Source organism: Astatotilapia calliptera, chromosome 16 (assembly GCF_900246225.1).
Source record: "Astatotilapia calliptera chromosome 16, fAstCal1.2, whole genome shotgun sequence".
Taxonomy (NCBI): domain Eukaryota; kingdom Metazoa; phylum Chordata; class Actinopteri; order Cichliformes; family Cichlidae; genus Astatotilapia; species Astatotilapia calliptera.
This window is the reverse complement of record NC_039317.1, coordinates 9,418,410-9,562,588: the sequence shown is the minus strand read 5'-3', so window position 1 is coordinate 9,562,588 and position 144,179 is coordinate 9,418,410. Positions and strand designations below refer to the sequence as shown.

General features: G+C 42.0%; 1 protein-coding gene across 1 annotated transcript; it reads right to left on the bottom strand.

Annotated features, from left to right (window-relative positions):
• Window positions 1-46,246: 46,246 nt before the first annotated feature.
• On the bottom strand, window positions 46,247-113,189 carry klf7b (Kruppel like factor 7b). Its single transcript, XM_026143987.1, has 4 exons — window positions 112,677-113,189; window positions 72,143-72,794; window positions 55,134-55,257; window positions 46,247-47,222 (listed from the first exon to the last, which is right to left on the bottom strand). The coding sequence occupies exons 1-4, from the start codon at window positions 112,776-112,778 to the stop codon at window positions 47,171-47,173; spliced, it is 930 nt and encodes a 309-aa protein (XP_025999772.1). The 5' UTR covers window positions 112,779-113,189; the 3' UTR covers window positions 46,247-47,170.
• Between the last annotated feature and the right edge of the window lie 30,990 nt (window positions 113,190-144,179).

Genomic DNA, 144,179 nt, shown 5'->3' with positions numbered 1-144,179 from the left:
CCAAACTCTTTGCACACTAAAGATTTCTATATAAGCCACACGTGCACTGCTTTAGGATATGAAGTCCACAACTTGGGTAAGTCTACTGTGCTTGTTAGAGTTTCTGACCTATAAGCAGACGGTACTGGGTTGGGGGGAGGGTTTAAGTTAAGTCTGTGCGTCAAGTTTCTTTTTTAACATCCTGTTTTCTTCAGTGGTAATTCACAGGTTATTTTTGTTAGCTACTCAGTGAAACAAGCTAGGTTTGCTCCAAACCTCTCTATGTTCATAGAGATCGCTTCAATCCACTAACAAGTCTAATATTATTTACCGTAAGGAAAAAGCAGACATACTTAATTTACCAAACAAAAATGTATAAAGTGAATTTACAGCAGTTTTTCGCATCTTACCTCCCCGACGACGCACTGACAAGTAAACTTATTACTGCTTTGCATCCACAGAGAAGGAGCGGACATCAAATTTTTTTTTCCTTTCGGTGCATCCCACTTTGTACATTTAATGCCTGGTAGAGGAGCTCCTCATTTCCCCTGAGCTAAGAGTGAGTGCACACGGAGGAGGAAGGGGGAGACGTGGAACATAGGGCTATTTTTATGAGCAACATAATAAAGATATGGAGATTAAGCATCTACATGCTACCTGAGGACCTTCTCTCTGCTCGCAGTCTGGCCCAACAACCTCTTCTTTTGTTTCTGCTCTCTGGCTCCCGTGGAAGATGGAGAGAACAGGCTGAGATGAATGAGAGTAATAACCCTACTGTCAGGAGAGAGAGAGAGCAGTGGGGAGGGCCACGATGGTGTAAACACCAGAGCGAAAGCTTGCAGGTTTATGGATCTATTTTTACTATGGCACAGGGGAAGAGGAGGAGGAGAAAAAAGGGGATGAGGGGAGGGAAGAGGAAGTGGTATGAAAATGGGAGTTCTGCATTATTCATGGACCCAACGGAGGAGTGTGGATGGTGGCTAGTGATGGTGGTTGTTTCACAGTCTTCACGTGCATGTTTATACTTATGCACGTATGAGTACACTGATTAAATAATTATAATACCATCTATTTTCATTTCTTTGTTATATATTAAAGAGCCACTAACTGTACAGTAAGAATAAGCCAAGCCTTCTGCAAACCTACAGACCACACAAAACTTTTTTTTGTCCTGTGTAGTTGATCTGTTATAGCCCAGGATATAATCTCAACACAGCATAGTTAGCTGCAGAAGAAATCAGAGCTGGAGTCTAATAAGACAGAGCTAAAAGGATGGGATTAATAAATATAGATTCATCACGTGCACACACACACGCGCACGCACGCACGCACGCACGCACGCAGGCACACACACACACACACACACACACACACACACACACACACACACACACACACACACACACACACACACACTACTTAACCAAGTTCTTGGTTATTGCAGTCAGTTAATGTTAACTGTTGGAATAAACATCTGAAAGCAGTCTGTGGAAAGTCCTGCTGTCCACCCCATACTGTAGCTTTACAGATAATTACTGTGTTCAGTGCACAGAAAGCCATGGTTCAAAACCATTGGCTTGTTATCGTCTCCAAAACACTTTCTTTCCTTTAGTTCTCCTACAAATCATCTGAAACAGTCAGTTTCCACACACACTCTAATATATTTAAAGCCAAAAAGTTTGTCCTGTTGTGTAGTTTCACTTGTCCACTTTGTGCAGAGAGAGACACAGTTGTGTCCTTCTTCTTTTGCACAAAAGTAGGAAATATTAATGGAGAGTGAATAGTACAAGTAATAAACAAGTATCAAATAATTAAAACAAAAGTAATATAAAAGTAAAAATATATGTACAAGTAATCAAATAATAATCATATCAATATATTATAAAATATATTAAACAAATAGCATGTTTGCTTCGTTAACTAAAATACTAAGGTAACATTAAAAAAAGGTTGCACTGACTGACTCGCTCTTGTATCTCGTAGTAATAAGTAGCATAACAATAAAGTATAAATAAAGTAAACAGTAAAGTAACACACTGGCCTTAGTTCAGCTTTTGTTGACATCGTTGGCAGGAAATATAAATGTTTTGTTGCTTAACACGCTTTAGTCTTTTTTGGATATTTCTGAAAGGTTTTTAAGTTAAAAAAAAGACTGATAATAATAATAATAATAATAATAAGAATGATAATAATAGAAAATAAAAATGTAATTTATGATAAGTACCTTTAAAAAAAAATAATAAAAAAATAATTTCTCAGTATTGTCCACCTTCATTTATTCCTTACGTAAATATTACAATATATAAAAGAAATAGCACAAAGCCTTCACATCTAGACTGTTTCTTGCTGTTTTTATGTTTTGAATATTGCGATAAATCAATAAATTGTGCCCAGTGTGATAAAAACTCAGTCCCGTGTAGTAAGTTTGGCATAACCATAAAAGGAAAAGCAGGACATTTGTTGAAAATCTGGAGTAATCACTGATTTCACTCCAGTCTTTAGTATTAGTCATCCAGTGGGCTGCATTGGACCCTTCGGTGGGCTGTGTTCGGGCCCTGGTTTGACACCACTGAGTTCAAAGCCGTTTTAGTGTCTCACAACACGTGTTCACCTGAGACTTTGAGAAGAGTGAAAGCTAAACTTTCAGACCTCATTATCTTTATCACACAGACATTAGCTGTTTCCTGACAGTTTTCTCAGTCTTTAATGAGCAGCTGATGCCATTAGTAAAAATCACAAAAATCCCAAAACCTGTCACAAAATCAATATTCTAGTTGCAAAAAAATGTAGAGTTTTTTTTAAACGTTTAATCGATACTTCAAAATACCGAACACACTTTTCTTTACTACACCTGCTATTAGTTGTGTGGCACAAGTTTTATTAGCTCTTAAATTTGGTAATAGTATTATATAGCAGCAATAACAATAAAACTATGAAATATAGCTGTTAACCACATATTTCAGTGTAATATAGATTTTAATATAGTATAAAAGATTTGAGTGTAGCCACCAAAAAACCTTGTAACGGATGTGTGTGTGCATGCGTTCATGTGTGCTGCTCCTATCTCTTCCCTCCACAGTACATCAGTGGGAGCTGTCAGATCAGCATCAGGCCTTGCCAGTCAGATTAAGGATGTTACTGCCGCAGCACCCTGTCCGTCTGCAGATAGATTACACTCTCTCTCTCTGTTTATCTCCGCCCTGTCTCTTCCTCAGTCTCCGCCTCTCTGTCTTCCATGTCTCTGCAGGACGCTGCTGCTCCGTCAGCGCAGGTCCCAGGGTCGAAGGGAGGGGAGCTGAGGTGAGTGGCGGAGGTGAAGGGACAGGTGGCCCAGCATAGCGTCCCCCACAGCTGCAAATGAATCTACGTTAATGAAAAGTTCTATTATGATCTAAAATAAATTCATAACTCCGCTGCAGCTGCAGCTCGAGTGGAAGAATAGCAGAAATAGCTGGGGAGGAACTTGACAACAGGTAAACTTTCAGAAGCGTATTTTATTTGTTAATCATCAACCGTAAAAAAAAAGAGAGAGAAAAAAGCATTAAGTTAAGATTAATTACCATCTGCCAGATGCAGTAGTGACTCTATCAGTAATGCACAATCATTTAAAACCCACATGAGTTTCTAAATGTGCAAGATCTGCGGGGTGGAATAATGAGGAATTGTTTCCTGTTACTGATTTTACAGATGTGACACTGCAGATATTTACAAACACAGAAACTTGTTGTAAATTTTAGTAAATTTTACTGTGAGCTTAAATGTACTGTGTAGTAAACGTAGTAAAATGTACTCGAGCTTAGAGGTACTGTATATGATAGATTTCAGTTATTACTGAAATTATTAGTTGTTACTTCCAGCTGTCACATACACTCTGGCTTTGGCAAAGGATATCACAGTGAGTGTAAGTTTATTAACAACGTAACTCTCTATGTGGGCTGGTGAGTGGGAGGTCACGTCTGGAGTACAATGATGTAAACACTGAAAATGTGAAAACTGCATGGTGATAGTCGCTGATGGCATTTGCAGTTCACACTGAAAAATCAAGGAAAAACTTATAGTGAATATCAATATGTTTAAATTCATGTATTATTCTAGGAAACTGTTTATGTTAATATTTATTGGTGTTGGTATTATGACTTGGACAAACAGAGTGATTCCCAAAGAGCTATTAGCTGAAAACTTGGGATATCTTAGCACAGTGTGCAGTGTGTCCTTAAAAGAAAAATAAGGAAACAGGACAAAAAGAGGGCAAAAGAAGTGGTAGGGCTAGAAACTATCTACAGCAGACCAACAGTAGTTGAAGGTCAAGTCAAATCCAGCAAAGACCTGACACACAACCTGAGAGATGCATCTACTGTTCACTGAAGCCTCATCAGAAATGGTCTTAATGGAAGGGAATGCTGGAAAGGAGACTGAGAGAACTGAAACCCTGAAAAATAGGTCCAATGATGTGATGATTCCAAATGTAAAATCTTTGCTTCAAATTTTTGTTTGCTAGAACGTACAGAGAAGGTCAGAAAAGAGGTACAACAGGTATCTAAAGCAGCTGGTTTAGAACTGCATTTAAGCCAGTGGTGTTCAGGATCTTGTCAAGACCGGTTGAGCTCTGAATGCAGAAAACTAGCTCAGATTTTGATCTGCAAGGCAATACCATCTTCAAGAAGTTCTTCAAGAAGCCTGGAGAGCTATTCTGGAGGACTACTTAAATAAGTTAGTTGGCTAAGACAGTTCAGGTTGTGTTGAAGAATAAAGATGATGATACAAAATACTGAATTTCAGACTCGTTAGAATCATACAAACTGCACATGCTTCAATAAATTGCTGCAGCTATTTTCTAATTTCCTATCAAATATAAAGAAATCAGAGGCTGGCTCAAGACTTTTGTGCATTGCTGAACCGCTTGAGCAAAGAGACCCAAAACCCAAATTCCACAACTAACTGAAAACAGTTACTGCTTTCTCTTCTTTGATAAGTTTACATGTCAGTTTTATTCTGTCTTCTCACATTATAGTGGGATACTACCAACAGTTTCCAAACTGTTACCAAAGAAAGTCATTCACATGCTTAGCCACGGATGAAAAGTGAAAAAAGGAAGAAAGGCAACAAAATCACCATACTTGTGAATCCAAAGCTCACTGATTAACAATGCAGCTCTTCAGTTGTTATATAAAAGCATTTTGTAAAAGAAAACAGCCTCATTAATGGGTTTATTGGGTTTTACATGATAGTTTATCAGTCACTTAATTTCCTCAATAAATTTCCTATAAAACACACCGATTCTCTGCCTCTGTTTATTTTTTAAGACATCCTGGTGTAAATAGGATATCTTCACATAAAATAAACCAGCAGATCCTATTATAGCTCTACTGGCCCGTCGCTGAACCTCAATGTCTTTGTAAGACTGGTGTGTAAGATAAAACTGCTGTTACGCTTGAAGCTCCATTGTCAGGAAACAGCCTTCATGCCAGTCTGAAAGAGGGAGAGGAGGGCTGAAAACTGTGCACAGCAACAGCACAGAGGGGTTTTACTGTGTGCGACATGACCCTGTGAAGGTCACTCATCCATTTTAATAATAGGCTTGTATGACCAAACACAGTGTCTGCAAGTCAGTGATGCAAAGACACGAGGATATGATGTGAGTGCAGATAAGAACAGAGATAAACCCATGTATATGAGATATATGAAGCATAAATAAGCAAAGAGAAACATCTAAAAATCAAATAAATATATAAATGGAGAGCTCTCTCTCTGTCTCTCTCTCTCACACACGCAATTTCCAGGAATCCTCCAATCTCTCCGGCTCTCCACAAATCAGATATGTTTGCTTTCCCCGGATCAAAGGGAGGTCATCTTAATGACTATTCCCAGTGTGCCCTTCTTGGTAAAGTACTGACAGGGGAAGAGGTTTTTTGGCAAATTTTATAGAAGTACTAAGAAAAATGCTTTACATCTGGAGTTCAAGCTTTCCTGTTTACTCCCACTTTGGGAATGCACTGCATTGCTCAAAGGCACTTTTACCTCTACAACCATTGAGGTACCACTGGGAGAAATACAGTGTGACATGTGACAACAGTTTGATGTCAAGGTGACACATGTAGTTGGGTATCAGGCACCTGTGCTGCACCTGCTCGGTGTCATTGTTACTGAGCTGGAAAAATGCAATGGAGCGATCATCAAAAAGGCATGCATCGAAGTATTCCTTCATTTTTTTTCCCCATCATCTTTTGCCAGGCCACTTTTCCTCTGCCGCTAAAAGTGGATAAAATACACTTTCCTCATCTACATTATACTATTTATTTTCTGTAATGAATTACCAGCTGGTTCTGGTTGGTTGTCATAGTAACAAAAAATGCAACTTGAGAAACTATTTGTATCATTTTTCAACATTCTACATTCTCTGTGCACAAAATTCAGCCCACAAAGTATCTTTCCCAGTCTGGCGTAAAGACAACCAAAGTGGCTTGCACAGGCTTGACCCCCAGTGCCTTTGGGATGAGCTTGAGCTTTGAGCCAAGCCTTATTGCCCAACATCGGTGTAGGAGCTCAGTAATTTTTTCGTAGCCAGTGAGAGCAAATCTGTACAACCAGTTTCACAAATCTGGTGGAAAGCTTGAAAAAAAAAAAGGAGTGGAACCTATTAAAGCCCAAACCAATATATGTGTGTGTATATATATTTCAAACTGATCTGCTCATGATGGGAAGTTATGTCTTTTCAGTATTTTGCTAAACAAACAAATATGCAAACTTTGTTTTTGTGTATTTAAAGGTCAAATGAAAAAGTACTGGGCAGTTTTCTGTGGGCTAAACAGGTTACTTTGCAGTACTGTGGCAAGTTTGCACTGATGCACTATGTTGTACTGGTGCAGAGTGGCTGTGGTGTTCATGGTCAATGTTAGCTTACATGAAGGGTATAAGACATCAGTCTGAATATAAAGTGATGATACTGATTAGACTTACTCAGTAAATTCCATGGTGATACTAGCATTACTGTTTAACACAGCGGTCCCCAACCCGTGGGTCACGGACTCGTTTGGTACCGGGCCACGAGAGTTGAGGCTTGGGTGTGAAATGTATGGTTTTCAGGGATTTTATCGTTAGCTCAGTTTCCCTGGGTCTTTTCCTGTGTTGTAGTTGTGTGTCTTATTTTGAAAGAAATATTTATGCGTTACCATAGCGACCAAGTTACACAATTACACAGTGGAATCGCGTTTATTATTACATTTACAAAATACCATAGTTTTTGTCTTGATCGTATCATTTTATTTTGTTGTATTTATCCGCAACACCTTAATGGCGGCGGCGGGGGGTGTTGCTCACTGCCGTTACACAAGGAAACACTAGGGCACGCAAGAGCAATAATTCTAAGGAATTCTTTTCCCAACACTGCACCAATAGGGTTTCCCCCACCTGCCATATTCCACTATAACCCCTATTATACTCAGTTTTCTGTTTAGGTGTGAAAGCGACGTTACCCATCTACAATGCAGGGAACAGAAATGTATTGTTTGTTTTATTTGCCTTTGTTTTTGTCTTATGTTCTACATCATTTTGGATTTCTCCGTTTCAAAAATTAATAGTATATTTTCTTCATTTAAACGATTGGATTCTCTTTGTCATTCACATGTGTGTTTGTTGAAGGTATGTCCATAATAAAAACAGTCTTAAAGAGACATACATTTTGCCCAATCATCTCTGATCCTCCTTTTTATCCCCAGTATGTTCAACTTCACTCTAACCTGGTGCATATAAATTCACTGATTTACATAAACTTTGTCAATCCCATTAAATTCCATCTGTATTCACACTTCCACAGTCTTTTAACCAAGTTTCATTATATTGTGCCAAAAACAGCATAAACAGCATTAATGGTTAATTAGTCCACTGCATAAATTAGAATAAGGCCACAGTCTGAGGATAACATGTAAGAAAATTTATTGCGTAGTGATAATGTTACGTAAAGCAAAGACACACACACACACACACGATTATCCATAATCAGTACTGACAATTCCACAGCCCTCTGATTCTTGTTCAGTCCTGTGTGTGTGAGTCTGTGTATGTGTGACTGGAATAGCAGGTGACTTGTTTTGGTGCTGAGCCCCATATGTGCCATGTAGAAAGGACTACATATGCGTGTGTGTCTGCGTGTGTGTGTTTGTCTAGCTAATCATGTGTGGCTGAGTGCACTCAACAACAACAACACCCCATCACCAGACAGACAGGCTGGCCGGCAGGGACCCCTGTCCACCATCTGTGTGTGTATGTGTGTGTAAATGACACACACATACACACACACAATCACACACAGACTGGTGGTAGAGATGGTCTGGTCTCCACCTGTCCCCCCTGTCATTACCCAGGAGGTGATAGAGGGGAACAGAGTGAGAGAGAGAGATATGAGGAGGGAGGAGGAAGAAGGGCGAGGGAAGGTGGAATGGGGGAAAAATGGAGGAGGTGGAAGAAGGAAGAAAGAGGAGAGATAAACAGAAAAAGAAAAGAGACAGAAAGAGCAGAGAACTCAATGTGACAGAGTCGCAGGTGAAAAAAAGCAGATAGAGATGTTGAGAGACTGCAGAGCTGAGCTGATGTGGCAGAGACAGAGAGACGAGATGAGGATGGACAGACTGAGATGTGGATTGTGAGGGAAAGGATAGATCAGAAAGGAATGGTGAGGAGAGAAGGACTGAAATATATAAAGAGGCCCAACAGTCTGTTTAAGTGAAAAATATAAACCAGAGCAATAAAATCACCAGTGTTCAAACAGACTGAGAACAAAGGATGTGAAATTAAGATACGCTGCAAATGAGTATGATAGGAAGAAAATAAACAGATATTCTGCATTTTGTTCCTCCTAATTCAAATATTGCTCAGGGTACTTCTATTAGTGATTAAGTCACTGATTAAGTGCGTTAATTGACGGTGGCCCTGAGAGGTCAAATGCAAATTGAAAAAAAAAGCTGCAAAAGCACAGAAAACACAAAGGAGGTTGAATGAAACAGAGTGTAGGTAGAAAAACCAGAAACTCACAAGACACAGGGATCTTTGGCAGCATTCTGATGTTTTCTAGCTAAACAGAGAGCAAATGTTTTTGGGGACACAATAATGTGACGGAACATCAGCGAAACCAAAACATGCAGAACACTAAAAACACTGTTGCATCACATTATTGTCTCCCCCAAAACACTTGTGTTGTGTTTTCTGACTTGAATCTGCAGGATGATTCATTCAAACTGAAAGTATCCCTGAATGGAGCCTGATAACAAAGTTAGCGAATCTAATTTCACTGTTTACTTTTCATCTCTAAAATAAACATTTTAACATGATTTATGTAAAAATCACATTTTTACCTTCACTACGACGGTGATTGACTTGGTTTGTTTGTCTGGCTGCAAGCAGGATTACCCAAAAAAGTTAAGACATGAAAAATGTGCCTGAGGTGGAGCTTAATCCCACACAGAAGTGATTAAACTGTGGAGTCATTTTGTATCCGGATCTGGATCCAAGAGATTTTGGAAGGATTCTTTACAATTGCAAAATCTAACATTTGCTCTTTAAACAGATTCAAAGCAAATGGAAATAAATAAATAATGAAAAACAAAAACTAGGGGCTGTTTTCTCACAAACTAGTCCAGATCCACACACCCATTTGCATCTTGGGATTTCATTTGTGCGGTATGTGGAGGGAATTTTCAACCTTGTGGTGCAGTATGATGCAGCCAGTGGCTTGTTACCCAAACATATACATTGTTTTTCTTTTTGTTTCTCCAGGTCTCTGCTATACAATAGCCCGATTAATGGGACCTAGACCAGATTAAAATAAACTAGAAATCTACTTTGTCTACGAGGCTGACCATGGTTGGTTAATGCGCTCTAATAAGATGACGTGACACTAATCTAGATTTAATAGTGTTTTCTCTGGATGTTACTGTCGTTAAACTCTAAAACATCTTTGGTAAAAGAAACACATTGCAGTAGTGAATATGGTTCCTGCATACTGGGGTGATGAAGCAGTTCATTGTCCATCTGTCTTCTGTTTAACTTGCTCCATCTGGTACAGCTAAGCAGCTACAGAGCAGCTGATTCATTGTTTCCTGTTATTCAGTGTTTCTTCACTGTTGGATATTTTTGTTTTCATTTTTTACCAAAAAATGGAAAAAGACATTTTTAAACTGATGTAACACCAAAACTGTTTACCAATCACTGTTCAGACTTTGATCACGGAGCTTTGTGGGTAAGAACATGATCCTGGCCACTGCAGGTGTTACACTTTGTGCCTTTAGAAACAATCCCAACATGATCCATCACTTTGGGGAAGATAAAAGGCATCTCTGTGCGCTATCATCTTGGCACTTGTTATAATCATCACTAAGGGCGTTAAGCAGGTGGATCAAAATCAGTGTTTGCACACAAACGAGCACTTTTGCTGCTTTTATGTGCTCTGCTTTGGGTAACCTTTAGGTTTACATAACAGCTTATGAAAGTGAGAATTAACCTTGAACTCATCCAGCAATAAGCCACACACGCAGTCACACACACACACACACACACATATGCACACAAATTTCCAGGACTCCTCCCATCCCTCCAGCTCACCCCAACTCAGATGTCATATGTGTGTTCTCCCCGGATCAAAGGGTGGTCATGTTAATTAGCGAATTTCACACTTCTTTGCCAGCACGCACGCACACAAACACACACACACACACACACACACACACACACACACACACACGCACGCACGCACGCACACACACACACACACACACACACACACACACACACACACACACACACACACACACACACACACACACACGCATGCTCCACTGTCACACAGACATGTTAATTAAAGACTTTAGAGCACAGCAGTGAGAGCTAATCATTTCCCATAGTCCAGAGTAACACGTCTGTTGTGCGATGAGTTGTATACGATGAAGTCGAGTCTGACTGCCAGGTGTGACTTAACCTGATGTTTCCCTCGGCTGATTCTTCTTTCCCTAGTTAGCAACAAACATCTGTGTCGGCATTCATATTTTTTTCCTTGTTGTTTCTTATAGAACAATAGAGAAGTGGAGAAAGAAAGATTAGATATATGAAGTCCTGCAGCGCTGTAATAAAGCTTATTCCTAGTTATTAACAGGCAAATTATGGTTGCTGGTGTTATCCTTGCGCTTGATTGGGTGTGCCAAAAATGAGGCCCAAACTTTGGGCGCGTGTTGTTTCGCCTTGTTGGCAACGTCCTGATTTCTGTAACCTGGGGTTAAGGTCTCTGTAGGCACCCATAACCAATCAGTGAAGGAGGATAGAGATGGACAGATGGAAACTGCTGCAAGAGGAAAAAACTTTCTGCAAATAAGCCCTTTACAAACCCCTCTGTGATCGCTTTGTTTCCAGTTTTAACTTCTTCTGTCCCACCTGTGAAGTTTTTTTTTTTCTTTTTTCTGGGCAGCAACATCTGTGGTTGGAAGACTGTAGAGAGGCAGAGCCCAGGTGTAAGTATAACTGGTTACTGGCACTGTGAAGACATGACTGTGCATGGAATGACCAATGTGACCATAACCTCAGAATAAATGTTTGTTTGTTTGTTTTTAAATATTTGACTGAAAGTTAAATTGAGGTATTTGTATAATACCCTGATAATCGTGGGTGTTCAGTTTAAACCTGGTTATGTCTGTGGCCTGTCAGGTTCAGTGTATTGTAGAGGCATATATTGAAAACATCATCCTAATGGAAATATATTTTACTGATATTCACTGAATGCCTAAGAAGTTATTGATATATATAAAAAAATATTCAGAAATATATCTGCATAGGGTTAACAACTGCTACAGAAAACTGCAACACCATGAAGTTAAAACCACCAGATCTGACAAATCTCAGTTTTCCAAATTCCCTCCCAAACAAAAGAGTTTGAAACCAATATGTGTTTTCAGAAACCGATTCAGATTAAAAACAAGAGTTTTGAAAACCTTCCCTCAGAACATTTAACTGTTGTTTTTACATAAACTTCGTTTGTCATCTAAAACTTTTTCAATTAAGGCAGAGTTTTTAAAAAGTATGAAAAATAATAAAAAATATGGCAGACAGTTTGCATGCATGATGCTGTTTACACATGTGCATATGAAAGACTCTGGAGACTCTGGCCATCTGTGCATTTGTTGTGTCTCTGCAGGATCCACACCTGGTAAACACTAAACCCCTCTCTCTCTCTCTTACACACATTCACCTGCATGCATAAGGAAACAAAGACATGTCGAACATAGATATGCGCACTCACTAAAATCAGGATTTTCTCTGTTTTACGTTACATTTCCAATATTTCATGTGAGATTTTGCTCGCACACAAAATCTCACATCACCTACACAGTCCAGTTCTCTGAAAGCGTGAGTGGAATCAAGTCAAAATATTTGCCCTTTCACCATTACTAAAGTGTGGCCTCATTTCTACAATATACTGAATCGTGGTTTTATTTCTTTAGGTTTATCAAAACTCCAGAAAAGTATCTGGTTTTCCTTCTGAACACATTTCATAGTAGCTGTTCAAAATTTGAACATCTCAAGGCAGAGAGATATTTAAAGAACACTTGGCCACTGATGAGGTGTGTGACGTCGTCAATATAAACTAAGTCCTCAGGCGTATATACTTGAGAGAGGGGTTTCAAGTGTGGGCCTGTGTAGGACTGTGAGTTAAATCCAAACGGTTCGTGAATTGCATAAAAAAGCAGAGACAACAGAAAAATGGTTCTGCACTCCAATTACTTTCTTTCTTAAAATATGTTTGTCTTCTGATTCATTTTATGATTAAATTAATTATTTAACCATTTGAAAAATGAAGAGTCATCTTTGGTTGGACTGCTTACAGCTTATAGATAAATGTGACCTACAATCAGGCGATATAAGTACACTTTACTATCTATGTATCGACACAACAAACCAGTGTCTTCTCCCATAATACTAACATTGCTACGAAGAAAAAAATTAAACCACACATAAGTAATGACTCTTAATGCTGCAGCTATACTCTGAGCTCTAAATCTGTAGCATGTTAGCTTGCTGACATTAGAATTTATCTGAAAGCATCACCTTGGCAAAATACAGGGAGTGCAGAATTATTAGGCAAGTTGTATTTTTGAGGAAAAATTTTATTATTGAACAACAACCATGTTCTCAATGAACCCAAAAAACTCATTAATATCAAAGCTGAATGTTTTTGGAAGTAGTTCTTAGTTTGTTTTCAGTTTTAGCTATTTTAGGGGGATATCTGTGTGTGCAGGTGACTATTACTGTGCACAATTATTAGGCAACTTAACAAAAAACAAATATATACCCATTTCAATTATTTATTTTTACCAGTGAAACCAATATAACATCTCCACATTCACAAATATACATTTCTGACATTGAAAAACAAAACAAAAACAAATCAGCGACCAATATAGCCACCTTTCTTTGCAAGGATACTCAAAAGCCTGCCATCCATGGATTCTGTCAGTGTTTTGATCTGTTCACCATCAACATTGTGTGCAGCAGCAACCACAGCCTCCCAGACACTGTTCAGAGAGGTGTACTGTTTTCCCTCCTTGTAAATCTCACATTTGATGATGGACCACAGGTTCTCAATGGGGTTCAGATCAGGTGAACAAGGAGGCCATGTCATTAGTTTTTCTTCTTTTATACCCTTTCTTGCCAGCCACGCTGTGGAGTACTTGGACGCGTGTGATGGAGCATTGTCCTGCATGAAAATCATGTTTTTCTTGAAGGATGCAGACTTCTTCCTGTACCACTGCTTGAAGAAGGTGTCTTCCAGAAACTGGCAGTAGGACTGGGAGTTGAGCTTGACTCCATCCTCAACCCGAAAAGGCCCCACAAGCTCATCTTTGATGATACCAGCCCAAACCAGTACTCCACCTCCACCTTGCTGCCGTCTGACTGGAGCTCTCTGCCCTTTACCAGTCCAGCCACGGGCCCATCCATCTGGCCCATCAAGACTCACTCTCATTTCATCAGTCCATAAAACCTTAGTAAAACCAGTCTTGAGATATTTCTTGGCCCAGTCTTGACGTTTCAGCTTGTGTGTCTTGTTCAGTGGTGGTGGTCTTTCAGCCTTTCTTACCTTGGCCATGTCTCTGAGTATTGCACACCTTGTGCTTTTGGGCACTCCAGTGATGTTGCAGCTCTGAAATATGGCCAAACTGGTGGCAAGTGGCATCTTGGCAGCTGCACGCTTGACTTTTCTCAGTTCATGGGCAGTTATTTTGTGCCTTGGTTTTTCCACACGCTTCTTGCGACCCTGTTGACTATTTTGAATGAAACGCTTGATTGTTCGATGATCACGCTTTAGAAGCTTTGCAATTTTGAGACTGCTGCATCCCTCTGCAAGATATCTCACTATTTTTGACTTTTCTGAGCCTGTCAAGTCCTTCTTTTGACCCATTTTGCCAAAGGAAAGGACGTTGCCTAATAATTATGCACACCTGATATAGGGTGTTGATGTCATTAGACCACACCCCTTCTCATTACAGAGATGCACATCACCTAATATGCTTAATTGGTAGTAGGCTTTCGAGCCTATACAGCTTGGAGTAAGACAACATGCATGGAGAGGATGATGTGGACAAAATACTCATTTGCCTAATAATTCTGCACTCCCTGTACAGGCAAACATAGAGCTAGCCAATCTAGAAAAAGACTTTAAATGAGTCTTATTACCTAACATATGGTGCTTTACATGCGGTGCGGATTTTGTGCTATGAGCACACTTGTTGGCAAATGCAGTGGTCTGACGGCTCAGATCTAATTATTCAAATGCGAAAAATCTGACAAAATGAGCCTGATTCGAAAAATAAATGCTGCAAATTTATCTTGTACAATTACTCGGTCGGTGTGAATGGATGCATTAAGAACAGGTCAGTCCCCAAAATATTTTTAATACACATAATATTTGCACGGATGTGTAAAGGCCTTTACAATTAAATGCTTCAGTTTTGCTCACATTTCTGCAAACTTTCTATTTTTTGTCTTGCATTAAAACTGCATCAGTAAGCTGGGCCTTCAGTCCTGATTATCTGTGGTACCACAAGAATCTACAGTCTGTGTGAGAAGCACAGTCAAAATGAATTTTTCACCAAAGCTAATATATTTTAACTCGTGCAAATGTGGATTCCCCTCTGATTGTGTTGTGTGGTGCAAATTCTTGTCAAATCACCTCAATGCATAGACTCTGTATGTAAGTGTGCCCTGCAAAACATCCCTTTGCATTATGTAAAAACACAGAAAACAAATTAAAGTTGAACCTTTTATGTCCTTTCATCTTCTGTTTGTCTGTGCAAAGTTTAGAACTTAGAAATTTTCCCCTCAATATTCATATAAATATTGGCTTAAGCTGTCTGTCAGACACATGGCTTTGTTTAACAATGAAATAAAGCACTAAACAATATTTATCAGTACTGAAAGCTTCATCACTAAATACAAAATTGTTCTGTGACTATAAAAGCTCACCATGCTTTCTGTATGAAGATGAAGCACTGCAACTAAATTCCAGACATGTTCCCTCATTGATCCTGCCAGCTCTTCTCTGCGGTGTCTTCACTCATTTTGCCGTGTTAAATTGAGTGCTGTAACATAAAGGTCAGAGGTCAAACCCTCAGGATGCTAAACAGCCTCGTGCAGCTGCTGCTCCCTTCGACCCGGGGACCCTGATGAAAAGGCCCAGAGGATGGAGACCAAAAAGGGGGACAACAAAGCACGGAGAGAGCAGAGAGGAGTGACTGCAATGCGTGTTCAAACACAAAAAAAACATAAAACATTGTGATCATGTACACAATAACACAGAAGCGCTTTAAAATGATCGTTTTCTCTCCAGTTAGGCCTCCAATCATCGCTCAGTGTGCAGAAGGTACCCCGAGCTTTTCAAAAAAGCTCCTCTTGAACAGATGTACCCTGCCTCTCAATGGAGACCAAAACAGTTTTTTAATGCATGTTCATATCACATGAGAGGAGTGGATTATAAAGTACAAAGCAAAAACTGAATAGGGTTTAATATGTTTTTAATATACTGTGCCTACAGCCATCTGTAAAACACAATAGAGGTGCCATTTTTCAGCTTGACAATGACAAACACAGTGACAATGCAGGTAAGAGCTTTCCTTATTAGCAAAAAAACACACAATGGAACACTATCAGTCATGGATTGGCCTCCACAGAGCCTGAACCCCAACATTATTGAAGCAGTGTGGCACCATCTTGACAGAAAACTGAATATAAAGGAGCCAACATCCAAAGAAGAGCTTTGAATGTCCTTCAAGAAGTCAAACGAACTATTGCTCAAGACTACTCAAAGACATTACAAGTTTGTTAGAATTGTGACTCTGTTTTTGCCTCATATACTGCATCACCATGTATGTTTGCATTTTTCAATAAACTGCTTCACCTGTTTTCCATTTTCCAAGCAAAATATAAATAAAAGAGGGATAGTTCAAGGCGTTCACTCAGTACTGTGTCTATTCAAAGTGTCCTTCTGCCTCAATACAGTTACAAGTAACCATTGGTAACAGGATACTGAGAGGCAGGGATAAATCAATCGTACTCTGGAGCAGACCAACAGCTATATATGTAGCAGATGTGCGGGGAAACATAAGTCACAGAGAAAGGTGGAGACACACCGAGGACATCTGCTGGACAGGTGGAGAATGGTGTCTAGTTACACCATGATAACTTCTGGCAGCAGGTATTTCTCCAGTCATGAAAGGTATCTACCAGCAGGTTATTGAAACAAAAGTCAGTCTTAGGAGAAGACTAATCCTAGACTGGAATCAAACTTTGAGCTGGGACAACAGACCTGTGTGGCTGTGCAGACCCATAAGTAAGTATTTGATCTGTTTGTTATCTGGACCATTTTCTACAAGGGCAAAACACGAGTAATAGGTCTGCTCCTCATTCAAAGATACAAGGATAAGCATTGATCTGATCATATCAAACTTGTCTCTATAAAACTCTTATTACTGGAAGTGAAGGAAATGCGGATTTGACATCATACGTTTGGAAGAAAGGCATAAAGTGTGGACGGGATGGAGAATTTCTCTTTCCAGCTGATTAAAATTAGTCTTCTCATAACAAAAGAACATCATGCTACGTTGCTTTTTCGACAGCTGCATGTCTGAAATGCTAACACCAACGCATCTGTGAGAGGAGCCCTCTCCAGACTGTCAGAGAAGGATTTTCTGCTAAAAGTCTCCTACGTTAGAGCAGCTCCACCACATGTAAGTGAGTGATGCCGGCATCAATCTGCATCATCCATGCCTTAAAACTTAACCGAGTACAGTGACTGGCATTAATCATGCTTTAGCTGCCAGAAACAAATATTCTATGGAATATAAATGGCACACTGTATATTGTCCGTCAGCATTTACGGATATGTTGCTATGAAGATTTTGAAACTTTGCACATTTTCTGATTATATAAAAAAAAACTGTTCAGGCAGCATCATCACTTCTTGCAAACTAAGAGCATAGAGATGTAATTTCCATAAAACAGAGCTGACAACAGTGGAGCAGAGACATGAATGCACAGCTCAAATAAGGACACAATATAATAATGCAGTCTAAATGATATTAAAGCAATTGATTTTAGTGTCCAGATTTCCTGTTGTAGTGCTTTATATTCTTAAATAAGCAAAACACAAACACAAAATCTGGGCTCAAGGCTTCAAGTCCCACTGTTGCCTTCTTTGTTGATTTTAGCCAAAAACAAAATGCATGAACATCCTACAAGCTTTGGTTTAAAGCCCTTGTAGCTCTGACGATACAGCAAACGTTAATGGAGCAGTTTAAAGACAGAAGTTTCTTCATCTCTTCTCATCCAACACAGGGCTATACTGGAGCTAGGGTTGCCAACTCCCTGAAAAATAAATAAGGGACACCTCGTGGCCAGGGCCGGGCGACCCAGTTGTCTTCACCCTTCCCAGTGTGGTGAATTTTCTAGCTCTTTTTTTGTGTGTGAAATTATTTTTTTAACCATTTGACTTGAATTTGATTTAAGTACATGCATATTCTATTCTTTGTGATATGAACACATGTGAAACAAATGATCATTTAGCCATTTATTTTTAGCTCAAAATGACAACATTAACACAGTAAAACAGGTCTCCTTCTTAAACAGAAGCCTGTCATGCTTAACTTTTGAGAATATAAGTAAATCTTTCTTTAAAAGAACTCTGTCCTGCTTAACTTAAAATAATAGAAAACAATAGAAAGAAAAACATTCTTGTAACAGTGCACATTTAGTGCATTTAGTACAATTGGCTTCAGTTGAGGTATTATTTCAGCTTTTCTAATGCTAATCAGCTGCTCCTGTTTGTAAACCCGCTTGTTCCCATGATTACGCATCTTAACTCATCATCATTATTCATCTATGTATTACTTTTATGTATTAGTCATCTATTTGTTGTAATCATCTATCCTTGCAGTCGTTTATTACACAAAATAAATTATATTATCACACTTCTGGCCACATAGCGCTGATATTCACTGCACATGCCCATATTAACTTTTTCCAGCCAGGTGTTTTCCTTTTCCCATTCTTCCCTTTCTCTGAGGGAAACAAACATTGCTGCTCTAATGCTGGGCTTACACTGTGTGGTTTTAGGCCCATTTTGAGCCGATTTTTGAGTGATCTTCATCGTGCATCGTGTAGTATACGTGGGGTAACGAGAAGCGATTAACACCTCACGACCAGCTCCCGATCATCAATCGCTCGTGAGGGTCTCATCACAGCCGCTCACACTGCTCGCGCGCAAACACGTAAACGTTGGTGTAAAAGATGGAGCAGCACGGCTGTGCAGCGTGTGATCTGGACACAAGCGATGGAGGCACAACTTGTAGAACTTTTCAAAGCTCATCCGAGCCTTTTCGATGTGGCCTCACAAAATTATCACGACCACAACAACCGTGAAAATAGTGGGATTTACACTGCTGCTCAATCACAGCTGCCTGATCATGTTTTTCATTAGCAATTTAGCAAAGTTGATGGTGGTGGTGTGTGTGTCTGTGTGAGTGTAATGCTGGGCTTACACTGTGCGATTTTTGGCCCATTTTGAACCGATTTTTGAGTCGTGCGACCGATTTGGCGATCGGCCCGATTTTGGCCTTCATCGTGCGTCGTGTAGTATACGTGGGGTAACGAGACGCGATTAACACCTCACGACCAGCTCCCGATCATCAATCGCTTGGCCGTGAGGGTGTCACCGCAGTTTGTCACACTGCGCACGCGCAAACACAAATGTCGGTGTAAAAGACGGAGCAGCAGGGCTGTGCAGCCTGTGATCTGGACACAAGCGATGGAGGCACAACTTGTAGAACTTTGGAAAGCTCATCCGAGCCTTTTCGATGTGGCCTCACAAAATTATCACGACCACAACAACCGTGAAAATAGTTGGATTTACATGCTGCTCAATCACAGCTGCCTGACCATGTTTTTCATTAGCAATTTAGCAAAGTTGATGGTGGTGGTGTGTCTGTGTGAGTGAAAGCCAGAGGGAGAGCGCGACAGATTTTCTGTTATAACTTTCATTTTATGGAGGCACAGTGTGAGCACTCAGGTCGCATCACAGCATCGGGCCGTATAGTGTGAGACCTGCATCGTGACCTACCAACTTTTAACCCCTGCGAGTCAATTGTGCAGTTTGAGCAGGAGCTGAATAACGCGACTGAAAAAATCGCACAGTGTCTGCCCAGCTTTAGGTGTACTGTCGTCCGAGACTTGCACCGCAGTGTCGGCGTTTGTTTCCCTGTTGGCCATGCTTCTTGTTGTGGTCATCTGTTGTCTTCCGGTATTTTCTCCGTAAGCGACCTTTCCTCGACCAATGAGATGAGCGGTAATCTGAATTGTCATACTCGAATTGTCATAAGTGTGCTGTCAGCTCATTGGTCACAAAGCAGGAGAGGGGCTGGGAATTATGCTTTCCAACAAAGCGTTAATTCCATTAACATTTATAGACTACTTTTGATTCTCACTGTATTACGGGACAAAGTGCGTCCCTTATTAGCTCAATACGGGACGTGTACTTTTGTTTCTAAATACGGGACGATTCCGTTTTTTAAGGGACGGTTGGCAACCCTAACTGGAGCTGGAGCCTAGCTCAGCTGACTTGCTATGAAACGCTTTGCCAGCAGTGCTAACCACTGCACCTCTGTGTCTCCTCTGTCCCTATCAGATTACATAACATTTTTCTCTGCTACCATGGTTACTGCATCAGATTATTAGGGGTGCAACGATACTCGTATCGATATTGAACCGTTTGATACAGTGCTTTCGGTTCGGTACGCATATGTATCGAACAATACAAAATTTTAAATTTATTTTATCAATTTTTCTTCTGACGATGCTGTCTGTGTTGAGAGCTCAGTAGATCTGCGTTCGACTTCTCCGTCCGCCTAGGCTGAGCGCAGATCCACTGAGCGCAGCACAAGCTAGCAAGACAGAAGCTAAGCTCGTTGCAACATGGCAAATTGAACCTCCCCCACCCTCATTCAGATCTGGCGTTTGGAATTATTTTGGTCTTCATGTGAAGTATGACCCTGAAGGTAAGCGCGTCATGGACAAAAGTAAAACAGTATGTTGGATGTGCCACGCAATGCTCAATTACATGGGTGGGAACTACTGCGTTAGCGCAGTTTGCCATCCAGCCCCACGCACGGGGCGATCCGCGGTAGCTCGTTAATGGAGATTTGCCGTGTTGTGGCGTTAACGTCATTTCAGATTAACGCTGACAGCACTAGTGGGAACACAACGAATATGACTGCACATTTACTCCGACAACATCGTAGTGCAAAGACAAGTGGAAGCAGACAAAAACAACAAGCACGCATGCTACAAACTTTACCCGAGTCATTTAGACAGCCGTTAGCACAGGATTCTCCTTATGGGGACCTGATATGTTTAATATGCTGCTGAGAGTATAGCTCAGAAGAAGCGTATAGTATAGCTTTTATTTTGGAAAGAGCCATTTCTCTGTAATAAACTCTCTTTTCCAAAGATGAGTGATTTCTCAGATTTATTTTTTTATTACTTTGTTGTTTCAGCAACATTAAATTTAAAAACTGTACGTTTGAGTTAAAATATATATTTATAATTTTAATAAATGACAAATGAAAAAAGCATGAAAATTTTTTTGTATCGAAGAAATATCGAACCGTGACACCAAAGTATCGAACCGAACCAAACCGTGAATTTTGTGCATCGTTGCACCCCTACAGATTATGTGATTTTAGGGACATTTAATGTTGCTTTTTTGACTGACAGGCATGACATGTTCTTCATTGTTCTCCTATCAACCATATGGAGTGCTATAAGTCATGGATTGGCCTCCCCACAGTCTGAACCTTAACATTATTGTGGGATCTTCTTGACAGAGAACAGTACAGAGTGTCGCCCAAGACGCCCAGATAACTATTTTGTGGAAACTACTTGAAGAAATATTGACTTTCAAGCTCGTTAGAATTGTATAAAGTGTATAAATTGTATAAATTGTCTTGTATACTTTATTATAGCACATATTTTAATACATTTCTACACCTATTTCCCATTTTCCAAGCAAAATGTGGTGTAGCTCAAGACTTTTGCACATTTTAGTTTTGTATAGCAGTGAACTTGTGTGAGTGGCTTCAGCTGACCTGTATCTATTTCCCTTTAATTTACTCATATCTTTCAGCCCGACACTTGAGGCCAAGCAGCTTGTCAGGCCACCAGTCTGTGCCCCAATGACCAGTCTGCTTTTAAATCTAACAACAGTTGACATGGTGTTTGCACTTGTTGCTCTACTCTGAATTAATGTGCGTGCTCATCCGTGACTTCAGTACCCGATTAAAGCTATAGGAATGCTTCACAGCTTTATATGTACCTTTCAAACTGCAGTCCTCACCCAGCAGAGGAAGGCATGGAGTCAGAACAAGGTTACTGAGCTGCAGGAGCATCAGACTGGTAATTACTGAGGCAGCTACACAAATACACACACATTCAGACACACACACACACACACACACACACACACACACACACACACACACACACACACACACACACACACACACACACACACACACACAGGCATCCGACATCTGCAGGCAACTGGTGCCATGGCAGCTAGCAGCTAATTGGATCATTGTCTGCAAAGGAGAGAGGAGGAGCCAGGATGAGGGAGGAAAAAAAAGGAAAAAAAAGAGTGGAAAGCAGGCAGGGGAGAGAAAACGAGATTAATGAGACCAACAGCTCTCAGAAGACTGCTGGGCAAGGTGAAACTCACCAGGGATAACAAGTGCTGTGGATTCATCTGTTTTCTACCAGTTATACGAAAAATAATTTATATATGATAGCCACACACATCACCTGGTTTTCTGCTAAATATATGCAACATTTAATCATTCCGCTTGGTTTGATCCCCGAACTAAAATACAACGAGATTACTGGCTGAGCGAAGAAATATGAGAATTTCACATGAAAAAATATGCAAATGCACCGTTACTTAAAAACTCCACTAATCAATATTCTTCAGTGAATCGAGCAAAAGTAGCGATCAGATAATCCCACAGCTCAGCGTAGCTGTTCGGGCCTCTTTTGGCGAGTGCTTTAGGTTTTATGACACATTTACTGCTTCAGTCTCATAACACTCGTCAACATTGTTTACGGCAACAGCAGGCAACTCTTTTCAGCAAACAAGCTCTGTTAAGCCCACTACTTTCTGTCCAGCGCCAAACAAACAAACAAATAAAAGCCTATTGAATGGCCATCGCATTCGTGTACATACGGCCATATCATCCACCAACCAGCAGGCTCAGTGGGCAGTTATTACCTCATAAAATGGGTAGTGAGAAAAGCAAGAGGAGAAAAAAAAAAGAGGACAGGGAGGGGAAAGCAAGATAGTGGAGAGTGAAGCAGATAATAACAAATAAATACAATACTAAATGCTTTTAGTCCAACCTTACCTGTGAGAGAGACACTTGGATAAAGTTAAATTTGAATAAATTAATTCTTTAGTTGACTTTGTTTAGCATTAGTTAACTCAGATAGTTTGTCCAGCTCTTCTGACCATGACTGATTTTAATGTTTAATGAGTCAGAGTTGGGGCACCAACACTCAACCTGCTAGTTAGCTAGCTACAGTATTAACACTTCATCGCCAGCCAACTTGGTGTTGGGTGTTATAATTCAATTCAATTCAAGCGCCAAATTGCAACAACAGCTGCCTCAATGTGCTTCATATTCTAAGTTAAAGACTCTACAATAATACAGAGAAATCCCCAACAATCAGACAACAGCGTCAAGGAAAAACTCCCTTTTAAACAGGAAGAAACCTCCAGCAGAACCAGGCTCAAGGAGGGGCGGCCATAGACTAAACATGGCCTCTGCCATTTATAGACTAATATTTTCATTGTTGTTATTTTTGTTGCTTGTCAGATTGTTTATAACATGATGGTGATTAGAGCACATCAGGGAGTGCCCCCTGGAGTTTTTGTACGGTACTGACACTGTATATGTGCTACTGGGTTAGGGTTACGGTATAAACCTTCATTTAAACGCTACTCATTATAAATATTTTCCAGCCAGACTTCACTAACAAAACTTCAAATGAGTCATTTTATAATCTTTCTGCTAAAAAAAAATCTAATCTAATAAAATATGAATGACATATTGAAATACACTCACCAGACAATTTATTTAAATTGGATTGAGATGTGGTGACCTTGGAGGACATTTGAGCAAACTCATTGTCATGTCCTAGAACCCAGTTTGACATGATCTGAGAGCAGTGACATGCTGTGTTATCCTGCTGGAAGCACATGGGTACACTGTGGTTGTAAAGGAACGGCCATAGCCTACCAACAATACTCAGGTAGGCTGTGAAAATTAAACAATACTCAGTTTGTACAGAGGGGCCCAAAGCTTGCCCCCACACAATCACCCTACCAGCATCAGCCTGAGCCACTGATACAAGGCATTATGGATTCATGCTTTCATGCTGTTTACACCCAATTCTGACCCTGCAATCCAAATGTTTGAGCCGAAATTGAGGCTTATCAGACCAGGCCACATTTTTCCAAACTTCTGTGGTCCAGTGTGAGTCAGTGCAAACTATAGCATCAGTTTCCTGACAGTAGCGGTGCTGTACTCCTTCTGCTTCAGGGGTTGACTTGTTGTGCATTCAGAGATGCTCTTCAGCATATCTGGATTGTAACAAGTGGTTAAATTAGTTACTATTTCTTTTCTATTAGCTTAAAACGATCTGATCATCCTTTTCTGATTTCTCTTTTTTGTCCACTTCTATGTAAATCCTGGAGATGGGCAGGAAAATCTGAGTAGAACAGCAATTTCTGACATTCTCAGATCTTTCTTCCTCATTCTGATGCTCGGTTTGAACACCAGCAGGTTGTCTACACGCCTTATTGCACTGACGAGCAGTTGAATATTCCTACCAGACAAAATGACTGGTGAGTTTCTATTAAGGAGACAACTTTGGAGTTTCTGAAAGGTTTATACGAGCTACACTAGCATCTTCATATTGTGTCCCTGTGTGTGTTCTCTTTTTGAACTGTCTGACATCCACAGGAGTCACCTTTGAGCAAGTAGTGTCCTCCATTAAAATCGTAAAGCAATAAGCCACAAACACGATGGCTATCATATTTTCTAGTCTCATGATGCTGTTGTTTCTGACAGTAAGAGGAACCAGTTTCACAGAAACTGTGGAAAGGGAAGCAGACAAAAATCGAATTTTGACAAGTGAGGAGGAAATACCCACTGCAAGAGGAAATCATGCCCTTGCATGCCGCCTGTAAAGAGCTTATTTTGACTACAAGTGTTGATCTTTATTGTTAGTGAAAATAAGGGAAAAATTAGTGTATGTGTTTTTTTCTGGGAGCTGTAGGGGCAGTGTGACTCATATGGATCGTCTAGTGAGACAATGAGGCCCGCTGGAAGCTCCATTTGTGTGTGTGTGTGTATGTACTTGTGTGTTGCAGTGCTGATTGAGGGAATGTCACAGAGCACTGAGAAGGAACCAGGCCAACTGCCACCAGAGTGCTGGCGGTCAGCTTTGGACGGACTGTCACAGAGGCCCGCTTCTCTTCCACATTGCCTCCTTCTCCCTGTTGCTCTCCAAGCGCTAACAGCAAACTGTCTGGATGATCGGTGTGTAAGCGTGTGCACGTGTGTGTGTGTATGTGTGTTCACTGGCCTATATTTGACATCGGTATAGCCTTATAGCCAGATGGTAATGATGCCCCACTGGCCTCCATGTGGAAAAGAAACGCTGACACGTTGTGAGTGCTGTGGATGTGAAGCAACTATGAGCAGTGACAGGTCCAAAGCTTCTGCTGTCACCGCTGGACACAGCAAGGACAGACGGACACATGCACCAACAGCACACACACTGACCGAACAATTAAACCCATATGTGTTTATTACAGTTGAAACTCCATTAAACTCATTTTGTTAAAAAAACAAACAAAACAAAAACACAATATGTAAATCAAGTAAATGTCTAGAAACTAAAAGCCTTGCTGCAAAGCTGTGTCTCTGGTTCACAGGCCAGACATGAATCAAGATGATTCGCTTTCAGTTCCTGAAATGCTGGCCTTAAAAAGGAAATGATGTTTAAACGTTTTCCCTTTAAAGTTGTGTCGCTCTGTTCTTGTAGTTTCTCGTGAATTCTCTGCTCTGAGGTCGCGCGAGGTCAGAAGCCTGACAGTCTTTGCTTTTAAATTCTGAGTCAACTTTAGAGAGTTAAAGGGCCACACTGACATTTGCTATGTTTTGGAAATATAAATGGAGGAAGTTCCATTACCTTACATCTGAATATGCATTTTGTATGTATTGCCCAGTGTATGGTTAGTAGTTCATAAATCATTTGCACTGAAGCAAAATTAATATTTGTGCACATTTTTGTATTTGGGGTTCTTTATTGTGTTGCTGTAAGTGATTGAAGCAGGAATTCAGAACTGTATACATGTTACTGGCATTATAAACTCTGATAATACTCCTCTTCTTTCTTGAAGTCTTGAAAATTACTTGTGTGCTCAACTTATATGTCATATCAGTAGGACTAATCTCTTCCTGTTGGTCTCTTGAGCAGACCGTGGGACAAGTGCACAGTATTTTGCTGAAATAACAGTCTAGCAAAATAAAAAAGAACTCATTTGTTGAGTTAGTCCAGCTAAAGAGGATTCTTTAAGATTTCACTTTTTTGAGTACCTTGCATCAACCTTGATTATTGTGATGGAAAACAGTTGTGTAGGGGAGATTTGTGTTGTTGTGCGCTTTGTTGCAGTTCTATCAGAGCAGATCCTCCATCGCTGACCTGAGACTCAGAAGCAGAGGATCATGTATGCATGTGAACTGAATTGCTCTGTGCGTTTGTGTGGTGGAGCATGCTTCCTCTTCCTTTTCCTCTTCAGTGAGGGCCGACACACAGGAAGCACCAGGTGCAGAAAACAGACAAATGGACTCGCTGTTGTGCTCTCTCTCTCTCTCGCTCTCTCTTTCTCTCTCACACACACACACACACACACACACACACACACACACACACACAAAAGAAATCTGAACAAATATCAAACGGTTCGTCTTCCTTGCGTTTCCCTGTTAGACCAAAGAGCGGCTCCTTCTCCAGATTAACAGACCTGTCCCCCCGCCGAGCTGGTCCTCCCTCTGTTGAGTCCTTTATCTGAGATCTCGCCACATCCACTCACCTGCCTGCTCACCTTCCTACGACTCTGTTCACCAGACTCAATCAGAGCAGCGGTCCCCTTCTAAGAGTCCTCCTCCGATCGATCAATTAAGCAATCGCACATGCCTCAGACACGACACACAAAATCTGGAACATTCTTGTGGACCGCTTGTCTGTGGACTCACTTAGATTACCTTAACTTCTCTCTGTCAGTGACACCAGTCCCTGTAAACCAAACTGTCCTCTGGAATCCTGTTGTCCTGTTGCTGTTGTTAATAAATCATCTGAACCTTGACTTGGTCTGCTTTGCATTTTGCTTTTGAGTCCACTTTGCTAACTACCCTTTGACACATGACATCCTCTGCAGCTAGAAAATGTTGGCATGATGAGCTTCTAAAGCTCAAGCTTGTGAAGCCAACTTTGTCTAAAAAGAAATACCTGTTTCCCTTCAACCATTTTCCTGTGAGGAGAAACGGGTTCTTCAGTAGCTCTTTGGTTTCCTCTTTTTTTTTTACACTGTTTCAAGTTTGATGATTACAGACTGACAGAAGAGACACAAAGAGCTCGAGGCTTTTAACTGCACAGACAGGAGGAATTCACAGTGCTCTTTCAGGTCTTTTATCAAAGGCTAGAGTCTGATGAGAATCATTACCTTTTTGATTAAAGGAAAATTCCCGTGTTTCTTTAGAACCTCTGCAACAGCGCTAGCACCGAGTCCATTAGGGAAAGTAAAGCAAGCTGAGAATCGACAAGTCTTAAAGAAATCCTGGCCTTGGTGAAGAAGACTCTTCCCTTCAAAGACCCACCATCATTAAAGTGATGTCCAGTGTTGTCCACTGTGGCTACAGAGTGAGAGAGTTTCATTTCCATGATGGACCACAAGCTTCTGCTCAAATACAGTTATCGATTCAGCCGAAAGTACCACAGGGCACAGAACACTTTAGGCAAGGCAAGGCAAGGCAAGTTTATTTGTATAGCACAATTCAACAACAAGGTGATTCAAAGTGCTTTACAGAGACATTACTTTACAATATAGTTCGTAAGTTTCTCAAATACAGTTTGGTGCTTATAGCACAACAGGCAGTACCTTGTAAGTTTAGCTTGTTTTTGCTTTTTCAAGCAAAAAATAGGCTTGTCTGTAGAAAAATTTCACATTTCCACATGTTTTAGCTGATCTGCTGTGCAATGACTTCTATGTTTACACCAAATGTTAGCTGAACACAGTGCTTGCTCCACATGAACGTACATGTTAAGTAAATTAGTGGCTATGAATTAGCAGCAGGAGTGAATGTAAGCCCGTTTGATATGCCCTGTGATGAAATCAGTGGTTGGACAGATTATAATAAAACTTGCTAAAGAACACTATATATTAGCAATTATAACTAATAATAATAATAAATGTTACAGTTTTTACTTATTTATATCCAGTTAATTGTTAGATGGTTTACAACTCAGTTATAAACTAGCTACTACACATTATTAGTTATGATTTAATTGTTTTTTGACAATAAGCTGGGAATTAAGTAATAAGGCTCTCTTCCTCAGCATATCTCCAAAAGTTGAATCTGTTCATCTGGACGTAGCGGGTTTTTTTTTTTTTTTTTTTTGTGGGACAAAAAAACGCTACATCCAGATGAACAGATTCAACTTTCAGAGATTTACTTTCCTGGATGATTGAGAATGCATCAAGACGCTCCTCAGCATATCTTCGTACTGTCATCCTCTCCTCACTCCAACTGCTCCCAACAGATGGCTGCCCCTCCTTGAGCCTGGTTCTTGACATTTCTTCTTCTTAAAAGGGAGTCTTTCCTTCTCATTGTCACCAAAGTGCTTGCTTTAAGGGGGTCATATGACTGTTGTGGTTTTCTATGTTTTCTTTGTATTATTGTAGGGTCTTACCTTACAATGTAAAGTGCCTCGAGGCAATTTTATAAATAAAACTGAATTGAATTGAATGTTTAATGTGCTTTTAATTTCCGATGGTTGTTATTTGTTACTGCAGTTTATATCTCTGCAGTGGTCTAAATGTCGATGGTCTGAAACACTTGGAAAATATGAATCAGAACACTTTATTAATCCCTGAAGAAAATAAGTTTTCTTGTCCATTGGTAGGTTTGCAATGACGCTTTGACCTCCAGATCTCAATGCCAGTCCATGAGAAAGCATTATGAATTGCATTACAGTCATTAAAGTTCTGATAAGCGTGTACGGACTAGATAATCCACAGCTGTTGAGTAAAGTTACCACTTCTGCTGGCTACGGATTCATCTCCACAGAAAGACAAGGAATAAGAAACCACCCAGAAGACAGGAGAGAAGAGGAAGGAGGACAGGGTTTATTCTGGTAAACACTGTCTGAACTGATGTGCAGCGAGACGGAAGAGGAGAAAATAGAGGCTGTTGTTGAAGACAGCACCTCGCCCTCTTCCCTCTCTCTCTCTCTCTCTGGATCTTGGCATGCACTAAATAATTTAAAGCTTTACAGTACAGCCGGTGATAAAGTCAATCAAACAGCAGCAGCTCTGACTGAGACAGAGAAATGGAGGTAGAAACATCACTGCTCGATATTTGACTCTCTGTGATAAGCAGAACACGTCGCGCTCATCGTCTGCACAAAGAGGACAATTTCCAAGATTACTGTTCTCGATAAACCTGTAATGGCACCATATCAAATCTCAATTTTACCTTGTCATTTTTGGGAGCCTTATTTGAGCTGTGTGTCTGCTTCTGGGTGTTCGTCCTGTGCAAGGTGGAAGGAGAAGAGTATAACAATACTGTGCAAATACAAAAATGAAAAATGAAATCTTTATATTTGATATTGATATTATATTTAAATGTGGAAAGAATTTTTTTGCTGTCACTGATGATGACTATAATTTTTAACTAATGTGGTTAATATGTTTCCTGCACAGAAGACTGAGACCCTTTAAGACTGATGCTCTGGTGAGAGCAGACACTCTGCAGTGAAAGAGTCCACAGGTTATCCTTTTTTTTCTTATTAAAAATATTTTACTGTGGAAACCTTTAAGTTTCAGATAAAACTGAGGTCCCTTTGCCGTGCACATGAAAAATCCTCAGGTTGAAAGCTGCTTGCATTAACAGAAAACCTGTGAATTTAACTGAAAGAAATCAGAAATTATTATTATTTTTTTTTAAAAGACTGTTTTGCAGGAAACCAAAGACAAACTGGCTTTTCGTGTGCGTGTGTTTAGGTGTGTGTCTCTGCAAGAGAGTGTGAGAGAGCTATTGAAGTGGAGTGAGGAGGAAGAAGAGACTGACAGGGAGACAGAGATTAGCAGTGATAGCAGGCTAATGTGTGTTTGACCTCCTGAGTGGCTGTAAGCAGCAGATAAGGTAAAGACTTGATTGCCTGTAGACCTCTGCAGACACTCACTGTAATTAGTTCATCTATCTGAACATGTAAAGACAGAATTTACACAGACCACTTCTCTCTGCTCCAGTGGCCCATGGGAGTACACACTCCTGACCTTTGGCCTCTGCATAGTTAACCGCTAAAGTCTCAGAGAAGTTGTTTGACCCTTCTTTCCTCCCACTGTTAGCATCCTTATTATGCAGGCACGCTTCCATATGTATAAAAAGAATATATGGTGTTGGAAAAATCTAGAGAACACTTTTATTTCAGAGTATAATGACTGGGCAAAACTCAAACCAAGAGACGAGCAGTTAGATGCTGTCAACCTTGACTTCTTCTCCAAGCTTGTGTTTAAAACTTAGGAAGACAGAGTCACAGCTAATCAGAGTTCCCACCTTCAGAAGCTGGCAGGCGCTGTATTGAGTCTGGCAGCAAGAGATGAACCAGAGCACCAGGAGCCCAATAGCAGAGAAACACACCTGTCCAAGGGCAACACAGTGGGAGCTCTGGGTTCATTTATTGACTGCAAACACTTTACAAGGGCAAGATACTCCTCCGCAGGCCAAAGGAGTATTTTATTAAACAAACTGTTAGTATAGCTTAGAAAAAATTGGGTGGACTCGACCGCTAAAGTTTAAAGGTCAAACTGACCTTCAAGCTACAGAGCATCTGGTCAAAAGATTTTTACTAATGTTTCACATTATTTTTAACTATTAACTATTAACTTTTAAAACTGTAAATGGACCGATATCACTCACTGCCCATTACTGCCCACAACCCAGCTGTTTGTTTTTGAAGTTGATTCCATCTGCTCGCCAGTTGTTAATCTGTGAAGAGTTAGTATCATCACATATTTCCAATGGTTTTGAAGAAAAAGCTAGAGCCCACAGAAACTTAAGCTCTATTTAAAAAGTTGTGGTCAGTTCATCCTTTGCTTTTCGTGCCCCATAAAGACAACATTTGATGACCTCGCCTGTACTCGTACCTATACCAGTACATATCAACAAAGATGTGGTTTAATAACCATTTGAATAGTTTCTGGTTTTTGCAGATGTAGCTGCTAGCAGAGTCCACCATCACTAACTCCTGATGCACACTCAGTTATTTTGTTCTATACGCAGGCTCGAAATGTGACAGAAAGCACTCAAGGGCTTCAAGGGTTTCTCCTTAAGGTAAGTTAAGCTGTCTTTGGATTGGTTGCCCCTCCCAAAAAGAAGGTTTGAAGAGCAGGTGGGCGGGTCTGCTGTTCTCACAAGCAGAGCTGTGTTCCAGTGATTAGGGATGTCCACTTCCTTTGACGTCATTCCGATGCTTTTAAGATTTTTAAGATGTCGATGACTTTCAAATTATAAACGAGAGTACCTGATAAATGGTACTCTGGTTTGCAGGGTTACACAGCTGACCCAACATGTTTGTGCTTTAGTTCTGGTGAATATAATTCTAGTATTTTATCTGTATTTTGTATTGCTACCACCTGTTTCTGTGTGATGCACCTCAGTGTATGGATGAAAGTTACTAATCAACCTTTACCTGCTACAAGTGAGAGACATGAATAATTATGCTTAACTGACTGGTTTCTGATTTCTGCGGCTTAGCAAAGAAAGGTGATAACCACAGTTCTGAGACCAAATATCTTGAAGAGGGTTTTTAGGTTTTATCAAGCTTAATGCAGGGAAACTCTGGCTATGTCAAACTTGCTTTGTAGTACAGTCTCTTACTTGTGGGTATTTGTGGTTCCCGGGATATTTAAAAGTATTTTACATTTTTCTTCTTCACTCAGTTGTTTTTGCTGTCTATATGTTTAATGCATCGAATCATTAGTTATTATTAATCTCTGGCTCTCTTCCACAGTGTGTCTTTTGTCCCGTCCATATTGTACAATATCTGTACAACACATGTATGATCCTCTTGCATCAGTCCTACTAATAGGGTTGTTGGTATTTGTTTACTGAATGCAGCTGGACACAGTGGCAGAATGCACTGATTCCTGATCCTAAACAACATCCAGATGTTATAAAGATCAGATTTACCCACTGTGACATCACCCACTGGTTTCATACACAGCCAGAAGTGATCACATTTCCACGAGAAGGTGGGCGATAAGTTACCAGCCAACAAGTTATACAAGTACAATACAAAAACACAAAGCTATTTTCAGCTGCTCCCTTATTTACAAGGAGTTGCTAACACGTGCAGCCCAAGACATTTGTGTCTCCTCCTCACACCAGAGATCTTTTGAACTGCAGCAGAAACTTCTTGGGCTGATGGTACCTTGAAATAAGCCCCAGTATTTGTCAGATAAGCCTATTAAAATGCTCCAAAGGCACCGACAGCACAAACAGCTTCAGAGACTCCAATTAGTGGAAGTGGGGCCTAGTAGACGCCAACAGGCTACAGCTGAATGTGCTGGGACACCTTCCAATCAAGTCAACCCCCCCAGGTTGTAAACATGCTTTATAATATGAAGTTCGATATGGACTGACTTGCAGACTTATGTCATTTGCGCTACAGTTTTTGGCATAGGCAGTTACTCTGACATGCCACGTGAAAAAAAGATGATCGGTTGAGGGTACATTCATTACAGCAGTCCCTTTGTGTGCTTTCTTTTTATGCTACAAGCTAGGCTAACAAGTCTCGGACCTGTGAGCCGAGCACACAGAAATGACATTTGTGCTGATATATTTTCATCAAACTCGTAGGAAAAGCTTACTTCAAAAATTTACAGCATGTTTCCTTTTTGTTGAGCAATCAGAATTCACTTTCTCGTGTCACCAAGGCCGGTTTCTGTATAAACAAATTATAACGAATGTCGTGCTTCTTACTGCAGCGCCCATAATATGCACTAACACACTTACTCTGTCAAATTTCACAGCAGGCTGACTCCTTTCTATTAGACTCCAGCTCTGAGACAAAGAGCTGAGAAACGCTGCAAAGCTTCAGTGCTAACATATTATTTAAGAAGACAAGCATGCAGCGTGGTAGAGAACTGTAACTACTGTCTGTCACTAAAAGTCCATAATTAACTCAATTTGCAAACATTAACTGTATGAACATCTTTGAAATCACAGCCACAGTCTTCGAGACACAGTTTTGACCTTTGAACCAGTTAGATGCCCATCATGGCTACAAATTAAATTGAACTTTATTATATTAATATTATTGAAATAAATATTATAAATTTCCTGCATCTCAGTCATTGCTTAGTTGGAATGGAGCAGATATGAGGTGCAAGAAGACGGCACATTTTGAGGTTGACTAAAGGATTCGTGCAAGTTCAGTAGACTCGTATCTTTCCATTACCTAACTTCACTAATCCGAACAACTGCAATCACTCTAAGTGGTGTCATGGCGGTCTTTATCAAGTCATTAAGAAAATGAAGGGTTTCTAAATCATGTAAAAAAACACATTGGGTCTATATGACCAATCATAAAGGCTGACAAGCGTACATGCTTCATCTCTCTTCATTCTTTACTATCATTGCACAGTCACACTGTACATCAGAAGCTGGGGTATTGTCCCACATCAGTGCGAGCAAATGACAATAATTAAATACCATATATACAGAGTGGTTCATAGTCATTTCAATATCTCTGCCCTAACATTATCATCATAATTACCAGTCTGTTTGACAGTGAGACAGTTCATACTTTCACTTGCAAGCCAGGCAACATTCATCGGTCTAAGAGTTATAAACAGTAAATCAAGTAAAAGAAAGTAAAAGTAAATAAAAAATAGTGATTCACATTCGTAAGTAAGGAAAAAAACGTACAGTGGGGCAAAAAAGTATTTAGTCAGCCACCGATTGTGCAAGTTCCCCCACCTAAAATGATGACAGAGGTCAGTAATTTGCACCAGAGGTACACTTCAACTGTGAGAGACAGAATGTGAAAAAAAAATCCATGAATCCACATGGTAGGATTTGTAAAGAATTTATTCGTAAATCAGGGTGGAAAATAAGTATTTGGTCAATAACAAAAACACAACTCAATACTTTGTAACATAACCTTTGTTGGCAATAACAGAGGTCAAACGTTTACTATAGGTCTTTACCAGGTTTGCACACACAGTAGCTGGTATTTTGGCCCATTCCTCCATGCAGATCTTCTCGAGAGCAGTGATGTTTTGGGGCTGTCGCAGAGCAACACGGACTTTCAACTCCCGCCACAGATTTTCTATGGGGTTGAGGTCTGGAGACTGGCTAGGCCACTCCAGGACTTTCAAATGCTTCTTACGGAGCCACTCCTTTGTTGCCCGGGCGGTGTGTTTTGGATCATTGTCATGTTGGAAGACCCAGCCTCGTTTCATCTTCAAAGTTCTCACTGATGGAAGGAGGTTTTGGCTCAAAATCTCACGATACATGGCCCCATTCATTCTGTCCTTAACACGGATCAGTCGTCCTGTCCCCTTGGCAGAAAAACAGCCCCATAGCATGATGTTTCCACCCCCATGCTTCACAGTAGGTATGGTGTTCTTGGGATGCAACTCAGTATTCTTCGTCCTCCAAACACGACGAGTTGAGTTTATACCAAAAAGTTCTACTTTGGTTTCATCTGACCACATGACATTCTCCCAATCCTCTGCTGTATCATCCATGTGCTCTCTGGCAAACTTCAGACGGGCCTGGACATGCACTGGCTTCAGCAGCGGAACACGTCTGGCACTGCGGGATTTGATTCCCTGCCGTTGTAGTGTGTTACTGATGGTGACCTTTGTTACTTTGGTCCCAGCTCTCTGCAGGTCATTCACCAGGTCCCCCCGTGTGGTTCTGGGATCTTTGCTCACCGTTCTCATGATCATTTTGACCCCACGGGATGAGATCTTGCGTGGAGCCCCAGATCGAGGGAGATTATCAGTGGTCTTGTATGTCTTCCATTTTCTGATGATTGCTCCCACAGTTGATTTTTTCACACCAAGCTGCTTGCCTATTGTAGATTCACTCTTCCCAGTCTGGTGCAGGTCTACAATACTTTTCCTGGTGTCCTTCGAAAGCTCTTTGGTCTTGGCCATGGCGGAGTTTGGAGTCTGACTGTTTGAGGCTGTGGACAGGTGTCTTTTATACAGATGATGAGTTCAAACAGATGCCATTCATACAGGTAACGAGTGGGGGACAGAAAAGCTTCTTACAGAAGACGTTACAGGTCTGTGAGAGCCAGAGATTTTCCTTGTTTGAGGTGACCAAATACTTATTTTCCACCCTAATTTCCGAATAAATTCTTTACAAATCCTACCATGTGGATTCATGGATTTTTTTTTCACATTCTGTCTCTCACAGTTGAAGTGTACCTCTGGTGCAAATTACTGACCCCTGTCATCATTTTAAGTGGGGGAACTTGCACAATCGGTGGCTGACTAAATACTTTTTTGCCCCACTGTATGTTCAAAGTTCAAAACATGCTTTGAAATGTTGCTAGATCTCCTACTGCCTACAGTTAGTTGTGAAGTAAAGCCAAAGGTGTGTGCACACCACAATTACACCACAATCCTTGGATCTTTGTGAATTATGGTGCCTTTTTCCAAAAAAATCAAACAACCAAACAAACAGCAAAACCCTGGCAGGTCAGTAGGCAGTGCTTTCATACAACCTGGCGTAATGTTGCAGATTTAACATGTTTTGGAACAGGGTGGGACCTGGTCTAATTACACTGGCTCTTTATATAAAGAACAAAAAAAACACATATACATCAGATATTTCTGCCTGTTATGATTTAAGTTATGTGTCATTACAGGAAGTGATGACACACTGATTTTACTTGAAGTGGGAGCTAAAAAGAAGGGTGTGGCTATCTAAGGCTGCAGATGGTGTAGTGTTTCTTCCACATTCTCTAAAGTGTTTCAGTTGCCTCGTCCTCACAGTATAACAGTAATAACAGCTACTCCTTGTTGCTGAACCTCTCATTTTCAATCTAAATACTTACATAGCAGTGTTGCTTGCCAGATCTTCTTTCTGTTGCACTAAAGTGGCCAGAAGTTGGACAGCAATAGCTGGTCTGTCAGTACTAGACAGTGTATAAAGTTAGCATTTGAGCAGTGGTGAAACACAACATTGAAAGTAAACTGAAGGTCTTGGATAATTGTGCAATACTGAGTGACGTTCCTAAGCATGTTGAGTTACTTAAACTCACCATGCTTTTTTTTTTAAATAAAAAATGCACTAGCATTCATACTATTTCAGCTTGTTTTCCCACCATCATGAATAATTTTAAATCTGCTGCTGTTGTTCTGTGCAGAGCTGTTGTGATGATTTCCTCTTTTAGTACAGAGCAGCATTATACTGGGTGGCTGCTGGTGGGCAGTTGGGTCTAAGAGTCACTTAAATGAGCTGACACGGTCCTTCTGGGAGATAAGTATAGAGCGTGCTATGGGGCAATTCACCACATTTCTGTTTATTTCTGCTGTTAAGAAAGGCTGATGGTTGCTGTTTCTGTAAACACTACACCAACACTACACGGGCTAATGCTGCTGAATAAGATTATAAACAGCTCGCTCGCCTCCCTTCCCCACCTCTGACAAGAAGTGAATAAGCTTGCAAAACTTCAAAATGCCCACACTAATCAGCATTGTGAATTCCCATTTTCTAGCCAACACAGCCCACTGCTGAGAAATGATAATAATCCTCCGTGTTGGCTCCGCTGAGATGTCTTCATCGTCAGTGCTCTGTAAGCAAAGAAAACATGGGCAAATGTAGAAGTGCCAAGTCTGTATTTACAGTAAAAGACCTGTTAAGATGATTTAAATCCAAGGAATGAGCGTCAAGTCTGTCTTGCCAGGAAAATACAATCACACTTTGGTCCCTTTTAATTAGTTAACTGGCATTTTCTATGTAAGAGGACAAACTAACAGAGCAGATATGCTTTCTATGAGCACCGTATCTTCTGCTTAATTGATCCCCAGTTAGCCATTAATTATTTGATTACCTCATTTAGTCCGCATGACATGGGTTTGTGTCAGCTCAGTCACTGACAACTTAGCTCTAATTAAAAACCATGAAGCCATTTACCAGGAGGGGCGCAATAGATATTCATGAGATTGTTTTAATTTGTAATAAAGAGCGAAATTATCACCAGTGTTGAGACTATGAGCTGTTCTGTCGCAGCTACGTGCCATTGTCCCTCCATACGTCTGTGCTCTCGCCTGCGGCCTGACAGGATGTGTCCATCTGCCTTAAATGGCCATTACGCAGGAGTAATGTGCTACCATGTTACTCATAATTACATCTGGCTGGCCACACCGGGGTGATTTCAGTAATTCTGTAGAAGATTTTTTCTTTTTTGCCTGTCTTGTCAAAGTGCTCTGGAACCGAACCCTTTAACAGAAGAAGATTTCGCTGGTTTTTACAGCTGCATTGAGCTTTATGGGGTACATAATATGGAAATCTCAAGAGTTATATTGGAGAGGTGATGTTTATGTAGAAATTCAAAGCAAAAGGAAATCGTCCCACACCTGCACTGTAAATGTGAAAGCCAGATTCAGACTCTGAAAAAAGGTGACTGAAATCAAACAGACCCAGAGCGGGAAACATCTCTTTGATTCTCTTAAGGATGGATGGATGGCTGTTGTTTCCTCGGTCGGTTCGTTGTAATCTGCTGCTGAAAAGTCACAGACTGAAAGTGTTTCCGGAGAGAAAAATTATTATTCACAAACGTTTCTGACATGATCAAGGAACAGCTTTTCTGCACTCTGGTACATTGTGTTGGATTTTCCTTCAACTGATCGGGAAAAACGAAGTTTAAACTGTGATGAAATATTTTTTTGTTTTCTCCCATTTCATGGATCCTAAAATGAAATCGGAAGATAAATCTGTAATGTAAACAAACAATAGTTTTTTTCTTGTATCTCAACAGGAAAAATAAGTCCTGCTGTTTGTTGTTGAGACAAATCTTTTATTCGCTTTTTCTTCTTCTCTCAGCTACACTAGCCTAACATAAATCCCTTTTTGTGTGTGTGAATCACAAAGTGCACAGTAAAAATGTCATTTTGACACCCACAGCAAGCAAAATGTGTGCGTTATATGCAGAGACAGGGGCACAGTCCAGAATTCGGGGCCCCATACATAAGCAGTCTCTGCGGGCCCCCTTACTTTCTCGATCTCTCACACATCGTTAGACTGCTTTTGAACAAATAATTGAACCAACAACTCAATTATACCTTGTAATATAAAGCGTCTTAAGGTGACTGCTGTTGTGATTTGGTGCTATACAAATAAAACTGAACTGAACTGAGCCTGCTGGCACATCACCTGCTGCTGCTAGCTCTCTCTGGCTGTTACTGAAATTAAGGCATTTCATGGTGCTAAGTTGTGTTGTTAACATTTGGCTTCCCTCAGTTTACTTCCCCTTGTTGCCCTTTCTTTCCTTTCATTTTTGACTGTATTTCATTAGCCCTCAGGCTGTTTTCACAGAGTGTGGGTTAACCTAAACCATTTAGCCTCTGTAAGGAGTAAAAAGGCCATCAGTAAAAAGGCCAATCACTACTTTTTTGTTTGGTCACCCAACCAATTTATTCAAGAAATTTAATCGTGGCATTAATTGCTTAGAAATAAAAAGTTGTAAAACAAACTTTTCATTCCAGGAGTTAGGACTGAATTATCAGCTCATAACACCATCTGTCCTTCAGCACATAAATGCATTCCTGTTTTCAGTACCATATCAGTATCAGATTGTGCAAAATAAAAAACTAAATAAAAAACTGGAATTTTATGTTGATGTCATTGGTGATTCAGTTTGGGTCACAATGTTCAGCTTTTAATAGGAACAACCAAAAGAATATTAAAGAAAAGATTGTTCAGTACATTTGTCATTACAACAATAATAACCACTGTAATTAAACAGCAACATTAATGTGTATTCATGCTGAATCACTGTGTATCACTGTGTTTGTCTTCTAACCTAGTGTGTTGGGAGATGACCAAACATTTCCAGGCAGCGGTAACAGCATGCAAATAACGTGATAAATTTTAGTTACCGTATTTTTCATTTTAATTTGAACTTCACCAGATGGGATCACTTTGTGCTTTGAATCGTCTTCATTAATGTTAAACGCTTATGTGAGGTTTGACTGAACAAAACCGAAAAGAGCCAAAAGCAGATTCTACCATTTATTACACATATTACATTCTTAAATAAAAATGCTCCACTTAACAGTTCTTGCATAGATATCTTACAATACCAATTTAGAAAAGAATTATGAAACAGACCAGTAACAAAAATAAATTTTCTTCTTCCTTAATAAAGAACATTACCATACTAACATCATATAATACAAATAATATTTTAAACACTTTGTACAGCAAAAAATCGTAAGTAAAACAAGAGAACGGAAAAGAAACTCAACTCAACAGAGGTGACAGTGAGAGAAGAGAGGAGGGCGGGGTGGAGTGAAGGGTCATGGATCCAAGGTTGATATGAACGGAGTTACAGAGCCCTTGCAGGGCAGGTGAGAAGGATGTCGTGATGGTGAAAACACATCTGCTTGTCTTAATTCACTTTTCTACATGTCCATTCATCCCAGAAAATATATAAGTGGGATCCCTCAACAGCTGTGGTTTGAGTACACACAGTGGGCCATACAAAGGTGCTGAAATACCACTCACAGTTAATACAAATATTGGATTGGCCACACGATATGTGGCATAAGGATTGGAACCAAATAAACTTTCTGTTAGCGTGGACGGTAATACTTGAAAAGTGCATGTCATTTCTACCATGTTACTTACAACAAAAGGCATATAAATACACAGTCACTTTGAACAAGTAAGATCTTTTCTGAAAGCTAAGGTTAAACCTAAATTACATAAGTGTTCTGTCTGAAAGATTTGAGGTTGCCTGGCAGCATGATTGCATCATTTTAACAGTTACGTTATATTTCCTTCAAAATCATTTTGCTGTACTATTTCAGAAATGTAATCTCTAAGGAATACGGTTGATAGCCTGCTAAAGCTATAGACTTTTGTAGACTGAAATGTTGATGGGAAGTCTTCAAAAGTGACTGTAACTAAAATAAAAATTGTATAGATTGCATATGATTGCATAAAATTGTCATAAAATCACACGTAAAAAAAATGTTTAAACAGACAATAGCCATTCTGGACTGAACATTTTGATACCCTAAAAAAATAATGTGCCAAAAATCAAATATTTCAACGCAAACTTGTTAGTCAGTGAAACAAATATTACCTTGGCTGTGACAGGGCACTATTTCCCATAACAATATAGCACAGAGAAACCTAATTCTTTGGTACCAATCCTTTTGCCACATACATACTGACAGAACAGGATAGACTCCAAGAAGGAGTCTGTTAACTAAAAGCATCAGGCATCAGGCCAACTGAGCAGATTAACTGACAGAGTGTGTAAAGCACCTACAAGGATGAGTCATTTGAAAAAAAAAAAAAAACTGTACCCAGTGAGGACATTAAGCTGGTAAAGTTGAAAAGTTATTGCAGTCTCACCAAAGAACTGCTTGGGGATCCCAAGCTGCATAGCTCTTGAGAATACTTCTCAGAACAGCTGGATATCTATGAGCGTGTTGGGTCCCAGAGGGCTCTGATGGTCGTGGTTTTGGTAGAGAGGGTTTGGTGTAGGTGAAGTGAAACATACAGACACAAGGAGAAGGGTTAAGATCTGTGAATCTCTTATATACTGACACATCAAGCATGGACAAACACAGTAGTTACAGACAGCGTCACTCTGGGATGCCACTGATACCAAGAAAGTTCAACCAAGTCACAGCATGACTGAGTGTTTTCAGAGTACGACATATTCCTCCAGAGAAAGAGTGATGAAAAAGGCATTTAACTGGAGTTTTAAGCAGATATGTCAGTCTGATCTGCTGCAAGGTGACCTGTGGAAAATAGTTCTTGGTGGCCATGTGCATCCTGGTCATGTAACAAATGTTAAGTGGATATTTGACAGAGTGCTCCAACAGACTATGCTAGCAGTGCGCGCACATGAAGAGTGCAATAGCTAAGTATGATCATGTAGTGCAATGTTTGCAAGAACTAAAGCAGATCTATAGAAACGCTGAAATGTCTGAGCGATGCTGTTCGCCACATATGGTTAATTACAGACAGAGCGGTCTGCATGAAAGATCTCACGCTATTTACAAAAGCTGCCAGAAGTGACAATCCTTCATCAGGACGATATGGTGGAAAACTGTGAAAACTGAAGCCTTATCCATCAAAGGACTGTGTCTAAACAACTAACTGTGGCCACAGAGAATGTCTGAAGGTCGTTTTCACACTGGGTGTGCTTTTATGCTTTTACACTTGTACATAATCAGTGCTCGCAAGCTAGTTCTCTAGCTACATATGTTTTTATATAGCTAGTGCTTTTTGGTGTAAAAGCACTACTATTATACATAGCTAGTGCTAGCTAGCTATTTAGCCAGCGAATACTAGCTATATACATAGCTATTGCTCTCTTACTGAAAAAGCTTACACTTAATTTAAACAGCATTAACAGGCTAATCATCTAAAACTGAATTTCAGGTCACTAAATTTAGAATTAGTAAGTTTTCTTTGTCAGAGAAAAGGTTTATTCCCATTAACATAACCAAGGCTTTTAGAGAGCTAACAAGATTCAGACTCTTCCTTCAGTGTGAAACCACCTTCAGCAAATTCTCCAGATTCTCCCTAAACTCTATCCATTTAATGAAAGGGAATGGAAAACCTGTCTGAAGTTGCTTATATAATGGTTAAACATTCCCAAAGACTCAAGCCCACCTTGACTTTGAAATGAGACTTGACAGTGCTATCTGCAGTGTGCTAAGAAGCTAACTTAAACTAAAGCTACTTCACTCCTGCTTAAGCTGCTAGCGCCACTATACCAGGCACCCTATAAGACCATGAAAACGTTATTTTACATTTGTGAACAATGAGTTCGGCTCCAGCTGACAGTAGACGAGAGGACCGAGAATGTTATGAAGCATGAAGCGTTGGAGCATACCAGTAATTACGCTTTAACAGGAACGGTTATGTAAGATCAACAGTCCCTCTCCTCCCACCGTCCATCCACCACTCCTTTTCTGCACCTCTGCATCTCAGCTCTTTCCACTACATCTACTACATTCACAGCAGTTAACTTGCAGATATGCAAATCTTTGGGCAAAACGTGTAAAGTGTGCATTCAGCATTCCCGCAGCTGATAGTGCATGGACAACTGCTGTGGACAGAAAGGGAGAGATGGGGTGAGGATGGAGGGAGAGAGGAAAATTAGAATGGCACTAACTGTGAACCACGGGGGAGGATCGGGGGACGTGGAGTGGATTAAATATCTGTTGGGACTTTGCAGATAAATGGTAATTTATTTTATCTGTAATCCATGAGATAAAATGCAATGGCTGATTTAATGATCTGGATATTCATGTAGGTAAATGATTTTTTTTATTTGTTTTTTTTCCATGAAAGTTCAGCCTCTTCAGTGAGTATCTCACCGTCTCCTGATATTTCTCTGCGCTAACAGGACTTTCTGTTTGTTCTACATCAAATGTGTCCACTGGGTGTAAGTCGGGCTCAAGGTCCCTGTTGTTGTTTTTTTTTTTTTTTCTCTTTCTCCAGACCACTAAATTTCCCTGTGACCCAGAGCTATCTCATTAGCTGAACTGCAACTTGAGAAGAGGACCGAGAGTTAATGCTAATCAGAGCTGTGGGACGGCAGCTAGCCGGGCCTGGAGGAGCCTGAGAGACGACAGGAGACCCGGGCAACACTGTGACAGAAAACCTGCTTTGACAGGCTCAGACGTGAAGGGAATGAAATGTGAATTTGTATCTGAAGTGACTTTGCGATCTGTCGAATGTCAAGAGGGGTTATCATTTACGAGGAGATGAACTGTGAGTTGCAATCGCTTCATGCTGGCAAGCACTACAATCTTTAATTTTGTTTTTGTAACAAACAATTTAGCTTTTTTGCCCGTGTGGCGAGTGGCACAACTGCTCAAAACCAACACAGAAATGTGCTCAAAGCGACAAATCTTCTTAGAGAATCCTTTAAGCACAATGTTTTTGCTTTTTAGCATTCTTTAATTCAAAGTTTGTGAAAGATTAATTTAAGTCAAGTTTAAATTAGCATGAATGCAAAATGCTGCTTCCTATTTTTTATAAATAGGCACAAAAACCACTAATTGATTTTTTTTTTTTTTTACGTTTTTTTATAGTTACATATAAACATATAAACGACAGCCGTCTTCCAAATAATTTGAACCGAATGCCAACTAATCTGTCAGGCAGTCTGATTTTACATGGTTTAAGATAAACCTGTGTAGTGCAAGGCATGAATTAGCATCTCTTTAATGCGATGCAAGTCATCAAGCTCAATGACTTGTATGCATGGATGAATGAATAATTGGAGGGTCAAAAGGAAAGAAAAAGAAAAAAAACCCTAATAAACACATTGTCAGCCATTGCTTTGACCAAAGAAAAAAATCCAACAGCAAATGCATTGACCAGTTCTTCCTTCACACAGCCGCACACTTGTTTACCAGTTTAAAAAGTCAGTTATAAACCTCTTTGCTGAATGACTGCTTCCCATCACAGTATGCCTAACAGGGACACATACATGCACACATAAACACATTCATGCCATCAAAAGCCTCACAAAAGTGCTACAATCCTGATCCCTCTATGATTGTACGTTGTATGGGAGGGCCTCTTTGCATGCCTCGACGCCGACGGCATGACTTTGCATTATCCAATAACGACGAACACGACCATCGACACAGCTTCTGTAACGGAAACCAGCAAACGGGGCAAATGAAATCAAAAGTGAAACACTGGATTCGCCTCCCACACGGGCTGCTTTGTCATATTTAGAAAGAGAGAGAGTTAATAGTGAAAGCTGCCACTAGATACACTGAATTCATACGGAGGCGGTCTCCCACTGATCTCTCCTGAGTGGTGAGACTCTGCCCGTGGCTGAAGGGCAGTTCCACGCTGGAGGTTTTTGGTATCGATTGTTCGAAGCTGCACCATAACCCCCCCCAACATTCCCCATCGGAGGGGAATGTTTTCGCTGCTTCACCTAATGAAGGCTGGCGAAGCCAACTGGCACGATGACTGGGTACACTGGGATGTGAAAACCTCCTGCGAGCTTCAGGAACCTGCACCCTCACCCCAACTGCACCCAGTCAGTAGCAGTGAATAATGGACTGTTTGCACGTGCTGCGGGGCATATACAGTGGGTGGTGGTGGGCGGATGCAGCGGTAGCGTCTGTTGGTGCCGAGTGCCCCGAATGCAAGGCGAGTGCATTTTTTTTTTAATTTAATTTTTTTTCCCCATCAACTGTTGAGCAAAGAAAGCAGGCAGTGTGGACACACGTTTACCTCAGTTTTCTCAGATCCATCTTTTTTTCTTTTCTGTTTTTTTACATTAAAATTGTTGCTGATTACTTTCAGGGCACAGATAAAAGTCAGTGTTTTCATTGCACATTATGAACCTCAGGTGATTCAACCTTACGTGTGTTAAATCAGTCATGAAAAGGACGCATCTATATGGTTGTGGGTGCTGAGTATTTTGTCAAAAATAACATAGTTTTTACACAGCACCATCAAGTTGGAAAATACATTTGATTTGCCAGATCAAAACCAGAGCTGGAATTTCTACACAGCAAGCTTTGACATCCCCCATCAGTCTAGCTAACAGCTTCAATTTTCAGGCTACATCAGGGGTTATCCTGAACGTTTCAGGCAATTTTGTCATCTTGAAGCACTTTTTCCCACGAGCATAAACCATCTTTAATAATAATACTACACGCCTGCTGCTGGTTTAATGTTTCAGATCTGCCGCAGCTGCTTTCTTATGATTATTTCAGATGAAAACATTGACCACTGACTCAACTGTAACCAACAACGTAACCAAAGTCTCTGAAGTAAAAAAACAACAACCAAAAACCAGAAAAAACGCTGATTAAATGAGAGGCACAAGCTGTAGTGAGGGATATGTGGGTGATTGTTGGAACTGAGAACAAGCTGATTTCTCACTTCAAAGGATTTGGAATCATTTGTTACCTCCAGCCGAGAGCTAAGATACTCTTCTGCTAAACAACAGTTGCTAAATTCCTACTGTGAAAAAAGATTTGGGAGCAGAACATATAATTCCAGGAAGAGTGTGCGTGCGTGCATGTGTGTTCATGAGCAAGTGTGTGCGTTTGCAACAAAGCCTGCCATGCAGTGTGTGTTGTTTCCCCCAACTCTGTTCATTAGTTTAATAATTATTTTCCTAAATCTTATTAGTCTTATCTCAAGAGGAGCCGTGAGCGTAAGAACTGCAGTGTAAGTGTGTGTGTGTGTGTGTGTTGACGGAGCATGTGTGCTTGTTCTGTATGCAGCGTGTAGAGTGAGACAGAATTGTTTTTGTGTTGTTTTTTTTCCAAGTCTTTTATGATTTTTTTTTCCTTTGTGTTCCTTTTATCCTTATTTTTTCGCCGTAGAAAAAGGAAAAAGCACAGATAACATTGGAAAGAATTAAAAAGAAAAGTCAGTGCAGTCAGTGGATATGAAACAAGCAAAATTGACAGGTCGATGTGACCGTGTCTATTCAGAGCCACCACACAAAGGTCGGCTGGCATCTTTAGTTCCACGTGAATAACCAAAAAGCAGCTCTTGAGCTTCCATTCTCGCCCCGCAGTGCTGCCAGGGAGATGAGATCTCAGAGTCTGTGAAAGCGCTCGAGGATGACTTTCAGAATCAGAATGAAAAAGAAAATAAAAAACAAAACAAAAGAAAAACAAATAACCAAGAAACATATTCCCAGTTTTTAAGCAATCCTCTGCCCGGCTGCTGTAGAGTACGAGACCACAGAGGTCATAACAAGGTTTTGTTTTTCAGCTGCAGGGAGTCACAGGGCAGAAAGAGCAGCACACAAATGAAGACCTCTCTACTTTCTGTTTTTTATTTTAGTCCAAAAAAAAAAGCACAGACACAAACCCCTTTTCTGAGAGTCTGTGTGATTCTGTTGTTTGTTCATCCACTGATTTCTTGCAGTCTGCAGATGCAGTCGGTGCACATGGAGATTATAAAGACCAACAACGCTCTCCTTCTCATCCCAAACATTCTGTTAAAGTCTTCTTAGATTTTTTTTTTAGTTTTTTTTTTGTAGTTTTTTTCTTCTCAAACACATTGCTGTGAGTTTTAAGACATCTTTTCCTCACAGAGAGAAAAAATGTGTCATTCTTTTTTTTTTTTTTTTAAATAACAATAAGAAGAAGAATTATCGTCCTCTAAGTAGAAAAAAGGGAAGAAAGTGTCGCTGCGCATTTCTGTCAGATGGCCTGCGGAGGCGGCAGGCATCTCGGTGAAGGTGAGAGATGCAAAACACCCACTGGAGGAGAGCCTGAGAGCTGCAGCGGCACCCGCTGACCGAGGCCCCGTGGGCACACCAGCGGTGTCCCGGGCCGTGGGTTCGATTGTCACCCGTGCTGGGAGTCAATCCGTACAGTCTCTCTCCTGCAGATTTGGCATTGTTGTTTTCTTCACAATGAGTACTGGAGCTGACTGCGGCAGGTGACGGTTTGTGTGTTCCGTGTATGAGAAACGTCGATAAGAAAAGAGCAAGAAAGCTGAAAAAGAAAAAACAGTCGAATATCTGATTTCAAAAGCCGGTAAAGCACTAACAGCTGACTACATGGATATTTAAAAGTTTCTGCTCATCCAAAGTGACTCGATAAGTTTAACACACTGACTACGGAGAAAGTTTCAAAAAAAAGAAAAAAAGAAAGAAGGCGAGAAAATGTTTTGTCAAGCAAGTTGAGTACATGTTGATCTGGCAGTGTCCAAGCCCCCAGAGCTGCATGAGAGTGTCCGGGGTTCACCGGGGTGATGCATTCAAAGACAGGTGTGTGTGAAGTGTTTACTATTGCAAACGTGATGTGTAATTTTAAAGAAAAACAACAATCTAGCTACTCCTCGCTTTTTCCTCCTGCCCAACTTTCCCCCCGATGGCTGTTTGAGCCTACTGGTGTTTGGATTGGGGGAGGGGCGGCGGGGGGGATATGACGCAGGCAGTCGATAGCATGGCTGCCCATTCTTCTGTCCTCCTATCTCTCCTCCTATTTCTCCTTCTGCTCCTCCTCTTCCTCCTCGTGCTCCTCCTGCTCCTTTTCTTTTCTTCTTGTCCTTCAGATGTGCCTCTTCATGTGCAAGGCCAGGTGGTCCGACCTGGAGAAACACCTGTGGAGAAACATAGAAATGTTCCTTTTATTATCCAAAGAAAAGCATGAAATATGCATGTGAAATGAGAGCTTGGGCAAAGCAGGAGATGAATTTTTAAAAATGAATTTAAAAAAAGAGTTATATAAATGACAAATGTGCAGCTCTGCAAAGGCTCAATTAGCCCTCTTTCGTTGTATATTCGCACTAAAATAAGCACAATGCATCAGGTTGGCAAGTGTTGCTAATTGATGCCACCGGCTCTGTTTATTATCTGAGAATAAGCCACAGTCCCAGGGCCCTGAAATACCCACTGGCTCTGTGTAATTTTTGGAAAATCCCTATAATCACAGGCTCCTTGAACTTCCCACCGGCAATGTGTACTTGCTGGAAACTCTCCACACTTTTCGCACCCTGATGATAACCCCCACTATGCTAATGTCTCTGCTAGCTTCTCCTCCTTAGGTTACAGCTTCTCCCAAAAAGGATAAGGAGGGGAGAGAGAGAGGGGGGAGGAAGGACACACTTATTTCTGTTCTCTAAGACGCCTCTGTGCTGCTTGTCTCCATGACATGCATTTAAGAGTTTGGAAGTTTCAATGATGGCAGAGGGGATGTGAGGACATCAAATGAAAAGCATCAAGTCTACAGACCTCAAAATCCACTAAAATACTTTTCTGTGTATTTACAAGGAATACTTGAAACCCAAACTGGCAGAACTGCCCAGCCTCTACTGTGTTATCCTGTGTTTTTCTACTGTGCAGTATTAGAACTTCAGTCCTACGTGACCAATGATGCAAAGTACCAAGTTACCTTTATTACTATGACTAGCCAGGCCTGCGGCACTTTTTCAGATGTATGAATATACAATAGCAATGGAATTAGTTATCAGTGTTCCACCACTGAGGGAAATAATTTTATCAGTAGAACAACTATGATGATCACACATAATTTTTATTTCAAAATACGTGAATTTTCCTTTATTCTAAGTTGTAAAATTCTCGACCTTTTCTTTTTTTTTTCAACAACAAATCAGCATCAGCTTTCTCCGACATTGAAGTAATCATTTCTTCTTTTCTTTTCTTTACCAACTGTTGTGCAAATGTTAGCATTTAACACTTACAATACTCTTGACCAGTGTTATTGCAGTTTATCCAAGTCTGTTTAAGGTGATGGAGAAACATGTACCCAAGAAGGAATTACCTCTGGAACAGGCCCCAGTCCCAATGACCCTGAACTGGATAAGAGGAATGAATGAATATTGGTTTCATGTACAGTTCTAAACACTGAATTTCAAACTATTCATTTTGCAGTCTATAGGATAAATTCAAGTAAATACTTTCTTAAAACATGGTTTTGACACCTCCAAAAGCTCTTTGTAGAGAGTCACATCTGAGTTAGAGGTAAGAGTAAGATTCCAACATGCAACCAGAGAGAGACAGACTAAGAGAAGAAGAAAGAGAGCTAGATTATCTACAAGTAGAGAAGCACAGTAGTTCATTTCAACACCACGGTGAATTTAAGTGCTCTCGCTTCACCGGGTCACACCAGTGAAACCGTGATGTAAAGATGAATAGAGGCCAAGCCAGCCTCGGTGATTTCCTAAATGCGACTCAAACACCGCCATAAATCACAGCCAGACCCCCAAGTCAGTCCTCCAGCTCAGAGTAAAACAGTACTGTAGAAACTAATTAGATATGCACCGTGAACATGGACACTAATGCAGACAGGCTGGCAGTGCTTTCTGATGCCGGACCATTTAACTCAGTACTGGCTGCACCTGATGCAAGAGAGGGACACAAAACCAGGTGCTGGTGATACATAATATTAAACTGACAGCGTCACAAGTATTTTCATTTTATTGCCAGTACTTTATTAATTGCGAGGACATTAAAGTTGAACATCCAGTATAAAACAAATCACAAACGATATGACTAAAGGAAAGGCAAAACAAAATGTGGGCGAGACTTAAATGAGAAAATTAAAAATTCAATTTGCCAGAGGCTTTATTCATTATTAATTAGTCAAGCCTATTCTTTGTGCGAGCGTGTGCACGCGTGTGTTGTGTGTATAGGTAGGTTGTTGTTCGTTCCAGATAGAGACAACCAGACACAGCCAAACACCCAAATCGTTAAATTGCAGCACGACCTGCTTCTGCTGAGATTTATTCTCTGAATTTCAGCCTTTCGATTCTACAGAAAACCTCATTTGAAGGACGCTAAGTTGTGTGCTGCCTTGAGCTGGGCAAGCTGCTAGAAAGCCAGATGAAAATAGCAAAAAAAAAAAAGAAGATCCCAATATGAAGTGAAAGCCAATCAGCTCAAAGCAAAATAAGTGATCAGACACTTTCACTAAGGGGCGAGTGATGGGCTCTGATACATATATTACTGTTTGCTCATACAAACCTCTGCTCCCCAGCGCTAATAAAATAATAATCTCTACTTCAAGGTTTGACAGTAAAAACAACAAAAAAATAAGAAAATAAGAGAAACACTGTTCCATGAAGCAACAGTGTTTGATGCAGAGAGACGCCAACAACAGGTTGACTAGGATAAGATGCCAGCCGCATTCGCTAGAATCGTAAACGTGCCGCTTCCTACTGGGTGTCATTAAATCCCTCTGACGATTGTTTTGAGTCACACCATCTGTCAGCCACTTTTGCTTTTTCATCTCTGCTCCTGTGTGAGATCCTTCTAAGCTGATTTTAATAAAAGTCATTTTCTCTCTCTCTCTAGTTTTGGCCCTTCAGTCCACAGGATTCAATTTTGCTTGCAGACTTTACCAACGCACCAGTGCGCATTTAGTCAAGGTTGCTGGGATGCTGTTGAAACAAAACATGTACGTCTAAAAAAAGAAAAGAAAAGTCAGCTTTTAAACTCATGCCAGAAGAAGACGACTTCTTGTATTTTTTTCTTTTCTTTGGTTTTTTGTCTTTGCTGTAGGTTTTCTGTATACGTGGACCAGCTGTTAATTCACCTAAAATCTAGCGTGGAGTGAGGGTGCAGCTGAACTTTGCTCCTTGTTGCTTTGTGGTCTAGTGTTTCCCCTCAGCTCTAAGCTCGCCGTGTGGTACCTACTGTACACCTGCACCAGTCTGTGTGTGTGTGGCTGGACAGATGGCCATGTAAGTTACTTTGTCAATGTTGGGGGGGCGGAGTCTCAGGACCAGCTGGTAACCCCCCACTCCCTTGTTTCCTCCTCAAAACTCTGCTTTCTCCCTTTCTCTCCCCCCGCACCTCCTCTGTCCAGCTCCAAGGAACCATCGGGGGGTCCCCGCTTGATTAGGCGAGATTAATAACAGACCGCCGTGTGTCTGTGTGTCTGTTTCCCCAGGAGAAATTGTGTCAGATTGAACATTCTAGCTAATGTTAACCTCTCCATGCCTGCCACTTCTTGCCATTCTCATGGTAATATTTGCCTGACTCCACCCACCACAGATGTGTGTGTCTGTGTGTGCATTTGTCCACTACTGTACAAATCAGCGTGCGCCCTCGCTATGTTAACCTTGTAATTTGAACACTAAAAAGCCAAAAAGGGAGACGTGAAAACACGATTAAGACGAGTTGTTCTGAAAGGCAGTGACGTTGTTTAAGATTAACAAAAAGAAAAGAGGAAAGTGTTGGACAAATTCAAACTTTTACCTAAAGATGGAAAAAATGCGCCTGCTGCACAAAGAGTCTGAATCCATGTCTGTAGTTATATTTAAAGGCAAGGACTTTTAATCAAAGCAGCTGCTATTTTTTCGATGTCGCCGTTCATGCTTTGCATTGATGACTCACTTTGGAGAGCCTCAGCAAACATCTGCGTCTGTGCGGATGAACGGCGCCCTTACCTCACGCACTGAAAGCCCTGCTTCAGGTAGAGCCTCAGCTGTGCTTACGACTGAATCGGCTTACGTCTGCGCCATTGTGTGTCAAAAGTGTTGCGTTTATACGCCCGGACATTTAATTATTCATGCAAGTCGATATGACTTTGCATCTAAACATCTTTGCGCTCAATATGCATGCGAGTGTGAGGTGTCTGCATACTGTGTTTGTGCATTTATGCATGTGCCAGGAAAGAGCTAATACAGTCCCAGCTCTCAGTCTGGATTATGAAGCTTTCCAGCAGGTTTCTGGGGGGTTTATGTCTAAAATCCTAACTAGAGAGAACCCACAACAGCCAATTACACTGTCTCTAGGGCAAAAGTTTGCGTGTGTGCGTGTGTTTCTTTCATTCGAAAGGTATTACAGGCGCATACACATTCAGAGAGAGTGAATGTTAAAGTGGAGCTGGCATCTGGTGCCACTCAATTAGCTGTAGCCTGCTTGCCAATAGCCAGAATCCATTTAACTGCCAGCACAGAAGCATGAGTAAGCACACACACTTTCAAACACACACTCTCTCTCCTCTAAGAAGCAAACACAAAACAGTGACAAGATGACTCTCAACAGACTCACAAACACATCCCTGGTTGTTTTCTAGCAGGAGACTTAGACTTTAGTTTAGAGCGTACGCCCCTTCATCTGCTTCTCTTTTGTTTTCCTCTGTCCACATCAGACATGAGTTGGTAAAGCAGGAGCAACACACACACAAAAAATACAATTTAATACATAACATGATCTACACGTTAGTATTAACATGTATTCCTCTGGGAACTGATTTAATTTAGCATTATAGCATATTTCACCATTAAATTGACGATACTCTAAAATAAAGTCGTGAATCTTCATCCTGACACTTTATCCTGAACTCCTCTTGCACACAGCTGCTCACGTTCCTTTAAAATCTCTTCTCGCATTTAATATTTGTGCTTATTTACCCCCTTGTTTGTAATAAAAGAAGGTAAAATTTGTTAAAGTTTAGATCTACAGTAAATGTAGGAAAAACATGTAATTTATTTATTAACTTTTTAAAAAATGACCTGACTTCCTGCTATTTTGGATGTAACAGTCAGCAATGTTCAGAGGTCATTTTACTAAAGCACTGTGATACTGTAGCCAACCTTTCCTGCATTTGACAGCGAGCATGAAAAGTAGAAAACTCATTAGCAGCTCTTGTCTTACCAGATGCAACTTTGATCATTTTCAGTGATTCTGATAAGATATCTCTGTGATATATTTAGCCTACATTCAATGTGCCAAATGGTCTCAGTTATACTTTTCGAATACGTGAATCCACCGAGGTCCACTCATGTCCAAATGATGTAAATTTCATCATCAGACGTGAGGGTCTGTTTTCTATATATACAATGCACCAAGTACTCATCCGCCCTCTGTGGAGGATTTTAAGCGAACTTCACAGAAGCATAACAGGAATAATCGCTCAGCTGTCATATCTCCAGCTATCTGTGTCTGTGCCCAAAATGGACTTTACATACTGGAAACATCTTTTTTGGAAACTATAGCAATTAAAAAAACAAACAAACAACAACAACAACAAAAGCTGACAGGAAGAACTAATATAAATGGTTCCATCACAGGCTAATGCTCAGACCTTAAACATGCCCTTAGGTACCAGCAAATATGGTTGGCTAGCAAACTGTTGAGGCTGGGAAAAATGGATCTCAAGAGTCAAGGTCCAAGCCTAGCTTAGTAGAGTATTAGTACTAAACCTTTAACCTACTAGTGAAAGACTAATACATTATCTTAGTTTTCATACACTTACATCAGTGATCTCACCTCTTCTGCGAGAAGGTTTATAGTGCCATTTTCCCAATGTTGATGGATGTGTACTAGATGGCTCTGACTCAAACTGATAAAGCTGTGCTTCAACTTGAAGAGTGTTACGGTTCGGCGTTGGCAGTGTATTGTTTTAGGCGTTTTGTTTTGGCGTGACTGTTATGTGTTTCCTGTTTTACTTTGAAAGTCTGTGTTATCTTAGTGTTTTCAGTTTACGTTTCCCTGTCTCGTCAGGTCTAATTTGCCCCAGCTGTGTTTCCCTCCTGTGGTCCATTCCCTGATTGCTCCTTCTATGTATTTAAGCCTTGTGTTTCAGTATGTCATGGTCGCGATCTTCCCCCCCGTTGTAAATAGTTTGACGTCTTGTGTTTGGTGATGTAAATAAATGTCGTATCTTGCTTTAAATCTCGTTTTGGGATTATTTTTGTGGAAGCCCGTATTAGTTTTTTCTCGTGTGTTTTTGCCTTATTTTTATTTTCCTGCGTTGCACCCCGGTTGCCTAGGCCGGGGTGTAACATATGGGGGCTCGTCCGGGATCGCTGAGGGGACCGCTTCAGCCGTCCGCCGTCGCTGGAGGGTCCGAGGGAGGGACCGCTTCAGCCGTCTGTCTTCGCTGGAGGGTCCGAGGGCCGGTCCAGCCTTCATCCGCCTTCGCAGGAGGGTCCGAGGGACCGCTCCAGCCTTCGTCGTCTGCTGGAGGGTCAGTGGGACCGCTCCAGCCTTCATCATCTTCGTCTGCCTTCGCTTCCGCCGTCCGTCTCCGCTGGAGGGTCCGAGGGACCGCTCCAGCCTTCATCCGCCTTCGCTGGAGGGTCCGAGGGGCCGCTCCAGCCTTCATCGTCTGCTGGAGGGTCCGTGGGACCGCTCCAGCCTTCATCGGCTTCATCTGTCTGGATCAAACTTTTCACTTGGGGTTACATGTTTGATTTTTGGGTGGGGGGGAAATGTTACGTTTCGGTGTTGTCAGTTTTTTGTTTTTTTGCGTGACTGTTATGTGTTTCCTGTTTCACTTTGAAAGTCTGTGTTATCTTAGTGTTTTCGGTTTACGTTTCCCTGTCTCGTCAGGTCTACTTTGCCCCAGCTGTGTTTCCCTCCTGTGGTCCATTCCCTGATTGCTCCTTCTATGTATTTAAGCCTTGTGTTTCAGTATGTCATGGTCGCGATCTTCCCCCCCATTGTAAATAGTTTGACGTCTTGTGTTTGGTGATGTAAATAAATGTCGTATCTTGCTTTAAATCTCGTTTTGGGATTATTTTTGTGGAAGCCCGTATTAGTTTTTTCTCGTGTGTTTTTGCCTTATTTTTATTTTCCTGCGTTGCACCCCGGTTGCCTAGGCCGGGGTGTAACAAAGAGCTATTCATTTGCAACTCTGCAAATGAATAGCTCTTCATCTAAGTTTTGGACTGCTTGAATATGCAACGAGGCCTATGGCGAACTGAGAACTTCCTACCGGGATAACGAACAAAGAGGTCTTTCAAAGAGCAGGCACCCGCCCTTTAGCCGATGTTGTCGCAGAAACGCGCTTCCACTTTGCGTGCCATATTCTACATCTACCCCCTTATCGCCTGGCCAAGATTGCCATTACATGGTTCCCAACACTGGCAAGCGAAAGCGAGGCTGACCAAAGATCACATGGCTTCGAACGTTTATGGATGATCTGAAAACTGTCGACATCGCCTGGGATGAAGCCGAAGCAGTCGCCGCTGACTGACGATGGAGATTGTTAGCTGCCCAATGCACCGCTCAGCATAGGTGGAAGTTCTAAGTAAGTGAAAGTACGACTAACAATCAATGGATTTAGAGGTTTTTGGTGGAACCTAATGAGGGAAATAGTCTTTTTTTTTCACTAGGCATCTTGACTTGTCCCGGCAGAAGAAGCCTTCAAGAATGGCAGGAATTACACTGAAACAGTGAAGCAGCTCGATGGAATCACCATCTCTGATTTGGCTTTATGGAGGCAGAAGAGACCATATTTGGATAAGACAGTAGTGTGCAGTCAACTAAGGAAGCTAATTTGTTTTGCAGGGTGCATCAATTGACTGTATGGGTGGTTCGCACAGGAAGAGATACCTGCTAATTATACATAGAAATGTGTCACAGTGACCAAAAACAAACTGGAAATAATTAGCTGCAAACAAAACCTTACAGATACACAACTCTTTGGCTTGTATATTAAAAACTATTTTTTATCCTGGCCAGATAAAGGACGTCAAAGTCCTCCAAATGTAAACTGCACTGCGTGTTTGCTGTGTTTGTGCCGCCTATCCGTTTACCTGTCGCAGTGGTTGCACTTGAATGGCTTCGCTCCGGTGTGTTTGCGGTAGTGTCGTGTCAACTCGTCACTGCGGGCAAAGCGCCATTCGCAGCCCTCCCATGAGCACTTGTAGGGCTTTTCACCTGCAAAGGAGAGACAGGGAGGAAGAGAGAGGGGGAAGGTGTCACATTTTATAATCATTTTTACATCTAATTTCACACGTCTAAACTACAGCTGTTCGCTAATGTACAGGTTACCACCCCTGGCTTTTTCCAAACACACACACACACACACACACACACACACACACACACACACACACACACACACACACACACACACACACCCAGACAGCCCAGAGACCAGCCAGGCAGACAAGTTTTAACACAACAGCCATTTCAATGAGCCAACACACTCAATTAGCTGTAAATGAAGTCTTTCAGCACAGCGGCATGTTAATTCATAATCCCAAATTCACCCTGAAATGAATCTCGTTTTGTTCCCTCTATTACCCCACAAACTCACCACCTCCATCCCACCATACACACACACACACACACACACACACGCACACCCTGAGGTGGGTTGGGGTGGGTCTGAAATGTAAATGAAGTTTCATCCCCCGGTTCACCAGATGGGAGAAGAGATGGTCTATTGTTCTCAGCCTGTAGTTATCTCTCCATGATAGAAAGCCTTCCAGCTGTGCATGTGTGTATTACGCTGAGAGGTGTGTGTGTGGTGTGCAGGAGCAGACTGTCTTCAGATGGGACCTGAAGATGTCCGACTGTGTACATGCTTGTATGAGATTTCTCTCTCTCTGTGCGTCTGTGCGTCTGTGCGGGATGAGCAGATAAAGCAGCGAATCTGGGCCTTCTGACAAAACCCCCCTGCACACTTCCACAAAAATAAATAAATAAATACCACAACTAATAATAAAATGAGTATTTAGCTATGTTACAACAGAGTTTCAGAAGTGCACATGAATATCTCCTTTATTTATCTCCTTTGGACATGAATTCATACTTAGGCTCCTAATAGCATCAGTGCTAACGACCGGTTCTGGATTGCAGTAAATGTTGTTTTAGTATCTTTGTGTCTCTGTTCTGTATCTTATGCAGGCTGAACTCAGAAGTTTTCTTCTGGCATTACCCAAACCGTGAGTTCAGTTTGCACGGATTGCTCTTTCATTTCATCAGTGCCTTGGACCTGTAGCGGTGCTGGTTTAAAAACTAAAGTAGTTTGATAGCTGCTTACTAGTTATCTAATGTCCATATGCTGTGTTTTGTTGGAGGATTTTGGCTTGTGATAAAAGCTCAGCGAGGCTCATTATTTTTGCAGATGACCTTGAACTTTTCTTTTGTTTCAGCGCTCCTCTTGCTTCAGTCCAGTATTTAAAGAAATGCGGGACAATGCTTTTAAATATAAACCAAACCTGGGTTTTCTCTACTGCACCCTGTGCAGAAGAGGAAAAAAAGACTGTCTGAATGTAATTGCAGACCCCCGGTGTGTGTGCGTGTGAACTGTGGGGTGGTAACTATAATTGGGGTCTTAATGACTCTTAATGGGAAGTAATACAGCAGCTTACAGTCAGTTAGCCAGATGTCCCTGCAGCCCCTCTACTCTCATCACAGCACACACCAATCTTCTTAAGGAGACAAACACAAACACGCACCAATTCAGAGCTAAGTGGAACTAACGTGGAGCCCGAGCGGTACACAACATGGACCTGAAAGTCAGCCGTCACTGCCATCAAAATTTAGAATTTTCAACCTGGAAAATCAGACTAGAAATACACCAAGCCAAGATGGACAAACTAGTCTCAGGCATATATTTAAAAGAAAAAGAAAAAAACCTGGTGCCAGACCCACCCACAACTTGGCTTTGTCAGTGATTCAAACAAGTCTGGTGTTACAAAAAAAAATAAAAAAATAAAACCAATCAGAATTTTGTTGGCAGGATTCACTTTAATCATCATCATCCTCTTGTGTCAGAGCCAGAAAAATGATGAAAAGCTTGAGCAAGGTTGAGACAAAGTAACTGCTGGAGGAACAACAGATTCTGCCTTAACTGAAATGATGTTGGTGAGACGCTAAGTTGCTCGCTTCTGACGGGCCGAGGGATGAAGAATGCGTGCAGCATGAAAGACGACTAAATGGTTGGTTCACCAGGCTGCCCACTAAGGTACCATTTTAGGTGCCTAGCACAGAACTGCGTGAGTTGAAATGGCAATCTGGTTTGAAAATTAAGTCTGAGTAGTTGAAAGAAACATGAACATTTCAGACATTTTTACATATACAGCTTCCTTCCTTTCTCTCAGGTTATTTATCTTTTTTTGCTTTTTATGTCCACAGTATTACTGCAGGCCATAACGTCTCTGTCTTATAATTTTTTTATGAAGTTTAATTGTCTCAATTCATCACCTTGAATCATTGCAGCAGTATAGTACAGCTACAAGAAAGTACACCTTCATGCGGACCATGATGTGAGGTGGCGAGCCGCTCTGACAGCAAGGTGATGCAACGAGAAGTAAAAGATGATGTGCTACAGGAACATCCGACTGTGAATGATGCCCTTCTTCCCCTTTATTTCCCCACAGTTAGTGCGTCTCTTTGATCGGCTGCGTGTTTTCTCCGTAGACACAACATCACTGCAGTTTCAGTTGGACTAAATTAATTCCAGATCACGAGCTCTGCTCTCCAGGATTTGCATATTCAAATTTTCCAGTCAAATCTCATGCAGCCTGACGCAGATTCCCACAACAGGGATCTGGGTTTCGTTCCCGTCTCTCTGCTGTAAATTTTTAGCGACAGCTCTTCTTAACCACCGTAGTTTCTGATGTGTTGTGGATCACTGTGGACAGAGTGTCTCGGGGGGCTCAGAGCAGGGTAATCTCATCTCTCCAAACTTCTGCAGCTGCCATCTGTATTTCATTGTGTTTTATCATTAAGAGTCAACTATAATGCTGAGGTTTGTTTCCATAAGTGACACCACATGTCTTGAGACAGTACAGCTTGTTGGCTGGACCTAGTAGGCTTCACATAGCACATCTATCAATGGTACTGCTATAACTGGTCTATATGAAGATTTAAAGTTTTTTATGAATGAATCAGTGAAGTTTCTGATTTAGAAACTATGCTGATGGCTTTGGTGTAAAATTCATTTGATCATTTAGTCTGAGAAGTGGCGATGACTGAAGGTAGCATAAATGGTAGAAGGAGGTTTGACTAAAAAACGTAAGAGCAGCTCATTTAAAATACAAGCTACTGCATTTCACTCCTTGTAAATTAAACTCTCACCAGGGCACTTGAATAAATGCACAAGCACATATATCACAGGAAAGCAGCCCATGATCTGTGATGAAACAAAAACACGCTGAACATTTCCAGACCAGTTATGTCAGATGCCAAAAGTAAAACCAGGACTGGATCATAGCTTTGAATAGATTTAGCGCGTTTGACTATCTGATTCAAAATGCCACCTAAACTGGACAGGTACTTTAAAATATGTGAGTAACACATAAAAAAGACTTTGTACCAACAAGGTAAAAATCAAAGGGCTATTAGCTGAAAACATGGCATATCTTTCCATGGTGTGCAGTGTGTCCTTAAAAGATTTGAGGGAGCTGGACAAGTGTAGGACAAAAGAAGCAGTGGAGGAACTAAAAAAAAAGAAAGAAGAAAGAAATCTATGGCAGATGTGTCATGTTCTGAGTGAGTGTCTGCTGTTTTTAGATGTTTTTCGTGCTGGCTTGTTTCCAGACCTGCATCACCCATCTGTGATTCCATCAGAGGCAATCAGCAGGCCACTGCAGCCTTCTACTCATCGCCAGTCCGTCAGCTACTCCTATCGTGGTAACTCAGCTCTTCTCTTGTTATTTGCATCTTCGTATTTTAACTGCAGTTTCCTTGTGTCTCTACTTTGCCACTACTCACCTGCTCAGGCTGCATAACCTTCGCTGGCTGTCCGTCACAACTCATCCATTCAGGCTACATGCTTCAGCCGCGTTCACCTCACCTCCCTGCCCTTCTGCCCGCCGCATCTCTCTGGAAATAAATGAATGGATAAACCAACTCTCTCATTCTGCTCCTCAACCCAACACTGACTCTGTGCTTCAAGTCATTCCTCCATTTACAGGCCAACTCTTTAGTTTGGTGTCGATGAAAACATGATCATTGGCCCCGGTCTTGTCCCCCTGTCGTGGTTTGGGAACGAGGGTGCACTGGGCGCGATTCAGCTCTGGCGGAGTTCCACTTGTTCCCCAAATATCTTCATTGGGACTTTAGAGAAAAAAGTTGAGGGTCAGGGTCCCTCGATGAACTCTGACAGGCCAATAATCCTGATGTTGTTCCAGTGAGTACGTCCATCTAAGTCAATATTCTTGTTCTTGAGTTTAGCACAAGCTTGAATGATGCTTCGAGGCCTGGATGCGTTCTTCTGTCGAGCTGGCTTTGGTCTTCAGGTCAGTCAGTGTAGCTTGTCCGTGTCCAGTTTAGCTTTAAGAGAGGCAAGCACTGCTTTAATGTCGGAGGACACGGTCCTTGATATGGACTGTTGGTGCTCCTCCAGTAAGCTGGCCAAGGCGGGCATGCTCATCTGGCTAGCTGAGGAAGGCGAGTCATTTCTTTTGTTGTCTTTTTATTTCGTCAGTCTGGTTCCAGAGGCCATGTAGCTTTTCAAAGAAATACTATTCATTTAAATTAGAAGCCGATCAAGTTGGGACGAAAAAACCCCACGATGGGTTTCAGGTCAGGGCGGAAAAGCACAATATACGCGCCTACTCCATTCTTCACTCTACCAGAAGTCGATTGATCTCAACAAGGAGTATGGGATAATCTTGACTGAGAACAGAACAAAAAAACCCAACATATTCCTGAAGACTACTTACAGAAATTACAAGAAAGCTGCCTAATGCTTTGTTGAAGAGTAACGGTGGTCTTAAACAATCATATTTAATGTTTGAAGTCTACAAACTCTGTTTTTGTGTTATATGCTTTATTTCTATAATATATGTGTAACAGGTTTAAATACATTTCAATAGTGTTTCCTAGCAAATAATAAAGAAATAATGGGTTTCTCAATGTTTTTGCATAGCACTGTGTCTATATATATATATATATATATATATATATATATATTTATATATATATTTATATTTATATAAGCTGTCCATACCTGAGGCCTTGGAAACTGCCAAGCAAAGACTCACAGCCTTGGCCAGCCGCTTGCAGAGGTACACCAGAGAGATAGAAGGCAGGAGAATAAACCAGCTGTTCTCCACAGAACCAGCAAAGGTGTACTCTCAGTGGCAAGGGAACAATAAGAGAACAGCACCACCAAGGCTGGAGACGGAGCAATACTGGAAGAGCATATGGGAGAAGGACGCAACCCATAACGGCAATGCTCAGTGGCTAGTGGATCTGAGGGCAGACCATAGCAACCTAGAACAGGGTCCAGTAACCAGACATCCAAGCAAGGGTCTCTAGTATGAAGAGTTGGACAGCACCAGGGCCCGACATGGTTCACGCCTACTGGCTGAAGAAGCTGACTGCACTCCACGCTAGTTAACAAGAGACACCCGGAATGGCTAACCAAAGGTCGAACGGTCCTGATCCCCAAGGACCTCAAGAAGGGACTGGTCCCATCCAACTACCGACCAATAACCTGCCTCAGTACTACATGGAAGCTCCTGTCAGGCATCATATCGGCTAAGATGAACAGGCACATGGGTCAATACATGAGTGGGGCACAGAAAGGGATTGGCAAGAATACCAGAGGCGTAAAACACCAGCTACTGGTAGACAGAACAGTCAGCTGAGACTGCAAGACCAGACTGACCAACCTGTGCACTGCCTGGATTGATTACAAGAAGGCCTATGACTCAATGCCCCACAGCTGGATACTGGAATGCCTAGAATTCTACAAGATCAACAGGAACCTAAGAGCCTTCATCAGGAACTCAATGGGGATGTGGCGTACAACACTAGAGGCCAACTCCAAGCCCATAGCACAAGTCACCATCAAGCTACCAAGGAGATGCTCTGTCCCCACTGCTGTTCTGCATAGGCCTGAACCCCCTCAGTGAGATCATTAACAAGACTGGCTACGGATACCGACTACGGAACGGAGCAGTTGTCAGCCACCTCCTGTACATGGATGACATCAAGCTGTATGCCAAGAGTGAACGAGACATCGATTCACTGATCCACACTACCAGGCTATACAGCAATGACATTGGAATGTCGTTCGGACTGGAGAAGTGTAGTCGAATGGTAACAAAGAGAGGGAAGGTAGTCAGAAGTGAGGGGATTGAACTACCAGAAGGCAACATTGCAGACATAGAGGACAGTTACAAGTACCTGGGGATTCCGCAGGCAAATGGGAACTATGAAGAGGCCGCTAGAAAGGCTGCAACCACCAAGTACCTGCAGAGGGTCAGGCAAGTCCTGAGGAGTCAGCTGAATGGTAAGAACAAGATCCGGGCCATCAACACCTACGCCCTGCCCGTTATCAGGTACCCTGCTGGGGTAATAGGCTGGCCAAAGGAGGAGATAGAAGCCACTGACATAAAGACAAGAAAGCTCCTTACCATGCATGGAGGGTTTCACCCCAAGTCCAGCACCCTGAGGCTGTACGCTAAGTGGAAGGAAGGGGGCCGGGGACTGGTGAATGTCAGCACCACAGTCCAGGATGAGACAACGAACATCCAAGAATACATTGGGAAGATGGCCCCAACTGACTGAGTGCTCAGTGAATACCTCAGGCAGCAGAAACCCAAGAAAGAGGAGGGAGACGAGGAACCATCATGGAAGGACAGGCCCCTGCACGGTATGTACCACCGGCAGATAGAGGAGGTGGCTGATACCCAGAAATCCTACCAGTGGCTGGACAAAGCTGGACTGAAAGACAGCACAGAGGCACTAATCATGGCAGCACAAGAACAAGCTCTGAGTACAAGATCCATAGAGGCTGGGGTCTATCACACCAGGCAAGACCCCAGGTGCAGGCTGTGTAAAGATGCCCCAGAGACTATCCAGCACATAACAGCAGGGTGCAATATGCTAGCAAGCAAGGCATACATGGAACGCCATAACCAAGTGGTCGGCATTGTCACGGATTGCCGGGGCAAGCCGTGTGGAATGTAGAAAAGGACCCAAAAGGCGGCAGCTCTGGTGCAGGTGAGTGTTTATTGACAGGGGTGTAAGTACAAACAGCGGTGGCGACAAAACATGAAACCGGAAACCTAAACTGGGTAAACTAATAAGACAAACCAGAAACAAAACCGGAGCACCAGAAGGCCAAAAGACAAAAACAAAAAACGAGTCCAAAACCAAAAGAAACGAAGCACACCAGAACACAGGAAAAAACAGAGTCCAAAACAGAAGAGTTCAGGGGGCCGACAGCACAGGAGTCCAAAACAGTTCAGGGGGCCGACCGTGCGGACGGCAACGGCGGCGACGTGGACACAGTTCGGGGGGCCGGCCGTGCGGAATGCAACGGCGGCCACTCAGGCGATGGTGGTCCGGGGGCTGGCCGTGCGGAAGGCAATGGTGGCCACTCAGGCGATGGCGGTCCGGGGGCCGGCCGTGCGGAAGGCATCGGCGGCCACTCAGGCGATGGCGGTCCGGGGGCCGGCCGTCCGGAAGGCAACGGCGGCGACGAGGGAGACGACGGAGCAGTTCAGGGGGCCGACCGCGCGGAAGGCAACAGCGGCGACTCAGGCGATGGCGATCCGGACCAGGCGAGGCTGCAGAGGCTGGACTAGGCGAAGCACAGGCTGAAGCCGGACCAGGCGAAGCACAGGCAGAGGCCGGACCAGGCGAAGCACAGGCAGAGGCCGGACCAGGCGAGGCTGAAGGCTCTGAGGCCGGGCCAGGCGAGGCTGAAGGCTCTGAGGCCGGGCCAGACGAGGCTGAAGACACGGAGGCTGGGCCAGGCGAGGCTGAAGACACGGAGGCTGGGCCAGGCGAGGCTGAAGACACGGAGGCTGGACCAGGCGAGGCTGAAGGCCCTGGAGCTGCAGCAGGCGAGGATGATGATGGAGCTACAGCAGGCGGCTGGACGGGCTGAACGGGCCCCTCGGACCCTCCAGCGGAGGCAGGAGGCTGAACGGGCCCCTCGGACCCTCCAGCGGAGGCAGGAGGCTGAACGGGCCCCTCGGACCCTCCAGCGGAGACAGGAGATGAAGGCCGGAGCGGTCCCTCGGACCCTCCAGCGGAGACAGGAGACGAAGGCCGGAGCGGTCCTACGGACCCTCCAGCAGAAGTCACCACTAAGCCAGCAGTCATGGAGTCCTCTGGCAAACACGAAGGCAACTGGCGATGCACTGAGCACTGGCTCTGCCCAGGCAACGCTGACATGGTGCAGTTCTCAGGTGGCTGCATAAACTTCAGGGGTCCAGAATCAGCCGGGGACTGAGACCTAGCCTCTGGGGAAGCCCTGGAGCGGCAAACTGTGCCAATGGCGGCTGAACCATGAAAAGCACCTCGAGGTGAAATTAGACTTTCTCCCTGCATGGAGTGAATGAGTGAAACCGGTGATACTGGAGCCAGAGCTACGGGTAGCGGGGGCACTGGAGCTACTGGGGCCTGCGCTACAGGCGGCACTGGAGCTACTGGGGCCTGCGCTACAGGCGGCACTGGAGCCACTGGGGCCTGCGCTACAGGCGGCACTGGAGCTACTGGGGCCTGCGCTACAGGCGGCACTGGAGCTACTGGGGCCTGCGCTACAGGCGGCACTGGAGACTGAACTGAAGGGGGCACTGGAGACTGAACTGAAGGGGGCACTGGAGACTGAATTGAAGGGGGCACTGGAGACTGAACTGAAGGAGGCACAGGAGACTGAACTGAAGGAGGCACAGGAGACTGAGCTGAGAGGAGCACTGGCTGCGGGGGAGCTAACTGAGCTGAGAATGGCTGCCGGGGAGCTAACTGAGCTGGGAGTGGCTGCGGGGGAGCTAACTGAGCTGAGAGTGGCTGCGGGGGAGCTAACTGAGCTGGGAGTGGCTGCGGGGGAGCTAACTGAGCTGGGAGTGGCTGCGGGGGAGCTAACTGAGCAGGTGATATGCTGTTCACAATATCATATGCTGCACAGAACATCGCCCCTGAATGAACAGTCATACAGTCCGAAAATGAAAAAGAGTCCTCACTCACCACAGCCGGCGATTTAGAAGCCCGAACGTCCGGCTGTGGGGTGGCGCGCTTGCGGCGCGATCGGCGTCTCCTCCCCGCAGACGGCTCCGACGGGCCGGGCAAGATCACATCCGGCGAGTCGGGCAGCGAGGCAGTAGTGGCTGAGAGAAGGTGCGGTGTGAGCCGGAGAAAAGCCTGCATGGTCGGAGGGAGCGACTGCAGAAGCCATGGCAGGCCAGAAAAGAGCCGTTGTAGCCGACCTTCCACGGCACGACGGAGCTCCTCTGGAGGGTTCTCTAGCCATAGCCCGAGGAGAATCTCCACATTGTACGTAACGTCGTCCTGGAGCTCCTCGGACGGATTTACTGCCGCTGGGTCCATGGTGGCTGGTTCGTACTGTCACGGATTGCCGGGGCAAGCCGTGTGGAATGTAGAAAAGGACCCAAAAGGCGGCAGCTCTGGTGCAGGTGAGTGTTTATTGACAGGGGTGTAAGTACAAACAGCGGTGGCGACAAAACATGAAACCGGAAACCTAAACTGGGTAAACTAATAAGACAAACCAGAATGAGGATGCAGGGAGGTCCGGAGAAATACATACGGGGAGACGCAGGGAGACCGAGGGGAAACAACACAGACGAACCAGCGATTACTAAGACAGAAAATACAACTTAAATACACTCAGAACACAGGGAGATTACACACAGGTGGGAGACACAGCTGGGAGTGATTAACATGACGAGACCAGGGAGGCAAACTGAAAACACTCACATAAGACGCAGACCTTCACAATAAAACAGGAACACACGGGGGGGAACAGGGTAAACACCAATTAGAGGTGAACAGAACCAAAATCTCGAAGAGAAAACACAAAACGCTGGGTCAAAAGAACCCAGGATCATGACAGGCATAGTGTACAGGAACATCTGTGCCGAGTATAACCTGGAAGTCCCGAGGTCAAAATGGGAGACACCCCCAAGGGTGGTGGAGAATGACTGAGCTAAGATCCTGTGGGACTTCCAGATACAGACGGACAAAATGGTGGTCGCTAACCAACCGGACATAGTGGTGGTAGACAAACAGAATAAGACGGCCGTAGTGATCGATGTAGCGGTTCCTCAGAGAAGAGCTCGAGAGGATGTGGAGGGTGAAGGTGACAGTGGTCCCCGTGGTAATCGGAGCACTAGGTGCGGTGAGTCCCAAGTAGGGCTGCTCGATTATGGCAAAAATGATAATCACGATTATTTTCACTGAAATTGAGATCTCGATTATTTGACGATATTTATTTAACCCTTACGACCTACTATAGAACCAAGTCCGCCAGAGCTTATATTATTTTTTTTACATGCTGTAGTGCCATTTGTGGGAGCATTTCAAGTTGCTATACAACTATTATAGCCCATATTTTAATAATATGTATGCATTAAGTCCATAGTAACTACATTAATTGCAAAAAAGTGCAATAAAATACAAAAAAATTGAAAATAATTTTTGTTTTTTTTACATATATTTCTACTTGGAGAAATTTAAGAGGTTTATCCCTCAAAACTTTAAATACAAAAAAGTTGCAAAAAATAGTTTACAACAACAGGAAATTTATTTTGAGTGTCTTCATAGTTTTATTTTGGAGATACACCAATTTTTATATACTGCAGGAAAAACGAAAAAACAATCCTATGATGCAAATTTGCAAAGAAAACAGCATGTGCATCAAAATAAACTATTTCCAGCAGTGCAATTTGAGTTCTAAGCATCCCAGAAACTATTCAGAAAAGTCAAACATGACCAGTATAGGCTTTTAAGGCCTACAAGTAAAAAAAAACTACATTTCCGCGAAAATGACGTCATTTCCGGTTTCGGGCAGGAAATGGCGGACATGCGATAATTCACGCTGACGTCTGTTTCACTGTGCGAAGTGTTATGAACAGCTGATCGGATCGGCAAAGCATGTTTCTGGAATATTATGTTTTTGTTGCTGCAAGCGCTTTTTATGCAATTTTTGCAAAGCTTTATGTGGAAGGAAACCGTGACCGAGGACAAGCTGATGGCATAAGTTGTAAGTACAACTCCTCTGGTTTCATATGCAAAAAAAAAACTATTGCGCTAGCTTACACGGCTCAGGGTTCTTCAGGGATTTAAAAATAGTTACACAAAACGGAGCGTGCTGCTCTGACCGGCTTTAAAGGGTTAACAATAACAATGTATTGAATAATGACTTTAAAAAATAATATAAAATAGTGTGCAACACCACTGAAGTTTTTTTTAACCTCTCTTTTCAACCAACGGCAGTCACTCTCCTCTCCAAATAACTTCTGCTTACCTTTCCGAGCTTCCCTCGGGTCCTCTTAATCAGCGGTCTCCAACCTTTTTTGCGCCACGGACCAGTTTATGCCCGACAATATTTTCACGGACCGGCCTTTAAGGTGTCGCGGATAAATGAGGGAGGGGCTAATAATCGGCTCAGTCATTTTTAATGATCGTTGAAAGCCCAGATCGTAATCGTGATTAAAATTCGATTAATTGAGCAGCCCTACTCCCAAGCTAGGGGAGTGGCTCCAGCAGATCCCGGGAACAACATCGGAGATCTCTGTACAGAAGAGCGCAGTAGCTAAGATACTGCGCAGGACCCTCAAGCTCACAGGCCTCTGGTAGAGGACCCGAGCTTGAAGGATAAACCGCCCGCAGGGGCGTGCTGGGTGTGTATATATATATATATATGCAGATCACTTCAAGCTCTGCAAAGAACCAAAATACCACCCATGTTCAGCAGCAGTATCTGAATGTGTGAATCCTTCTACTTCACTCCTCAGAGTCCTCTGTGGTCTGACTATGGGACCAATATTTTCTACATAGAATAGAAAAGCACTTGGCAGCTTATCCTGTAGGCCTGTTGAAGAAATGTTACAATCTCAACCTACATGTATGTGCTTGAGTGTGTGTGTGTGTGATACGGGGTATGAGTGCGGGCCGCAGGTGCCAGACAGGCTGTCGTTTCACACTCGTTTTCTGTAATTGGCCCAAGCCCCTCGTCTTCCTTCAATAGGACCCCCCTCAAATACACACACACACACACACACACACACACACACACACACACACACACACACACACACACACACACACACACACACACACACACCATATCACGCGCACACACACCATATCACGCACACAGTGTTAGAGGAATGAAGCAAGGCCAGCTTGGGCCTGACGCCACAGCAGCCATGACGCCAGCCAATTATAGCACGGCAAGGCAAGGATGCATGATAAAGTCACCTAGCAACTGAGAGAAAGAGAGAAGAGAGGAGGGGGGTAGTGGTGTGTCTGTGTGTGTGCGTGTCTGTGTGTGTGTGTGTGAAAGAAAGAGAGAGAGAAAAAGAGAGAGTGAGAGAGCGACTCGGAGAGAGATTAACAGGCATGGACAATCCACCAGCCACCAACCAATTATGGAAGAGTGTGATGCAGTTGCTTGGCAACCCAAACTGAATAAGCAAAAGGGAGAGAGTGAGAGAGAGAGACAGGTTGGAGTTTTGATTCTATGGGGATGTCGAGGGGTTACAGCAGGGCTTCTCCTGACTCCACATGAGGTTGTGGTGTCACCTCATGGGGGTGGAGGTGGGGGGGGGGGGGGGGGGGGGGGGGGGGGGGGGGGGGGGGGAAGTGGAGGTCTCGACTTAAACCGGAGTGACCAGTGTTTTAACCTGCATGACAGAACACAGACAGAATACACCTCACATCACGTAATATTGAGTCACACAATACAAGCATCATCATTATGAGGTTATGCAGATTTCATTGAACATGCACCTCATGTCCATGGAAAGCTTCACAAATGTTAATGCGGTCCCACTGCTCTTGAATGCAGTGACTCAAGCAAGCTACAACAGTATGCTAAAGAAGTTTCCGAACCACACAGACCCGAGTGGAAAATAACGCCTCTCCTTCACTACATGAAACTGTAACCTACTGATTTGTTGTTGAGGAACTGCTGCATGTGACATAGGACTGTTGAGGAGTGTCTGACTCTGCATTTACACACTGTCACCTACACACGCCTGTGATGAACTTGAAAATGTTGACAAGTTCAGGACCCAGTCTGGGTGAAACGTGGCCAGCCGAAGTGTCACCCTGGTTAATTTTGTTTTGTAAAAATAAAAAACTGATGGAGGTGAATTTTTATTTTATTTAAACTTTTATTCTATTGCTTAATGTTTCCAAGAAATAACTAATTCTACAAACAACAAATAATCACAGGTAACTACATGCTTACCGAATCTTACGACATGAACTATACTATTGTACTATTTCAAAATAAAAAATGTTATCTTGGTAAAAATGCATAAAATTCTAATACTGTAAACAGTTCAGGATCACCACTATTGACACAGCTCACTTATAAAGGTATTTGTTGCATATTGTGGCTGGTGGTTGGTTGGCAGTGACATTCTGTGCTCTGGTTACACAGGTATAATAGAAAAGGTAAAATGCAATTTATATAATTCCTAATTTATTTACCATTCTATAATAATTGGTTATATACTCCCCCCCTTTTAAGGTTACATACCGACTTTACATTTTTTTGTCGTTCTCCTCTCCTCCTCAGTAAAAATACTTCCAGGAGCTACTTTATTGCACACTGAGTTTATCTGTACACTTTATGGCTGTAACAAGGCTGCTATTCATTTGCTTCATTAACTATTTCTGTTGCTGCAGCTGCATCGCTCGGATACCGTGAAAGGTTCAGTTAGCGCAACATACCTGCTAACTTGCACTAAATCACTCACACTGAGTGAGGTGCTGCAGACTGCTGAGAAATTCATTTTCACTTTAACTACCATTTTCTTTTCTCTTCCTCTCTTGCTGAACTTATGTGGCCTGTGGCTGACAAACGGGCGTTTCTGCAGTTTGACTACATCACTGCTGTTTGCATCTCTATTTTATACAACAACAAAAAAAGACACCAGTGATATATGCTTACACTGGTTCAGCCAATGTATCTTTTATTACTTTGTTTAATCAAACAATGCATTAATAATTGTAACTAAATTAAGTTAGGAAGGATTTTGACTGATTGCCTGCAGAAGCTAGGCATAAGATGATAATGACAATCAGCATTCCAGCGAGCTGCAAAGTGATGCATGCAAATCCTCATATTTTATTGCTCTTATGTATTTATTCATTTACTTTTTTGGCTGTAGAACAAAACTCCTCCACACTGAGCTCGTGCTCATTCAAAAATGTGCAGCAAAGACTTTTGAAAGGCAAAGCCTCTTTCCAAAACTGGCCAACTATCCCGCTAACTTGGCTGCCAAATATGTAGTTAAGTATATTGTGTTGAAGCGCAAAGTGATACAATTAGCTGTGTACTGCTTTTAAAGATCCAACCACATCCAAGAAACTGAAAAGTAAAACAGTGGAGAACTAGACAAACCCTGGCTGCGACTCAGAACAGCGCCGGCTGGGCACTTTAGAGATTAAGTGAATTCATTTGCGTCTATCCGTTGCATCTATTAATGTTTCTGTTCACCCCTAATTGAACATTTCCGTATAAGAAAGGAAAAAAAGGAGAAATTGTTTTCAGTATGAACGCTTTAATACGTTTTCTACAAAAAAAGGAAATGAAGCACACGTGCAGCATAGCCGCTGACAGACCTCAATATAATGATGTTTCTAATGGCCTCTGGTGTGCACTATGTGACAGTAAGTGTATTGACACTGTGCAGGCTTTCTACTGCTGCTCCTCCCTGTAGTTTCTGCTATGCTAATCCCTCCCTACATGTATGTTCAATGATTTATGGTTATAATAACCCAAAAAGAGGATTAAGCTAATTAAACCACAGCACTGCGCTTGTAATGAACACATCGGGAGGGAATACACCACCCCCACATTTATGCCACACACACGCGCGCGCACACACACATACAGAGTGTGGAAGCTACTGTGTCTTCAGGGTGTCCTCTTCGTCTTTTTTCCCCACAGTGAAGGATTCTGCCTTTAAAAGCTCATCGTTGGTTAGCATGACTCGTCTGTGGAATAATCAGAAGATTAAAGATACCCGAGCTCGCGTCAGGGCACCAGAAAACTAGCAGCTCCACTCTGGATTAGCTACAATAAAGCTACAGTGGTGGGTTCCCCCAGCTATGCCAGGTGCTGCCCTGGAATGTAATGCTATACTTAAAGCCATGCAATGGTTGCTGGGGATCATATAAGCCTGTAACATGCTGGATTTATGATGCCAAAGTTGCCGGTATTAATACAGACGAGGTCTTCAGGCTACGTACTGTGATCCTGGTGAAACTGCTAACACTGTATGATGACAACTGGAGGACATAAACCGCTACAGTAAATGATGGTGTGGTTAAAGCTAAAGTTGAATAATGCTACCTTCAGGTGGTACAAATCTGCACATCCCCTATGCTGCAGATAAATGATGGGTTCAGCCCGAGTCACTCAGGCAGAAGTTTTTAAATCCAGGAGGCTTTTTTTTGTTACCTCGAAACTGATGAGTGGATTTGTCAGAATGTGAAAATCAACTGTGCACTGGTTCCTGTCACTAAAACTAGAGATACACTATGCTGCCAAAAGTATTCACTCACCCATCCAAATCATTGAATTCATGTGTTCCAATTACTTCCCTGACCGGAGGTGTATAAAATCAAGCAACTGGGCATGCAGACCGCTTTTCCAAACATTTCTGAAAGAATGGGGGGCTCTCAGGAGCGCCAGCAACTCCGCCATGAAGTGTTCGGCCATGTAAAATCACAGAGTGGGGTTAGTGGATGCTGAGGTGCGGAGAGTTTTGTTGAATGGGTTTCTACCCTGGAGCTTAATGATCCAGTTATGAGTCAGGTATTTATAAGCCATAAATACCATATTTCGGTTATTTATCTGTCATTTGTTATGACTAATGATAAATGTCTTGGTAAAATCTTTTAAATCTGAATAACCTTCAGAAACATGGATCTGCTTCTCTGTCATAATTTACTTTGTGACCTATACAGATGGATTATTACAGCGTAAAATACAAGGAATATAAAGTTTATTCATCTTAGGCTACATCAGTCAAATCCATCTTTGATTATGAGTCTACTTCAACAAGCCAAAGCCTGTCTCCTCATGCTTTCACTACAGAAAACTCACAGCTCCCTGCCCCTTCCTGGTCGTATTAGCCGGCATGTGTTCTGTTTGAGGGTCACAGATGGGGCAGCTGCAGTAAGCAGCTAAAGCTGCACGTCAGACCCAGTTGGACACGGCTGAATTCGCAAAGTAATTTACTACCAGTCTATCAATCATCAGGCAATTACTGAGGCAGGGCCTTTCTGGCACTGAGGTGATATCAAGAAGCAAATGAATAATTCTGGAGGATCATCTGAGAAGCACAAGAAGAAGAAAAGAGCTTTTAATCTCTTTTAAAAATCCATCAGATGTTTTCTTTGCAGATTTCTGCGGAAACTCAACCAAATCATAGTGTGAAACATCATAAAACAGCACGCTAAGCTGTACTCAAAGCTTCCAGCTCCAGGCTAGAGTCTTTAATTCAAAATCAGAAGCTTCTAACCCGCAGACATCATCAGACAACACCTCTTCCCTCCTTGCCAGTCAGAGTTGTACTTTTCTTCCGCTTCACTAACTGAGGGCAGTTAAATAGTCAGGCACGTTTGTCCGAAACTTCTTAGTTGCCACGTCTGTGTGCTGCACTTTACTAAAATCATGGGGAGCATTTCACAGTGACAACTTTGAGCCCACTCTGTGCACTGATCAAAATGTTTTCAGTGTTGTGTTTTACAAGTTCTTGCATGCTTTCAAACTGCAGGAAAAAACGCCACGTGGAAAACTTTAAGTTCATCAGAAACACTAGTGGCATCGTGAATTGAATTCCTGGGAATGCAATTAAGGTTTTACCTGTGTGGGTCCTCTGATGTGCCTTCAGGTGGGAGCTCTTGGTGTAAACCTTCCTGCAACCATTAAACTGGCACCGGTGGACTCTCTTCTTGTTCTCTGGTATGTCTCCTGCCAGACTTCCCACCCCTCCCTGCTCGCTGTCACTGAGGGCTCCTCCTCGGCCTGGTGGGGATGGTAACGCTCGCGCTGCTACCAGCTTAGCCGCCCCTAATCCCACCTTCTTTGCCACCAGTTTGAGCGTTAATGTGCCGTCTGCTGTTGCAGTGAGCGTCTGTGTGGGCTTAATAAGGTGTCGGCCAAGCTCCGGTGATGATGGCGGTGTTAGGGAAGTGACAGCGGCACTAAGCTGAGCTGCACTGACTCCTCCGAGGACTTGCTCCTTGCCTGTGAGGGTTTCAGGCCCAGCTGATGTCTGGTTCTTGTTGGGATTGGGAACGTGTAGAATTTTGGCCTGCACCTTGGGGAGGGTCACAAGTAGCGAAGGTGGACTGGGCTGGTCAGGGAGGCTGGGAAGGAGGGGGTCCATCAGGTCTTCATCACTGTCACCCCCCTGCATAAACGCTGGCGTTAAGAGGCAGTCCAGCTCATCGTCAAAGAGCTCTGAGAGTCGCTTGGGCTCGGTCTGTAGATACCGCTCCAACTCTAGACACGTCTGCAAGAGAAGCACAAACCGAGGGTCAATATTTGTGTACCTTTAAAAAGAACAGTTGGCTATCACAGTTTATCCAGGATTATAACACAAGCTTCCTATTTTACAAACGCTCTTTAAACGACTGTAACTGTTACCGTTAGTGCTAAAACTCAAAGGGTTTTGGAAAGAAGAGAGGAGCTTTACGGAGGTTCACGGTGTACCAAAGCAACACAGGGACAAGCAGACAGAAAAATCAGCCCCTCCGAGGTGCGCTTCACATGACTGTGACTCCTCAATCACTCTGGGCAAGAAATTCAAATGCTTTCCTAAAGATGAAAAATCATAAATAAGTCCTGCTGACCTCTATGACACTTGTGTGATTAAGAGTTTAAAAAAGTAAATTTTCTCGTGTCCACAACTGACCACCTTGAGATTTTTGCCTATCCTGGTACTTTTACTGCTGACATAAAGTAAGGACAGTTATTGTTTTCATGCATGAAAAAGTTTGGCATCAAATATTTGAACAAACAGCCAACGCACTGCCTGGTGTGATTTTTTTTGTTTGTTTTTTTGTACATTGCTATACTCAGTACGTTTCTCCAAACTGCAGACATTTCAGAGACCTTGTTTACCAGTCTGTTTAAGTTCAGGTACCTGCTGTAGGCTTAATATTTCTCTGCAGCTGTTGACCATGTTACCTGGCACACGGCCGTCCTGAGAGAGGAGGGATTTAGCCTGTGATTGATTGCTGCTGCCCGGCCAAGCTCTCTGGAGCCCTGAACTGTGGAAGCCTTTCCTGTTCCCACCCCCGCTCACCCAAATCAACCAACCATGGACGTTATATCGCAAGACAGGGAAAAGAAGGGAAGTCAGATGACAAGAGGACAAGTCCAAGAATGACACAGAGGAAGTAATGGAGACAAGGAGGGGAAAAAATAAGGAAAAATAAGCGAGTGATCCTAAAATTCTTTATTTATCAAGCAACAACAGAGACATCTGCACTTTTTTTAAAACCACTGTTCACTTGCTGTTGGCAGCATCACCACAGTTGTTGGTCTGCCAGCCTTCAGTGCCTCGGTCAAGGGCACCTGCCACATTATCTCAAGGGATCTGAGCCAAAAACCTTCCAGTCACTAACCTACTTTTACTACTGCGAGGCTGCACTTCTCCTTTGAAAACTTTTATGCTTTCTGTGATTCTTGTTTTGTCTCTGCTAAAAATCTACCTACTGCACTTTTCAGGTCTCAGAGAAGCTGTTCGATTGATCTTGTTGTTGCTTTGAACGTTCCGACCCACAACACAGCTTACTGCCGAAATCCCGCCTGCATGTTCAGGCATGAAAAAAAAGACATGTGTACCACCTATAGAGGTGCATGATCTAAAGAGATACAAGTAAAGCTCACACACCTGCTAATATGGGGGTTAGCTAAAAAAAACAGCCTTCATTAAAGAGTAAAAAGAGGGTAAAAGGAGAAACACTGAGAAGTACATGTTACTGAATACAGAAACGGATACAAACCAGATGTTAGACCACAGGAGTTCAAAGCAGCAGCTACATTTTTATGATGTCTTATCATATTCTTTCATGTTTACAATAATAAGGCACTTTTGGTTTGGAAATGTAATCCTGAAAATACTTAAGGATGGATTTCGTGACTGCTCAAAGTCAAATCTGATCCTGTTTTCATGAGCAAATGTTTTTGCTCTCTGTATTTTACTTTTTCATATTGGTGACACATCTTTCAATGCGCAACTTTAAACAACAGAAGCTAATTTGGACTAAATTGTAGCTTCCCTTCAGCTCAGACTCAATCATACTGCGGTAACAAGCAGTAAATTAACTAAATTAAATTAATGTGCATAATTTTGGAGGCACTGAGGACTTTTATTCTCTATAAAGACCTTTGACATGAGGGGTTTGCATTTGCATGTCATGAGTTTGCTTTTCTTTTAGTCTTTCCATCTTTGTCTCTATTCTTTAACTTCTATTGGAATGATTTTCCTCATAACGGTGAAAAGTTTACGAACACCATCCACAAAATGGGACGCTTATCTCGGAAACAGTAAACACTGGATGCCCGGACGCTGGTATATGTAGAAGACCAGACTGTGATATGATAAATGCAGCTACTTTTGTATCTCATCACAATGTGTTTCATAGAAAATACAGTTGGAAAACCTGGCTTCAAACCATGTAGTAGACAGAAATATGTTTTCAATGTCTGTGTTGCTGTTCGGTCTCACAGGAACTAAACAAAATGTTTTGATCTTTTTTCTTTATGTCAAAAGTCCCCCACTCTGTCCACTCAGCACTTTCTGAAAGCTACCTGGCTGTGGCACTGTCTGTCCTGCTGCATGATGCATTTAATGTCTCCTCTTGGAAAATGAATTTCCTGCGTTTGGCCAACGGCCTTTGGCAGCCTCAAAGTTCTCATCCTGATCCTCTGGCTCCTTCCACCTCTGTCATTGAAGCAAATTACAGCTACTAGATAAATGTGTGTGTGTGTGTGTGTGTTTTAGCTGCAGCTGGTTGACTCCGTCCATTCAGACGGGCCGGCTCTGGAGCTTTACTTCGCTCAGCCTGAGTGATGAGACAAACCAACACATTTAGTCACAACATCTGTTGAGTGGTGATAAGCTGAACTTCCTCTCCGTCTTTCCTTTCCCTTTTTTTCCTTCTGTTTAAAAGAATGCCCTTTCCCCCCTTAAGGATGCACATTTGCATCTGAATAAAAATCAAAGATATTTCTTAGGGGGTGGGGTTGGGGGGGGGGGGGGGGGGGGGCTTCCATAAAGAAACTTGAAAATGATAAGCATGTTTGTACCGACATCTTGCAACAATGACTTTTGTAAAGCTACCAGTGCTGCAAGGAAAAAACCTTCTTGTTAGCCTTTTGTCCAGACAGTTGCTTTGTTTTGTTAGCGTTTGTGTTCAACTCATTCATTGCTGTGTGCAACACAACAGAGCAGGGCACGCTAAAGGGTCTGTTATATCTCCGTTTAAAGATTAGGTACCGCTAATGGATCAGGAAGCAAATCGAAACTCAGGCTGCCAACTGTTTTATGGTGAGATAAAAGAGCCTCATGCTTGGATATTGGAATAATGATTACAACGATAGGAAGCTCTACAAGAAAAAAATAATGAAATGACACATTAGTCACCTTCAATGATTTGAAACTTAATGGAAGAGGTTATTTGAGATGGCTTTGGATCTTTGAGAAAGGATTTAATTTTTCAATTTCTAAATAAAGACCAAACCAATAAATGTGGTAATTTAAACTTAATTTACCATTCTTGTTTTTTGTTGTTCTGATTGGATTCTGATTGAATTTAGTTGCTGAGATTTTAAGTTTTACAACAGAATCTGGCAGGTGCTGGAGAACTTGGTGCAATCCTGGTTTAATCCTAATCCTGGCATGAGCAACTGGAAGAAACAATGACTTACTTTCAACAGTATGAAATGAGTTTAGAAATGCTTAAAAAAACCTTTTCCCTCCATCTCCACATGGATTTGACAAATGTGACAACGCAGCATGTGATAAAAACTGAATGGAGAGAGAATATTTTCATATTTTCATGACAGGTCCTACTTTTTAACCTTTTTTTTCTGTGCTTTTGCTTCTTTATTAAAAACAAGTCTGTCTGAGTTGATTTTAATAACATTTTATAACTCAACGGGCTTAAGACGATATCGAGTTGTAAAGGTCATCTAAATGAGGAGCTCTGAATTTATGGGCTTCTTTGTTTGTGTGTTTGTTAATATTATTGGAGATTATGCCTTCATCCTGAGGGATTAGGCTCTTAAAGCTTGCAGAGTACATGCAAAGTATTACTAGAGGTAAAAAGAAAAGTTTTGCAAGATTTTCACTAAAACACTGTTATCCTCTCCGGGTCTCAGCAGAATAAAGTTTGGCTGCTGTACTGTATGTGTTACATACATAATTCATCATCCTGGAACACAGCCGCCGAGCCATTAATATTAGCTTGCTTTGACACTGTAAATACAGCCTCTGTCAGTGATTTCTGAGAGCATGCTGTACTATTGTTTTATCTTGGACTAGAAATCAAAAATAGAAAGGTCTGCTTGTCTCCTGGTGGGGGCTGGACCGATGCTGACGATAGTGGGAGGTGGGTGGGGAGGACAGAGGGTAGAGGGAGCCCGAGGCTGTGCAAGAAGAGCGAGCGGCAATCAAACCCACGGCCAGCATTGAACGCGCCGCCTCTGACATCACACACATGACCTTCTCCTTCATCTGTCTCTCCTACACACCATGAATATCAGGTAACAATGACATGTTGGGCCTGCAGCATATTAGTGTGTGTGTGTGTGTGTGTGTGTGTGTGTGTGTGTGTGTGTGTGTGTGTGTGTGTGTGTATATTCTGGGGATGCTGGCTAACAGCTCAGACTGATAGCATGTGCAGGGCTCACCTCCTGTTTCCCTGCTTAGTCCCACACCATATGGAGAAAGGTCACATCGAATAACACATACAAACACACACACACACATAGACACACACAGACACACACAAGCACAGCGTGGATTTTACAACGAAACTCTCCTTGTTGAATCATCAGTGCAAACAATGCAACACGGAGCAGAAGAAAATCTCGTTTACTGAGAAAAAAGGTTAAAAACAAGCAAACCTTTGCAGGACAAAACCAAAAAAACTCACTGTAGGATGGAGTTTCGGATCAGCAGCTAACATCCAGAAAAAATGAGCAGATGAATGAGAAACAAAGGTATTTTGACTTGCGAGCAGTTATTCCATTAAGATGCACAATACACGTCAAATTGCTTTACTTAAGTACAGCTGCAAGCAGCAAGGGCTTTGCAAACAAGTACGACAGGTAATAAACGTCACTGTAAATGTGCTAATGTGACAGCAGAGCTACAGATTGGCTTCTTATCATTAGCAAAGGAGCCTCAATAATTTACAAACATTGTTGAATGATTCAGGATCGTCAGGTATTTCTGTGAATTTGGAAGAAATACTTCCAGAAGCAGCAGCTCTGCTGTTCATTTTGCTTTTTTTAGTGTTCCTTCATTGAAGTAAATGAAGAAAGATTCAAAGTAGTCAAGTCAAACGAGGTTAGGGGCAAATATGGGGGGCGCCGCTGCCGTGAGCACGGACCAATTTATTTGAAAGCCATTCCGAGATTCTACAATTTATTTATCTGTAAAATCAACTGCAGTGCATTGGAGTGAGATCAGCAAGTGGATGTGCTCCATGTGATCGAATGAAACAAAAACAATCAGGAAAAAAATAAAAATTCAATCTTTGTCCCCCTTGAATCCTCTATTTTCCCTTTGTATCTGAGTGCCTGATTGAACATCTCTTCTAAAAAAGCTAGCACTAATATGCAGGTCCTGCCTCTGTGTGTGTCCTCAGCCTGCTGAGGTCCATTAATAATGAATGCAGAAAGCAGAGGGCTTTGGATGGAAGCGCTAAGAGCTTTTGACAGACAAAGGATCATCGAGGACGCAGCTCAACAAACAGACTAAAGTGGATTCAGCAGGAGATGCTCCGTCTGTGTTTACATGCGCACGGTTATCTGACTATTACCAACATTTCCATTAGGACAATGGCGAGATGCAGCCATTTATGTTATTCTGTAAAGTGATACTTCCAACAACGATCTGCCTCGCATGTGGTCAATGGCTGACTGAACGCCACGACAAATACGAAAGGCTCTTTGCCCTGCGAGGCTTTAGATTTCATAAAGCACTGAAACTGATTAAGATACACAACATGTACCAACCAGTCATTAACTAGTTGGTGGGTGACACGACCACACAATCTTTTACACACTCTATCATCTATTAGTCGAGTCAAGTGAAGCATCGTTTTGCAAATTCTCAAATCTGCCCGGTTTATTTTCCAAACAAATTTTTTGATGGAGCAGTAGAGAGCAAAGAGGGCATGATGTGACCATTATTATCACGGATGTCAGCAGGCGACACACACACACGCACACGCTATACAAGGAATCTCAGTTAAAAGCTCTTAAGGCAAAGCAGGGGCACTAAAAACACAAAGGGTTTGACAGCAGTCTCCTTAAAGCTCAGACTTACAGCAATAACAACCGAACTCTTAAAAAACCCTTGTATTTTTTTATTTCTTTTTTGGTCCCATTGTGAGGGTAAAGACATCTGTCTAATGACAGACAGAATGCAGAGCAGCAGCTCAGTCAGCAGGGGATCAACATGCTGCGAATCACATGACGCAAATGTGGAGGTTAGGTAAAAAAATTTAAAAAACAACAACAAAAAACAGCCTTTTTGTCAAAGAGAGGCATTACTGCTTGTGATAAGCTGAGTAGCCATATTAGTTGTCCACATTCCAGCTCCTGCACCGTGTCCATACCTGATGGATTCACCAGTGAAACGTGGATCTTGTATTTGCTTGTAGCTCTTACATCCTTACACACAAATTCCCAGTTAAACACAATGATATAAAACATGTTGAGTATAGCCAATATATCCACTCCAAATGTCTGCTTCAGGTACGTGAATGCAAAGCAACCACCTGGGTGATGTGATCATTTTAAAGTTTGCTGTGTTTTCTTTTTTTAATGCTTCTGGTTCAAAAGAACCCAGGGTTTGCATGATTGTTCTCGCCTCAGTCTCAGTATAGCCCAGTGTTTTCTGTGCTTCCTCACATTAGTCACCATAAATATAGTGGTGCGACAGCTACCCTTGTGCAAACCTCCCCACAGACTGTTACTGCCGCTCCGGATTGTGGAATCAGTTTCCTCTCATGTTGCTGTAAAACACTTTCTCCGGTCTGATCCTTTCAGTTGGTTCCTGTCTCTCTTTATCTGCGCGTGTATTCCAATATGTTTATTCCCCTCCACATTATACAGCTTTTGGCTTCAATTTATGTTTTTCTCTTTACTTTCTCATACAAAGAGGTCCTAATTAAAGTGCTTTGGCTCCCATAAACTGCTCTTTGAAGCGCTACCTCTTGATGGATCTCGGTCTCTCCACGCAGCGGGCTCTGATGGCTAATTAGCCACTCAAAAGAAAAGGCAAAAAGAGGCTCTTTATTCAGTTAATTTGCTGATGTGACTGTGTACACAGAGGATGTGCATGTTTGTGAGAGTGAGAGGAGCATAATGACTTTTAACTGATGTGTGTGAATATGAGACGCCTCGTGCTTGAGAGTGCTTGTGCGCAATATCAAAGCTTCAGTGTCGGCAGAGTAGATGCGTGCTTGATGTTTCGTTGAAGACTGAAGCCGAGCTTGAGCGATGTGACGCTCGTTCAGCTGTGTCTGCACGGAGTTACGGTTTATAACTAGGCGATGGTGGTGATGTGGCCAAAAAAGATCATCCAACAACCTTCCAGAATCATTTCTTTTAATTTAGTGTGGCAATTTAGTAAATCTTTAATCTTAAAAATGTGAAACTTCGACAAGGAGTCTAAGATTGTTGAACGAGGAGCATTACTACCCAGGTGAGGGGGAGAACGGCGAGGGATGGAACAGCTTGACTTTTCAAGCTATTTTCCTCACGCTACAGTTACGATGTGCATCTGAACACCTAAAACAGCTATTTTATTTTATTTATGTAGCGCCAAATCACAACAACAGTCAGCTCAAGGTCCTTTAGGCTGTAAAGAGCCTACGGCGAAACTCCCAACAAGCATGGCAAGCAAGCTCTTGGTGACAATGGGAATGAAAAACTCCCCTTTAACAGGATGAAACCTCAGGCAGAATCAGGCCCAGAGGTTAGCCATCTGCCGTGACTGGTTTTGGTTATTTTTATGCTAATCATGCAGCCAATACAAGTCTCCAAATAAATAAATAAATCAAATACGTGGACACCTGAACATCCCACATAAGTGGCCATAGATGTAATTACAATGCCATGCATATTCACGTGCTACTGTAACAGCCAAAACTCTTCTAGGTTCACTCCTGCCACATGATTTCTGAGCCTGGCTCTGCAAATTTGATCCCATTCAGTTACAAGAGCATTAGCTAGGTCCAACACTGATGCTGGGAGATAAGGCCTGGCTCACAGTCAGTGTCACAGATGTAGCTGAGGTCAGGATAGCACAACATCTGCTGGCATGCCACTTTGTACTGTTTGATTTTATAATTTTATAATTTCCTAAAAAAAAAAACCCCAGACTAAATCTATATGAGCAGAGGTGGTCAAAACCATTGCAAACCACTGCGCTACGAAGTGTAACACAGCAGCATAAATAATGCAGTCTGCACCTCAGCACGCACACAGACAGCTGCCATTTTGGAGACACCAGTTTCCTCATGCCTGCACTGCACTGGCCAGCTGCAGTAATGAGCCAAAACTGCTGGATGGTGACCATTCCCACACGCCTCTGCTTCCAATAACAACACTGCAACTGTTTCCAATAGCAGTGAAGCCTCATTGACCAGGTCGCCGTTCTGACATATCTCATGTGCGCCGCAGAGGTAAAATATTAGAACACAAAAGCCATCTGACTTTTAAGAAGTCTTACAAAAACCTGAAGTCATTTCTTTATTTTAATACCAGTGGGTGGGATTTCATACACTTTTACTTAACTAAAGCAGCAGAAAGCCTTTACCTTTACTGGTAAAGGGAAAGCTGAAGGATAGACTTTCATTCTGGTAGCACAACTTGAATCTTTTTGTATATAACTTATTTATTTATTGCATATATTTATTAGAATCATAACACATAAATCAATTAATAACCAATCTCACAATTTGTAATACTAATGCAGCATAGTTGCCTAGGAACTGTGAATAAAAAGGATCGAGGCTCCTCCCACACAGCTCTCACATCTTAAGACACCATTAAATCCACAAACACCACTGATTACTGGCAGTAAGTCCAAAAGAGGGTTCAGGTTCATCCTACCAAGCACACGCGCGCGCACACACACACACACACACACACACACACACACACACACACACACACACACACACACACACACACTAATGAGCAAAGAAAAAAAAAGACACCACTGAATACTGCTACAGTGACAGAGCCGACTGTGTTTGTGCGAACACCTGTGTGTGGTGTTAGTGAATTCAGCTATCCTCTCACTCCGCCTTGATTGAAAACGCAGCACGATAAACAGAGAGTCCTGTGGGGTCTGATTTGAAAAGCAGGAGGAGGCTTCAACAAAAGAGGTTAATAGAGACGAGACCCGACGGAAGAACAAGGCGACATGAGTGAAAATCGCTCGGATCAAAGTCTGGGCGAAGGTTAAGGTAGAAAAACACGGCTCAGTCAGTCAGGGATTGCTATGAATGTATATTGTCTTTTTTGGTTTTAATCTTTTAGTTGTAAATTTGCAACAGCCCCACTAGAGCAGAATTTCAAATATGCTTTAAAAAAATCATTTCTATATTGCCAGAGTTTAAATTATAGCTTTCAAACTGTTGTTGTTTGTGCAGATATATTGTCACTAGTGGCAAAAACAAGTAATGCAAACGGCCATGTTTAATCTAACATAAGACAGATCGAAAGAGATGACTCGAACAGCTGAGAGGAAATTAAAAAGCAGTGAGCTCCAAAGAACGAGACAAAGAAATGTAATTAGCCAATGAGAGCGAGAGAGAGCGCTGGAGTGAGCGAGTGCATGAAGGCGGGAGGCTCGAAGCTTTTAGCGCTCACACACAGATGCACACACGCACACACACACCGCATCACCTCTGACCTCCAGCCTCAGCCAATGAAATTTTAATCAACGGTCTCTGATGGAGGAGAGCACTCAGACTCTCCTGCTGTGTAACTGCTCTCTCTCCCTCTAATTCCATCTTCCCTCTATTCTCTCCATCTTTTCATGCCTTTGAGCAGCCCGTCCCTCCCCCCTCTCCTCCCTCTCCTCCTTCTCACCTCTATAAACTCCATCTTTCTCTCTCCCTCGCTCTCTCTTCATCGTGCACATTTCACTCCTTCCTTTCTCATTCACAAAGCAAAGGTCACCTGCTCCACTTGTCTTCCACTTCTCTTTAGTCGTCTCAGCCTCTCCGGTTTCTCGTTCTCGCCCCCGCTTTATGTCTCCCTCTGCCTATTTCTTAACATTTGAAGAATCTCATTATTCTTCTTCTACTTCTTTTTTTTTTAACTTACAAGCATTAAAGCAAATCCTGCCTTCAACTTTAACTGATAATTATTAAGTATGATTGCTTTTTTTTTGAGGTTTTCCATATGCACTCTGGCTGCAGAGTCACAAATAAATAAAAAACAAAACAGCCAAAAGCCTCTTATGGATTTTTGTATAGAACTTAAATAAAAATTATAGAGATTTATGGGCTTTACTGCAGTGAAGGTGTCAAAAAAAAACAACAACCCCAAAACAGATCGTATATCCAATCAACTCCAATTTAAAGACTGTAACTTTAGGCTGTGGTCTGCTCGCTGTTATCTCTGAGTTATTAAGTCTAGATCTGCACACTGCTCGACATTAAGACACTAAGAGTAACAAATATACCCCAACATCGATATCACTGCTACACAATTGCTCCACTTATTTACAAGAGAGGAAAAAAAACACATTATCCTTCAGTTTAGCTCACAACAGTAACCAGCATCACCTGAGTTGTGACGTAACTTAAAATGATGCCGTGGACACACAAGTTAAACAGTTAAAAAAAAGCCCTCAGAATATAGTGTGTGTGTGTGTGTGTATGTGTATGTATGCATGTGTGGGATTTTTGCACTCCAAACTGTCATAACAGACGCTCACCAGAACACACTCATCAGCTCGTTGTCTTTCAAATAAATACACACACACTCACACACGCGCCATTTTCACTGCCCGTGGTAATTAAATACAAGGACATAAAATTAATTAACAGCTTAATCTCACACACACACACACAGAAAGAGAGAGGAAAAAGGGAGAGAGGGAGCTCTAAAAGGACAGGGCAGGTACAGCCTTTTAATTTGAGGAATAATTTAATAATGCTTAACCAGGCTTATGGCCTTTGTCTCCCTTTGTCTCCCTCAGTCTGTATATGACAGTGTGTGTGTGCGTGCGTGTGTGTGTTCTAGCTATTTCAGTAATTGGCTAAGATGGAGGGATTGAAATCTGTGGCAGAATCATCTGTTCCTCTGTCTGTTGTGCTTTCTGTTAATGAAGCTGCTCTCTCTCTCTCTCTCTCTCTCTGTGTCTGCAGGTCATTACTCATGTCGGGCGGCCTGTCCTCCACCATGAGGCATTTGTCCAGGCTGGAAAAATTATGGGGTAGCTGTCCACACGTTACATTCGCACACATGCATGCATAGACACACAGACAAACGCACACTGAGACAGCCGTGTAGCCTTTAAGTGGCGTGGGTTCAGCTGAAAGAACCCACGCGTTTCTTTCAGTGTTTTTGCATCTGAAGTTTAAAAACAAAAAACTCAAACAACCCCTAAACAAGTATTTTCTCTTTTCTGTTATGCACGTGTACTGAAAGATATTTATGCCTGAATCCCCCATTAACGACATTCTTATTTATATTCTATTGTCTTTGCTGCATCTCATTCCAGTATTCTGCTACAGTGACTCGATTTCCCCCACAGGGATCATTAAAGCCCGCTCCTATTTAATTTGAGAATAAAGCACTGAATAAAGCTTACCCATGTTTTTTCTCATGTAAATACCCTTTTTATTAGCCAAACAGTAACTGAGATACTTGAAGCACTGAGTGGTTTTTCTCTCCGAGGGCCGTCGTTCTCTTTGATTAACACTACAGTTTGAGAGCCACACCCTGAAAGTGATTGTGCAACACTTGACTTTAGGAAAGCCATTGACTCCAGAACTTTAAAAAGAGTAAATGTGATAGCTAAAGAGTCACTTATGCAAAGTGCTTTGATAGAAGCTTCACGCAGCTCCTAGTGGAGAACAAAAAATGATGTGAATATAAAGAACATAATGTTTAAGGTTAGATTAAATACTATATGGTTTTGACATCACAAATGTATTCATTTACATTTAAGCTGCTGACTTTTACCCCACTTCTTACACCAATTTACATCAATGTAAATTGGTGTAAATTTACATTGCAAATTAACAGCAATTGAGAAAATTAGCTTTGTCAGTGAAAGAGTTAGCTACTTTTCTCATCATGGCATTAAAATGTTTTCTGAACTCAACAAGTTATTCTTGAAAAATTAGCTTGCAGCTGCTGAGATTGCGGCAACATCAAGGGCCCAAACCTATGAGCCCACACAAGGAAATCTCTGAAGTTAACTGAAAGGTAATCACGCAGCAGCTTACTGTACATGCTAACTGTATGCTAACTGCCTAGCATGAAATGACGGATGATCCTGGATAGCTAATCGAAGGAAGGTCCGGCAACTGGTAATTAAGAAAATGAAGATATACAGACCTTAAGGGCAATGAATATTGGACAATAATTAATCATATGGATATAAACATGACCCTAAATCAATGGTAATGTGTTCAATGCTGGCTGTGCAGTAAAGCTTCATCATTAGCATGTTTGCTGTTAGCCTGAAAAAGTATTTCATCAGTCTTTCTGAAAAGCTAACAACAGCGCCATGTTTTTCTGTCCATATTCTACAATTAATTGGTGTTTGCTACAAGACAGGACATCTTGTTAACATCCAGAGTTGCATGTGACTGCAACTTGCAATATAATATTATTTACGTTAATAATACGGACAGTTTTTTCTCTTGTATTTGATGAACTTTTAAATTGAAATGGGCACATGAACAGCGATAACCCCCTGCCGAGGTCTATGTTGTGATTCACCCTGCAGGGTTCATTGAGTCATTAGGGCTTCCCATTAAGCTGCTGTTAAAACCAATGAACCGTTTCATTCAAACGTTTTTTCTGTGAATGTATTGTGAGAAGGCGAGAGAGGGTGGCGGGGGGAAACTGTACAACTCGATTCTTTTTCAGCAAACTAAAAATATCCTCCGCTGACTGCCTGCTGCAACAACTCTCTGAGGTAAAACTGCAGTAACACAACAGAGAGACGATGCATAGTTTGAGAGTTTCTTTGTGTGCGCGTGAAACAGAGAGCAGCATGTGCACGACTCAGAATACCGAAAGGTGTGTGCCCATGTACTCAGGTTTAATGAATTGGCCATTCCCATAATTTGTCAGGGCTGATGTTGATGATACATTTACATTTAGGGACGGAAGCTGTCACTACTACTAACAAAAAATATATACAATCATCAATTTTAAGATCTTGTAATTTTGGTTTTGCATATGCTAAATCTGTGATTCCAACTGTGTACACAGAAACTAAACTTAACACAAGAAGTAAGGAAATATATGTTTGGTCATTTACTTGTCAATAAATCTTATTCTGTTGCAAAGCCCTTAAATGGTGCCACATCTGTAAGGAAAATGCATTTGTGAGTTGAGCAGCAGAGTTGAGTATGTGGGTTGCGCTCACGAAAACTTGACAAAGATCTTACTCTTTTGTTGACGCTTGTTTTGAGCTTTGGTACCCCAAGTATTGACAATCAGGTATGTACGGTCCATTCAGGCTTGAATCATTTGATCTAATAAACAACACCAAACGACAGTGCTTTCTAACTAAGAGTCACACTCTGACAAATGTGTCAGGACCAACCTTTGGCTTCAGCAACTTGCCCAATGTCATCTTGGCATGTAGACTGGAGCAGCCATGATTGAACCACCAACCTTCCAATTAGTACCAGCTTCACCTCAAACGCCACAGCCACCTTGGTGTTGCCTGCAGAATTCTGTAGAGCATTAACATGAGCTACTATTGCTTCCTAGTCTAATGGAAGCAATCGCAGTATTAAACCACACCCATTCTTAGTCTAGAACTGCCCTATGCTGTAATGTGTTCTTTCAAAATCTGTTCAACTGTAGAGCTCCTGTGCTACAGGCAGATTTGTTTTGACACGAGCTGTGACAAGTTCGCTTTTGTGACCAGCCGCAAACTGTTGAGCTGTCTCACTATCACCAGTTTTAGGTAACCCCCGCAATGCCCTGCTCCAAAAAGCGTACTTCCAGTGAGTCAACCACATTAACCTAATGTCCCGTAAGCACCTGAGGGCACACACAGTCAGCATGTCACTGAGCTACCACCACCGTCTATTTGAGTACTTTCTTTTTTCAAGCTTCCTCTACTCTCTGTTTCTTTTTATACAAAAATTTAGGAGAATAGTAGTAAATGACTGAAGTCACTTGAGAACGTTATCTCAGTTCACCGTGCCTTGGGCAATCTAAGAGGAATAAGGTCCTACAGTACAACATATTTGTCTAAATTTATACTTTGTTGCTTCTAGGCAATCGTGGCTCAAGAGTTGGGAGTTCGCGTTGTAATCGGAAGGTTGCCGGTTCGAGTCCTGGCTTGGACAGTCTCGGTTGTTGTGTCCTTGGGCAAGACACTTCACTCGTCACCCGTTGCCTATTGGTGGTGGTGTGAGTGCCCGGTGGCGCCAGTGTCCGGCAGCCTCGCCTCTGTCAGTGCGCCCCAGGGTGGCTGTGGCTACAATGTAGCTGCCATCACCTGTGTGTGGATGATTTGTTGTGTAAAGTGCTTTGGGGTCCTTAGGGACTAGTAAAGCGCTATACAAATACAGGCCATTTACCATTTCTAGTCCATGATTACCAAACTTCTCTGGCTAGCTGGTGGCAACTAATTTTGCTGCTCCGCATAACGTTAGCACCTGCCAACAGCAGCTGTTTAGGTTTAGTTGAGTCAGATTTAGGTCAGGTTTTCACCACAAATGAAGTGTCCCAAATTTTAGTTTTCTTTTTTTTTTTTCATTATGCTGAGGCAGCTTCCTCTGAAAGACCTCACTGCTGTTTTCTTTTGCAAGCAACGGCCCTAAGAAAATTTATAAACCAGTTGTCATGGTTTCTGTTAAGTGCATTTTATAGGATCTGTTACTTATTCTCCTTGCACTGGATTACTTTTGAGCGAAGAACACATTTTCTTTTAGATCCATAATCACATTTTTGTTTTTACTGGCGTTGAGATTTAATCGGCCAACTCATCTCTCCAGGTCAGATCTTTAAAATTTTATATACGACCCCCGAGGGCCGAATCATCCGGACATATTTGAAGATTAAAGGACATTTGGTCACACCTGCAGCCAGCTGTGCAAGAAGTAATAAAGAAGGTGATAAGATGGTTCCACGGGGAGATCAGATTTCATAAAAATAATGTCAGGCTTTATTATCCAGTCCGACATACCGGGTCTGCAGTATTCCCCGGTGACTATTTTTACTGATATTAATCCTTAAAACTGCCCCGTCACATGACTACCTTTTATATGACAGGGATTATGACCTTTGATTGTCAGAAAATTTATTGTGCGGGTGTTCAGTCTATCTGCTGATCACATTTGTGAACAGCATGACCGCACTGGCACAAGTAGTGCAGCTCAGGAAAATATTGACAAAAACAGGCGTAACCCTGTCTAAAGCTAATAAGCTCATATCGCACACAAGAACACATGCACACACGCTCACACACTAACCTCCCCTATCAGGCCTTTCTCCTCTCTCTCCAATCCTAATTGACCATGAAAGTACCCCATAAATCGAGTTACTGCATTGTGCCTGTCTACTCATATAAAAGTGCTTTAATGGTTTTGCTAGAAGCTCTGTTGGGAACATTAGGCAGAACTCTCCACATTCATTAGCCCATTAGCCTGTTTCAATATTGACACTGTCTCATTTGTCCCCTCCCCTGTCTGTCAAGGCTGAGACACTCTGGGACCGGGTCGGAAATCTGCCCCCTGGCTCTTCCCTGGTCCAAATCAATTGGTGCTATGCCGCTGTTTGTGAAAGGATTTAACGGTATCGAGTTGGGAGATGTTACACAGATGAATACTGGTGAGAGAAATATTAAAAGAGACATTTTTTGTGTGACATTGCCTGTTTTTTTTTAAGCTGAATTGATGATAATTAAAGAAAGAAAAGGATTTATGCCATTTTTAATCACTGATGTCATCTGGTTTCAAATGAATATTACATCTATGAAACTGTGTAAAACAACATACTGGACTAATTTTCACACGAGTGCATTTTGTGCGTGCATAATGTCGGTGATGATGACTGAATAAGCCTATTCAGGAAGAACATTTTTCCTTTTGTTTTTATCAACCAAAAGGAAAAATGACCTGCAGTCAGACTTGATGTGTTCTAGTTCTTTTTTTCTTAAATTCACAGCGCTTTAGAAGAAATTATGAACAATTATGTGGGCAACTGTACTGAATTATGTACAATTATGCTTTAATGTGTGATGTGTGCAGTACAGCCTTAAAATTTGAGCATGGCAACAGGTGGCCCATATCAACCGATGACTCATCTGAGAGCCTTCAATGCAGCTAATTGGCAAATCTTATATAAGCGCCACTGTTTAAGTCACTTTAGCCTGCCCGCAGTCACTGCGCATCTGCAAACATGCACCCTGCTTTGCATCCTGCCTCCACCCCAGCTCCAACTCAATCAGTGTCATAATTATTGTGATTGTGGCCTCCTCTGCTCTGTACCAGAGTCTCGATGCCACTTAACCACCACTGACTTTCCATAAATGCACATAGAAGAACGGGAATGTGTAATTTCCACGCCTCATGGTTTCCATGGACGTGTTAAAACCTGAGAAAAGACATATATGAATTACTGCACAATCTTCCTTTGACTGTAGCGCCACTGACTGAACTTTTGTTCAAAGGTCACACTGCATGTAATACAGTGCATACAGTTGGTGCACTGTAAATATAAATCACGTACACGTACACAATGCCTGCATCAAAGTGTATAAAATGTGGCTTAATAAATGGCGTCTAAGAGGTTCAAAATTCCATAAAAGCTTCAGTACAGAATGATATATGAACGCTCTTTATCAGAGACAATCTCTCCTTTGCATATATATGCATATGATTATATATCTTTTCAAAAGAACTCCTCATTATTACAGCATATACTATAGATCCATCAAATAAAAGAAAATCTGAATCACAATCAATGAAAAAATGAGGCTGCGGCCCACAAAGATCGTTTGTGTATCCACCAGCTTTTCTGAACTACGCTGCAACGAACCCAATGAACCCTCCGGAGTGGAGCGGTAATGCTGACGGATGAGCCTGAATTCCTGCCAACTAGCTCGGGACGAGACTGCATGCATGTGACTCTAAAAAAGGAAAAAAAAAACAACCCACACACACTCGCACATTATATCTTCTCCACCCATCTACATCAGGTTTATTAAGGCGTGTGAAAACCACACTGCAATATGTGAATGGCAGCTGGCCCAATCATGATAAGTATGCAAATTATATGTGAAACTTTTATACTTGTGCTTTGTAGATTGCGGTGAGTTTGAGTCCATTATCAGCTGCTGTCAGCAGGTAGCACTGCTTTGAGCCCTGCTTTGGAAAATGCTGATATTACTGCCGCATTTTCTACGGTGTGTGACAATATGACAACCCATCTATAACTGAGTATGTGTGTGTGTGTGTGTGTGTGAAATACACGCCTGTTTAAGGTCAGTCAAGCTGTGCTGAGCGTGCCCTTTACTTTCCCGTCCCACTGAGGAGGGTCCTGGAGGGCGATCTGCATTGCGTGACCGAGTTCACGGACATTTTTTATGCCGTGTCGGTGTCACGAAAAAGGAGCGAAAGCGTCGGGCTGAGCCACCTGAGTCCTGCAGATGCTGTCAAAGGGCAGGGCCAGTGTTACATGTAACAAAGCCTAAGACTGCAAACCTATCCGTGACCATACCACAGTGTTCCCTAAGCTGGGGGATTTGGAGAGGTGAGAGGTTGTAGCACTTGTTTTCCCAAGGACAAGTGACTTTACACAAGCAGCAGGAACAGCTTCAAAAAGAAGGAAATGAGCCACAACTGAGTATCTTCAAGTGCTGTTACCATAGAGTGACGACTTTAATCTGTGTATCTTTAATGAAGACACTGATGAACCATGAAATAACTGCCAGAAAAATTAAAACTGGTGTGTTTATTGAACCTTCTGACACTTTAAAAAGACACAAAATTAAGTGAAAGTGATTGCAAAGACAGGCAGCTAATATTATAAAAAAGACCCCTCACCTATATTTGGATAAGCAATCAAAAGCACTCACAGAAAGATTCATCCACTCCAAGACAGTAAGTTTCAGTTCCTGATTATTATTTTTCTCCTGCTAATTCTTCAGTTTATTAACATGAACTTGCAGACGTGGCCCTGCGCTCGCACAAACCAGCGACGCGACTGTATCCCCACCCTGGAGTGAGCGAGCTATAAACTAATGCATAAATAAAACAGAAAATTATAAATCCATTCTTTTCCAGCTGCAGCTCCAACTTTCTTTTTAAAAACGCCACACTGGCAGAGAGCTCATTAGCTCACCCTGCAGTTATTTGGTGAGCTGTCGCTCATCACCCATTTCTCACTCAGTTAAATGAGGTTATTGTTGCTGATGCTCATTTAGTTCAAATGGCTGCTACTCTGAACAACAAGCCTGATTTTATCACCCACACATCACTCTCAGACACCACAAGCTGTTAAATGATGTTCTTCATGATGATGGTGTTTATATATGATGTCAGCATTGTGGTGCTGTGGGTGTGTGTGGGCGCGCACGTGTATTTGCGTGTCCTTACATACACATATATACTAAGGCACACATGCTGACTTTTACCCCTGATGTATTCCTGGTATATTGCTGACAGCCTGCAGTCTGAGGAATACATTCCTTTAATGATTGCTGGGTGTATACTGTATGTGTATGTGTGTATCAGCAGGGCCAACAACAGCCTCCTAACTGCTGACAGAACAGCATGCGTGAAGGTCAGAGCACAGAAATCCGACTGAAAAAGATGGAGGAAACTGAACTGAATGAACTAACAGCAAGAACTCTGTAATTAACATTTTGCTTCTGGAGCCCTTTAAACAATTATATTTTCAAGTAATGGAAGTGAGACTGTGTGTCTGTTTGTCAGCCTTTATATTACATCACATGACATAAATTAGGAATTATTCATAAAAGCACTTCTAAACATCACAAAGTTATCTATTTCCAGGACCCTGTGCTTGCCAACAGACATGTAATTCTAGCAAACCTTGTTAGTCCAGCCAGTGTGCCAACGCAATGAGAGGCTGCATTTGATCATCTTTCTTGGGGGGTCTTTTGTTGACCTGATTTCAGCCTAAATACACAGAGATGTTGGAAGTCTTCTAATGCATAAACACTGTTCTGTTTATACAAGAGTTTGCATACACTCACAAGTTCACACAGTTGATGACACAAGGTACCACAGTTGTGTATCTGGAGCATTGATTTGGGCACTCATGGCCCCTTGTGTAAAAGTGGAAACTATAATTTTGGCGTCATCCCGAGTTTGGAGAGATCGTGCAAACTGTGTCACAGTTTGCAGATGGTAATAATTCTAAAAATAAAGCTGAATCAATCAAATGCATAAAAGTCATCGATGCCCTCCGCATGACTGCTGACAGCAAAGACTTTACACGCTTCTTGTCATTTCTGTACTGTTGGTTATAAAAGTGCTATAAAAAGACATCAGTGCCGTTTGAAACTCTATGAACACCGTCACAACGACAAGCAGCCTGGAAGAAGAAAGAAACATCCCAAACTCTTAATAACCCGAAACACAGACAGAGACGAGCAAGGGGAAGAGTAAATAAAGTACAGAAGTGCGGGATGAAAAGGAGGTATCTCGTTGCAAACGTGCATGTGTGTGTGTGTGTGTGTGTACGTAATCTATTCAGGATATGGAGATTACCATTAAATCGTCCGGCAGGGATTACACTCCCTTTCACTGAGCTGATTTGCAGGCCACACTTATAAATGGGGGTTAACAACTTGTTATAAGACCCTCGATCGTGTGTGTGTGTGTGTGTGTGTCCGTGTCCCATGTGTCAAGCTAATCTTCATTGCTCAGAGCGATGTGAAGGCCAAAGAATAGCAGCCGGCAGGGTGAACATCAGTGAAACAAAGACGTGACGAGAGATGGGAGGAGAGGGAGCAGAACAAAAGAAAACACACACACAGAAAATTAGTTGGATGCACTCAGCCAGGTCACATCAACAGCTCTGCAATGTCTGAATTAGAACATATAACTTTGTTACTTTATGCCTGCACTACTGAACATGTCTGCATCTTATAAAAGAACAGTTTTAAACTCACTCCTCACAGAAAGTCTTTGATCCTAACAGGACTGCTTATTCCTCAGACACACACACACACACACACACACACACACACACACACACACACACACACACACACAAATAAACCATCTTACAAACAGATCAGCAGTATTCATATCAATTTCATGTAGCTATGGTTACATGGGTAAAACTTGTGCTTGTTCCGCAGTTGCTGACGTGTGCGTTAGTGCTGTGCTCTCACCTCAGTGGGAGCTGCAGTCCAACAGTAGTTTGCATTGTAAACAAATCTACGGGAATCACAGCTGAAAGTCAGCTGCCGGGAAGCATCTATTTGCAGGAAAGCTGGATAAGAGAAAATTGTTCTGTGTGGCCACAAATCGACTGGCCGAGCTGGACACCAAGAGCCAATCATCTCAAAGGACTGACTGACTATTGTTTGCCCTTTTATAACCTTTATAATTAATCTTCTGGGAAAAGGGAGGAGGGTTCTGTTTAGAAGTACTGCTACAAGTAGAGAAGACAGACCCGCTCCCCTGTTTACTTAGACACACATTTCCTTGCACTTATAAAAGCAAGGCTAACAGGGGGAGTGCGCAGAGGAATTGCTGATGTCTATCAGCGCCAGCGAGTCAACAACACCACTGACCTGCCGATGATGCTGTTTGAACTGTTTACAGATGAAAGAGGAGGAGAGCGAGAAGCTTTAAGTCAACACTCGAACCGACTGGAAAATCCGAGCGCGCGTATTTGTAACGCAGCGCTCCATCTCGACATAAGTCGCTACCCTGATTTCAGCACACTCTGATCGAAAAACCAGAGCCAAACTCTGAGAATCGAAGTTATGGAAGCCTAAGCACGCTTCCAAACGCTCCTCTAGTTTGCAAAAATGTTAAGTCTTTCATCCAAAACTGTCTTTCTGTCCTTTTCATAAAGCAAAGCACATCTGGGTTCACATCTGTGCTCTGACTCAGACATCACCTGGCAAACACATGCTGCCGCTTCACGCTCGATAACAGAGGAAAACAGAGTTCCCACTTAGCTTTCACATGCTGAACTGTTGATGGAAAAAGCAAACTTTAATAGTGGCACTGCTGCCAACAACTTAAAAAAGAGCATAAAGTCAATCAAATATGATGATACAGACAAGGCTCGCTGCAACGTGAAAAAACAAAATGAAAGGATTATATAAACATGTATGGTCCATTCAAAGTGAACACATCCTTCAGGATGTAAAATAATTGAGAAACTAGTTCCACCATCTAGATTGTTCCAATTAGATTTGCATCACTCACAACATGAAAATATCAAAATCCCCAAATTATCAGATTCATCTCAGCTTGAAATGAGTTTATAGAAATGTAAACGGTGAACAGCTGATCAAAATCAATAAACACACACAACACTGGACACACAACACTGCAGTTTTGGGCTTTCTCACGTCTTTATTCACGCACAGAAGCTCAAGCAAAACTGAAAAAAGCTCAAGTTTTTCTTTCAGGCACGTAGATGTTATATTCACAATAAGCATCATAAGCAACGTGTGATCGTGACTTCCTTTGTTTAACAGCAAACAACAGAAATAGGTGATGCATCATATTATTGGACGAGGAATCATGCAGTATCTTCCTTGTGTTTTGAAGTTTTGTGAGAAGTGTCCTAAGCAACCGTATCTGATTTGAGCAGAGTAAAATAAAAATGTGATAAAGTTGTGACCTCAGCGTCCAAAATCGCTGCGATAAGACTAGAAAATTCTCTTTGTTCTTTTTTTTCTTAGCCTTCAAAGTGGTAAACACACACACACCCTCACGCACGCACACACACACACACACACACACACACCTAACACTGATCATAAATAAATGCATAACGAATGAAGTCATCATTTATACACACACACACACACTTTCAGACGCCTTTATTTCACACACACAAAGAGTCACGCATGCTCACACTACACTATGACCTCATCCCCCACATCATCCCTCCTCCATCCCATCAAACCACACACACACCCTCATACACACACACACACACCCTCATACACAGAAAGGGTCAATCCATTAAGACGCAACAGCAGCTGATCCCTTCCTTTATTTTCCGCTTGTTTCGTTTCATTGTCTGCGCTAAATGTAAATATATCAAAGAGAGTGCTTTAGGATATCAGGATTAGTAGCTGAGTTGGTCTGAACCTGAATATGTAATCACCAACATGATGTCAAACAATTTCATAAAGCGTGATGTTGTTTTTGCTTTATTACAGCACAAACTGTGAGCGGGGGGGTAACAGACTGGATAGATTAAAGGCACCACGAGCTTCAAAAACAATACATCTTATCACACTGAATCATTTATAAAACTGTTACGACTTCAAGAAGCTCCAAACAGATTTTTATCAGACTCTCATCCCAGAGCGCATAAATTAACCAAAATCACCAAAGTGCTGCAACAGCGGAGCAACCACCACCTACCACGCCGAGACATCCAGCGTGTTTCCATTCTGCTTTTACTGCACTGACAGGCGGAGGAAACTTTTCATTTTCCTGTTTTTACTTTCGTTTTTTAAATGCACCAGTTGTAGCGAATGACTGTTTTCAGCTCTTTTCGGGTTGTTTTCAGTATCAGCCTTCTGCTCGTTGGCTGTAACTTGAATATTTCTGCTTTGGGATGGTTTTCGAATAAAACAAAGCACAGATGTTAAGTGTCATAAACACCAACTCCATATTAAGCGTTTTAATGATGGGTGTGGAGGGCACAGGTGGTGAGTTCCTTTGAGATCGTGACTCACATTATTTTCCCAAACGATTCAGGGAGCCCTGGTGCCCACAGGGGTTTGTTAGGGTTCTTCGCTCAGCTTTTAGTTTCCCCCGTTACTCCTCTGTGTTCAGGTACTGTGAACGAGAAGCCTTCTTTTCTGCACTGATACTGAAAAGATATTTTAAACCTCATCCTGGGAGAATGAAGAGCCTTCTTAATGCTGCAGTACTTGCATCCCTGCTACAGATGTGTCCATGTAAATACATCCTTTCTTATTGCCAAAGTATATTAAATACATTTTATATGTAACTGGGAGTGCTGGAGCTCTGATAGATTGTTTTTTTTTTTTTGTTCATTCAGCACCTGTTAAGATTTTTTTTAATTTTGCATTTACATATGGGTGTTTGCCTTTTAACACAGATGAGATTAAGGCATTAAAAATATGCATTAATACTGTTTTGCTGAGCCTTTAATGGTAATAAAAACACCTGAACGTAGTTTATCCATACTGCACTGATTTCATGTTTCTCCCTTTTACATGGCAGCTACTTTAACAATAAACGTTATTGCTACAGGTTTAATAGTAGAGGAAAGTTTTTCACTAGAAAGCCATCAGGGAGGATACATGTATGAGATTGGGAGTGTGTGTGTGCATTTATGACTCCAGGGAAGCTGCTACTGTCATCACACTTTTTCTTTTCTTCACTGGGGTCTCTGTTTTTTACCTCCAGAGGTTTTTGTATTTTGAGGTAGTCACTGATCTCATTGGCCTTGCTGGAAAAGCCAGACGGGTGTACGCATGACTCATACATGCCTGTGTGTGTATGTGTGTGTGTGTGGTTTACAGACCAGGCCGATAAAATCCTCTCTATATTACAAAGTCTTGGGGGTAAAAGAGAAACACTCCGTTTCTCCACTTTCCTGTGTCCTGCAGTTCATCCCTGAATAATTCAGATGTCTTCCCTCTTTCCCCCACTTCCACTCACACACATCATGTCTTCAGTTGGCATCAAAGTTAATTTTCCTTTGATCTGGATGGAAACAGAGGTCATGTATGAATCGGAAATCCATCTTGGGTCATAATTTTGGCTCCAAGCTGTTTTCTCTCTAACTCCTTGTAGTACTGCCACACTGGTCTGCACTGGTGAGACTCAGTTTTTTAAAATAAGATTGATTGATTAATGAATATATTCACTGATTAACTGATCTATACAAAAAAGCAAAGAAAAAGTATGCTTTTATTTTTTAACTTTCAGTGTTTGATGATTAATCAGACCAACAGCCCCAAACTGAAAAGCTTATATTAACATAAAACAGTGAAAATAAGCTCATTTTCCAAAACCTTACCACTGGTACTCTCCCAGTATGTACGCACATCATCAAAACATCTGTAAACTTATTTGATACATTTTAAAAATGAAGAAATGAAGAGACTTTCCTCTAATTCCACACCTTTTCTCAGACATAAACTGCCTGTCTCTCCTCTGTCCTTGGCCCCCTACATGCACATGTATACCGTATATGGATTGGGTACACATGTACTCACACACACACACTGCAGCACTTGTCTATTCCCCCAGGTATTCCTGGCAACATTGTGGATTAAAATAGCAGGCGACCCACATATCCCCTTATAGCAAGCATTGCAGTGTTTCACCAGACAACAGACAACAAAGTATTTGTCCACTTAAAGCAGCACAGCTGGTCCGATTCAACGCCTGCTATTTTTAACAAACACTGAAAATGGTGTTGTTTGAACACTATTATGAATAGATTTACTTTTGATATTTGCTGAATTGACATTGGTTGGTATGTGGAGATTTAGGCCTTAAAGACACAGACGTGGAGACTGGTCTGTAACACCTTGGTAACTTCATTGTGGAGTGTGCTAGCAGTTACTAGCATGAAACTGGTTGGAGGTTTAGAGTGGTGCATGAAAAAGCAACCCTCCTTTTGATTGCTTTGGTTGCTAGCAAGCTGCTAATTTGAGTTATATGTGCAAATATTAAATTTTTTGCTCTTCTAGCATTATTTATACGTTAGCACAAATTAGCAGATCAGACAATGCATCCATTCAGTCTATGGATGTGCCTTGTTACTCAAGCATGCTTGCATTTGTTGATAATACACAAAGTTCACAAACAAATGGGCTGACATCACCGAGTCTTTGCCCATCATTTATATGCAATCTATGATAGTCTATGATTAAGCTTTGCTAAATGAACCAGTCAGTTATATTTTAGTCCCAAACTGAAACATTATCATTCAAAACATGATTACATGGTAACAATAAAACGTAGGTCAACTTAATGACTCACACATTTTACATGGATTAGTCTGGATTTTTGTTCATGTTCAGTAGTTCATTTTGTTTTATTTAGCTGTAATTTAAAGTCAAAGCAGGTAGAGGGAGAACGAGACCGGGTTTAGATTTACTTCAGCACAACAAGACTGCTGGCAACATGAGAAACCCCATCTTCAGTTTGTGAAACGATGGTCTGTGTCTCTTCTTCACTGTACTCAAAGTTAAAGGAAATCTCAATGCTACAACACACAGCTCTACGCAGTCGACATGTTTCCAGCTTTGTGGAAACAGTTCAGTCAGCTTTGCGTGGCTCTGGTGCATCTATTGTTTCTGAGTTGTCTCACCTCCCACCACACCCCCAACCCTAACCCAAGACAAAGAGTACAGTCGTGAAGAAAAACAAGACAAATTCCCAAGGTCATCCCCCTCACTGCATCTGACCCATTTACTGTCCCGCTCTGCGCACTCACTCACACACCAATCATGCATGCATAAAGGCGCACTGAGACCCCAGCACGATCCGTCCCCACTTCAACTCTGTCTCAGCCTCAACACAGACATCTCAGTCATACCTACACACACACACACACACACACACACACACAGACAGAGTTGTGCTGGTATGCTTTATTATGGCCTGAAATCCTTAATAAAAACCTCATACATACACATTGTAACAGTGGGTTTAAGTGGGGTTCGCTAATTATTCAATATTTAGTTTAAAAAAAATCACAGTTCTATTCAGATTATGTTCAAATATATGTTGTTAATCTGGACTAAAGGTTGCCCTGCTATAAATGTGCTATTCATTAGAGCTGGGCGATAGAACGATAACGATATGTATCACGATATAACTTTTACTCGATAGAGAAATTAAGCTATCGCGATAGACCTCGCCGCTCTTGTCCTCTTAAAATAAAATTAAAAATTTAAAAAAAAAAAAAGGTCAGCCAATCCAAACTAAGTAGTGCAGAGCCGAACCAATCACAGCCGCAGCGTCACGTCGCGTGACTTGTTACGTACAGCACAAGTGCCAAGCCGCACGTGTGTTTGTTTGGGAAGCAGCCAGCGGGTAATGGAGGAAATGAGTGTGCCGACTAGAAAAATCAACCGAGCGTGACCGAAGAGAAAACAGATGATGGTTCCAAGAGATTGTCGAACGGAAGAGCCATAGAAGTTCCGTAGTGTGAAGGTATTTCGGCTATTTCAAGTCTGACAAAAAACAGAGTAGCGCGCACTGTAAATTGTGCCGAAAGAAAGTCTGGAAATACAATAAACTGGTGCATGCGTCACACTGTGCGCCACGTTATTGTTTCGGTGAAATGAATTTCTACAATACTGTTACTGTTAATTCTACTCTCTGCAGTGTTTAAATGCTTACATATACACACAGTTACTGTCCGTCCACACATACGACTCGGTTCTGCTTCTATGCCCCAGCTTTGTTTACTTTTTCCCACCGAGGCTTCTAGACTTCTGATTGGCCAACATTTCTGCACGGTTAGGAATCTAGCGCCACCTGCTGCTTTGGCATGTTCATAGCAGCGTTTTCCTTCATTTCTGCCTTTATGTGTGGACGGGATTATTTTTTAAAACGAAAACGGAAAATCTCAGTTTTCAAAAATACCCGTGTACGTGTGGACGTAGCCTCAGTCTCTGACTGGAAGCGCTAATTCGTCATTCGGCTTTTGTCAGACTAAAGTAACTGTTAAAACTGTTTGAAAAGCTAAGCTATACAACAAGGAGAGATTGAGAATTTCCTTTTAGTTCTCAGTTTATTTGATATTGACAAAAGTTAGTCAGTTTTGTCTGTTCTTCTGTAAAACAAACTAAGATTTATTTTTAGAATTAATATTTTGTTTCTAAGTGGAATTGACAATTTAGTCTGTTTCGTTTGTTCTATTTTGAAACTTAAACGCTTTAGCGGCTGCCTTTTGTGTAGTTTGCAATATTTGCCTTTATTTATCTGAAAAAGTCTCATGTTCCTTAAGTACATCTACCCTGTTGAACTTATTATGGGAAATAAATATTTAAATAAAAACAAGCTGCTGATTATTTCACATTTTACATGTGAGCAACGGCACATTTAAATCTTACAAATATAGTTATTTGGCTTATATCGTGATAGATATCGTTATTGCCTGAAATGAAAAAAACATATCGTGATATGAAAAAATCTCATATCGCCCAGCTCTACTATTCATATATACTATTTTAGTGATTTTTGCCAGCCACCCTCATATGGAGCAAACAAATGTTGGATGGTTGTTTATCACAATCACTCAAGAGATATGTGATGAACTCTAATGTGTTCTGGTGAAACCCAAACAAGAAGATGTCGGGAATAATCTGTCTTTAACGAAGGTGGTTGTTGCAAAGGACTTTCCTTCAAATGTCAACAACTGGATGAACCTGCACATGTACATTATTCTCAAACTTTTAGTTTTTTGCTAGTCTGTCTCAGAGCTTGACTGATGACACATATGACACATACAGTAACTGAGGATGGTGCCCTTTGACCTTGAACATAAGTGGTCAGCTGGGTACCTTAAAGACACGTGACTGACAAATGTGTAAATGGCCATGGATCGCAGCCGTCCACTTGTGAAAAGAAGCAAACAAGTGTTGATATGGTCCATAAGTAGACACTGATGTGTAGTCAGACCAATGCACCGGTGTAGGTGGGATTTGGGGTGTGCAGAGAAGTGAAGTAAAATCAATAGGAATAACAGCAATTCGTGGTCTCTGTGTAAAATAAAAAGACTGCACACTCTTCTTTCTTCTTCTTCTGCTGTTATTGCTCCTCCATTGTTCCAGCTGTTTCATGCCTCAGTGTCAGATAAAACAATTCAACTTGCTGGAGTACACATACTCAAAGCTGGAGCCAAATGGCCATCTTTGATGATCTTTTGAGTAACTGAGAGTGCGTAAAAACGTCTTGTCAATGCCAGAGTTCTTCGAGCTGCTTGGAAGGCAACAGCGACTCAAATAGCAACTTGTTACAAGCAACACTTAACATGTCAAACTTTGAAGAAGATGGACTATAGCAGCAAAAGACCACACCAGGTGCCACTCCTGTTAGCTAAGAACAAGAAACTGAGGTTACGATTCTTAAAAACTTAAAAACAAAAACTGGACAAAACCTGACGAGCCTTGAAATAATGGATCCATCCTGTCGTGTATCAATGGTTCAGACAAGTGTTGCTGGTCTCATCTAGAGCAGGGCGATGTGACCAAAAATATTTATCACGATATACATTTGAAAATTTGCGATAACGATATAACTGACGATATAGTTGACACTAGACAAAATACTTTACAACTCCACAACTTTATTAGTGAAATAAAAAAAAACCATCAATGTATTTTCACTTAAACAAGCAGCTGTTTTTTATGTGCATTAAAGTTATATAAAAATTAACAGTGCAAATGCAAATTCCTTGCTGACAGTTTAACCAAAAGGCATTTCCAGTGGAAACTGGCCGACATATCCTCAGCATAACCATGTAAAATATCCACAAAACTTAAAAAGAGGTTATACACACACAATACGGTAATATTATGTTGAAGCACAGTACGTATCACTCCGCGAGGCTCCTGCCTACGATAGCCGTAATGCTCCGACAATCCATCAAGCGGTGCGGTTTCATAGCTTAGCAAAGTCGTACTAAAACATTTGACAGATTGCTGAGCGCCGTGTACATAAACTCGTTTCGAGGTCAGTAAACACAACCAGAATTCATACATAAGGCACACGGGATTATAAGGGGCTCTGTCGACTTTCAGAAAAATCAAAGGATTGATTTTTTAAGTGTGCCGTATTTTCCAAACAACACGGTAATAACGACGGCCCGCTAGCACGCTCTACCAAAAATGTGCTTTGTTGTGTATTTGACAGACGAAAGCTAAACCAGTTCCACACCACTGAAGTTGCAGCATTTTTACAAACCAGTTCTGGTTCATCTGTTTCATTCAACGATCCGCTTTTGCCCTTCTTATTCTCCATCGTCGTCATGCTTTTTCCGCCATGTGCGTATAAAAACAAAGGCACTGCGCATGCGCGTTTTACCCATATTCTATCGCGATATTTCATTTTCTTATCGTTGCCCAACATTTGGAACATTTTGGGCCCAAAGTGAGAATTCTTTTCTTGCATAACTTCATGAATTGTTAGGTTTTTTTTAACTAACAGACTGAGTTACAATTTAATAAAAAATCTACTGGCACATTTAAAAGCCATAGTTTGGTCTTCACTCTATTATATGAAATCTTTGTGAAATCAATGGCGATGCATGCATGTGTAAGTCCTTCCTGGATGGTGTACTGCCAGCTGTTGGCCTTGGCAAGCTAGCACACACATACACTCATTTCCTCAGCCACTGTCAACATCCTCTGCACACTACGAATGATGTCATTGCCCAAACACAAACGCACACTCACTGCATGTGAGCACCCAGGTGGCTGATGGTTAAGTACAAACTAAAGGCTAGAAACTAAAAAGAAATGAAAAGCTTGCAAAGCTTAACAAATCTGGAAAATAGTGCCATCCAGTTAAAAGTAAAATTTTACATTTTGTGCATTTATTGGCTAAAATAAAAGGGAGACTCCCAGAAAATCACATTATAAAAGAGCTGCAGCAGCACTTCTGGAACATCATGACATTTCAGTGCTGCTGCTTTCAGTGCACGAAAGATGTTTCTGGCCAAACACGGCATGTTTTTGTTAGCTGCCCTTTTTGGGATTTCTACCAATGTTCCACTTTTGTAGTAATAAATGAGAAAAAAAACCCCAGAAGAACAAAGGGGGAAGAGGAAGCCGGCCCTACAGTGTCATTGTTTATTTGGAAAAATAGGTTTCTGTCTGCCTTTATATGACAACTTGATCAACTTTTCCACCTCGGTCCAGCGAGGCAAGTGAGGCATTTCCTCGAATTCCTAGCATCGCACTTCCATTTTAAATGTGCAAATTCAAAATGTGCATAAACAAAGAGGCGTCTGGAAGACAACGGGGGGAGCAGTAAAGGAGGGAGGTGGGCAGAGAGAGAGAAAGAGAGATGGCTGAGTAGAGAATAAGAGGCCTGGATGGATGCCAGGTCACAAGTCTTTATCCCTGAGCCAATTGGTCTGCAAACACTAGCTCAGCAGGATGTGGAGACACAAACACATACACAATACAACACACCTGTGTGTGTGTGTGTGTGTGTGTGTGTCTGTGTGTGTGTGCGTATGACAGTGCGTCTCACCCGAGCTCAGCCTGTGATCACCACGAGGACTTCTCTTAAGAAAAGCGGATAAAATCAGACACGCCTGGGTTTTTTTATTTTCCAATAACGTCCCGAATACAAGTGCATTTATCTACAAACTCCATTCTAAAAGCTAAAAAAAACAGACCTGCTTACTGTAATTATTGCGATACACTGTATCCTGTAATCCATTTAAACATCTGACAGAAAGAGCTGCTTTGCAATTAAACTGACATATTTTTCTAATGTAAAAATCTGCTTATTGAAAGATAACAGCGCTGTCAGTTACTGAGGATGGAGTCATAAACTTTTCAGGTGTCAAATCAAGCTATAATTAAAAGAAGGCAATGGGAACCAGACACAACATCATCAGTTATTTCGATGGGGTCTATTTAAATAAACAGCTTCTGGTTTTTTTTTTTTTGTTTCTTTTTAGTTCTGATGTCCTACAGAACACAATTATATAGAATTTAAATGGTTATAAATCGCAGGCTGTTCCCAGGCTTAGCACCTTCAGTGCTGCAGAGCGTTTTGTAGCATCTTAGCACCCATTCTCCCACTGCTTCCAGTGCTCTCTCCACCAGAGCCACACGAAACCGATAGCTCTTCAGATCTGAAGGCAGGTAGTGCGGCAGACAAGAACCGATCCTAAAATACCACAAAAAAGCAAGTGGGAAATCGATATATATGCAACACATGACATATAATAGGATGATTCACTACACAATAGCACATTCCCACTGTGTGCTTGAAGCATGAAGATATGAATGGGTAAATCTCCTTGTAAACTGTAGTAATCGCGCTCCATGGTGAATACTGCTGGAGAGTTGCCCTCCATAGAAAACCACTCATCTTGAAAGATCAGGGCTATGGCTTTCACAGTATAAGCTCTCTCCATCACGAGTGCAGTTCATTTGTTCTGCTTTCCTGCCGCGGCAGTCTGACTGCTCACTTTCTTATCTAATCTCTGCCACCGTAGACTGAATGCCTTATTCACTTACTGAATTATGGGTTCCCGGGCAAGTGCCTATGTGTGTGTGTGTGTGTGTGTGTGCGTTTGACTCGAGTGATTTCAAATTATGAGGAAAAGACAATAACTGTGTGTGTTTGGAGCACGATAAAAAAGAAAGTGAATGAATGCAGTGATTAGAGCGGCTCATATTGAAGGCAGAATTGGCACCAGCTTCCACACTGTAAGAAGTGGAGCAGCGTGCTTGTGTCTCAATGCCTCTGTTTACTGTTACAGCCTTAAATGCTTCTCTGATTTGTGCCGGTCACTGGATTGTAATATCTGCAACTACTTCCTAATTGTGAATATGTCAGAATTTCATAGTGGGGTTCATTTTAATCATTGAAAAGTGTCACTTTTTCACCCAATCAGCACTTCACCCAAACGCACAGCATCATCTATGCCGAGCTACGCACTGTAGGTTTTTTGGAGGACTGCAAGCAACTCTTCTGCATAGGCAAATACCTACGCAAACAGACACAGCCACTGTACCATAAAGTTCCCGGGTAGTTCAACCCAGCATGCAGAGGGCTAATAGTAGGTCAGCCTAGACTATCGCCAGGATGAAAAACGAAGACAAACAGGGCTTCTGCCAATCAGTCTAAGCATGGCAAGTTTCAGTTAGGAATGGAAACACTCGCATTAACACGATGAAGTCTGGTGCTTCTAAAAGTTGTAGCTGCAGATGTGAAATATTTCTGACAGCTACAATATCAGCAAAGGTGTCAAAAAAAGAAGTGTAAGAGATGTATGAAAATTGACAGAAGCACTAACACAATTCAGCTGGAGCGATCGCGTTTTATATATCGTGGAAGACACAGCTGCTTTTGGTTTAATTTCCAGTAACACAATCTTCCATCACAGAAGAATTCTGGTCGGGTCTACTGGAACTGGAAGAGTGTACACCTGGACCTACTGGTGACACAAGGCTCACTGGTGCACGTGAGGAGTGAAGGCTGTACCGACCGATTCAATAGATGAGCTACTGTAGCTCAAGCTGTCGAAAAAGGTGATGCTGGTTCTGACAGAAAGGCATCAGAATACACAGTGGATCACAGTTTGTTGCTTATGGGGTTGAATAGTCACAGACCAGTCATGATGCCCAAGCTGGCCACTGAAAACACCAACATTGGGCACTTGAGCATCAACACTGGACCACGGAGCAATGAAAGAAGGCGGCGTGATCTGATGAATCATGTTTTCTTTTGCATCATATGGAAAGCCGAGAGCAAGTGTGTTTCTTTCCTGGGACCAGGACACAGTATAGAAAGAAGGCAAGCAGGCAGAGGCAGTGTGATACTTTGGGCAATATTCTGCTGGGAACCCTTGGGTCCTGCCATCCATGTGGGTGTTACTTTGATATGTACCACCTACCTAAGCATTTCTGCAGACCATGTACCTAGGGCTGTTCGATATAACAATATATATCGGATGACGATATAAAAACGTCTATCATTCCATTTTATGCTATCATTTGTTTCGTGGTGTCGCAAAATAAACTGTTTACGGCAATATTTTTTCATGGTTTTGATGGTCACTGTAGTGGCTATATTCATTTCTTAAAGTTCTCTCTTTCTCTTATATTTTATATAACCACACTACTAACAGACAAGCGCCTGTTTTTATGCGTTGTGGTTAGCAACAACGACGGTAAAACCATCGCGTGTCCGCTTGTTTATGTTCCACATAAACCTTTCACAATAAAGCTCAAGATCCTGTTGAGACTTTTCAAAATAAACTGAATCACGTGAAAGACCAGATTATTTACGGATGAGAAGTAAAAAAGAGCCGCCAGGTGCTAAAAAATAGACCTTAGACTCAAACGTTAGAACAGGCTTTTCCCCGCAGCACGCCGTGTAATAAATACTCACAAAGAAAACGGCAGCCGTTACAACTTATGTCTAAAAATGTATTGTTTCATGCATCTGCTAAAACACTCGACTCCAGCTACACGACGCCCAGCTGGAAACACTTCCGAGCTGCCCGAGATTCACAGAATTTACAGAAAATGTTACATTTTTGTGATTTATATCGTTATCGGGACGATAGAATTCTTATATTGGGATATGAGATTTTGGTCATATCGCACTGCCCTACATGTACCCCTTTCATTCCATGAAGACTACTGTTGAAAGCTAATTATAATGTACCTGGATAATGCACCTTGCCACAAAGCAGAAATGTTTTAGGAATGACTTTGAGGTGTTGACTTGGCATTCAATTGGCAATTTCAAGATTTCAGTCCAATCGAGCATCTGTGGGATGTGCTGGACAAACTAGTCCGATTCACGAAGCCTCCACCTCACAAATTACAGGACTTAAAGAATCTGTTGCTAACATTTTGGTGTACCACAGCACACCTTCACTGGTCTAGTGGAGTCCATGCCTTACAGAGTCTGAGGTGTTTTGGCAGCAAAAAGGGGGACTAACACAATGTTAGGCACGTGATCATAATGTCTGATCTGTTTCCCTCTAGACTAAAGGATGGATGCTGTATGAACAGCAAAACACTGTCCGGTTAAGATGTGTTAATAAGTAAGCATAGCCTAAAAAGAGAAAAAGAACTGAAAGGGATGAACTGTAAGGATAAAAGAACATTAACTAATATTATGCATTAAAAGCTGAAACCAAGACATCACAATTTTTATTCTTCATCTCTGGCACTCTTCCAGTGTGTCTCCCTCCTCTAACTCCCCCAGCCGGTTATTAGAGATGACTGTCTCTTCCTGAACCTGTGCTAGAGGCTTCTTCCTGTTAAACGGGAGTTCTTCATTCCCACTGTCACCAAGTGCTTACTCATAGGGGCTCATCAATGTATCTGTATTATTCTAAAGTCTTTATCTTACAATATAAAGCATCTTGCGGTGACTGTTCTTGTCATTTGTCGCTTTATAAATAAAACTGAATTGAATAGAACTTATCAATTCAGTTTTAAGTGGCTTTGTTTAAAAAGTTGATTTTCCGACATTTGAATCAGGCATTACACAAGCCACGGCTACATTTCTCTGTTCTGCTGTCTCTTTCTTTTTCTCTTCATTCCTTTGTTTTTTTTCCTCACCCATCTTCTTTTTGCGACCATGAGGAAGCAGCTGTGTTCCACATACAATTACATAACTGTGTGTGTGTGTGTGCGCGCGCGCGCGCGTGTGTGTGTGTGTGTGTGTGTGTGTGTGTGTGTGTGTGTGTGTGTGTGTGTGTGTGTCTGCATTAACACATGCCGGGAAATGACACGGGCAAAAAGAAGATGAGAGCAGAAAGGCGATGGACAAACATCTTCTCTTCTCTCTGACTAACTTTCATCTGCCTTTATTCACTTTATCTGTCTTCTGGTGTCTCTCTCATCCTTTCCTCTCACTCCGTGTCTCGCTGCCCCTCCGTCCCCTCCATTCTTTCCTCCACCGCCACATACAGAGTTACTGGGCTGTGAAATGTGAAAAACTGCAGCATGCATGGCAATTCATTATCTTGTCAAACTTCCCCGGGCCTGCCCCAAGCCACGGGCAGACACAGAGAGACAAAAATGGGAGTGAGAAAGAGACATAGACAGAAAAAGGGGTTCATGTAATGGTCCATGCAGTAGATTAACAGGTTACCAAGAAGATGAGGAGAAAGACAAGTTTTTGAGCCGAGTCGGTCAATTATTACTGGCGTGAGTTTTGATGTTCACGAGTAGTGCTAATACATTTTATGATTTGAATCTCTGCTTCTGAATTTTATTATTTCATATTAAGGCAAGCAATATGAAAGATTAGATTTCTGAGGATTCATTCTGAAAAGGCACCGACTGATTGGCCAGAGCTGTTTCATGGTTAAATCTACACACACATAGGCACAACACTGGCAGACAGCATTCCTGAAAAGGATACAGGGTTGTAGGCTGGCCTAATGGAGACACTGTATCTCAGTGACACTGAGCTTGCTGGGCCAGCATAGTGCTGTAATGGTACCACAGCAAATAAATCAATCAGCCTGAAAGGAATTATGGCCACACAGAGCATGTAAACTAAGGGATGAGATGAGAAAGAGACCGTGCGAGTCGGCCAGTTAAAAGCACCGTTGGGCGTTGGAATAGGCTCAACACCTGCAAAGATTGTCGACATAGTGTATTAGACTGTAAACGCAGATTTACAGCAACCACATGAAACCTAAACGTCTGCTCCAGGGTTCAGTTTCGTCGTCCCTCTTTTCTCACTGTGTCCATTTTCCCCCTCATTCATCAGATTTTGGAGTAGCCTTGCTTTGAAATAAATGGATTACATCTAATTGGGGAGCCTGCATTTGCTATTTGATCCTTGAGCCACTCGGCACACACTCACAAATCCCCAAAGCCCATCACATCATCCCAAACCTGCAAAGATGCAGCAATTACACACAGACCATGGGCTCAATACTGTCAGAGGCACTAAGGCGGATAGGCAGGAGAGAGAGAGCGAGAGTGTGTTTTCCACATGTTTAGCCATGATGCAAAGAGCCTGATAAAAGAGGCCTGTATGAGGAAACAAAGACCAGGAACAGGGACAGTCAGGAAAGATAAATGACATCCACAAATCTGCTTCCTTGTGTGTGTTGTTTGCCTGAGTGTGTGTCTGTGCGTGTGTGTTGTTCCGTCCATCTGACAGCAAACGGCCAATTACTGTCGAAAGTGGCGGGATGAGTCCTGCCAGACCACAGCTTTCCATTAGTGCATGCCAGCCAAGCGTGTGCGTGTGTGAGTGTGTGTGTGTGTGTGTGTGTGTGTGTGATGGAGTGAATAAGGGGATAGAAGAAGACAGAAGGAACAAGAGTAGGAAAAAAAAAACGTGGGTGTGCCTGGTTTATGTGTGTGTATGTTTGTCTTTCTCCCCTCTGCGTCGCCACTTGTGCAGATAAATTCGACAAAAACACATTTACATTTTTTTTCCTCCCTCTTTCAAAGCTTTGGCCTTCCATCCATAATCACCCAGCACTTTCCACAATGAAAACTGAGTTTTCAATCAAAAACGCTCCCTCTGATGTAAATGAACTCTCACATTCAGCTGTTTAAGATAAGATAAGAGATAAGATAGAACTTTATTAATCCCTCGGGTGGGTTCCTCTGGGAAATTCGACTTCCAAAAAGCACAGCAACGACCGAAGTTACAGTTACAGAATTGTTATATATATATATATATATATATATATATATATACACACACACATATATAAATACAGAGACAAATATAAATAAAATATACAAAGGGGATAAATAGAATAAATAGGAATAAAAAATAAAAATACAAGTGAATTGCACATTTCAAGTATTGAGTCTATTGCACTGTTGACTATTTACAAAAAGTATTGCACAAGGTGTTGTACAGTGAGGTGAAGAGGCACTACAGCTTAGTTGTTCCCCCCTCCTTCGTCCTCCTGTTTCCCCTCCCTCTCCCCTCCAGAGAGGAGTTAAACAGTTTGATGGCGTGTGGGACAAAGGAGTTTTTAAGTCTGTTAGTTCTTGTCTTGGGGAGTTTGTACGGCTAAACAGTCGCAGGGTAAGTAAATAAATTCTTAATATTTTGGATGCTGTTTGAATGTCTTACCTGGAGGCATAAAATAGTATTTGCAATTGTTTCTGTGTGTTCTGTGTAGAGAGAGGTCAGGGAGGTTGCTAGCATAGCTTAGCACCAACACTGTGAGCAGGTGAAAACTGCTAGCTTCCACCCAAAGAAAAGCTTGAAGTTAGCCTTCTTTTCATTTAAAATGTCCCTACTAAGAAAACTACAGCAACTGCTTTGTACGTCAAAAAGTAGCCCTATGCTATGTAGCTTGCTATTTGCTCATTAACTACAAGAGACTTCAGTATTTAAAAGTACATGTTATAACTTTGATAACTTGGAAGGCAACTTTGCCTTAAGTATTGGTGATAGGCTAGGCTAAGCATGTTTGGAACAATCACTGCAAAAAAAAGAAAGAAAACCTACTGATTAATTTACATGTTATTACTAACCAGTCCTGCTGATTGGCAGGAAGTTGCTCAAAGCTAACTAGCCATAACAGGAGCGAGTTAATTAGAAGAGCCTGCTTTAGACTGGCTCAGTAATACTGTAGATATGAAGTGGCTGACCTACGAAAGGCTTTGAGTCTTCTACACGTCTTGTAAGCTAAGTAATGAATGACTACATTTCTGTTGCATTTAGCATCAAGTTAGTGCTTCTGTCTTGGAAAAGCTTTAAAAAAATCTCTTGATTACCCTAATTAACCTGATTACTGTGTGCATTACTTTGCACGTACAGTTAAGGACTTTCGAATGCTCAGTTTGTAACACAAGAACGAACATGTAACTATGATTTTTGGTATGAAGACACCACATACACTTCAATGGCAAAGAACAACAACCAGTACAAATTTTACCCCAGTGTGAAGTACAGTGGGGGGGGGGGGGGGGGGGGGGGGGGGGGGGGTAAAACTGCTCAGCAGAGGGCAGCGTCAGCTCTTTTTGTGTGGCAACTATTTTATTTACCTAGATGGTATTGCTTTTGTTGCTGTGGAGTAGCTGTGTGTGTGTGTGTGTGTGTGTGTGTGTGTGTGTGTGTGTGTGTGTGTGTGTGTGTGTGTGTGTGTTTTATGTATGTATTAACCTTTATTTTTTTATACTTTTTCCCCAGATCTCCAAGTAAAAATTTGCAAGAAAATCAATAACTCAGGTGTCCAAGACATGGTGTCCTGGACAGCAAACAGGAATAAAGACTGCTCCAACTCACCAGACTAGTCCTAATTAGTTTTCCTCCTCAACACTCTTAATCAATTAACATATAACAGACAGAAAAAATAGGTTACTGTGGCTGGAAGTGTGTGCTGTTTGCACTAAAAATAGGATGAGACATTGTGAATTTGTGTCAGTAAGACAGTCATAGAGGAGAACCGCAGTTTGGGCTTTATTCAGCACCGTGGGAATTATCATGGTTCTACTACTCAAATACATGAAACAGAGCAATCCAGCATTGTTGGAGTGGACTGTGCCATGCAGGGGTCCACTGGGGGATTTTTGATGGACTGATTTACTGAACATTAGATTTCATATAAAGGCACCCACACACTTACAAGAGGCTGTAAGGCGGATTCCAATTAACAGATATTTCCATTTCTCAAGTTCAAGCAGGGAAAACTTAAGTGAAAATATCACCCTGTGATTGGTTAGCAAATCATAAAACATGACCCATACGATATACTGTGTTGCTTAGCCTTTTAAACATCGCCTCTGTGTGTGAAACAGAAAAAATGAAAGATGTGGTACATCTGGACCCACAGACCACAAAACTCGCGTGGCTGTACGTACAGAGAAAATCGCGCTTTATCTGATTCATGCCATTAAAATGAAGATTTTACATTTGAATAAAAATGTTATAAAATAGTCTGCGGGCTCGCATGAAGGGTCCACTGTATGTTCTATAGAGGGTGACGTGCTTAATGTATAATTCAACAGGATTATCTGCAAACAAACAGTGGCAGATGTGGATATATTATTTAAGATCAAGTCACTTGCTATTAAGCATGTGTCCATTTTCCACAGCTCCCCTCTCTCTCCTCCAGTGTGTGTGTGTGTGCGTGTTAGTCCAAACATATCTGATCTATCGATCACATCAGCATCGGCATCACGCTCTCGGATTCAGACACTTAAATGTTCCATCATGGGCTCAGACTGCAAAGACACAAATTTCACTTTCACCTTCACTTCGCGTCTGACCCTGTCAGTTACATTCTACACAGTCTACAACAGCGCAGATCAATCAAGGTTTCCCAGTAAAGTTACCAAAAAAAGGTTAATTTTAAAACTACATAAGAGCGCTCAGACTTTTCAGTCTAGCGTTAAAAACAACACTGGAGTAACTTTAAAAGCATCCTCATCTGCTTTTCATCTGACAAACTGAACGCCGATCCCTTTCTCTCTGCCTCGTGGAAAAAAACTATCATCACCAAAACTACAAGCAAAATTAGACGGAAGCGGCATTTTTCACTTTCAGAGTTTCATCCACAGCATTCAAACGTTGGCACTATGCATACCCTGGATGTGGCCACATGTTTCTCACATTTAAGCCATTTAAGTTCAAAATCATAGCGGTGGATTTCACGGAGCGATAGCGTCATGCTTCTGCTTTTAAATGGTTAATAAGATGCTTTAATGAAGCCGAAAGTGTGGTTAAAGGGAATGAAAGGGATCATTGGTATGACTAGAGGGTTTTTACGCATTTTTGGGGGGATACTGCTATTAGTGCGTAAAGCTCCGTGCTTATTCCCCCCACCCGCGCCTGTTTTCCATGCGTGTGCGTGTTTTCTCCTGTCAGCGAACCTCGCCGTGCTCCATGTGAGCAGAGAAAAAAAAGACGCAACTACACGGGGCTTTCGCTGGCGCTCATGAGAGCTCCGCTGGTGCAAAACACTACAGGCACACGCGGAAAACAGCAACCCAGCGCACGCATCCCAGTTTCTAAGCCCGTCAGTTTCCCGGAAAAGACGAGAAAAACGCATCGTCTCTGACCTGCTGCCAGTTCTCCTCCAGGGAAGGCATCGCAGAGAAATAACCAGTGTCGTGGACGAGTTGGAGTTCCTGGAAAATACTGTAATTCGCCAACACATCCATGCTCGAAAAAAAAGAAAAAAAAGAAGAAGTCAGTAAAGAAGTCCAGAATCCAAACGATAGAAACGCACTTCTTCGTTCTTCTCCTCACACTTGACAGATTAAAGAAACAAATTTTAGAAAACAAAAACCCCCCAAAACAAAACAAAAATGTAAAAAAAAAGCCCAAATCTGGTGCGGATGAGCGCACCTGAACACTTTGATGAAAAAAAGAAAAACAAAAAGCTGAGAGGGAAAGAAGAGTTGATAATTTGATCTCTGTCAGTGCTATCCCGTCTCCTCTCCGCTCGCTCTGTCACGCCTCTCTCCTCAGTCCTGGCTTGGGGGGTGCCAGATCTATTTCCGCATTGCCAGATTGCCAATCGGTCTCAGTACAAGCTGCCAGGTTGCCAGGTTTGCTCCTCCAGCAGCAGACTGGACCCCGCTGCAATTCCAAGCGACCGGTGCGAGAGGGGAGGGGAGCAGAGGAGGAGCCACCTGTCAGTCAATTTCATGCGTGACCTTATAAGGTAAATAGGGTTGATGATGTCACTGGCGTCCAATTAAGGAGGCGAGGAGAAAGAGTGAGAGGGGCGGAGCGTTCAGGGGATTCAGAGTCGCTATTGGCTGGAGCGGGCTGTCATTCCGGCTGTAGATGGAAGTGAGGGGTGAGTTATTTTTAGAGGCCTATATAAAAGCGCCAGCATTCCACTCTCAGTTATTACAGACTGCACAAGCAGCGAGGAGAGAAACGAGAGAAGCCACCGCCGCTGCGAGGAAACAGTGACAAAATAATGTAAGCCGCCCTATGAAACTGCAGAAAGAAGTGGAAGTAGCATGAGCAATGGGATGAGGTGTGAAAATAAAAATGTGTGTGTTTGTTCTTTTCTTTGGTGGTGTTACAGCTTCACCGCAGAGAAGCTTCCATGTGGTTTTCACGTGGCGAGGTCTACACAGAGAGCACTGATGCAGAGGGGAGAGCTCAGCGCCATCCACCCACCTGATCAGTTTACATGTTGTTGTTTTTTTTAGTTAAAATAAAGCTACATTTTACACTTTTTTCACACAATAAATATAACCTTCACAGTTTAACACCCACTTCTTCAAAAATAAATTTGCCTGCACTCTACAGTTCAGTTTCCCTTCCTAAGATATTTTCTTGATTGAGTGATTACAGGAGAATATGCAGCTTTTGAAGCACGTGGTGCATCCATACCTCCTCTATAAGTCTCACCTGTGCAACATCAGGTCCTGAACATAAGACTGGATGAGACTCCATAAAACCATTATGCAAACCTCTTCACCCAGCTGCAGCCATTGCTTGCTTTAAATATTATTCAGTATGCAGTATTCTGATTGGCTTCAGGTGAACCTGAGGCCACTCCTCCACCAAATTGTTCTAGTTGGGTCTGAATAGTGCAAATTATATGTAAATAACTTCTGAAACAATATGCTGGAGCAAGCAGTACCCTGTGGAGATAGATTTAGAGAAATCAAACCAAATTTGATAAATAAAATAGAGACTTATTTAAAATAAACGTAATATTCATAAAAATGAGCCGTGAAGGCTCTGAAAGCATCATTTTGTTAATATTAGGGCTTAGAGAGAAAAAAAAACATAATCAAATATAAATAGCTTTTTACTGTTTCTGTGTCTAATGTTCATTGTGATCTATTTGATACGACTAACTTTTTTTTTATTATTACTATTGGAAACTGAAGTAACTGTCTGTCTTCAGGCTTCAGGATCCGACAGACGGGATCCGCTTGACTTGTTATAGGCTTTTAAAGGATCAGATGGCAGAAATAATTTCCACACTCTGAAAGTGTTTGATGGGGAGCACCGTTTTATAAAACCTCTGTGGGCAGTTTTTCTCACAGGATGATTGGATCTTTTGTCACATCCTTCCTCTCTTCTCTGCTTAATTTCTTTCTTTGTTTTTCCATCACTTACCTCCCGTCAGTTCCTCTGCTTCTCTCCCACTTTCCTTCTTCTCTAGCTACTGTGACAAATGAGAGTAACTGCTGGCAGTGGCGGATCTAGAAAATTTGGTGCAAAGGAGGGCCAAGATGTCTAGGGAGGGTGGCATATACCACTTCAGAGAAGTATGTAAAAATCTCTCCATATGTAAATGGAGGCAAAATAAAATATCCACAAAAACACTTTTATAACAAATAAACAATTCGTTTTCACAAGTATTTTAACTTGTAAAGAGGGGGCTTTACTGGAGGGGCAGTTGCCCCCCCCCCCCCCCGCTCCCCTTTTGCCCCCCCTTGCCCCCCTGACTGCATGTAAATGTGACAGATTGATAATCAGCCTTAATAAATAACGCTGAGGTCACTAAAGTTCAGAAATTTGACACATGGATGGAAAGATTGGCTATGATAAAGAAGGAGTCATGAATGATCTGAAACTGACAGGCAGTGTGCTGAAACAAGAACATCATGCAAAATTACTTGAACGTGTTCATCTAAGTCGTGGTAGGACAGAATAGTGCAAAATCAAAATCCCAGTAGAGCAGGTTATTTTCCACTAAATCGATTTCATGCTCATCCCACAGCTAAATGAGTGAAGGGCCAGATCAAATGTTCCTGAAATAAGCTTAGATTGCTTCCACCTGTTGTCTTATGTAACAGCCACATAGTGAGGATTTACGTGGCGTCCAGTTAACACTTGCCTTGTGCGCTTGTGCGTCTTCTTGCTCTGTCCCCGCTTCTTCTCCGCGTGTCTCATCTCTGGAGACCTGCGGCTCGTCTCGGAGGAATATGAGGGCCAGATGGCTTCTAGATCAGCTGTTTCAGGACACTTTCCCCATTGATTTTCACAGCTCTGTCTGCCACTGAAGGAAGAGAGGAAAGAGGAAGGAGCAGGAGTCAGAGAGCAGGGGTCTGGGGGTGGAGGTGTATGGATCAATATTCTACTGACCCTCTATAAGATGCCCTCAGAAGATTTGCATACAATTAAACAACAGAATAAAAGAATCATTATCATGTTTACTTTGAATAACTTCCACTCAATGCTCCTTTCACCCCATCTGCTGCCTGTACTGTTACCATTAAAGTTACAGCTGTACTTTGCTTTCTTCTTCTGTTGTTGTAAAAAAGATGGAGAACAACAGAAAACAGGAAAATAAAAGAAATGGAAAATGATAAGAATAAAAAATGAAAAAAGAGATTTTTTTTCATTTAGTGGTGAGATGAATCTAAGTGGTTACATGTTTTCAGTTTCTTGCTAAAATTACCAAGCTCCATAAGAGGAGAAAACAAAGGGAAAAACAGAGAGAAAGTGTGTGTGTGTGTGTGTGTGTGTGTGTGTGTGTGTGCGCGTGTGTGGGCTGCATTTTTGCCTACACACGGCTACACAGGATCTGGGCATTGCTTCCTAGATCCTCACACACTCAGTGTTGTAATCTTATTATTGTGTTGTGTTGTTTTGGAAAAAAATGTTGCAATGAGAGGGGAAGGAGAAAAAAAGGATTGTTTCACTGAACTGGAATTTCATGCTTTCAAGGATGACATTTATAATCCTTACCAGACTTAAATGATTAAAAAATACAGAACTACAAAACTATCAGAGGAAATGAACCTTCTATTGCTAAGTAAGTGTAAAAAAAATGAAACATTTTAAGGTTTTGCATTAGACATTTATGTTCACTCATATTCATTTTATACCTTTAGAAACTCAGAAAAGCCTCCATGCTGGCAGTTACTTGTGTTTTCACTGGTAAATGTCAGGAGAACCGTCATTGTCCAAAGTTTCTTGTTCTAAAATGTATCGCACAGGAAAGGACTTTTCCTGTCATTCAACTTCTCACTACTGGGAGGATTCTTTTTGGTTTAGGCTACAGTGCCATCTGGGTAGAGCGTGCAGGAGGCAGGACACGCGCTGAACACTTTGTAGTTGTAAATTCAGTAGACTGGTACCTGCACTAATGTCACAATGGTGCAAATCAACTTTTGTGCTCACACACACCACCGCTGTCAGGTAAGCTCTGAAAACTCAGAGTGCATCTGTAAAAAAGAAGAAGCAGAAATAATCAAGATGTCGGGGAAGAAGGTAAAAATTTGATCCAGGGTTTTGATTGGTGCCTGCTGCACGATCTGCACTGAGGCAACAAGAACCTTTTAATTTTCTTTATTGACATTTCATCAGTCATCCAAGAGTCTACTGCTGGCCGGCATAAAGCCCCATGCTTTCAGAAGGTATATTTACATGTCTAACACTGTGGTGAGAGGGCCAAAGTGTAGTTTACTTTGCATAGTGAAATCTATAAGCTGCAAAAAAAAAAAAAAAAAAAAGGAAAGTCTAAGAAAGATCTAAGAAAAAGAACTGTAGATTTACACAAGTTAGGAAGGCCTCTGGAAGCTGTTTCTAAACAACTCTATGATCATTAGTTCAACATACTTGACAGTTTGAGTCTGGAAGAACCCAAACTGTCACACTCAAGTGACAGGAAATTGGTTAGGATGCTCAGGCACAATCCAGAAACCACCAAGCCTCAAGCCTGCCATCAATTGGAAACTGCTGGAACACCACCGTCATTCACCACTGTAAAAGTAAGTTTTATATTTGTATAGGGTGGCTGTAGCCCAGGTTGCTCTGCAATGCATTCATAGGAGTATAAATGTGTGAGAATGTTTGATAGAAAGCAGTTACACATTTAAAAACAGTGCCTGTATGAATAGGTGTGAATGGGTGAAGGGGCATGTTGTTCAAAGTGCTTTGGGTGCTCAGGTAGAGTAGAAAAATGCAAGAATCAGTCCATTTACCATTTATGTCACCATGAATGAAGAGAGCACAGCCCAAGAAAGAAGACTCTGCTTCAAAATCAATACTTTCCAGAAAAGTTTTATTGTCAGACAAAGATTGGCCACATTGAGAAGAAGTATCTTTGGAAGGATAAAGGTAAGGGTGTCAAACGTAAGGACCCTGTCAAATCCTTGTCACTGTCGAGAACAGCTGCCAAGCATGGTGGTGGCAGCATCACGTTCTGGGGCTGTTCTGCTACCAGCAGAACTGGACCACTGCTCAAAGCAAATAGGATAATAAAGAAGGCTCCCTCCAAATACTTCAACATCACCTCAAACTAGCATCGAACCAAATATTAGTGGAGGTGTTACATTAGAGCCTGCATGTATAATTGTCACGGTCTGGCTGGCAGACCGTGGGGATGTGGGGAAAGGAGGACCCAAAACGCAGACTCTGCGATGCAAACAGTGCTCTTTATTTACAGTGAAAAGGCTGTAAATACAATAACTCCCCGTTGCTCCCTCGAACCCCGTGTGCGTGCTTCCCTCCGATATCTGTGCTCGTGCTCCCCGCTGTTGTGTTTCCGCACCCCCGTGCGTGCTGCCTCTCCAGACCACTCCTCCTCCTGTAGGGAAACCAGAGACGCAGCCGTCAACACTAACCCTCGGTGGGCATATACGCACAGCACAGACCTACGCTAACACACAGTGACTTGGTAAGATAACTCAATGATCCCGCGTCGGTGGGAGCTCCAAGACTCTCCTAAGTAGCTCCCCCGACGAGCCCTGATCAGCGGCAGGTGTGTGGCTTCGGGTGTGGCCAGTCCCTCCGCAGGGCCACACCCCTCAGGCCTGCAGGTGGCCGAGCTCCATCCTCCAGGCACACCCGCAGACATACACACCCATACCTCGCCTAAACATATGAGTGGGACACAGACTAACACAGCACAGAGAAACACACATATGTACACGCACAGAGAAGGGGAAACGACACCAAAAATACATAATAATAATACACAGGTCCATGACTGCCCAGGGGTCCTGGGTTGCCCAGTCCCAGGACCCTGACAGTACCCCCCCTCTAAGGGTCGGCTCCCGACGACCCAAAAACACAAACCAAAAACAGCACAACCAACCCAGGGCGGGCGGCGGGAGGTCCAGGACGGAGGGCAGAACCAAAACAAGCAAAAACCCCCAAAGAAAACAACCCCCCCAAGGTCACAGTCCCAGAGTCCGACCGCGCATCCCGCAGCGGAGCAACAAAAAGAAAAAATGCCACAAAACAGTCTCAGGCGGCCCATCAACATAACAAAAGAGTTCAGGGGGCCTACCTCGAGTCCAATGGTGGCGACATTGCAGCTCCGGCGGACAGCCACGGGTCCGGCAACAGCAGAAAAACGGTTCTGGGGGCCTGCCACTGCTCCAGTGGCGGCGGCACTGCTGCCCCTCCGGTGGCGAGCCCCGGGTCCGACGGCGGCGGCGCTGCTCCCCAGGTGGCCTGCCCAGGATCCAGTGACGGTAGCTGCGCTGCGGCTCCTCCGGCGGCCTGCCCCGGGTCCGACGGCGGCGGCGCTGCTCCCCAGGCGGCCTGCCACGGGTCCGGTGGCGCTGCGCTGCTCCTCCGGTGAGCAACAGCGAGGTGTGGCCCACGGTTCATGACGCGCTGGTCGCTGACGTGGATGCAGAGGACGTGGATGGCGTGGAGGCCGCGCCAGACGTGGAGGTCCCTCCGGTTCGCTGACCTCCGGCTCCGGCTGAGCGGATCCCTCCTTGGCTGCTGGCAGCGAGAGCCCCTCCTCGGCTGCTGGCAGCGAGAGCTCCCTCGGCTCGCCGAGCTCCTCCTCGGCTGGCAGCGCCGGTTGTTCCTTCCGCTCGCCGAGCTCCTCTGCTGGTGGTTCGCTGAGCTGCTCCTGCTTGCTGAGCTGCTCCTGCTCGCTGAGCTGCTCCCGCTCGCTGAGCTGCTCCCGCCCGCTGAGCTCCGGCTCGGGCAGAGCGAGCTCCTCCCGCTCGCTGAGCTCCGGCTCGGGCAGATCGAGCTCCTCCCGCTCGCTGGGCTCCTGCTCCGCCACGCTGAGCCGCTCCTCCGGCTCGCCGGGCTCCTGCTCCGGCTCGCAGGGCTCCACAGCTGGCGGTGCGGGCTCCTCCCGCTCTCCGAGCACCCTGAGCACCTCAGGCTGCGCTACAGCTACTGACGGTCGATCTGGAGGTGAAGATGGTGATGCGGTGTCTGCAGGTGGGGAAGGTGAAGGTAGAGTAGGTGATGCAGATGGCGAAGCCGAGAGTGCTGCGGTCGCTGCAGTCTGATGGGACTCTGGTGGAGAAGTAGCTGCAGAGGGAGAAGGTGACGATGGTGCGGCAGCTACTCCCGGTGGACTGGACAGCGATGCAGGGACAGACGGGTGAAATGATGGCAGAGGTGGTCCAGCAGGCATATCGGCCTCCAACTGAGGATGAAGGTGAGAGGCAGACCGGACTGAAGACTCAGTCACCAGCTGGGCAGCAGACTCCGTTACTAGCTGGGCAGCGGACTGAGTTGAGGGTGATATGGCTATTATGAAGGGTGGAGAGGATGAGAATGTTACAGCTGGCTCAACAAATTCCAGGGGTCCAGAGGCAACTGAGGCCTCCAGTTCGGCCTCTGGGGAAGCCCTGGGGAGAACTTCTGTCTCCATATGGCCAGACTGAGCCAAAAAGTCATCTGGGTCTGTATGCTGTGAACTCCCTAGCTCCCAGCTCACAGTCTCAGAGTGAACATCTTCTGAGTTTTTGGAGATAAAGCAAACAGTTTCTGACCCCACCGACTCTGAGCTAACTACCTCAGGGCTGTCTATGCAAAACTCTGCCCCAGTATTAGCACTCAGGCCACCTTCGTCCGTCGGTGGTCCAAAAATCCCCACTGGGAGTTCAGTTACACCTCTTACAGTCTCTCCATTGTTAATTGCCGTAGGGGCTATAGTCTCTATAGGGAAGGGCAGAGTCCATTTTACTCACTGTGGCATCCAGAGCCGCTGGTCCTGAGCCTTCGACCAGCACAGGAGTGAGTGTAGAGGTGGCTGAACGCTGCTTGCGAGGACGCCTTCTCCTCCGTGAAGGCGGGGCCGGGTGTACGGAAACAGTCCTCTGCTGTTCATCTGTGTTTTGATTTTCAATGACAGGATTAATAGAAACAAATGAGTCGGGTTTACTCACTGCGGTGATGAGCGCTGTTGGTCCGTTGCCAGCTGACCGGGCTGAAACCGCAGGAGTGGGTTGAGGCGTAACGGGATGATGGTAGAGAGTGCGGCATGCCTTCCGTAACGGCGGATGAAACGATTGTGCCGCGAGCATCAACGGGAAAGCCCTCCGCCGACGCGTGAAAAACCAAGCGGCTAGAGTCTCTAGGAGAGCAGCCGAACTGTCCATGCTCGGACCACCCAAGCCAAATAGTTCAAAACTCGAGCTCTCCCTTAAACTAGCGACCAGGTGCCTAAGTTTGTTAATGTCCAGAATGTTCGTGGTGAAGGTAGTGGATGAGAGATAATTGTCAAAGAACACTACCTGTATATGTCTCTTGTGTGGGTCTACAGCCTGGATTACGCTCCAGCAGTAATCCCATAGCTGGTGGTTGGCGGGATCATTCTGTCACGGTCTGGCTGGCAGACCGTGGGGATGTGGGGAAAGGAGGACCCAAAACGCAGACTCTGCGATGCAAACAGTGCTCTTTATTTACAGTGAAAAGGCTGTAAATACAATAACTCCCCGTTGCTCCCTCGAACCCCGTGTGCGTGCTTCCCTCCGATATCTGTGCTCGTGCTCCCCGCTGTTGTGTTTCCGCACCCCCGTGCGTGCTGCCTCTCCGGACCACTCCTCCTCCTGTAGGGAAACCAGAGACGCAGCCGTCAACACTAACCCTCGGTGGGCATATACGCACAGCACAGACCTACGCTAACACACAGTGACTTGGTAAGATAACTCAATGATCCCGCGTCGGTGGGAGCTCCAAGACTCTCCTAAGTAGCTCCCCCGACGAGCCCTGATCAGCGGCAGGTGTGTGGCTTCGGGTGTGGCCAGTCCGTCCGCAGGGCCACACCCCTCAGGCCTGCAGGTGGCCGAGCTCCATCCTCCAGGCACACCCGCAGACATACACACCCATACCTCGCCTAAACATATGAGTGGGACACAGACTAACACAGCACAGAGAAACACACATATGTACACGCACAGAGAAGGAGAAACGACACCAAAAATACATAATAATAATAATAATAATACACAGGTCCATGACTGCCCAGGGATCCTGGGTCGCCCAGTCCCAGGACCCTGACAATAATGTTGATCCTGTGTAAATGATAGAAAATCTAAAATAAATTCAAACTTGTTTGTTTTGTTTTATAAAGTCATTAAAGATGTATCGTGTACAATTGTTCCATCCTGGAAACAACATTTCAAAGAAAACACTTAATGTCCAAAATTACACTGACATTTATGCTCAGGATTAGTGAAAAGCATTTCTCTATTCTAAGCCCATTTAGGAAGGTACAGAAGAAAAATTTAGAGCTAACATACAGTGGGGCAAAAAAGTATTTAGTCAGCCACCGATTGTGCAAGTTCCCCCACCTAAAATGATGACAAAGGTCAGTAATTTGCACCAGAGGTACACTTCAACTGTGAGAGACAGAATGTGAAAAAAAAAATCCATGAATCCACATGGTAGGATTTGTAAAGAATTTATTCGTAAATCAGGGTGGAAAATAAGTATTTGGTCAATAACAAAAATACAACTCAATACTTTGTAACATAACCTTTGTTGGCAATAACAGAGGTCAAACGTTTACTATAGGTCTTTACCAGGTTTGCACACACAGTAGCTGGTATTTTGGCCCATTCCTCCATGCAGATCTTCTCGAGAGCAGTGATGTTTTGGGGCTGTCGCCGAGCAACACGGACTTTCAACTCCCGCCACAGATTTTCTATGGGGTTGAGGTCTGGAGACTGGCTAGGCCACTCCAGGACTTTCAAATGCTTCTTACGGAGCCACTCCTTTGTTGCCCGGGCGGTGTGTTTTGGATCATTGTCATGTTGGAAGACCCAGCCTCGTTTCATCTTCAAAGTTCTCACTGATGGAAGGAGGTTTTGGCTCAAAATCTCACGATACATGGCCCCATTCATTCTGTCCTTAACACGGATCAGTCGTCCTGTCCCCTTGGCAGAAAAACAGCCCCATAGCATGATGTTTCCACCCCCATGCTTCACAGTAGGTATGGTGTTCTTGGGATGCAACTCAGTATTCTTCTTCCTCCAAACACGACGAGTTGAGTTTATACCAAAAAGTTCTACTTTGGTTTCATCTGACCACATGACATTCTCCCAATCCTCTGCTGTATCATCCATGTGCTCTCTGGCAAACTTCAGACGGGCCTGGACATGCACTGGCTTCAGCAGCGGAACACGTCTGGCACTGCGGGATTTGATTCCCTGCCGTTGTAGTGTGTTACTGATGGTGACCTTTGTTACTTTGGTCCCAGCTCTCTGCAGGTCATTCACCAGGTCCCCCCGTGTGGTTCTGGGATCTTTGCTCACCGTTCTCATGATCATTTTGACCCCACGGGATGAGATCTTGCGTGGAGCCCCAGATCGAGGGAGATTATCAGTGGTCTTGTATGTCTTCCATTTTCTGATGATTGCTCCCACAGTTGGTTTTTTCACACCAAGCTGCTTGCCTATTGTAGATTCACTCTTCCCAGTCTGGTGCAGGTCTACAATACTTTTCCTGGTGTCCTTCGAAAGCTCTTTGGTCTTGGCCATGGCGGAGTTTGGAGTCTGACTGTTTGAGGCTGTGGACAGGTGTCTTTTATACAGATGATGAGTTCAAACAGGTGCCATTCATACAGGTAACGAGTGGGGGACAGAAAAGCTTCGTACAGAAGACGTTACAGGTCTGTGAGAGCCAGAGATTTTCCTTGTTTGAGGTGACCAAATACTTATTTTCCACCCTAATTTACGAATAAATTCTTTACAAATCCTACCATGTGGATTCATGGATTTTTTTTTCACATTCTGTCTCTCACAGTTGAAGTGTACCTCTGGTGCAAATTACTGACCTCTGTCATCATTTTAAGTGGGGGAACTTGCACAATCGGTGACTGACTAAATACTTTTTTGCCCCACTGTATACTGTAGTTCAGCGGTCCCCAACCCTCGGGCCTCGGACCGGTACCGGTCCGTGAGTCGTTTGGTACCGGGCCGCGAGAGTTGAGGCTCAGGTGTGAAATGTATGGTTTTCAGGGTTTTTATCGGTTTTCAGCGTTATTTTGTTATCGTTTGTATCATTAACTCAGTTTTCCTGGGTCTTTTCACGTGTGTTATGAATAAATCTTCTTTTTTTCGGAACCGGTACTACTTTTATTTTGTTGTATTTATCCGCGACACCTTAAAGGCCGGTCCGTGAAAATATTAACCGGTCCGTGGCGCAAAAAAGGTTGGGGACCGCTGCTGTAGTTGACCACATCAGCCACACTACGGTACAGTATCTTACCTTTTAAATGATACAATACCATCTGTCTGGATTTGTGATGTCATTTCAGTCACACTATAGTAAAAAGAGGATTGTTATTTCCACCAGCAGCTATTTATATTTAGCAGTATAGATCTGTTGTTGGTCCTCCCCATTCCAGAGACAAAGACAGAGACAGGGAATCCAATACCAAGACCTAAATATGTCAAAGAGCAGGCATGAATGACAGCAGATATCACACTGATGAAGTCAGGCTCAGCATGAAAAAAGGATCTAGGTGGGTTGCAAAGTATCTTTCAGACTTCCATCAACTACAGGCTAAAGTAGCTTAAATGGTGGTCCCTATGGGAGGTATGTAAATTTTCTGTAAGTAATGCCAGTCAAGAAACTGCCAACGAATAAATGAGAAGATCAACAATTATCTTCTTTCAACAAATCTTATCGTATAATTTTATCTTGGCAAAGTTGGGAAACGGCTAATAGAAATCTATCGACTGCTGTGAAAAATCAGAGCCTGCCTGAAAAAGTTAAGGATGAAAAACTAGAGCAACAGATTTTTGTATAACCCTGGGGTGGGCCTGAGGTCTCAGTGCTCTTCTCTCTCCTGGGATACAAACACAGTCCTCCTCCCTGCAGAGGGGAGTGCATCTCAAAAAACTCCCCGATTCAAGGTGGACTACACACCAAATAGAGCACAAACACGCCTGTCTGTCTGACTCTGGCAGAAGGAGGCGACACAGACACCATGTTCTGCTGTGAGAGTCACAGCTGGATCACTGAACCCAACATCACGAGAAGCAGAACATTTCTGTGCGCCAGAGAGAGCCTGGGGTGAAACCACAAGCTGTGAACCGTGAGCAGCAAGGTGGTCTGAAGGCTAGTGAACAGCAAAAGAAACCAAAAATGACTCTTTACTTCAAAAACATGACTCCATATGTTTGTATTCTTGTTATCTATCCACTCACTCATCTTTCTTAACTACTTACCAAACTTAGGGCAGTGGATGTGTGTGTGTATAATTATCTTTTTCATCAAATGCCGAGAGAATTTTCTCCAGAGTTTCCAGCAGATCTATCATCTATTAAAAATGCATCCTTTATTTTTTTTCTTTCCACTGCTGTCAATATTATAAATTGGGCACACTAAGATAAACAGATTGTGGTGCTAAATTTCCTTTTGGGTGCCACTAAATTAAAGGCAAAAGAAGTATGCAGAATGTGACTGCAGAATTAAGAGAGTTCTTGACAAAGTTATGTAGTAAATGTGACAGAAACGTGGAATTTGTGTATTTTTCATGTATTAATCTAGGGAAGTAAAGTTTTGTCTCTATTTGAATTCAGTTTAACTCAGTCTTATTCACATAGCGCCAGATCACAACAGCTGACATGGTCCCAGGGTCTCTGTAGTTCTGTGGTTTTGTTTTTTTATTAGAATTTGTGAGGATTTTGAGCTGTTTTGTTACTTATTGCCATGTTTTTAGCTGGAGCTCCCAGTTCTCACCAGTGTTTCCTTTTGTGTACACTGGCATTGTGTTGTGTGTTCTTACTCCATATTTGTTACTTCCTGGTTCATTTTGACAGTGGTTGTTTTCTAAGTCTCGTGTCTATGTTTACTTCCCATCAGGCTCATTAGGTTAATTGTCTTGAGCCATGTTTTCACCTGTTCCCCATTTCCCTCGTTATCTGGTGTGTTTATATCTGTTCATTGTCACACCATCCGTCTGGGCTGTGTGGTCCTTTGTTCTGTGCTTCCCCTACGTTTCCTAGTTTTGGATCCCTTACTCCAGCTGTGCTTTTGATTTGTATTGTTTGAAAGTACTCGTCATTAAAGCTGCTTTTTGAGTTTACCTACTGTTTTCCGAGTCCTGTGTCCATATCCTATCTGCCATGTAGCAGAACCTAGACAACAACAGCTGCTTCAAGGCATTTTATACTGCAGGATAAACCCAACAAGCAGACGACCCCCTATGGGTAAGCACATGGCAACAGTGGGAAGGAAAAACTCCCCTTTAACAGGTAGAAATTTGTCAGGGAGAGGCAGCCACCTGATGCGACTGGTTGTGGGTGAGGGGAGGGGGAGGGAGGGAGACAGGACAGAAACTCACTGTGGAAGAAGTGTTTTTATGCACTTTGCTGTATTTTGTTAACGAATAAACCAAATTTTTTTTATCTCTAATTTATAATAATTAATAAAACAAAATGCAGTTTCTCTGATTATGCAAAGGTGAACATGCACAATACAGTATCAGTGGGGGAAGCAGGCCAGTGGAAGCAGAAATGACACAATTTTAATGGCTGCAGTTTCAGGGATACGACATCAGGTTGAAAAACTGCCGTGAGACTGTCATACATACACATTTCCATGTCAGTCAGTGAGGCGCTGACACCGTCGTAGCTCACGGACCTCAACGGTCGAGCAATAACTGTCGTCATTGTCATATTTCACATGTAATGCCTGCGTCTTATACTATATGGACACGTTCAGTCTTTCCACCACAACACATTTCCCAGCCTCCACTTGCTAAACATGAAACTGTGATATTTCCTGTCTGCTCCCCTCCTCCGCTCATCTGTTATTTTTTTAATAATGGAGAAGAAGAAGCAATATATCCTCGAGCTGAGGGAGCGATACAGGGTTAAGCATATTCTGCAGCTAATTGTGCTTTCTGGTTTTTAATAAAGAAAAACCACATGCCTGCAGGCTTGTGTGCATGTGCATGTTTGTGTGTGCACGCGCGTGCGTGTGTACATGTGTGTATTCAAGCGCCAGGGATGTGGAAACAGTTAAAAAGTGATATATTGTTTGGCTATGTGTGTGTGAGAGTATTATGCACAGCAGGAGCAATGACTATCATTTTCTAGCAATTGGGGAACAGTTGTCTGTTGCCTATTTTCAGCTTAGTTACTATTAAATAGGGCTGTTAAGGTTTTGAGCCAGAACTGCTAGACGTAAAAATGTTTTATTCACATTCGAAAGTAACTCGGAAACATGAGGCGACTCTAAAAGTTGCTGCCGGTGACGATTTCCACAACGATTAGGCAGAGAGTGGGTGGAAGAATAGTCCTGACATAGTGCAGGTAGATGATAGATGATGATGAGCAGTTGTGCCAACCAGGAATCCAGCAGGAAGTGGTGAGTAGCAACACCAGGAGGGAGGGGGAGAAAAAAAGAAAAGCAAGATGGCCCCGGGTGCACAAGGAGACCCTGACCATGCATTCATGACCAGTTAGAGGGTTTAAAACCAGTCAGGCAGTGATTTAGTCAATAAATCCCACCTCAAACACTTTTTGGTCTTCTTTCAATCCCCAGTGGATTAAACATATATTGCAGTGATGAACAAAAAACGTATAAAAAAAGGAAAGAAAATTCTCACATCTACAGAAGCAGCACAATTAGATTCACTCGGTGATTAACCCAAGTGATTAATTGATCAATTATATTAGACAATTAAAATTATAATCATTCCAGCATAACAAATAATGGCACAGTGATTAAAGTTAAATGAGCGAGTTTAGTCCTTGTCTCTGCAGAATATTTACTCTCAGACCTGATTGGCTGCCTTGGTAAGAGATATTGGCCTTAACACTGCGATTATTAGTGACTTAATGCTTGCTGAAAAAAAGAGAGAAAAAAACAACTCATAGGTAAAGCAGCGAGACAACTGCCGGTAATGTATCTGAGCATGTGGGAAAACAGGGAAAGACAGAAAGGCGAACAGAGAGTTTAACATTCTGGATTAGCCTTCAGCCTGAATTGGTTATAATCGAACATTTGGAGCATGCAGGGAGTAAAAGTTCAAGGTCAGTTCTGTAGTCTGGTTGTAATATATTTAATAGTTCCACTGAGGCGAACGGGGTTTTTAATAGTGTTTGCATGCATGCGCAGTATTCTGTCTGTAAACGCGATAGCTCAAAACGTTTTAAATGAATTCTGATCAAACTTTGTAGGGGTGTAGAGTGAGGTCATAGTTAAAGTTCATTAAAATTTGACTTATAAGAAAGTCTTATAACTTAGAAACAACTTAGAAACTATGATTCTACTGGATAAAGATTGAATATATCATGTCACATTTGACCTTTGACCTTTTCTTTGGGGTCAAATACGATCAAACTTTCATAAAATGTCTTTTATCTTCAAAATTATGCTTAAAATTCTTGCTACCTTTGTTTGTACTGTCAACATTTGGGAAATGATCCTGGTATATGGGGATTCTACATATTTACTTTTAGTTTACATCCGGGTATCATGTCACATTTGACCTCTGACTTCAGCTTTCTATTTCACGTGTGCCTTTTGCGTTGACAAGTTGACCCTGAAATGTGTTGCATCAATACGAAAGTAAGGTCAAAACAAAGACAATGAGCTGCTATATTTAGTTAGAAATATACTGTAGTAAAATATTATGTAATACGCTCAAGTTACTCATGTCCAGTTTTATAAATCAATAACTATCATCCATCACATTCTCCGACATAATGTTTGTGTAAACAAGGTAAACATCAGTCATGCTACACTTATCTGATTTTTACTGCACTACAAACTTCTCAAAGTGTCTTTAAAATAACAAAGAAAACAGAATGAAAATATACAAAATACAGTGTTACCAGAGATGGGCAGTAACGCGTTAAAAGTGACGTGTTACTGTAATCCGATTACTTTTTTCAAATAATCAGTAAAGTAACAGGATTATTTTCTTGGAGAAGTAATCAGTAATTAGTAACTAATTACAATTTGCAAGTAACTGACCAACACTGAGTATTACACACAGTATAGTAGAAAGAAAATACTGCTCAGAAAGCTGCCTTAGCGGTGGTTTGGACTCTTGGGGTGCCTCTTGTTTAACACCTATAGAAAGCTCAATTAAGTATAAGTTCCTATCACTCAACATATATAAAATATTGAGGAAAGAGGCCAAGTTAAAAATTGTCTTTTGAGAAATACCACACAATATAATCCAAAACAGCATTTAGGTGGAGCAGAAAGCCTCCCAAATCTCACAAAACTTAACAATAAAGTGAATATGTAAGTTTCCTTCACCCTCTGTTATTATTCACTAGTTACTGCTTTAGGGCACAAAGACTTAAGACTTCATTTGCAGAAATGAAAATATGTGAGTGTTGAAGCTTATCACTTTGTGGATTGTAGCTGCCGTTTTTATCTGAAGGGAATCTTAGGAAACAATAAGGAAGAAACACAAGTGTGGGAAAGGAAAAGCCATGAAACTGAATGGTGGGTGGATGTTGGATGGCTAAGGAGCCCATAGAGACATTATGTTCTTTATGAAGCCATAAAACAAAAGGCTGCTGCCTTTCCCTTCATCCCGTCACCACAATGACCTTCATTTGATGACCAGCCCACTTCACGGGCTCTTTAAAACCCCCGGTAATGGATGTTTATACATACTGGACATATACCACCACATATAACCATATCATCATCCTTGCAACAGCACATTGCACTGGGCAGTAATCTGCCTCAGGCCCCGGAGATTATGATTGACAGATCTGAATAAATCTTCTCATTTGGATATGCTGTGACAGAAATTAATTACCAGGCAATTGTGTCTAACATATTAATTTAGAGAAGATTATACAATGCATTAGTGCAGCGCTTATTAAACATGGTTATGTACGCCTGGGTTTGTGTATTGAAATCACACAGGCGGAAAATTCAGTCCAATTTGCCATGCTTGGCTCCCGTTAACACACTGCTGTGTCTGAAACCCTCCTTCCTTTTTCACATCCTCTCTTCTTTCTCTCCTACTCGCCTCCCCCCTCCTCCCCCCTCTTCTGTCACTACCCCCCCTTTTTTTAACTGTCTAGCATCCCACATCTCAGAGATAAAAGTGTACTGAAACCCTGAGGTCCTAACTAGTGTCAGATGGGCAGAAATAAATTTTGGCCAGGCTTGTGAAAAGAATAGAAAGAGCAACTTATTGTTTCTCACCTCAAAGAAAGCCCACATTTCCTCCCTGGAGCTGTAAGCATTAAAGAGGGAAGACATCATCCAAACTTTCCGTCTCCATCATAGAATTAGTCTGTGTACATGGAAGTAACTGAAGCAAAGTTCCAGTTTTCCAGATGATGATAATTGCTATACGGTGATGTCCGCATATTAAAATGCAGAACCGTTTGACAACAGAGCCGTAAACATCCTGGTTTCCGTTTATAGTCCACTATCATATATTGACCAGTTATATTTGATTAGGTTTGACTGTCACAGAGGTAAACAGACACTTTATAGGACAAAAGCGAGAATGAATTGATGAGTCAGTCTAATGATGACTGAGTTTTTCATTACTGTGGAAGTCAGATACTGAATTTGGCATTTCAAGTTAAAATTAGAAAATGACCTTTACTAAATAATTGATGATCTGAAGGTAAATGTTTGTCCTGGTATCCATGGAAACATACACATGACATGGAAAAACATAAAAATGAAAAAAAAGGTGTGAAATCAATTTTTAATACTTGCATTAAATGAGGATATATGTCTACGTGTGATGTGCGTTAAAGGATTGCAACAGTGTCTCAAAGCTTACATGTATATTTTCATGGCACACTGCTGCTACCAATACACATCATGAATTTCTTCAGCAGCATTTATAACAGCGCCCATCTTCCTGTGGTGTGAAGAACTTTGTTCCTCAGAATAAAACTGTGCTGTATGATGCTGCTTTTCGAACAACATAAACTATGAAACGTCTGTTCTGCTGGTTTCTCGTCACCTTCAGGAGGACTGACAAACAAATGAAGGCAGAATTGGGCGCACTGCTGCATCGCTGAATAGATTAACTCTTTGGAGGCTGTTGCCATGGTGGTGTACTCTGCTGGGATGCATGTGAGGCTGTGTAGTCGGATTTGTGTGCAGCTCTTGTAGAAGTAAATAGTTGCTGTCTGCATTTATATGTCCTCCGTATTTGGGGAATTTTTGTGCGATATCTTTTTTCTGTGCGTGCGTGTGTGTGTGTATGCCTTGAGTATTGTCAGTATAGCGTAGCGTGTTGCTCTAACAGGCTTGTCCTCCATTAGTGGCTCAGCACTGGCTTAAAACTGTGAGGGAGAAGAGAGGAGGGAAGATGGACACACACACACAAACGTGCACGCACACACTTGAACGAAAGGCAGTTTTTAAATGTAATAGCAGCATGAGCATTCAAGATGCACTACATGGACAAAGTACTGGGCCACCTACACATTGCACCTCCAGGAGCTGCTCGGCCATGGAAAGCCATGCCGTGAAGCTCCTGGGGGGCAGTGTTTGTGCTGATGTTAATGCCAGAGGTCTGAGTCAACAGAGCGTTAGCGACTTTTACGCACCTCAACACTCTGTAACTTTGTGGCTGAGTTATAGTTGCTATATGTTACCACTTTGCAATACTACCACTTACAGTCGATCGGGGAATCTCTCGAAGGGAACACATTTCTAGCTTGTCCCAACACTGGCATCCTATTACAGTAGAATTTTTAAATGGGCTCTTTAGAACAATTCATTCTTTCATAAATGTAAAAATCCAATTCTCTCATAAAGGCTTACTTTATGGCTGGCTACTTGATTTTATACACCTATGAGAACAGGACAGAAAACACATGAACTGAAACATTAGGATCTCGAACTTTGATACTTTCATCCATAAAATAAGCCTTTATTATTCTGCTATGATTGTCATGTGCATATTGCTTTGTTTAAAAGATGAAAGAAGGTATAAAAATTATCCATCCATTTTCTTTCACATATCCAGTATGGGTGGTGGGTGGGGCCAATCCACCTCTGAAGTCTGACATTTTTAGCCATTTCAAGGTCCAAACTCTTTTCGGTTCCCACGCTCAAGCAAACACAGTGGTATCACAGTTCAAAATAGCCCAGATTCCTTCATCTCTAATCAAATGTTCAGTGTGGCTGCACTCCTGTTGCAATAAAGTTTTACACCCAGGCAACCATAAAAAAAGAGGATTTGTGAAGTTTAATGGTGCTTGTAGTTAGCAAGAAGTTATCCTGCTAGTTTCCCTCTAAAGGTGACATTCAGGTCTGCTATCACTTTAGACTGTCAGCATTAATTTCGTTAAAATAACGTTAATGCCATAACCGCATTAATGTGGTAAATCTCCGTTAGTGAGTATGTGTGGATCGCCCCGTGCATGGGGCTGCACCGCATCAATGCGTTAGCGCGGTTAGCTCGTTAATGCTAGCGGCGTACAGCCCCACGCACACCGCCGCAAAAACTCACTAACAGAGATTTGCCACTTTAATGCGGTTATGGCATTAACGTCATTTTAACGAGATTATCGCTGACAGCACCACTTTAGACATAAACGAAGATAGAAAAACAACATTTGTAGGGGTATTGAATTTGGGCTGGCTGGTGGCTAGCTACAGAGCTATGATTAGAATAATACAAACACATTAGCAGAGTGACGATGTTAAAGTCAGCATGAGGGTCCCTGATGGGCGGAGACAAATGTGGTCATAGGGAAGGGTAAAGATGCTTCAACGAATACTGTAAATACTGTACATCTCTAAGTGTATTGCAGTTTTAAGAGTAAGTCAAAATTATATGAGCAATTTTTCAAATACTTACACAGTGAAATCCACAAGAAAAAAAATGTACAAAAAAAATGATAAGACTCCACATCGCATGCCATGTTGGATAAACTGATGCGACTGTGATTACTGCTACTGACTGATGAGATTTTCCAAAGTTACACCATGTTCAGCTGTTGCAGTGTGAAGTTCATGTTCAATCTTTTTTTTTCCCGTAAATCAAACTATCAACCTTAAACCGATTTCCACAAAAATAGGAACATTTTATTGATTGAGTTAAAGCCAGAGGGCAAAAAGAATTTTACACGTTGCCTTTTTTTGTCAGTTGCAGCCATATAAATGTGTGATGGATTAATATAGTCTAATGTGGCACCCGAGGCCAGTTACTGTACTCCATAAATCCCATATTTACTGACAGTGAGGTAGCTGTCAGTCAGACACACAAGGACAGTTCACTGCACCAGAAACATACTGGCATCCCCCTCTGTGTGTGTGTGTGTGCGTGTGCGTGCAGGTGTGCGTGTGTGAAACTAGGGTGTGACTTTGAGTCTCAGTTTGACAGAGAGAGATGGAGGTGTAATCACTCCCTAGATGTTTCATGGAGAGAAAAGTGAGACCAAGGAAGAAATGGCAGCAAAGATATATTTAGAATCAAGCTTTTCAGTTTTTTGTACAAAACAAAGAGAAAAAAAAACAGATTTGGGTTTGAAGGTGCTTTTCAAATTTTCACACACAGGGGTTTGATATTGCAATACATTTTTGACTATTGCTTTCTATAGAGAAACAGCTTCTTACATTATACGCAGTATTTAGACATCAAAACATGTTGCTTCTGTGGTGCCTACCAACAACATCTAGCCATCTGAATGCCAGCCTTCCTAAAGAAGTGTACAATATTCTACTTTTAATTAATATTCAATTTTACACACAGCTGTTACAGTTTCTAGGTGTTGTTCTCAGGTTGTTCAGTAGCATTCCTTTTTTATTCATCAGGCTGTTCTAAAAGCTCCCTGAAATGCCTCCAGTTGATCCAAAACACTGAGGTGAGAGCACTAACAGAGCCTAGAACAAGAGATCATATTTCCCCCATGATAGCTTTTTCTTCCCCCACTGGCTTCCTGTTAGATTCACAATTGAATTAAAAATGCTTCTTCTCACTTATAAAGGATCATATTATCCCAATGGGATTTGGATATAGGGATACTTGTAGTTCCTAGAGTTTTCAACAGTAGAGTGGGAGGATCCACTGGAATCGGCTCCCAATTTGGGTCCAGGAGATTTTAAGATGAGGCTTAAACTTTCCTCTCCACCAAGTCAGGCTTTGCTTGTGGATCAAATCCTTATTTCACTCATATAAATCATATAAATCAATTTAGAACTTTTATGTCATGTGCTTGTTTTGGATTTTTAGTTGATATTCGGTTTCTCTCCATTAACATGAAACTACCATGAAAATTAGAGCTAGTTTAATGTTACAGTGCATGACTGGGTCATTGAGAGAAATAACCATTATTTCAGTATAAGCAATAATCATCATAGTTGTAATAAATGGCTGTGAGAGAGTGCAAAAACTTGAGGGACAAATGTTTGAAAAACCAAACAAACAAAAAAACTAAACAACCTTTTTTCCTTCTGGGTCAGGAGGAGGAAAAAAGTTTATTTGGATCATGGGTGGCATCACATGTAGAACAGCAGGAACCAAAAGTTTATTATCACCACCAAAAAGCATGACTGCTGAAAACTTCATCATCCACTTTACGTAGCTTCCTCTCTACAAAGCTCCACAATGACTGATCAGAGAAGCCTAAGTCAGCCATTACTGTGGGCTTAACTCAGTCAACCTATATATAAAAGAGGAATATTAGGGGAGAGAAAGGAACAAAGGTATGTGTGTAGAAGAAGACGTAAAGAGAGGAGGAGGAGAAAAATATTTGACCCCTTTCTCCTCAAACTCTCTTTCTGAACACACACACACACACACACACACACACACACACACACACACACACACACACACACACACACACACACACACACACACACACACACACACACACACACTTCCCAAAGGTTAATGTGATGCTAATGTGGTCTATATTGAGAGGGTGATCATTATTTTCAGACCTTTGGTGCAGTCCTCACCTGTGTGCGAAATTTATTTGCAGAGGTAGAAGTACCACCTTCACTTCACTTAAGGCTTAAAATAGCGACGTCCAGATGTGCATTGCAAGGAATACTTTTAGCATTCAAGTGCTATCAGGGTATTATTTTAACTCATTTTGAAATCTACCACTTTTAATCGACAAATCTCTTTATAAGAGTTAAACAATGATCTTGTTATCGAGTGTTTCCTGCATAGCCAAAGTCTGACACAGAGTTCAGCCTGTGACTGAACAACAGAGAAGTAAAGAGGCTTCAAGGTAATTATTGTATATTAATTATTTATTCTAGGTCTGTTTTTTAAAGAAAGTGTACCTATTAGAGTTTTTGTCTTGATATTTGTTGCTGTGTATTTTGTTGCCCAATGCAGGATGATTTTCTCCTACCAAAGACCATAAAGTAATCTTCTCTTATCTCATATAGCTTATTCCCAACTCTGCCACAGAGCTCAACTGCTGCCCAAACATATTACAAGCTAATGAATAAGTCCCACGTCAGTGGATAAGAACACTTTCACCACTTTTGACAAAGCCCTAATGTCTGATATAGGTTGTTTTTTAATAAACTGTTATTGCAATATTAAAATCTATAGGGTTTTTAGCATCCATGTAATAATGTAATATTAGCATTATATTTGAATGAAAGGAGCTCCTGTTAAAAGCAAGAAAATGCAGAAAAATTATACCGGCTTTATCCTTTATGATTACTGCCTGTTTTATAAGCAAGTAGGGAGAAATATCAGCCTGCTGCCGACACGTGCTGAAATTTGACTGTGGTAGGTACAGCGGGGAAACGTTTCTTCATTAAATAAATCAAGTGCTTGGAAAAGGTTAACATTTGCATTGCACCAATAAAAAGAAAAAAAATCTCAATTTTGTCAGCGGTAACATTTCTCTGTCTGTGCTGTCAGACTAATTAAACTGAAAGAAACAGTGCAGTCGGTTAAAAACAACCAACTATAAGGATTACCCGAGTGTATGAGCTTGATTTATTTCAGTGCAAACAATGAAAGAGACATTGTATATTGTAAGTTCTCAAAATAATATTGATGTATAAGGATGTGTGTGTGTGTGTGCATGTGTGTGTCATGCGCAACATTTGGCTGGGAATAGCTAGAATGGAGTTCATATGTCACAGCAGGTGTTGGTTTAATTGAATCAATCAGCTCCCGCTGTGGCCAATCACCAACTTAACAAAATGCCACAGAACTCCCCCCCATTTCCCATCACCGACATGCTGCACTGTGAAGGCTGCAGGGTCACATTCTCATTTTCTTCTCATACTGAGTCCAAGAAATAAGTGGGAAAAAGGAAAACTCTGTCTGCAGACTTACTTTTTGTTTGAAAATGGGAAGTCTTGTTTTTCCATCTACTATTTTATTTTTACATCATACCACTGTGTTTTCTGCTGATGTACAGTTAGGGACCATAATTTATCGAACAAAGACACAATTTATGTAGTTTTGCTTGATTTAATTAAACAATTAAGGTGTAATCTAAAGGGTTTACAAAATATAAATTTTTTTTAGGTTGGTGGGTGTAACCACTTGCCACACAAGACATCATGAGCACCACTGCATCTATGCAGTCCCAGTGGTCACAAGACTGTGTAACCAGCCTTAGCAGCAATAACTGGAAGTAATGGTTTTCTATATGACTGTATGTTTTTTGCACTGTGCAATAATTGTAAAAAAAAATCTCCACTTTGGTTTAATTTGTTGTCTTGTTGTTATATCCTGATGCAACTTTGCAAACCCAAGCTGTGCTGCCATCCTCTCAGTAGAGAGAAGAAACAAACCACACTTTAAATTTCTTCTAACTGTACTGCCATGAACTTTAACACTTAACATGCTACCTGTGGCCTGTAGAGTCTGAGCTGTTGAGATTTTTCATTTGGTTTTGCAGTTTTTCTGATTGTTGCACGGTCTGACCTTGGAGTGTATTTGCTGGGATGTCTGCTCGTGGGAAGATGGTGGCCTTGTGTTCACACACACCTGAATGCGCCAGATCAGCAAACTGCTAAAACCAGAGCTGCTCACACTTATTAACTGATCACGCTGATGATCAGTTAATCAAATGCGTTTGATTATAAGCACGTGGCCTGACACAGGATCAGAACTCTGCATTAAACGTGTTACTGGCACATATTTGTATTCCTGCTATATAAACAGTTCTGACAGGGATTATTGATTGTGAGCTCCCTGCAGTGTAATTACCAACCTACAGTTCACATCTCTCATCACTAAATATTTTTCTTAACCTAGCGTAATACTTCATGGCTTGTGTGAAAGGAAACCTTTTCACTGTGTCGTATTCTGCGAGGTATTGATTTATTCTCGCTCTAATTGCTCTATAACTGCCAACCGCTTCAGTGTTTGCATTTTGCACTGGAAGATAAAAAGACAGTAGCTCTTGATCTGGGTTTTCTGCCCCCGAGGCTGCGAAAATGTTGATATTTTCTTCTGTGAAAGTCTGAAAGCACCGTTATTACCCATAACTTTAACTTTTACACTAAATCTGTGTCTCTTATCAGTTTCATGTGTTTCTGGCAGGTTATTTATTTGCCCTTATTTATTTGTCTTTTCTCACATTTCTACACAGTGAATCCTTCAACCTGCGAGCAGGAGCGGGAGATAAATCATTATTAATCGGGTCTGTGGGTAATGAGTGCAGCTTTCATAAAAGCAGCACCGTCTGAAGGCGGCATTGCGTGTGGCCTGTTTAAGTTTTGTAAATGGAGGAATTTTTCTTTGATTCCCATCTGAGTACGAAAGCATGTGAAATTTCCCATGGACAGACATAACATTTCACAAAACTGAAACTCAAAATCATTTGGAAAGAGCTTCATGTGGACACCTGGTGTAGACCTTACAGCTGCACAATCACTTTAGGGTCGTGGTTGGAGAGTTCATGCAACCTGCTTCACACTGTGGAAAAGACTCAATCACAATAAAACTTTGAGCCTTTGACAACAGCTTATTTTACATTATTGAATATGCTCCTGAAAATAAATAAGGGATGACTTAAATCACACATTGGATTTTAATATTTAAACTGTATTATTTCATTTAATTTATTATTTTTTAGAACAACATGGCAGGACAGCAGCAAGTCAGCAACACTTTGAGGGCTGGATTCAAAATCCATTCAAAAATATTCCTAATTACCCAGCCTGTGATGAACCTGCCTATTTACTGAAGCCTTATTTGCTTAAATTTATAATCTCTCTTTTGTGTTTCGTGGGCATCTAATTGAATTGCTTTGATGTATTTATGTATTTTTTCAGACGGGAGAGAGGGAAGAGACCAACAGTTATTACCAGAGCGTTTTACTGTGGGAGAGGACGCTAATTCCTAACTAACAGCCAGTTAGTGTTGAACACTAATTGTGAAGAACAGTAGAACTAACATGGGAGTAGAAAACTAGGTTAAATCGTGGCATAAATTGACTGTAGATAAATATAAGGCAGAAATACACACAGTGAATCCACAAACCTGAAATAACTAGATAGCAGCTTTGCAGCAGCAGCCTGTAGGAAGACGTCTCTGAAGACCGAAGGAAGCAGCTGAAAAGGGTGAATTCCTTCGAAAGACAAAGAACCTGAACTAAGCAGTAAGAGGAGTAGGGCTGAATACAGGATATGTCACAAGTTTGAGCATCACTTTAGCTACAAAAAAAAATCAAAGAAGCAGCAATAAAAATGTAACATCTCACTGAGATGCTCTCTGAACATAGTCAAGTTTACTTCATGGTTCATCTGCTGTTTTGTTTTTTCCAATGCAAATAAGGTCACCTCACCACTGCGCTCAGTGTTCGTCACCCCTGACCTGAGTCTGAGAGAGCTTCAATGCACAGTCAATGAGACTCTGGGTTCATGTCATCGGGGACGAACAAAACAGGTTTTTCTTTGTTTCATAACATGATCTTTGAAGGATGACTACGCTGCATCAGTGCCGCACACTGGTGACCTAAAATGACTCCACCCTGTGGTGAGCACTGCTCATTTTAGCGATTGTGTGCAGAGGGCCCAAGGCATGAACTGACAATAACAGTGAATCCTCTATAGACTGTAAAAATTGGGACGTGCAGGTTCACACCCCCTGACCTTCAGCCCTTAAGGGCGAGCTGCTACCCTCACAGGGGCAGGAGCCGGAGACGGGACACAGCTGCATGCAAAAAAATCCCCCCAAAACACAGCTCTCATTATAATCTCCTTTCTCTCTTTATTTCAATCCTCAGGATTTGAGTTGGAAAAAGGGAGCTTCCCGTGGTTTCTGTCCCTGGGGTTACACTCTCTCGTCACTTCTGCAACAACTCAAAAGCATCGCAACTTTGGGCTGTTTGTCTGATTCATCTTTGTTTTCCCATGAATACATTTATGATTCTGAAAGCACTACCCCCTTCTTTCATTGCAATCTTCAAACATTCACCCCACCTAACTTCTCCGAAATTAGAATTCAGTAGCGCCGCCACCTTGGCCTCAGTGAGCTGGCAGCGCCGAAGTGTTTTGACTGTTTACCAGGTTGAAGTATCATTAGCACTGACATTATCAGCTGCCACCTCACAGCCTCTGAACTATAAAGACTGCTGGGGTTCAAAGACTCTGCCTTCATAAACAGATCTTTGGGAAGGGGGCGGTGGGTGAGTTGCAGGGAATATCTGAAAGTGATTTGGTGAAGGTGAAACAGGGCAAAGTTGCAGAACTTAAAAAATAAAATAGTCAAAAATCCCCGTGGTAGCACAAGAACTGTCTCACAGTAGGGAAATAAGCAAATATATATATATTAAGAAGCTCATAATTACAAGCTGTTCTTCCTGCTCCTGATGACATGTCATAATGGCTACATATCTGGCTAATTGCATGGTTGACTTTCAAGCACGCTTTTGAACATGGCACTGGAAAAGTGTGGCGTGTGAGTGCATGTTCTGGTGAGTGCTGGTGATGGCGTCCATTTAGTCCATATAACACTTGCAATGCCAAAAAAAGTTTCTTTCCTCCAAAGTCTTAACACTTTTAACAGACTCTAAATTAAAAACACGCCACAAACATAGAAACAGTGTTTCTCTGTCTGTTAAAACACGGCTGCTCTTCTCTTTCTTACACCTTGTCTTTATGGCAAGAGCTCTAAAAAGTTGGAGTCTGACATGTGATCACATCTTATAGATACAGTACATCAAGTATAGGATATCGCTGCAGTGGCAAATAAGCTTATTAAGAACAATTTTAGATAACAAATTAAAATTTATTTCAAAATGCACTAGGAAGTGCAGAGCAGGACCAAAATTACTGTGACCGTATACAATGAACTTGCGATTTGCCTTTGATATGATTGCTTCGTAGACTAGGTCTGCAACCACCCAGTTTTTAAAAAGTAACTTTGGAGCATCAAGATGTTGATGAAAGGGCAATAAGCCAGAATTAGTCTGCAATTAGTCTGCAACTGATTGGGTTAAGTTGTCAATAACGTGCACTGTTTACAATACTAGGGCAATTCACTGTGATAAATATGTGAAAATTAATTCATTTTTATGTAAACATCAACAGATTTGTAAAGTTTGGAACAGAAATCCAGAAATGCTCCCACAAACAACCTTGATTCTATCTATCTATCTATCTATCTATCTATCTATCTATCTATCTATCTATCTATCTATCTATCTATCTATCTATCTATCTATCTATCTATCTATCTATCTATCTATCTATCTATCTATCTATCTATCTATCTATCTATCTATCTATTTTTTATTGGCAGTCTCTCTGCATTTGTATATTAGATTAGGCAGTTATTTGGAAACCTTTTGCCAGTCTGTCCAAAAGTGATCGTAATCACTCGTGATTGGTAATCCGATCTGTGGAGTCACCTTGGAATTAAAAGATACTTACAATTGGTTGCCGAACCCAAAAGGATCAGTTCAGTCGGTGGGCACAGGGAGGCTGCCATCTTAATTTTTTACTCCAGTGTGACTGACTCATAATTGAGTGTTAATATTAACTAGCGGTCATTAACAATCAGTATATTGTTTCTGAACCTACATTAATTAGCAATGTTTGTAAAAGTTAATCATAAAGGTATGAATGGTTTTTACAAAATTATGATTGTTTACCATTATTCGATACCACCCTTTAAAAACAGCACAGATCAGCTTTGGTGCGTCTTTGCTCAGTCTTTCAAGACTTTGGCAGGTAGGGAGTTTAAGCGTTTAGGAACACTTAGGATTTAGGTTGTCTCATCTCCTCTCTCCTCTTGTCCACGACAGTTAGATAATATCTGCTGACAGAACTCTTATTTTATGTAGCTGAAGATAGACTTTAACACCACTTCTGGGATTGTCATGCTTCAAAATGAAATGAAAAAAGATTTTTTAAAAATCCTTCTCTTTGTGTTGGTATTGTGTGATATGTTAGAATCCTCCTCAGGTAAACTACCTAAAACCTTTGTTCAGTGTTATAACTGACTGATCAGTGCTTTAGAATAACATAAAACCTTTTTTTGTAAATAATACAATGTTCTGCTGGAAAACCTTTGGTGCTTGAACATATGTGCAAGTTTTCATCAAGTACTTTTCATGTATATTATATAAAAAGTGGGAACTCTCTGTTTTTAAACTAACAAATGTATTTTGTTAAATCTAAAAAGGTCGTTTTGAAACGTGAAGAAAACACAGCTCGCATACACAGTAGTGAGAACTCTTGTATGTGCCTGCATGAAGTCACGGGCGCAGTGAGAAGAAAGTGGGATTAACAAAGCTGATTTAAAAGGATTAGAGGGTCCAGCAGAAAACAGAGGACCACAGGACAACTTCTGATCCACACACGTGCACATGCGCACACACACATGCGCTTGTCATGTGTCCTATAATCTTTTTCAAGTGCATTGTCACAAATTGTTTGGCTGTATAGTCATTTCAGTGTAATCCATAAAGGCTAATGCAGTTGACGGATATGAAAGCAGAGGAGGAAGAGGACAACATGGAGGACATCATGGGAAGATTGTAGGAGATTACTGTGGGGAAGAAGAATGACAGTCAATGTGACTTGAAATGGTGCAAGATTATCACAGACGGAACAAGAACTGCTAATGTGACTCAGAATGGAGACGCTCTCTTGAGAACATGTTGAAGTGTCTTCGGTCAGTGTGGGCACCATTGTCCACCTTTGGTGTGGGAAGGCTTTGTCTTGGCAGTGGTTTTAAGAGGCTTGGAGAAGCTCAGTTTCTCTAAAATGATCATAGAAGCAACGACATATAACAATCTTTTGGAGGCAGTAACACAACAAGTGTAGACAGCAGATGAGTAGTTTAAATACATATTGTAATGGTTCAGAAACAGGATCTCTCTCTACACACACACACACACACACACACACACACACACACACACACACACATATATATATATATATATATATATATTAGGGGTGCAACGATACACAAAATTCACGGTTCGGTTCGGTTCGATACTTTGGTGTCACGGTTCGATATTTTTTCGATACAAAAAAAATGTTCATGCCTTTTTAATTTGTCATTTATTAAAATTATAAATATATATTTTAACTCAAAAGTACAGTTTTTAAATTTAACCCTAACCCTTGTGCGTGTTTTTTATTTTGACAGCGAATGCGCACCTGCGGACCACTTATGTGCAGCCCTGGTTATTTCGCTTGTCATATTGCAGCCACAGAAATTCTTTTGTCCATGAAACCATAAAGCTGCACTTTCTTTTTGCCTTATAGTCTGATTTGTCATAACTTCTCCGTTTTGTGGTAAGCTTTTCTTTGGCTGTCACTTCTTCACCCTGACCTGTCTTATTTGGCTCAGCAGAACTAAAATATATATCTGTCTGTGAAGATTCTCAGTCATCCAGGTCATCGTAGTCAAATATAAATCCTGCTGCTTTTACACACGCACTCACATAAGCTCAGCGATTCTCTGCGCGATCAACCTCTCACATGTTTAAGCTGCGGGAGATTTCACTTGTCATGTTTGCATAGTAAGCTAACAATTAATAAGACGATGTCAGAGGAATTGGTGCACAAATTATCATCACTCACAGATCAGTGCTGTCGCTCTCTATACACAGTTCGCACGATTGCAAAGTGAAAGCAAAAAAACAAGCGCAAATTCAAACGCGACTTCAATATGTCACATATTGACAGTGGCTCACCGATGCCAATGACATAATTACCCAGCTACATTTCTGAAAGAATGCAAAAGCATTGACATATATTTTTCCTTCCTACAATAGCCCGACGGGCAGGGAAGAGATAGATTTTGGTAGCCCGACTGAAAGAATCGCTAGCCCCGGGACGTTGGGCTAGCGATATTGCGAGCCCTGTATCTGATTGAGGAATCACTCATCTTTGGAAAAGAGAGTTTATTACAGAGAAATGTCTCTTTCCAAAATAAAAGCTATACTATCCGCTTCTTCTGGGCTATATTCTCAGCAGCATATTAAACAGCTGTCTAAATGACTCGGCTAAAGTTAGTAGCATGCTTGCTTGTTTTTTTTCTGCTTCCACTTGTCTTTGCACTAGGATGATGCCGGCGTAAATGTGCAGTCATATTCGTTGTGTTCCCATTTGTATTGTTCGATACATATGCGTACCGAACCGAAAGCACTGTATCGAACGGTTCAATATCGATACGAATGTTGTTGCACCCCTAATATATATATATATATATATATATATATATATATATTAGGGGTGCAACGATATTCGTATCGATATTGAACCGTTCGATACAGCGATACAGTGCTTTCGGTTCGGTACGCATATGTATCGAACAATACAAAATGTTTAATTAATTTTATCAACTTTCCTTCTGACTATGCTGTCTGTGTTCAGCGCTCAGTGGATCTGCGCTCGACAGTGCAGCTTAGGCGGAGTAGTCGAACACAGATTCACTGACCGCAGGGCAAGCTAGCGAGACAGAAGTTAAGCTCTCCTTGCAACATGGCAAATAGAACCTCCCCCACCCTCATTCAGATCTGGCGTTTGGAATTATTTTGGTTTTCATGTGACGTATGACCCTGAAGGTAAGCGAGTCATGGACTAAAGTAAAACAGTATGTTGGATGTGCCATGCAATGCTCAATTACATTGGTGGGAACTAGTGTGTTAGCGCAGTTAGCTCGTTAACGTGTTGGCCATCCAGCCCCACGCACGGGGCGATCGGCGGTAGCTCGTTAACGGAGATTTGCCGTGTTGTGGTGTTAACGTCATTTCAACGAGATTAACGCTGACAGCACTAGTGGGAACACAACGAATATGACTGCACATTTACGCCGACATCATCCGAGTGCAAAGACAAGTGGAAGCAGACAAAAACAACAAGCACGCATGCTACAAACTTTACCCGAGTCATTTAGACAGCCGTTAGCACAGGATTCTCCTTATGGGGACCTGATATGTTTAATATGCTGCTGAGAATATAGCCCAGAAGAAGCGTATAGTATAGCTTTTATTTTGGAAAGAGCCATT

Bases quoted from the DNA above. Each gene is read 5' to 3' on its own strand.
- klf7b (XM_026143987.1), bottom strand. From the start codon at position 112,778: ATGGATGTGTTGGCGAATTACAGTATTTTCCAGGAACTCCAACTCGTC. The intron at 72,795-112,676 runs GTCAGAGACGAT...CTTCTCTTGCAG, and splicing joins TGGAGGAGAACTGGCAGCAG to ACGTGTCTAGAGTTGGAGCG. The intron at 55,258-72,142 runs GTAAAACCTTAA...TCTCCTTTGCAG, and splicing joins ACATCAGAGGACCCACACAG to GTGAAAAGCCCTACAAGTGC.